The sequence below is a fragment of the Osmia bicornis genome, chromosome 6, assembly GCF_907164935.1.
Source record: "Osmia bicornis bicornis chromosome 6, iOsmBic2.1, whole genome shotgun sequence".
Classification (NCBI taxonomy): Eukaryota; Metazoa; Arthropoda; class Insecta; order Hymenoptera; family Megachilidae; genus Osmia; species Osmia bicornis.
The window spans coordinates 5,693,294-5,837,472 of record NC_060221.1 but is presented as its reverse complement, the minus strand read 5'-3'; the positions used below and the strand labels follow the sequence as shown (position 1 = coordinate 5,837,472).

Below are 144,179 nucleotides of genomic sequence, written 5' to 3'. Positions count from 1 at the left end.
GCATTTATTTACTCAAATGTGTATGGGAGAAAAATGATTAGAAATTATTAATAGGAGTTTTTATAGAATCTGAGAAGAGTGGAAAAGAATGGTTGTTGAGGAATAGAATTTTTTATCAAATAGTGTCTTCTGGAATGATTGTTATTAAAGAAATTTTGTATTGTTGAAATACTAGAAAATTCGCAGAAAATATAGCAAAAAATTATTGATCGAATTTTAATAAATAATTCTACAGAAAAGAAGTTCAAAAGAAGTATTTCCAAAACAACAAAATATAATTTTTAATAAAATTTCTTTTTGAAATTTTAATCATCCCTTAAACCACATGCTCCACGATTGACTCACGATTCAATCTCCAACCCTTTCGAAGCGAAGAAAACGTTCGCCAGGACCTACCTCAAAGCCTAAAACTCCTCCGGAAGGGTAGGAAAGGGTTTCACTGGAAGAGAGTCTCGGCACGGTAGTAAAATTCACGGTTTAAGGGGGGTCGAAGCTGTACGCGTCGAAAGGGAAGCAACGGACGAGGACAGACCGGAGGGGGTTCCACGGTTCCCGTAAAACAAAGGTGAACACGGGAGCAAATTACGGATTCAAACGGCTGCCTTTTGTCTTTTCATATATATATTTCTTTGTTTTTCCGTCGTCTGCATTGTTTCAACGAAGCGACAGAAAGTCAAAGGGGTGGTGTGTATATAGGGGGGGTGGAAGGTCACAGGCTTTGCCTTTATGGGAACTCTGCTTGCTTTGTTTCCTCTGTCCTCTCTATTTCTTCACGGTTGACCCGTACTCTTGTTTTTTTTTTCTTTCACCCTTTTGTGCTCGGGAAGTTCACGTCATGTCAACTGACAGTAGTGTATGCTGTAGAGTCGTTCGGTCGTTCATGGACCTCGGGAGGTCGACTCCCTAAGTTTCCTATTATTCGTTGGAATTACGATCGGTTCTCATTAGCGAGATGAGACGCTGTTTCAGTGGAAACTGAGCCTTTGAACGCGCTTTGTTTGCTGCCTTTGATCGAGCGCGTGTAGTGGAAGAACTGGTGTGTGATCAAGTTGTGCACTGTTAAATTGCATTTTATTTTAATGCAATAGTAGAATTTTGGCACAGGTTTGAAGACCTTGATTAATGTAGTAATTTAATTTACTCATAATTTGTAGTTAATTAATCTCTTGAGTTTAGGATTTAACACAGTTAACTTCTATTTCGTTAAGGTGGAAAAAGGAACTTAAAATTCGACACTTTTCTTTTTTTACTCCATTCATCCCCTCATCTTTCTATCGTATCATAAATTCTTTAAAACAAGATACACCAGATATACCAATGTTTTCAAAGGAACCACAAGTAGGCCAACTAAAATTCCAGTCAATTGAAGCCAGGACCGAATCATATCTGATGAATGTTGCATACATCTCTTCGGAGATGCTGAAGACGATAGTCCGCTGGTCGGTTATTTCGAGTCGATTAATTGACTCGATTACTCGACAGACTGTTCCACCCTCCGGCGGAAAATATGAATCTTTCACGGGGCAGCGAATAAAACGTCGAACATGGAGAAAAGGGAGGACAGAAGGGGGGTGGAAAAGGAGATAGGGGGTTCGCAATTTGCACGTGCAAACGCGAGCCTTCACCGATAAACTGACAACGAACGTGACGTTGTTGAAAAATTCACGACCACTGGAGATATTTCTTCTGGTCGAGCGGAACAGGCTGGAAAATGTTGGCTATCTCCTCCCTGCCGAAAAGCCATTTTCGACCATCGCGAGGACAAAGACCTTCTGCCATGCCGAGGGGAAAATTAATTTTCGCTCGCGGGACGATCGTGAATACTGATTAGTCAAGTGTTAAATAGAATTCTTGGAATGTAGAGTTTTTAGGGTTGAAGTTTGTTTTAATTAACCCTCTATATACTCGTGTAATTTTGAGATAATATGGCAACTTTTTATTGCAAATTCAAACCTTCCGTTCCCTCTGACTTAATGGCCAATTTCTGACATGATTTCATGACATAAAAGCATTGCTAAATGGCACTTATGGTATATCAATTTAAAGCATGAAGTATGATGAAAATTACCATATTGACCGTTTCATCAGTTTACATCATTCAGTTTTTAATTATTTATGTCCTGATATAGTAATAGTGTTTTAAATTTGTTACGTTCCGGAGGATCTTCAGTTTTTGAACTATAACATTTTTTTAAACAAACTGTTAGTTCATAAACTGATCTCTTAAAGAGAAAATGATTTTCGTGGACTGTATATGGTAACATATTTTGAAGTTTCACGAATTCCACATAGGAATCGATGTAATTGCAGTTTTAAATCGAAATTGAGCTATGAAACTTTAAATTTGAAGTTCGAAACATTGAACTTTGCGTTTGAAGTTTGAAGTTTGCATGTAACTGAAATGGATGTTCTCGGTTTGAGGGGGTATGTTTTTTAAAATGAATCATTAGAACACCTTAAAGTTCAAAAATATCGTCAGCAGCTGTAACACCAAAATAACATTAATTATCTCCAAACCTTCATCCAAAAGAACAGCCAACAGGAACAAAGAATGTACTACAAGTTCCTTACTCAACCCAAGAATCTTGAAATTAATCCAAACAGACATAAACAGAGCAATAATTGGACGTTTACAATCTCCCTCACAAACCCCTTCTCTCTTCAGCACAAAAACACGTCATAAATCATGGAAACGATCGTATTAAAATCCAGCATATCTAACAAGCCCTGAACTGCAAATTTCAGAATAGCTCGAACTACAACCTCAATATTTCAACCCTAACAATCTATCCTGCAAAACAATATCCATTCCACGCAACTCGGCCGTAAATAACGCCGTCAGAAACGAGGAAACGAGACGTCTCTTCAGCGAGCCACCCTCTCAACCCCCGTCGAGCATACAGAGGTCCGTGAAAAACCAGACGCCTGCTTACTTTCGAAATTTCCTAGCACGTTGGTCAGGGTTCGACCTTCTTCGTCGAGGGTGAGAGGACTCTTCCAGAGACCAGAAAACAAGGATAACGGATGGTGAACGAACGAGGGATAGACGAAGAAAGAGAGAGAGAGAGAGATAAAGGAATGGGTGACGAGAGGGTGGTAGAAGAGGGGTTGCTGGTGCGGCGGTCGGCAAGGACCACAAGATCAATATGTATGTTGGGGGATGTGGACCACGTGGGTCGGGGGTGGCCAGCAACTCCCGGCTGCTGATTGGCCAACGGCTACCCCAAGGCCACGCCCACTCCCACACACGCTGTCTTAAAGCCCCGTCGAAGCGGCAGCCACCCTATATACGTTGCCCAAGAGCCACCGCAACCAAGGGGGTTGACTGGTAGATGCACGATGCCAACACTCTCTCTACACACCCCTAACACTGTTACCGAATTCGGTGGAATCATCGAAAATTGAAAATCGGCCCCCGTCACCGGGACACCCTCGCGGGGAACCGGTAATCTGATTAAACCCTTAACGATCAAGTCCTTTTTCAAATTTATCTGATCAGAAACTATTTTTCGGTATAGATTAGTGTTATGGGGATGTCACTATTTGCAATATTTTAATTTATTATAATAATAAAATACTGAGCATTGGCCACTTAAGGGCTAAAGAAATAGATAAGAACACATTGACTGACATGTTACTCATGTAGGGGTGCTTGAACTTCCATAAGAACCTACAATCCATATCAGGCAGTTTAAATTATAGATAACAGAAATAACAAAATATTATGAAAATATTATTTTAATAAAATTTTTAACCTCTTCAATTAATTATTATTCCTAACGAACCTTATTCCTCCACAGTTGTGGTACAATGTTCATTATTATACTGAAACTAATTATATCTGCAAAGACTAATTAGATATAACCAAAGAGATTTTGATAACAGTGGCAATTAATGTATCAACCCTTGTATAGCAAAGTCATACCCCAGATGGTATTTGATAACTTAATCTATAACTTGGATTTAAAATTTATTTTTGAATACCTTTTCATTCCCATTTTCAAAATCTATTTTTAATCAACACACCGCTGTATAGATCATGTTACGTTAGGTTATGATTGACTCGTCCATCATAGTTCAAAGGTTCAGAGTGTCAAAGGGTTAAGTGAGCTGCATCCAACTCGCCAAGTCAAGAAAACCGTTTCCTTCGATGCTGAAGAACAGGTTTGCACATCGCTCGACAGGTGAATCGCACGCTGGATGGTCCGCGCGTGCGAGACTGGTTTAACAAGCGGATGCAAGCCTGTTTTCCAGTTTCATTTACATTCTCGCTGACTCGAATACGCCGCGAGTGATATGTAGTTACGGGGTAACAGGTTACGTTCGATGGGATGATTGAGCGAAGCATGGAGAGATGAATGGGCTGGTGATTTTGTTTCGGGACACGTTTAGGCGGTTTTCGTGTCCTTGCACGGAAGAGTGATCTTAGGGAGGGTTTATTGAAGGCAACAGGGGATGAAATGTGAGATAATGGAATGTCGAATGGAGCTACTTAATTTTTAGACGATGGGGCTTGATTTTTGGGATTTAAATATTAAGATTTTTAAAGTGGTGCATTAAATCGAAAGACCAATGGATGGTACTGAATTTTTAATTTGAAAGAATTAAAATCTTATAATTGGTTTGGAAGTAATATTCTATTAGAGAGATTACGAGGTGTCGCTTAATTTTTAAATTGGTTTAAAATATATTAGAAGGTTACTTGATGATGATACTTTCAAAATTAAAATTTTACAATTAGTCCAAAGGTACAATTAGATTCAATTAGAAGACTGTGAATTAAGGATTAAGGGTGGCTCTTAATTTTATACCTTGTAAAATTAAAACTCTCAAATTTTGTTAAAAATATAACTATATTTAATTAAAAAGCTATTTTGCAGCACTGTTATCAAAATATCTTTGATTATATCTAATTAGTCTATGCAGATATAATTAGTTTCAGTATAATAATGAACATTGTACCTCAACTGTGGAGGAATAAGGTTCGTTAGATACTGTTTCTCAGAATAACCATGAACTTCTAATAATAACAGAAGTTTTAAAACTCTCGTCATTCTTATTTCTGTCTTGTCTTACATCTTAAAGTAGTGGCTATAATACATGGTACATTGGAATAAATTAGGTGTTTGTCTAAAACAAAGGTTAATCTAAAATTTTTGCAATTAGATTTGCAATTAGATTGTAAAAGTATTAATTTATTTGTAAATATAACTTCAAACACCTAATTTAGCATTATTCAAAATTTGATAAAGAGAAACATAAATGTTATGCAAAAGCATAACAATAAATCACACGCGCAATACAGGAAATAGGATATCGGAAGCTTCTATTGCATCTTTAAATCCTCGATGATATAATTTCTAGATATAAAATATGAAATATGACTTTATACGATATTTTGTCTACATTCATAAAATCACCGATATTTGGTTATATTCTATAAAACAATTTTTATTAGAAAATATTAAAATTCAAAGAATACTTGTAATAAAGAAAATTTGATCAAAGTATTAGACATCTAACAAATATTGAAATTTCCAATTTATTAAATCGAAAATAGGCATTTGTTGAAAGATATACTAAAATTTTAATTATTAATAGCATTCGAAATGATATTTACCTATTTCCATTTAATCATTCTAGCATATCTAATTTGGAATGCCGGTAATTAGCGACCCGGACAACGTTCAATGTGTTAATTAATTTATTTAAAACTTGCAATCATATTGTACCTAATAAAAGTATTGATTAAACAACGAATTTAAAATTTTATAAAATTACTAATTAACATTGAAATAATTCTTAAATCTGAAACACTGAAATGAAATAAGAAGCTAACAAGCCTTACAGCTTCCCTTTCACCATGAAACTCAATTTCGCATCACAATGAGAGAAATCACCCGTTATTCCTTGAAATCATTTAAACGTGGAATAAATCGTTCAGCTGCAAGCAAATCGAACACCATTTCCTTACTGTGACACGACGCGATTAAAGAAGCAAAATCGTATATCAATTAATACGATTTCACGTAATCGTTCAATCGATCGATCAATCCATGCAGGTCTCTCGTCAATGCATTTAATTAGCCATATAGATGTGGAAACGGAAGTGGCACGAGAACGACTAACGATGTTAACCGACCCTTCTGAACGATCCCCGATAAACGAGAATCAACGTCTAATTCTCGTTCGAACCCTCGAAGGAGAAATCGGAAATTGCGTGTTTCACGACCACGGAATACACCACGTGGATTTATCGAACGACCGTTTCCGTTTCTCAATCGATCGATATCAGTCGAATGGTAACGAACTCGAACAGAGAAAAATGTAAATTTCGTGGAAACGTTCCAAGGTTACCCTTCTCGAATGAGAGAGATCAAATAGACGAGATAGCTTGATGCTGAGGTTTGATCGGTTAATTAGTGAACGATGGAGAATGAAAGGAAAAGCTTAGATCGAATTCGAAAATTGGATTGGATTGAATCGTTGGTAAAATATTTAATACTCGTTGATGTGAAATTTAAGAATTTAAGTAGAAAAATTATTTTAAGGGAATAAAATTGAAATACCGGAAACAACCCCTAAAATTCACCTTATATTCTAAAAATTCTGTTTTTTATTTTTCAGTTTAGCAATAAAAATAAAAGGATATTAATCATCAATTGACTAACAATTAGGCTGGAATTTTTATTTTTTGTTTATGAAGGGATTATACCAAATCTCGTTTCCTTTTCTAGAAAGGCTTATAAAATATTCATACTTGATTTTAACGCAATTCACGTTGCAATAACAGTAGAATCTTGATTCCCGTTTAATTAGTCGATGAAATGCCATTTAAAGACGGTAGAGTAATTATGCCCGATCGTTGGGTGACGTCGACGCGGACGCAGCGGATAAATCGTTCATCCGGCGTCCCGACGCTGATCGCCGCTTTATAATGGATAGAACGCGATGGTTTTGTTGGCAGTATTGCTTGTTGCACGGCTGGAGGAATCTTTTGACGATGACTTATGGGGACGTTGAATTATAAAGTCGATCATCTATTTATTTCATTATCGAAATTATTGAACATCCTAATTTTTTCTTTTATAATTTTTAAAAGTTATGATCAACTCAACTTTTGTTTATAATTTTTAATAAAACCGTTAATGAATAAGTGTCTACCAATTTGATGAAATAATTCACAAGTGTACACGAAATTTCTGAAGGGAACTAACATTCGATGGACGACATAGAGGAATGGGGTTCGTTTAGTTCAAATGGAAACAAACCCCCATAGGTACGCTTTACCTTAAGACGTATAATGGAAAACGACGCCCTGGCGACTTTAGATCGTCTTAAGGGCACGTGAAAATGATAGCCGTTCCATAATTAAACGCCATGGTACCCGTTGCTATGACGCGTGCACCAAGTCCCATAAAGCATATTAATGGCTGGAAAGACATCGGAAGCCGAAGCGATGCGCTCGCTTTTAATAAGCCGCTTACGAGTTCGCGTTTGATTCGCGTGCTGTAACTTGCCTCCGTGCTTTTGATGGAAGGATCGACCGGTAATCGAGACTTTTTAAATTTGACGATGTTTGAAAGAGGGATTTGAAGGTTTTTATTTGACAGAATACTGGTTGTGAATAATTTTTGACTGCAAAGCATCAAAATGATTTTTTAGCACAATGTGGAATAATAAAATACATTAAAGAAGAGGAGAATTTTATACAATTTTTTAATGATCTTGGAAAATTAAGAAACCTGACTAGTGTATCTACAAAAATTTGTAAATACTGCATAGTGTTCAAAGTTCAATTCATTTTTTTATTTGTAATAATAAAAATGGGGTAAAATGCAGTCTCTTAAAAAATACTACTTTTAACTGCAAATAGAAAAAAATTTTTTTAAATTTTCTTTCGTACAACTTAGCTTCTTTTTAAATTATTAAAAGTAATTTAGACTAGAAGATGAATTTCAAAGTGCTACCCTTAAAGAAATAAAATTTGTAATGAAATAAAGTCTCAATATCAATTTTCAAATAAAACAACCCATAACGTCGGTAATATTTTTCCATTACAATAATAGCAACAATACAGGTGTGGAACGGCAATGAATAAATGCAGCGGAACATTTTTCACCGTGTACAAGGGTGTTTTAAGCTCGCCCCGTTTTATCCGCTGAAATAAAATGAAAACGAACTGTCAGCGGCAAAACGGCACGCTCTTGCCTGTGGAACAGGGAACGTCAAACTTTACGATAATGCGGTTTTCCCGTGGAAAGCGAGTTTTCTGGGGAAGGAAAGGATGAAGGAGAGAGGAAAGGTTAGGGAGGAAAACTAAAAGTACTACTAGCCGAGTCGGCGCGACGACGATGAAAGAAGAGGAGACTGCAAAGAGTTCGTTCTCGTGTTCAACCTCCCCCCCACCTCCGACACTTGCCGAAGTTTTCATTCATAATTAGAGCAAAAAGAAAGAGAGAAAAAATAGGAGAGAAAGTGGGTCAGCTGGAGTACGACAATGGAACACCACTTGTAGAGGCGAGAAGAAAACAAAACATCGCGTGTTTTATTGTTTAAACGTTTTAATTGCTATTAATAACGATTGCGACCTTTATTTTTCATCTAGTGTGCTTATTTCTTTATAATTTTGGTTCGAATCAATTTTAACGCGAGTTGAAGAGAACAGAAATTTTCACAATTGGTACAATTGGTGCAGTCGTTTGAAAACTTTATTAAAAGAAGAAAAAGAGAAATCCTTGGATTTTCAGATCGTCGAGTAATTTGAGAAAATGATCAATGGAATAATATTGCATAGTTAAGTTACAAAAATATCAAGAAACATATTTATCAACTTTTTATATAAGACTAACATTAATTAACGAAGAAAAGAAACCTCGTTCGTACCTTTTTAATTGAACCGGAAGTCTAAGCAACAAGAAACAAAGCGCATAGTCTTAGCAGCGATAACAAGTCAATCGACCTGAGACGTGCGGAAAAAACGTCATTCCTCGTCCCGAAGCGGAAAACAATGCGATTTACCGTCTCGTAACCGGGCCAGCGAGGCTGAAGGGTTCGAGAAAGTGTCCCGAAGAAAAAGAGCACGCGAAGGAAGTTACTCGAGGAAACTTAAAGTGGCTGCAGAGTCTCGACGAGAGGGCTGAAAGGGGTGGTTGCCCTCACGGCGCCGCGTTTTCATTCATAATTAGAGAAAAAACAGAAGAGGTGCCGAGGCAAAGGGGAGGGAATAAGACGGTGGTGGGAGGAAAAGAGCAAGCGTAGTACGCTCTCGTAGCGGAAAGAAAGAGTCAATGAAGAAAGTGGCAAGCCGCTGGTGTGGAGGGGTGGTTGCTCAATGAATAAGAGAGTAAAGGTGTGTATTCACCGGTGAAATGGAAACCGAACACTATTTGTAAACAATGTTTGCAAGTAATTTGCAATAAAAAGTAAAAATTGTACTCTAGATTGCAAGATGGCTTTTAATATACTATACACTTTGGCCATTTTTGGCAGTCAATTACTTTGATTAGATACTTGAAACTATACGTAATAGATAAAATGAAATAATGTTAAAATAATACGTATGATTGATTAAAAATATAAATATTGTCCAATGATAATTTCAATTCCTTCAGCATGGCAATGAATTTCTTATAATATAAAATAGAGTTTTAGCTCAAGGTGCCAATCATTATATAATTTACCCTTCATTAAATTAAAGAAAAAATTCAAAATATTATTTGCAAAACTTCAGATAAGGTGATTTGTAGAAAGAATGGTTTTTGTACTCTTTGTGAATACCAGTGGAGATGCACCTTAAAAGAGGAAGAATGAAGCGAAGACGAAGAGGGTAAAACAGGGGGTTGGGAACAGCCGCGCAAACCGGAACATGGAACGGGGAGAACGAGTTGCGGGGAATCTTAAAGACTTTCGCCATTCTGTTAATTTTCTTCTTAAAGTGGGTTAAATTATTTTATGACTTCCGCCGTTACACCCTTTGCAAAGAAGGGATGATTGTAAGCCGATCTCGTCTAGTCTACGATTCTCTCTATCATCCGTAATACCTTCCTTGTCTTCTCTACTTTTTTTCTCTGTTCTTCTTTGCAACAGCCTTCCAAACCTTTTTTTATGCAACTCCAAGTATCGGCCGTATCTTTTCTTACCATCCTTTGCGAACTGCGCGGAAAGTTTCCGCGTCTTCTTTGCCCTCCGAACCCTCTTTCGTCGACCTTTACTCTCGTCAGCTGATCGTTTCATTTTCTATAGCCTGATTTTAATATTTCATCTAAATGTTTATGAATTTCATTCATTTAAATTTGTTTTCTTGAATAAAATGATTTTAATTTTTTTTAATACGTTAACCCTCGAACGGCGGACCATGGAGAGAGCCCCAATTTTAATTTAATTTTGTAGTTTATATTATTTCTATTTTATACATTATAAAATGAAATATCCATCCAGTATGCTATAATATATTATTTAGCCTTTAGAATGCCAGTAAAGTGTTAATTAACAAATGTGGAGTGTAATTTAAAAATTCTTTTATTTAGAATTCTATTTAATAGAACTAATGATCCATAAAGATCAATGTTAGGTATTGCAATGTTTTGTTTTAATTTAAAGAGCAATTCGAGCACCCTTTGTTTCCTTTTTAAACGGAACGATCAGTGAAGAGCTTCTGGTATTTCCGTCGCTGAAGAAACTTAACCGGTGTTGCAAAGTTTACAAAGTTTTCCCATTTACCCGGGCAAAAACGAGGAAATTGACGCGAGCAAACAAAATCATGCTTCGAAAAGTATTCACCGACCTTCGACATCTTTCCAGAGTTTAACGGACGCGATTATTACTTTATAACCGCAGCTCTTACTTTTCACTCTCATCGTTGTTCGTTTCCAAACAATGTTGCACGCTTTAAATTCAACTATTTTTATTTTGCGTAAGCATAAAATTTTTCTTTTCCATTTTCATCTGCAATCCCTTTGTATATTTCGCTTTTTTTCATTTTTGCACGATATATAATTGCATAACAATGCTCTAATCAATAATCAACTCAAAAGTGGGATAAATAAGAAATAGCAAAATTAATCCAAGATTCTTAATTTGGATAATGCTTGCTCTGACTAAAAACTCCTATTTGTTGAATTTCAATAAATAATTTTATAAGAAAAAGAAGAAATGAAGATTGAGAATTTTATTGTCGATCTAATATTTAAAAGGTTTTTCTCTACGTTCACTTGAGAACTGAAAGCGCGCATGAAATGAAGGAAAGGAACAGCTGGTGGAACTCTTCCCGCCTTGAAATCGCAGGATCCCACTTCCGGCAAGTAATTATTCTTTCTCGACGCGTCGTCGGTGACAAACAACCCACCTGTAAGTCGCGTTTCCGGATGCAGAGCGAGCGAGTGCATCAAGAAGAACGAAACAAGACATTGGCCAAGAACTGAACGTCGAGGAAGAATTATCGACCCCGTCATTCTTGGCCACCCTTCGGTTGGAAGGTCAACCGAGGGCACGACAGACAAAAATAACCAGTAGAAAGAATTTGTCTGCAATTTCCTATTATACAAACATTTTCGCTAGACTCTAAAATTATCACATAAATACTACTTTTTTCAAAATGCTATGTTTGCTACGATTTAATAAAGGTTTAAGTAGAAAATATCTTGTATTAATCACGATATCCATTATATTCTGAGATAATCACGATCCAGGTACTGGTAATTCCAAGGCTTCCATGAAACACGTAGATATCAAAGCGTTAAGAAAACACAAAGGATTTTATAATAATAGAATTCTATGAACCCAAAAGTCATCGACTCGAAATGAAACAAAAGAAAAAAGAAACTATCTTGAAGAGAGAAGTGATTTAAAGTGCAATGGACAGTGGCTAGGGAAAGTGAGTACGTTCACCCTTTCCCGAGAAACGGCATACGTAGACGCCGATACAAAGACAGACACAGGGGTGGGCCACGATCGGTCGAGACCCAGCGCCGGCCAATGGCGTTTCACCCCCGCGGTGAGGGTGTGTTACCATGGTAACTCTTCGCCATACACGTACGTGTACGTAAAGGCACGTACACATGTACGCGTGACGCTCACTCACGGGCTCGAGGAGGCCGAGGGTGCGACAGGGTTGAGGGAGGGAGGGAAAGGCAAACGGAGGTTGGGCCGGGTAGGGTGGGTGGCGAAGGTGAGGCAGTCTGAACGCAGAGGGGGACGGGATACCTCTTCCACCCTTGGACAAGCCCAATCGATCGAGGTGTGCTTCGGCCGGACGAAACTCACCCTCTGTCAGCCCGCCCTCCGATCTAGCAGCCTCGTACCACCGTTACCATCGGCACCACCGCCACCACCATCCACCCTCCAAAGCAACGGTGCCTGTTATTTGAATGGTAGGATGGGACAGACGGGGGGAGACGAGGCTGGCTGGCGGACTGGCGACGGTGGTCGGGGGTTGAATGTGACAGAGTGCCACCCCCGAGGGTCTCTCCCGTCGAAAGTGCGGCGAGCGAGTCTTCTCCGTCTCACCGTGTCTCTATTACCGTCTCTCTCTTCTATCCTTACCCACCCTCTTCCTGCAACATTCTCTTTCCACCCTCCGCCTTCCCACCGTCGAGCTCTCTTTCTCTTTCGATCCCCACACCTGCTGCTGGCGCTGCCTCCTGCTCGGGTTTAGGGTGGCTCGCAGGGGTTGTGGTGGCACGGCGGGGGTGGCGTGGACAGAAATCAATATAAGACGGGCCTCCACGTATTCCTACCCTCTCGCTCTCACCTCTATACTCCCTATGTTTGTCTCTACGTGTACGGTTCGTCCCTTTTCCTCCCTCTTCTCTATCTCCATCCCACTCCATCTAATCCGCATCTCCACTGTCTTTCTCTTTCTCTCTCTCTCTCTTTCTCTTACACTCTATCTGGGTAACACACCGGCCGCCTCCCTCTCTCGCCTCGCTTTCCATCCCTCATCCACTCTCCCACACCGTGTTCCCTCGAGGGTGGACTAACACACACATACACGCGTGCACATGCAAACACGTAGCGAGGAACGCTCGCGCGCCCAGGCAAACCAAGCATTTCTGTACAGGGTGTGTTTCGACATGTAACGGGTGTCTTTGTAACACCGGAAGAATCTAAAAACAGCATCAAGAAAAGAATTAGATTTATAATGTTTAAAGTAACGCTGGTGTGAAATTCATATGTTTACGTACGTGGAATGAACAATTGTGTATGTTTCGATAGGCGAAAGACACTCGGCGACTTTCACTCGCGACTCGAAATCCGCGGGAAGTTGTCGGGTCGACGAAAAGTTCTGTTGAAACTCTCTCCATAAATTTCCGGAAAGAAAAACGACGAAGAAAGAAAGGAGAAAGGAGGGAGTAGGATAGAGCAAGGAAGAAGTAGGCGAAGAAGAGGGAGACGGAGCGCGTCAGCGAGCAAAGGAAAAAGCGAGCTGAAAAATCTGAATTACAAATCTCGCCGTCTCGCTTCCGCCTCTCAATTAACTTTCGCTTTCCGCCAAGCCGTGGATCGGCCTCGGCACGAAAATAAAGACGAGCTACGGGATCAGAATCGAAACGACCCCATCGCGAAATTCAGTCGATACTTTTTGGACACCCGTTTCGTCGCGGTATATAGGATCGATAGAAGGACAGCAAACGTGTGGGGAGAGTGGAGTTCGTATCCTGCGGATAAGGGAACGGCATCCATAAATTACGACGCAACTCTGCAGGGTAAAAGTCCTGTACAAGAGACCTTCTATGTACGGACTGGGAGGTCTTCTCCTCAACCACCCTCCACGGAAAGCCCGAGAGGGCTAAGGGTAGTAGGCGTGCTCTGGAACTATAAATTTTATCGTTAAGTTGTTTAGAATCGTGGCCCCATAGAATCGTTCCGACTATTTGCCCCCCCTTTTTCAAGGTCCACAGTAGGACAGAATCTTATAAACAAGAAGAAAAACAATTTTCTTCCTTTAAATATCTTTTTAAAAACACAATACTTCCGATCAGTGTGCACACACTTGTTAATTTTTGAGGGCAACATTTTTAAGTTTTGATGAATTTTGCAACATAGTATTTTCAAACATTAGTAGAATTTTCTTATACGTAGAGGTTTCAAGATTATGAAATTTCAAAATTTTCTACTAAAGCATTTCAATAATGAAGTCATTTGATATAATTTGGCGTTTTGAATTTGAAAAAAATGAAACTTTGGGATTCTGCCCTATTGTACGTCCTTCGACGACCCTGAGAACCGAGGGGGTTGATTTCGAGAACTTACTTTCTACCAATTTCTCGATGCCCCATTCCTCTGTACCGGATGCGGGACGACAGGGAAATCGTATCTGTTCCAAGTACGCCATCCTATCGGCAGGAAACTCTCCACGACGATCGCGATCGTCGAATTCCGAAAGAAATTCGTAGGGGATGAAACGACGCTCGAGCGAAGGGTGCGCGGACTTTGTGTCTTGGACGATGGAAATTAAAAGTGGAGGATTTTCTTTTGGATACCGAGAGGGATTTCAATTTCGAAAGTGATCCGTTGTTGGCTGGTGTACATAAATAAAATTGAAGTTGAAGCGTTTGGTGAACGATTCTGATTTGGTCGAGGGAAGTTTCTTCAATCTGGTCGAACAATTTTAAAATGTGAAAGAAGATTTTTATTTTATTTAAAAGAATTTTCATTTGAATCTGCAATATTTTTTCACAGTTAGTTGAATTGAATAACTTTTATTTGAAATGATTGATAAAACATTACCTGTCCATTTTTATCACGAAGACCGAGCTACTGGTCCGATCAACCCCATTCGATCCATCGGCGAACGAATAAGAGAAGGTTCCACGTGGCGTTCAAGATAGAAAGAAACAAAGCATTTTCCGTCGTCATCGTCCTCGAGGGTGGCACGTAAACCCATGAGGGGAGGTAGGTCGAGGCTCGAAAGGAAGGGGTGGTCGAAAACGTGGGTGGTGGCGATGCTTCGGTCCGTCGGGGAGGAGGTGGGAGGGGGAGGGGGGAGTAGAGAAACTGGAGAGGGTGGGTGTGGGTGGTTAGCAGGGTGGATTCGATTCCTCGAAAACTGTACGTTTTTCTCGCCGATAGAATGGCCGGGACGTCACCTGAATACATTATGTGTTTTCCACCCCTGGGGCTAGGATATTGAAATTTTTAATATCGAGGGGTGGCGGTCGAGGGGGTTGGTCGGGCGACGGACGAGGGCGGATGGATGGAGAGCAGTCGAACGTCTATGGCTTCACGAAGCATCCCTCATGTAACCACCCTCCCACGGCGATCCCTTATTTTGCTGTCGATATAGCCGTTTCTCGATGCACGTGTACATGTATTTACATGCTCTCTGCGCGATGTGTGTATGTGAACGACGCCGGGTATATGCAAGAGAAAACTCCACACGGAGTTTGTTACATTATCGTTAACCGTTACTTCTTCTTCTTCTTCTACTTCGTGAAGATCGATAGTCTGCTGTTTCTAATTATGGAAGATTCTTCGGGTTGCTTAGACGCAGAGTGCATGGGTTTCCTTGGGGTATTCGTGGATAAAATTGGATGTAGAATATTCTTAACGCAAGTTTTGTAGTTTGTCAACAAGCTGACTTCCAGTGGCAAATTAATTCACATTTGACTTGTACTAAAAAATTTTTATATGGCATTGAAATTACGTTACGAATTAAGAAATTACCTGATAACAACTGGAAAACTTCATTTGAAAAGTGAAACGATTGGACGTGTCTGACCATACATAGTCCTTTTCACTGTGGCAGTCAACATATTAAAAAATAAGAATTTTCTTATCCTTTCTTTATTTTCATTTTATTCTAATCTTGTTTAAGTGGTTTTATCCACATTGTGGTCCTTGCTGAAGAATCTTATCAGAATTAATAATTTAATTTAATACATCGGTACTAGGTACTTGTATAAAAATCAAAATAGATCAAGGAAATTTTCCATGAATTATTTAAGAAATTTGTAAGGCTTCGTTAGTTCATCCGATGCAGAATTGCAGTTTTTAGGTTCTGAAATAAAATAGCAAGTGGTAGAAGTCAATGATATTACATACATTATGAAACTAGCCAGACTCCAATAAGTTAAATTCATCAGTATTCCTTTTATTAAATAAGGCTGGAATTTCCTTTATCTAAAGTATTTTAGGATTACAAATCTGCCATTAATATTTATTGCAATACTAAATAATAAATAGGAGCTTTTGTGTTTAAGGATTATTAACACTGCTCAGAACAGTAAATCATGGTTTGTTCAATGTCCATCGACAAAGTAACGGTTGAAAGAAGGAAATATGGAGCAAAAGGGAACAAAGGATGTCTGTGTCTTTTCCTGTTCAATGCTTTTCGACTGGTTCGATGCTTATAGAGGGTCTAAAGAATCCTTCTCTTTGAGATCTCTGCTATTTAGTCTTTGATCAGCTTTCTTGTTGCTGTTTTTAAATTGCGTTTTTTAATAGCAATACTGAAGTAGAATTGAAAACATGAAAGCTCGTGTGATATCAAAGAAAAGATAAAGGCGAATTTATTAGCCTTCGTTGCTCCATTTTTCTTCAGAAGCAAGCATAGTCCAAAGTGTCTTAAACTACATTTTGTTTTTAAATTAAATTTCATTAGAACTTCAATGAATATAGAAATTTTGGGTTTTAAAAAGTTGCAAAATAAACGAAATTTACGGCATTAATGTTAAGTATGCGTATTAATTTGATGCTTCAAGGGAAAAATGAAGATCTCATTTTCAAACCACTTAAAAATGGGTACACTCGCTTCTTTTTACTTTCAAATTAACGTGGTAATTTTAAGTTTCCACTTCCTCCTGTCATGAGATAAAGAATTCGTCATAATTGACGTCTGACTGACTATGGTGGGTTTAAAACAGTCGAAAATTAGAACATGGAAGTAATAAAAGATTCGTTTCTATTCCAGTTTTATAATACGAATATAAATAGCATTCGCATCAGCTATGACATTTCAAATGTCTTGATTCAAGTATGATTAACGATCATGTTAAAAATAGTTGGAAAATTTTCTTACCAATCAATCAGTACAATAACTTATATTACTAAAAACTGTAAGTTAAAATATATAGATATTTCATAATAAATTCACTAATAAAATTCCATAGAATAACGGTACCCGTACTTTATAAAATAATTGAAAATTATTTAAAAATTAAGAAAAATTAATAAGAATAAGTGGAAAATTAAAATACACCACAGTCAATTTCTTCCCCTCATGTCAAATATAAAGAGAGGCACATTTAATTAACAATTCATGAAGTCATGAAGATCCCCTGTTTTGTCGTAATGATTTACTGATGTGAGAACAAGTATCAAAGACAAGAAGAGCATTGTATTGCTCTCTAATAAGGACTTACTTTTATTCGTGTTGGAATTCCATTACAAGCCAGCAAAGTGGCGTGTGTACTTGCCGTTAGCCCTTTGTCGAACTGGATCCGTCATTTAATTGAATTTTCTTGTTCCGATTCTACACGTATTTGGTTCATAAGGCATCCATGAACCTGAAACAGAAATAATTATCATATTAGAAATTAGAAATTATCAAATTAGAAACTGTGTTCTTTTCATTTAGGAGTTATTTACTATTTGATTATCATGTATAATTAAAGAATTGAAGCTTTTATTTATATTTGAGATCTTCGTTAAAACAAATTATTAATTTCATTATTATTTATTCGATTTTTTCACCACAAGCGATATCATCTTCATCTAATTCATTTCGTAGCAGCAGCTACCCTCTTTCATCAGAAAACACTATCGGTAATTAACAATTAATCATTCCTTAAAAAACTAAAACATATTTCAAGCTCCCTTCCTAAAAATAGAATAACTTCTATAATATCTGTACACACAATTTTCATCATGTTGAGTATATAAGCCATTTATCAAACGCGATTATAAAGCATATACGTTGGATTCAAACATTCAGCCCAACGAGACTCAAAAGGACAGTAACAAAACCGAGAATGTAGGTCATACCCGACCCCCGGATACCACGGTCAAACGACATCGAGGAACATTGGCCCCCGTCAACGATGGCCAGGATCCAGTTTCGCAGAAGATAGAACGCAGGTGATGGGCACACGACAATGCCACGAAGCTGGCGTACAAGATCGTTGAAAACGTACGTTCGACCGCGACCCATATTTCGGTGGTGCCATCATCCCCCGATTCGTCCGTATACCTGGGCCAAAGTGGACACTCCGTTAATTTGGACTTTTTCCCGAACCGGTGTGTCATGGTCCTCGAAGGTCCGTTTTCTGGTCAGTCCAAGGGTCGGACGCGTGCTAGGAGGGACCCCTCTCGAATGTTCAGGGCGCGACCGGGTGCCCCGGATGGGTGATCCGTTGACCCTGGGCGTACTGCCCATCCCTAACCCCCTTCCGTGGTCAAAACAGGCGGAAACATGGCCTGACCCTCGTACATCACTGGCCTTGGACCGGTGACCATACTTTCGGACGACACGGTCACGCGCACGCCAATTAAAAGTAAATTCGTTTCGTACCGGATGCGAGACAAGGCTGGCCTTCACCAAGGCGAGAATTATTGTAAGGGGTGACTGGAATCGGTGGAGATCGAGACGGGGATGAAATATCGTAGGACCCTGATTAAGGCGTGAATTATTTATTGCGGGTGAACTGAGGTGGTTCTTCTTGTTCTGGTGGATGTTTGGGTGAGTTTGGGTGACGAATGATATTTTCGATGATCGTTGGTCCGAAAAATTCGGGGATAATTTTGACTCATGGGAAATAAGATTAGAGAAGATTTTTAATTTAGGTTTCACCATTGCCGGCAAATTGCCAATTTCAAACTGATGAATCATGGATTTTTAATTTATGAACGTTTCTGTGCAAAAAAAATTAACATCCCCACAGTTCACCATATTTAAATAAAATAACAACAAAATCACGTAGTAACAAAGTTTACAGCTATAAATTATTAACTTGTTCGTTTTTGAATATTTGTACGAAAAACCATCCCTTTAAGTTTAACCGTTTAAATAAAATAAGACGAGCAAAAACCATGAAAATCCTGTGGTAGGAAATTGTACGATCCATCATAAGCAAGCGGGATCCGGGAGCTCCCGCGTGGCCCGGTTCCTCTCACCTGGTGTCTTCCGTGCTAGCGGATTATTCGGTACGCGAGCGGGTGGTCCCGGTACCGTGAGCGACGTCGAGGGTACGACGTTCGCCGGGTCGGCTCGGTGTGCTCGTTACAGCGCCTCCACTCTGCGAGATTCAATATTCTAACCAAAATCCCCGGGGCAAAGGGGTGAGGTTGAGAGGCAAAGAGGGATGGTTGGCGGTGCGGTGGTACAGTAGGGCAAAACTTTCCAGGCGTGCAACCATGGCAAAGACGTGGCAGGAACCGCATCCGGGAAGCTCGCATCCGGGCCCTAGGTCGGTCTAAAGTTTCTCGCCCGACGAACACACGTCGTCTTCGTCGTCGTCGACGACGGGTAAACTCGCAGTCCACACACGAGCTCAGCGAGTTACTTGACGGACTCGACGTTACTGACGTCGTACAGTTACCGCCAAGAATCCGGCCTGGCGAATTTCAGCCAGCTTGCAGAGCAAGAAATTTTCAGGGATGAAAACACCCTACCACGCGATATCGGCAATTTTATTTGCCGAATGGAAGATCGATCGAATACACACCGGGAGTCGACCCCGTTGCAGAACAGCAATTAGATTTTGTTTCTGACGGTTTGTTTGAATGACATCCGTTGTAATGGGGTGTTTGGGTTGTATGAGGGTGTTGACGGAGGAAGGTTCATGGCGGCAGAACTGATTTTGGGTGGTTGGTTCTTGAGATTTTTGGAGAGATTTGATGTGGAGGTTTATACTGTGAATAGGTATTAATATGAATTTTGTATAAATCTGAGGGCATTTAGATCTGGTTTTAATTTGAAATATTTATCTCAAGGAATTTTAAAATTTATCTGATATAAATTAACATATTTAAAATCAGTATTCAATAAAAAGAGACGTGAAAAAAATGAAATATTTTTTGGTTTCATTAAGGTACAGTTCATTTTCAGAATGAAAAATATTAATTTTCTAAGTGTACCGTACCAAAATTTCCACTTCAGCAAAAATCAAACAGAAGCTTGAATTTTTTTAATATTCTCAGTTATGAAAAGTTGTTTTCCAAGCGTAATATCAAGTCGCACAGTTCACTGAGTACGTTGGAAAGGATGCTGGTAATTTTTCAATTCTACGATCTTTCGAAAATTTGCTGCTGCTGTTCTTTATTTTCATTTCCGTAGAACACAATTCTACTGCATTTTATTTCTACCTTAAAACTGACCAAGATTTATTGTATCAGCAAAATATCTGAGTGAAGCAATGGTTCACATTTGTTTCTTCCTTGCCTTTCACATCTCCTTTGAATAACATATTTTTTTTTAATTATGAGCAGTCTGGGTCTTAATCGACCCAGCCATCGCTTCTAAATATTAAAAATTGCTAAATGTAGCAATATATAGAATTCTTCCTCGAATATAAAGAATCCTGAACGCCGTGTTATATTTCTTTCGTCGCGAGGTGTGCAAATGCACGATAAAACCCACCCTCCCCTGAAGCACGCGTGCTCACATGTATTTATACAGTAGCTCACCCTACCCCATCCCCTGAACCAATCGAAGTCGTCGCTTTTATCGGTGAGTCTAAGGGATGGCGGAGTTTTCCGCGAGCTGCCCTTGCGTTCCATCGGTTTTATCGGTGAAAATAGAACCATGGGGGTAGTTTACGAAGGGATGGTCGCCGATTTTGCGCGAACTGTACCCTCAGAAAAGCGTATCGAAGGGTGTTCGTACAGAAGGAAAGGCCTTCGGCTATGGCCTACCATCTTATCCCTCCTTCGCACACTCTTTTTTCTACCTCGAACGACCCTTCTTCCATATCATCCCTCTCTTTACGATGTTCGTCTATTTCTTGCGCGTGCAAGCCACGCGATACGGATAATAGAATGCATCGATGATGTTGCAAACTCTGTTCACTGTAAACTTTCACTGATATGGTGTATTTTATTTCACAATAAATAAAGAAAATAGCAGCACATTCTCTTTTGACAAAAGTGCGCTTGTTTATTAAAGTATCACAGAATTTATTTTAATTTACTGTAAGAAAATTAAAAAATAAAATGTTGCAAATGTAGAAGATAAAATTTTTATTTTGCACATCAACCAGAAGATTAACGTCAGAATGAAAATTGTATGATTAAAAATTTCACTTTAATTCTATAAAATTCATCAAACGTTACAAATTCCCACTTATACTGTTTCACCCTGCACAGTCCTCAATCGAGTTACCACCCCAAAGGGTTGAACAACCCCGAAGAAGCTATTTTCAATCTCCAACCCAAACAAATCCATCTCATAAAATTCAATTACTCATTATCATAACGAAGACCCAAACATTTCCTCGATTCGCCGGCAAACCAAACACCTCCCCTTCCCTACTGGAAAGAAACTTCCACGATTCAGCCCGCGGCTCGATAAGCCTCTCCTCTGTAATTCCGTGGACGCGGCATCGCATTATTCCCGGCGACACCTTTGGAATCCCTCTCGCGAAAGGGAGAGAAAACTACCCCCGGCGAGTCGGGATTTAAACGTTGAACGCGAAACTCTAATGAGGTGCGCCACGTTCACCGTTTCCCCCCTCCATTCGAGTTTTTTCGTTCGCCAGGTAGTCGACAGAGGATTTTTAATGGGGCACCGCGCCAGTGCTCTCCTTTTTCCTTTTTTTTTTTCTTTTTCATCCTGCTGTTCCGGCAACCCCTTCGTCCGACGGTGGTTACCTGAGAATCCGTAGGTAGGCAGATACACGGGGCCCCCGAGGGTTTAAAAGCAACGAGAGGAAAACTGTCCGCGTAGCGAGATTGAAATTCAAATGAGACCGCGAGGATATTCTAATTCCGTGCGGCAACCCCTTTTTTGCATATCGGGACCCACGCAGCTGCCGTTGTCGGGGACCCAAATTATATACATCTATTTCTTTTTTTTTCCCCTTTCTCTCTCTCTTCCCTTCTCTGTGTTCCTGTTCGAAAAAGGATAGCACCGTTCGAGAGCGTTTTTCGGGCGGCGTCGCGCGTGATCCGCAACAATTGAGAATCGACAGTATTCAAATCCGAGGCGATGTAGCCTAGCTACACCTAAGCCCTAAGGCTTACCGGCTGCCTTCCAGGGATACGATCGATTTTATGTTGCGGAAAGACGGAGGAGAAATGGGGGAACAAACCGAACCGATACCAACGATTATCGCCAGACCCGATAACGTACTGTCTTTGAACGAATCGGATCGTGCGAGGGCTTTTACGGGGTAGTTAAAGAGAATTCATTGGAAGATTGCATTTGTGTTGGGATTTGTCCTGGTTACTGCGTTTCAAGACGTTGGTGCTTTTGTTATGGTTCTTTCTAACAATTAATTGTTACGTCATTCATATGGGGTTGAGATTTCACATAGCAATTTTTATGGAAATCCATCAAATGTATTATTGGTAATTGTTTTACTTATCTATTAAGTTGGCAAATAAATTCACGACCTATTTGTTTCTATTTCAGAATTATTTGTTAAAATTCCATAAATCACAACTGTTAATTCAAGCGCCACTGGAATTTCAATAATCTCTTGACATATCTGAGTTAAATTTATTTTATTTCTCTGAGATAGAATTTAAAGGATTTCGGAGTAAAATATTCAAGAAAATCACGAATTTAATTGTCAACTTACTGTTAATAACTAGAAATACTTGTATCAGATATAAGTTGGCTGATTTAAAAGTTGACTGCGCACAGCTTGAACGAAGAACGAGAAGATTTATGTCTGTGAAGAAAACTTGCACCGATAAAGTGTTTCCGTGCTCATGGTGAACGCTTATCGTCCGTTATTCTGGATTTCGTGGCGAAAGTTAGAGAAGTGAAAGGGAACCATTTTCATTCATAAACGCAATCGTTTACTGGATTAAGTATACTTGTTTCTATCAATTCACAGTAATCAATACAAATTTTCATTCTCCTTTTTCAAACAAAATAAATGTCAATTAAATTATGAATTAGTACTTTCATATTCAATTCTAATTTGCTATTAGAAATATGCCACTTGTATTGGATATATGCAATATTCTATAACATACAAAAAAATATTACTAATCATATAGATATCATCAATCAGTACTAATAAAATTTTCAGAAACATAATATCATAGAAATAAAATATTGAAAAAAGTTACTATAAAGTATAGAGTTATCTTTACTTAAATTTCGATCACTGTGAATTGATACTTTGCTGAAAATGTGCAAGAATTCTTAATATTATCAATCAGAATTCTAAAAAATAAAATAATAGAAGAAGTACCTCAGTGAAGATGAAGGTTCCTGTCCTGCAGTAGCAACCTGTAAACATTTAAAACACACGGTTATTAATTTATTTCCAAGTGTCCTAAAAAATTTAAATTGTCACGAGAAACTAAAATTCACGGCAACGAAGTTTTCAATTTTCATAAACGGTCGGAATAATCCGAATAAGAATGCAGCGCCGAGGTTCCCGGGACACTCAGGTGAAAGTCAGCGAGCATGATGGGCCGCCTACGTGTCCGGACGGAGAAAGAACGGGATCCACGAACGGTGCCGGAAGAAAGAGAAGAGACGAAGGAGTGCAAACGGCCTAAGGGGGTTGCCGCTTTGCATAATCAAATCCCGCGACGATGTAGCAGAATGCGAAGTACCCCGTCGCCTGGTACAGGGGCTGGTGAATCCCGCGGGCACGCGAGGACTTCGAAAAATGCAGTTCGTCCCTTGGAAGCGTTGCCTTTGGCCCGGTCATAAGGGCAAACCCCTTATGCGTTTCGCAAACTACCCCACGCGGAATTCCGGGAATAAACCGGAAACACCTACTCGTTTTGCGAGGGAGAAGCCCGTGAATTTCCCTCGACTGTGGGGTCGATGCCGCAGGGGTGCGTCTACGTTGATCGAAACGAAGTCCTTGTGGATTGACTGGCTGAAATTTTTCCTCGCTCTGACGACTTCTGTGCCTTCTACGAGGTTTCATCCTGTTGCAAGGATACTGTCTGGAAGAAATATGGCGACACTGTAGGGGTAGTTGGGGATGGAGACGATGATAGTGTTGAGAATTGGGGGTTTTAAGTATGAAGACTATTTTTGCGGGATACTTTTCCATTACTTTCCGAATTATACTTTTTTAATAAATAATATTTTAACTAACATTTTTTTTCTATTTTGAGGGATGTGTTATGGGGATAAATCTTGTTTAGATAGGCAATGTTAGAAAAATGTTTAACCCTCGAACGGCGGACCATGGAGAGAGCCCCAATTCTAATTTAATTTTGTAAACTTTACACTGATCTTTCGAATAAAATTCATCTATTACCTACCCCAACAATTTAAAATACTATGCTATTTTTATAATAATTTAATAACCTACCCCTACATATTTCAAAAAATTCACCTTGCATAAATCAATCTGTTTCAGCATCAACGTCTACATTACATCCAGCTAATTACCAAAACAAGCTGATCCACCATTATACTCATGAGCGACCCCTCAACATTGAAATCTGCTCTTAAAAAGAAAAGATAAAAAGGAGCCCCGAAGGAGAAACGAAGTTCGAAGGGCCAGCAGGCACGTCCGACGGCATTTGGAAAAGCAGCAGAGGTCTGTCGAGACGGAAAAAAAGCCCCATGGAATTCCGCAAGAGGCAAAAAGAAAGAGGGTGGCTGGCTCGCAGGGTTGGCACGTACCCCCTCGTCAAAATGGACGGGCTAAGCCCGTATAAGTCTAACGGGATTTTCGATCGTGGGCGGGCGAGTGGGTGAGTGCAGGCCGCAGTTCGGGGGTGGCTGTAGAGGGGGTTGAAACGATGGCAAGGGCCACGGGTAGAACAGGGTGGTTGGGAGTCCTTCAAGATGGCGGCTATAAGGGATGGTTTAGGGCGCGTGAGGGTTACGGGTGAGGCAATATATCAGAGCGCAAGAGGGAGATAGAGAAAGATCCTTTCGGAGGGTTGTTTCACCCCCGATGTTGGCCGTTACCACCCTCCCCCCCTCTTTCCTGTCCTTCCTCCTTGTCCTCTTCTCCTTATTCTACTTCTTTCTTTATCCTTCTTCTACGCCCGCGTATCGTCCTTTCCACCTTTGCTAACCCTCGATCAAGACCACCCACCCCTTTAACTCGTCCCTGCGGAACCCTCGGGTCCGTTCACGAAAGTATAAACGTCAGAGGAGACTGATGGAAATGGACGGGACGAGAGGGAGGAACGGACGATCGGGAAATAGTGGAAAATCGAATGGCGAAGGGTGGAAGTATGGCCAGGGGGTGGCTGAGGAAGGGAACTTGCCACGACTACGACGACAATTCGTTGCTTCCAGGGATTGAAGGCTTCTCGTTCAGCCGGGCTTTCTCTCTTTACCTTTGCCGCGCTGATATCGAGGGGCGATGGAAATATGCCAGCGGAAGTCGTCGAAACCGGTAGCCGTCGATGCTTGTTGATGGATTCGTGTAAACGCATCGAAAGCCTTCCCTTGTGGTTACAGTAAAATCCAACCTGGCGTGATGTACGCTTTTCAAACTGGAATATTTTTTTATTTCAAAGATTTCTAAAAATCAACAACTATTGATGTATTTAAGATTTTTTTGGGGGGGGGGGAGGGGGCATAGAACGATAGAATGATTTTGATTTGTTTAGAAAATTTTGTTAATAAAATTAATGAGATGGACAGGATATACATATTTCCTGGGATATGCAAAGCTTTTATCATTAGCCAATTAGATACAAATATTCAGATTGTAATTTTCATTTAATTAATTACAAATTGAATGAAGCAATTCTAAAATTGAATCGTCCCAATAAAAATTCCAAAATAACTCCGTCTAATATCGGAATAGTAATCTCTAAGTACGTCATAAATCCGGTGTACCGGAAATGGTTCAAGCGTGTTAGTCGGTTAAAAGGCATTATAATAAATTCACCTGAAATTTATCGGGCAATCAATCCCGCGCGAAGGAGGTAAGGCGTGCGAGAGAAAGGCGAGAAGAATCAAAAATCCAGTGAGAAGGTGAAAAATTGCGAGAAAGAACGAGCGTGTACGAACGAACGAACACTCGCATAAAGATCTCAGCTCGCATCCAGTTTTCCCCCTGGTCGTATCTGCGAAAGAGGAGCGGTAATGAGCTTCAAATTTGTTCCCCTTACCGTGTACTTTAACCGCGTTTCGCTGCGTTTTTCCACGGCCGTGAAACGCGAGGGGGTTGAAAGGAAGGGACGAGAAAAAAAAGAACGCAGAAAGTAAAAGAAAGAAGCAAGAACACGGTCCCCACAATGGCCGACTCGTTAATCGACGTCGGAAAACGGGGCGAGGAAAATCGCGTATCTGAAAGTGGCGGAGAGCGTGGCAAGAAATTCCCGATAAAGGAGAAAGAAAAACGAGCGACGACGAAATCTCGCGGAACGAAATCACCGACTTTTTCACCTGTCGATCGCTCTATTCTCCTTTTTCATCCTCCAGAAGGTTGGACTGCAGAGAGATCAGGCTTGTTAATACCCAATCGGTGAGATAAAGTTATTTCTTCATTGCTTCATTAGGGTCATTTTTGAACCATGATGCCCATATATGTATAAGTATTTTTGTTTATTCCTGTAAGTATATTCAAATTTGAAAAATATTCAGATTTAAAATACTAATTAAGAAAACGTAAGGCTAAAGACCTATAATTTATTTATACATCTAATATATTAATTTATTGCAAACAAAATGAATAAGCTTAATAATCACCACAACTTTGAAAGCAGAAAATTAGAAAGTGCAGTATTGGAAAATTTCAAACAAAGATTACCCTAATCTGATCGCCATTTGATAAATCCCTGAGAAATCATCGAACGAGAATCGGCGAGGCGATGAAAGAAACGTTGGTTCGTTTCACCGGCATATTTTCGAACGATCGTGAAGAAAATAAAGAGCAAGAGAGGGTAGCAAGGTAAGAGCAAGAGGGAAGAAAGAAAACGGGACGAATGAAAAGCTTCGAGCTTGCGGTAAACATCGAGCGTGTAATTCGCTCTTTAAAGAACACTTGGACGATAATTAAGCCGGCATGGGGTGCGCTGCAACCCCTGGGAAGGGGGGCGGTGGGGGTGAAAGGAAACCGGGGAAAGAGGAGGTCGGTGGTAGTGTCACAGAGAAAGAGGGTGAGAGAGTGCAAGCGAAGAGGCGAAGGGTGGGTTCCAGGCACCGTTGAAAAGATCTTTTTCCGTTTATTTTTCGTGACCATGGCTCGGAAAGACACGTGGTCTGATTTTAATTAGCACCGGAGGTGCACTTGCAGCGCGCGCAGCCACGGATGGAGAATCTCGCGGCTTAGAATTTACCTGCTTCAGCTTCGTTTTGCTTCCTTTCCGTGTGGTCGGCTTCGCCTCCGAACCCTTCCCCGCCCTTTTCTTTGCCTGCGTTATCGCGCTCGGTCAAGAGGGTTAATCCGACAGCGAAATTCTCGTTTCCCTGGTCGAGAGGGATGCGAGCAGTTTTTGATAAACGTTCGTTCCAGTCGGTACGCTCGACATTTTCACTGAACATTTTACCACTACTCTGGATATTTTTCCAACGTGTGCATTTCTATTCAAACGCTTCAATAATTTGTACAATCTAATAGCTTAGTTATTCTATTATTGACAATTATTTCAAAAAAAAGATAAACATATGACTGGTATGGTAAGAGTATAGACAAATGTGTATTTTAAATTTCAGATGTAACACTTTTTAATTTATTAAACAAGTTGAGTAATCACAATTAATAAACTTAATTGTGTGCCTTTTCCTTTTACTAATTGAAGATTTTTATTTTTAAATCATGGTAATTCCAAACATGTCATTAGATTAATGCAAAAAAAAAAGAAAAATCTCTGTAGTTTTTACCCCTCAGAGTAGACAAAATATGCTTTTATCTTGATCAGGTTTCATAAAAATTAATTTGCTCCATATCTGAGTCAATGTTTACCTTGAAACAAACCTTCCAAGGCACAGAAACAGCACTGAACTCTTAAGCCAGCAGAATCTTGATGGCCTGAAAAGGAAAAGAGAGAGTGGTCCAACAGAAAGTTTTCCAAGGTTTCTCGGGCCAAAAACGGTGCTTCTTGGCAGGGAGGAGCGGAATAAGCTCGCGAGAAGAGAACAATAGCGAGGGCGAGCGTCGACAAAGCGACACGCTCTTAATTCCCGCAAAACTACTTAATAAGGCAAATGAACGCGTGGTTCTTTTGACTGTTCGACACTGAAAGGGGTAGGGGGTGGTTCTGAAGGGTGAAAGGGGAGCCAAATGAACGACAAAGATGGTCGTTTCGTCAACAGACGGAGATGGACGATCCTTTTTTTTATCCCCGTGAGGGCGACACAACGATCAGCACGACAACGACGACGACGAAGGCGACGACGTCGACGACGACGACGACGAGTCGAGTGGTTTTCAAGCTAATAAAAAAATTACCGCGCCGCATGAAACCCGGCGACGTATAAAACGTCGGTGAGAGCGACGATTCAACCCCCGCCATCACTCCAGCCACCCTCGTTCCACAGAGGGGAAGAAAACCTACCTTTTGTTTTCTCTTTTTTTTTTTTACCTGACTGAGAGACACAGGGAGGAGAGATAGATGCAATTTACTGTCGCTGATACTCGGTGTTAGTCGATTCTGAATGACGTGTCGAACTCGCGGTGGTTTCAACCCCTCTGTGTTCGTTACAGGATTTCCAGGGAAAGTTCAATGTTTGTCGTTTTTTTTCTTAATTGAAGTTATTTACTTACAGGTGAGAGAATCCTCTTTTTGCACTTTGGAAGTGTAGGGGATGAAAGTGAAGCCATTTTAAGACACAATAAGTAGTCAGACACAAACTAAAATAAACTATTACAGATATTATACATTATTTTTTCTTTCTTTACAATGTTTCACTTTGCCATTTTTCATCATTAGCATAATTTTGATTCTTTTAATTCTTTATTCTTTAATTATATAATTAAATTGAATTTGTGAATGATGTGGGTGCAAGCATACTAATACGTCGATGACCAGCCAATGAATTGGTGATTTATTCTATAGGTAAAAAATGAAAAGGAAAAAATATTGTATGGATATTCTGTTACAAAGGGTTAATGGTGCTTGATATTTGTACTAATTTAAATCCTGCAATTCTTGTACTCAACAAGCATTCTCATTAAATTCTCTTGCGACTTTTAATTAAATAATATCTTGAAGTAAACGATGGTACAGCTTAATGTTGCCACTTCATTAATTTTTTATCCCAAGCTTTGTTTCAAGATAAACGTAATTAACAAAAAATGTGACTTAAATAAATTCTTCTGTAATTACAGAATCTTTTTCGCTAATTAAAACAAATATTTTATTCTATATTCAACAACCAAAGAGATAATTAAATAAGAAATCAACTTTTATTAACAATGACACTTCATAAAAATGTAACATTTTAATTCGAGTGATTCAAATAAAATTCTTAGGTACCGGGTACTTTGTTCCTCAATTGCATTAAAACTTTTTAATTCTTTTGACATGCACATAAAGCTGTATTTCGTTTTTTTTCCTTTTCATTGAATAACTCGCTCGAACTTGACCCACATCATTTTTAACGCTCACCTCGACGGAAGTCGAGGTGAAATTGAAGTTCCTTCCTCTACAGGTGACGGTATTAAGAACTTAAGACTTCGAGCAACCCCTTTCCGGTTTTGCCGATGCTTTGAAACTCTTAAAGGCTAATAAACTTGTTTCGACTGCACGCGCCGTTCATTATAATGAATTACGGAAACGTTTATACCGGAAGTATGAGCCTTTTTCATTGTCGATGGAGTACATATTGTTACAATATTACTTTCCAATACAAATAAGAATAAATTATTTTTAATAACTGTATTATAGCATTAATATGTACGTGTAAATGTTGGTTGATAAAATCATGGTACAGAATTCTTTTAGTCTCTGTTATATTAGAAAGAAACCGAGGGAAAACTGTACGGTTTAAGGGGTCAAACTTGTTGCACGAAATGGAACCTTAATTTTCATTCATCAAGGCGCAACGAGATAATCTTTCTCGTTCCATAAATTACTAGCTCTTATATTGCAACAAGTGATCGTGACATCGTTGATTGCAATTTTTTGAAAAATAATGATGTTACAGCAATAATTAAGTTCTTTAAGACTGCCATGAGAATAATTAATTATCATTACTACTTTAACATCCATTTAATTTCTCTTGTATTAGAATAAAAAAAGGAATAAAATTAAAATCTATGACTTCAATTAACAAAGGTAATTAGGACAATATAAATCAATCATCAGAAAGAATTTAATGCACCCCTTTTTACTTGAATCAGTGTAATTAATTAATTGTATGCCCTTTGTAGAAATCATCAGTCGATGAAATATAACACTTTAATAAATAGATATTTTTTAACTCCAAACATTTTCTTTTTAAAATGACAAAATGTTTCACCCAGATTGATCTTCGAAGCATTCTCTTCATTTCTCGTGGATCAAGCATCACCCTCGAGAGAGTTTAAATCGTAAGAATTACACGGCTCGATTTTCCAAATCGTTAATAACATTCCAGCATATTGTGTATCAATGATAAAAATCGTCTCGAATAAATCGCGGACGTCGTTCTGATTACAGATCGTCCGTGGGATTGGCAGAGAGTGAGCGTGGCTTAAACGACAAATCCGATCTGCACGAGTGGAACAATCGCTCCTTCTCGATCGTGTTCCTCCTTCTCTTTTTTATGCGAACGTATTTCGATGCTTGATCGAGTACGGGGATTCTGGGCCAACGGGGAGAAATAGACGGGTAGGTCGATTTATTTATGTCGGTGATTGCGAACCACCGAGCTAAGGACTTCTTTTGCATTAATACCGAGGGGGTGGATTTCTTAGCTTCTCGTTCCGAGACGATATGTTGTCATTGAAGTTCAAAATCCACCCTCCACAAATCTCTTGGCAATCTTTGCCTCCTCTCAAGTTTCTTGATAATTTATAATTTTACAATATTAAAATTTTCATTAGATCAATGAGATATGAAATTTTCTATATATCTTAATTAAATGTGATATGAATTAATTTGATCCAAATAATTAAGTCATCATCATCCTTTTTATTTCTGCTACCTTTCGTATTTATATTTTGTAAAATTAATTTGCTCATGAAAGAATTAACCTTCGAACTCGATTTCTTTTATGAAACAAGGAAACCGCCAAGTGAAAGCGAAAGTATCGCTAAAATCTCATCGACTCTCGTTCTCGAGAACGATAACTCATCGAAGGGTGCAAGGCCGAGGTAACGAACATAAATTTTTCATCTAAAGTGCATTCACGGCTAGAAGCTGGCAACAGAAGGAACTCGGTTGGTTCACGGTGAACACTTAAACACTGGCCCGGTCGTTAGTCTACGAGCCATTAAGTAAATTATGTAAGCTTTGCCGAAGTCCTCGGCACCGAGGGAAGCGTAAACTTTAACCGTCGCTCTTGAATCAGGGCCGATCAAATTGTTTTTCACCTCTTTCACGGTCCTCGGCCCACCCCTTTTCGAACTTCTCCTGTGCTTTTCAACTTCACCAGGGAAAATGTGCCCAAATTAAGGAGAAGTTGAATATTCAACAACAAACAAAAATTTTAAAATTTATAGTGAAAATTATGAATAATTATGTCATTTTTTTCAACAGATATATGGAACTTTAGAAACAACATAAAATGTACGTAAATGGTTTTTCGATATCTTTTGAAATATGCGATTTATGAACTCATAAATAAAAGGGGTAGTTTGGATAAAAAGGATAGCTTATTTTTCAAAATGCAAAATTCATTCATTGGTGTAATTCACTCAAATCATTGGTGTAATTAAAAAGCTAATCAAAACAATATTTGTCTATTCTTTTCCTTAATTACTTTATGTTTCATTTGTAGCACCAACAATCAATCACTGCCCTCAGCAATCAATGTATCAATCTCCCAATTCAATTATTCATACAGTGGTCAAACTAAACCACCCCTTGAGACCATCACTTACCACCCCCTCGCATACGGTCACAGGAGGATCGTTACCTCAGCCCCGCGCCTTAACTCCCGGCAATTAATCTCCTTGCGCTAATTATTTAGCCGGTTAGCAGGAGTTCCGTGCGGCCGAACGGTAGTTGCGTTATCAGATGTAGTAGGGGTCGTTCGAGAGGATGGAAGCTCGACGCGGTGGGTCGAGGTGACAGGCGGGGGAGAGGGTGTACGGTTGAGGTTCAGTCGTGCTCAGGAGGATACACGAGGGGTTGAGGCTCGCGCAAGAGTAAATTGATTAGAATTAAAGGGTTGGCTGGCAGGTGCTGGTGCCGGGTTACTACGGACCATAAGAGAGAGGGATGGTGAGCTAGATGGCGAGAGGCAAGAGGAACCGTACAGAGAACATAGGAACAGTGAGGACGAGGGAGGAAGGGGAGCGAGGGTACAACGGTGACCACAGCCTCGACGCTGATTGGTCGAGTCAAGTTTGTGGCAAGATGGCTGGCTGCTGGTGCCGCTGCTGCTGCTGCTGCTGCTGCTGCTCCTCTATCACCCCGTCCCTCTAACTCTCTATCTCTCTCTCTCACTCACTCTTTCTAACCCTCTTCCATCCCTCCCGTAACAGCCCGTACTCCAGTTTCTTCTCCAGTTCACCTCAACCTCCTGCCTCGTCCTCAGCCTTTCTCCCATCGTAGTTCCCTTCTACGCGGTCTCTAAGATGCTTTATCTATGTGCCAAATAGATGTATGTACGTGTACACGCCTGTTCGAAACAATGCCGGGCGTGCAACCACCCCTTAGCTACCAGGCCACCCTTTCTGCGAACAGCACACCATCTACCTCTTACCTTCCGCGATGCCCTATCATCCCTTGCGTGCTCTCTCGCCTCAACCCTTACCACCACCAATCCACCCACCGTCGACATCGTCACCGTTTCTGCCAACGTTCTACGGGGCCCACCCTCTCCACCCTCTTTCGTGTCCCTCGTCATCGTCATCTTCGTTCCTTCCTGCCTTCCCTATACCCTTTCGTCCTCCCTTCTCCTTTCTCTGTTACCGTCGCGTCCTATTTCCATCCCGTCCTACCCCTACCTACAATCCGTCGTAGCCGCGATGTTCGGCCCGTAACCCATCCCCCGACAACCATCCCTTCCCCCGCGACCAACGATGCGAGAATACCGAGCCGGCCTCAAAGAGAATGCGATAATACGAAGAACTTCGACTAATGAGTTAATAGTTGGTGCCTCGCGTTACCGTCACACCGCGAGTACTTTATTCGACGTCGCCCCGAGCAACGAGATTATAACGCGACAACGGGGTGGCTGCCAGAGGGTGCAGTCCCCGGCACAGGTGGCACACTGTGCGCGTACAACGACCAGCTACGACGAAACACGCGGATAAGGAAAGAGATTCGGATATCTGATCGAGGATGCATCTTATGGGATATTGTTTGTGTTTCTTCTTGTTAGGGGTGTTTGATAAGGGAAAGTCATTTTCTGGGGGGGGATAATTGATAAACGCGTGGTCGTTGCTGAATTTTATCTCTGTTATCGGGAAATTCGATTCCAATGGTACGCGGACAGATTGCGCTCGATATTAAAATTGAGGGATGAGAAATGGATACTCGGTAAGAATTACCAGTTATCGAATCGTCGACCAGATGAGCGTGTTTTATTGGGAAATGGGGATGATTTAACAAAGCTACCGGGTACGTCGTTTATTTGAAGACGTTTAATGGAAGGATTGAATTGGTCGTATTGCTTTTATTGGAAATATTTAGCATTGTTTTATGCACGTTGCTCATTTCTGATATATTATTGTATCAAGGGATCAATTAAGAAACATGAAGACTCTGATATGATCATTGTTTAAGTGAGCCTTGTGGGGTTGAAAACCCGTTCTGCCGTTCCCAAGCTTACGCTTATACCGGCGATAGTAAAGGGCGCGATAGCGCTATATAAATATCCACCCCCAGCAGCCACCACCCTCCAAGTGGCGCCGGGTATGGATAAATTGCGCACTCATAGAACGTGCCAATCATTGTGTTCGGTTCCGGAAAACCCAACACTTGACTCTACGTCCGCGTAAGGAATTTTGATGTTGGGCCCAAAAAGCTAACCTGAGTGGGTTAGTGATTACACCCACCAGGCGCTTTACGCCCGTACTCTGACATGATGTGATGAAATAAAAATATTGTAAAATAATATTTATACTATCAATTTAAAACTTATAAATGACTTTCTAGAGCGATTCATGATCAATTTTGTAATATATGAAGTCTGACACGGTTTTACGACGTAAAAGTATGCTGAAATAGCAACTAAAGTTTAAAAATTAATTATTATATGAACGTTTCATAAAAATTCCAAATATAAAATGACCGGTCCTTCCATTAGTGAACATTCAATTTTCAATCACCGATATCCCAGAATATGTAGTTCCATTTAAAAAAATTATGGAACTTCCAAATGCATCTGCAAAAGATATATAATTCAACATACTTAATAGTGTTGAAATAATTTATCATTCTCTTTCAAAATATTTTTCTAATTTTTCTATAAAGAGATCTGTGGCTTGTAACAGCTGCATAAATTACTCTCTATTATATCTATCTTCTGACAAAGAAAAAGAATCATAAAAAAAAAAAATAATTCAGCATTGCTCATTCAAAAGTTGAAGAGGACAAGCCGCAAACAGGATAATCCACGCGATGATTCGCGCTCGGCGGTGAGCTTTTAAAACAACCGGCACCGATAGCCTGGCAGAGGGTCGTTCTTGAATTTACATTTCTAATCGCGGCTAAGAAACGGCGCGTTATGGAGATTGCGAAGGTAAAAGGCGCGATATCAGCATATCAAACGGCCTCTTTGAGCCGCACTTGGGGGCGAGCGTGTCGGCGACAGCCGCGGGGCGCTTTTGCAACGCAGCCACAGAAAAATCCCCGAGTTTCGAGTGTGTCGATTCGACTTTCGACCGTGCCGGCATGCAGGAACCGCGCCGAGATAAAACGTGTCGGCCCGTCGCGGGAGAAAAGTGCAACCAATAATTTTATTTTCCGCGATAAAGCACGGCCTCGACGTGGCAACGTTCGTGGGAAGCTGAAGGGGGTGGAGGGTTGCGTATCTTTAGTAAGTAAACAGAGCGCCTTATGAATTTTAAGCAGCGAGACGAGGAAAGTACGAGCTGCTTTTTCTTCTTCTTATTTGACCCTCTTTCTTCCTTGCTTTTACTCAACATCATCCTTCTTCTTCTTCTTCTTCTTTCGACTTCCCGTTTTTCTCTCCTTTGATGCGGCACACTGGCTAATCCGATAAAAAAAAAAAAAAAGGAAAAAGGGCAACGCAATCTGGAAAAGTAGATACGCCGAGATTGCGCCAGTTTCTTTGCTAGCCCTCGAAGAGAACGAGCTAGCTGCGAGCGAATAACGTAAACCGCGTGCAGATGCGATTAACGAGGGTATTTCTCTGCACAGAAGAGACTCTGTGTTCTTTGAGATGATGCTTTACTTTGGAGGTGAAACATTTGGAGTAGGGAAATACAATGTTTCGATAAAAATGTATACAAATTTTGTTACGGTATATTTAAATATTAGGTCTACGGGAAAGTTCTGTCCGATAATATCGTGTCAAATTTTCAAAGACGGAATCCTTCTAATTAGTTTTACAAAAATGGAATCCACAAATTACCATCGCGTTGGGAAGAGGTCATTAGTAACGATGAAAATGATATTGTTCAATAAATATTAATAAATGTATTGACTGCACCGCGCAGAAATTTTCAAAGCCAGGGATTCGGGAACCCCGGTACCCAAGGAAGTCTACGGGGGAGGTTGCGAATTCGGAAATCCGGGGAAACCTACGGGGGAGGGGGGCATCACCAGTTTTCCTCGGAAAGCCTACTGTATTCGATACTGTACACATTTCATAAATCTAAGTCACGATTGATCCGCTTTCAGCGTTTGAAGATTAATTGTATAGCAAGTTTGTTATTAAACGTAAACATTATAGTATCGATGCCATTAAAGTTAACATTGATTACTTTTAAACTAATGTATCAAAAAATTAATTTCAATTCTAATTTAAATAATTGCACAAAAATTTTTTTTCCTCTGTTATTTAAAATCATCATTAGAGACCATCAAGATCGTTCATCTTTCCGCAAATTTTCCGTCAGAATGGGCGGTCATACAGCGTTGTTTTGATATTGATCTCCGGATACAACACCGTCTAAGCATTCTAATGGCAAGGGACAGGATTCTGCGCGTTGCATGGCGCACGTGTTTCTAATGATTTTAGTGGTACCTAGGTGTACCTCCGCAACGTATAGTTATAGCCGGCTACGAACACGTATTACACCCACTCTACCGGGCCACCATGTAATATGTCGGAATTGCGGAAAGGGGTAAGGTGTGCTGGAGGGTGGAGAGGACCCCCGAGGACGGTCTTGTGGGATTCTTAATGGCAAAAGGCCTCCGAGGTAACACTACGGCTATTAAACGCAGACCCTGCTTGTCTCTATCCTTCTTTCCGAGACGCAATGTTTCCTTCTATCTTTTTACCCTTGCTTCGCGTGCACAAGGGTAGTTTTTCACGGTGTGCTTCCAAATGTGACGATGTATGCTCTTTGGATCTGTAAATAATGCAGTATTAATTGAGATAGAAAATAGTGTTTCATTTTCGGAGATGATGGAAGAGAAGCAGCGAGATAAAGAATATATTTTTGAAAAATGATTATAAAAGTATCAGAAACTTTTTTAGGAAATTTGGTGAAGAAGAGCAACAGTTTAAACTAATTGATGTTCGGTTACATCCGAAAGTATCTTAATTTTTTTCAAATATTTACAAAATCCAAAAATGTATCTATATGGCTCACACCGGAGTGTTAATTAATATTTACATGACAAAATTTGATGCATCATTCATATATTTTATACTACAAAAAAATATTTTTTTGCGTCCAATGCAATGATACACTCCACTTATCTGGGTTAAATTAAAATCCATAATTATAGAATGAAAGTTAAAACTAACGAGTACAACCCTTACCACACCATAAATAAAATCTATTTCACCAAATACGCGACATGAACTATCTCAAACTGCTATGCCACATGTCAAATTTTAAAAACAACATCAAACTTCTATAAAATAAAACACACCTAATTTGCCAATCTAATCCACATTATTTTCCCGGTCCTTCCTCTCCATCGCTCCTTTATCACAATTAAAGAGCTTGCGTTGAAGCTATTGCAAAGAGGGAGTGGGAAAAAAAGGAAGAAGGGAAAGAAGATACACGGTATCGAAGATCCCGAACGCAGGATAAGTAACGAAAATGTAAGCCCGGATCAACCGCGCTCATCCCCTTTGGCGTTGGCGTTTGACGCGACCGCTGAAATTTTTACTTGGTTCGATTTGGTCTTTCGGGGATTCCCCGCCCTCTGATTGGTGGACTCTGGCCACGCCCTGCATATAAGGGTGGCTTGCTCGCCCGAGCACTATCAACCCTTATGTATGCCCGATGTGAGTACACTTATGTGCCCGTACATATGTATGTAACCGTGCAGATTTCGCGCGTACATGTGTACATATATGTATGTACGGGACGATACATAGGCGTAGGAACGTGTGTACCGGGTGGGGCTCACAGGAGGTAGCGGTAAACCCTCGATACGACACGGTCGATCGAACCAGTCGTAATTTTAGTATCAAACTGTTATCTAAAAACGAACGGCTCGCTGACGGTTGCTATTCTTCTTCGATGAAAAATACCGGGGTGAAAAGGTGAATCGCAGACATTCGATCACATAAGCGTCTAGGACTTAAATGAGTTAGGTGAAAAATGTATTACATGGATGGTTAGGTGGGTGTGACATACCCAAGTATATCATTGTGTACTTCTCATTTCATTTTACTACACCTTGTTATTAAAATTATTTAATTCAGAATTTTCACGGCGAAAAAGCGATAAAGTCGTACAAACATTATTTTTTGATTATAATTAAAAAAATAATTTGGCTAAGTAATTAGGGCTACATATTTATACTCCTAGTCCATTATAAAATATTCTAAAAATAATTGAATAGAAATTTATTCTAATGAAATATTCTAATAAGTACAAAAATGTCTGTTTAATGAAATGTAAAGTTGATCATTCTTTTTAAAAATACCAGTTCTATCGTAATAAAATTTCAGGTTACACTTGTATAATTGTGTTCACGATAGAAGATAATAGAATTATATCAGACATTATTTCATCGAGAAGAGAATAGGAAATTCATGCTTCAGAGGGGACGTGAAAAGAAACTTTCAATCTATAATATAGATGTTACTATTTTAAGGTAGACGGAGTAGAATAATATGTCACCTCAAATTGTCTGGAGTGACTAAAATGGTTGAACGTTACAAACCTTAAAAGCAGGCAGACGAAGATGCTAGCTTGGAATCGTGTGAAATACCCCCGGGAACAGCGTTACACTAAATTTACCTCTTTCGAAATGTTACGTATTTCAGAATTAATTGCATGCAAGTACGAGCACCTTTCATGACGTATCGCGTAACCCTAGTGCTCAGGTCGTATCCTCCTTTGAATCATTCTTACTTAATTATATCGTGCACGGTCCTCGACGTTCCATCGTATCACTGGAGAGGAATTTTATTTGATCTCGTGCACAAGTACCAACTCCTCTTTCACCCTTCTTTCATCTCTTTTAATAGCTAATATGATGGATTGTAAATAACACGTAATCATTAGTTTACCAAATTGACAATTTCCCTTTTCGCATAGATTTTTATTTTAAAAACTTGTTATTGAGGAAATAAAATATAGCAATGAATAGCCGGATTTATACACAAAGATTCAACAATTTTTTATATATTGTAATGTTTAAAATTGATAAGTAATAAAAAATGTTATAGACATATATATAAATTCATATTTGAGAAAATGAAATGTAATTTGAAATACGAATTTCGCGGTTGTTGGAAAGTTCGATACTCAATCGCGACCTATCGATTCGGACCTTTCGAGTGCGCGGGGAGGCATTTAAATATAGTTCACTGTACGTACAAAATAAGCGGCGGGGCGCTCGCGTCAGTACCGTGAACGCTTCAAAACAATATCGTGTTTGGTGGAAGGTTTTTTGCATTTGTGATTGAAATGATCGATGAACACGACGAACGTGAAACGATATGCGATTCAGTGGTAAGTAATATAAAGCACTGAATATCCAGATGTTAACAGTTTTTCAGAAAAACGTTGAATATGGTAAATATATGGATGTCATGTAATCTTAACCTCTCTTTCAGAATTCTTTGGTGGAAGGCTGCCGTTTACCGGTCAGAATGCACGGAACAGACGATTGGCGTAAGTACAATCTTCACCCTGTAATTATTTCTCTTTCCAACGATAAGTTTTTGTTATAAAAAGGTTTTATTTCTTTTCCCTGAAAATTCCATCTTGTACTAGAAAGATCATTTGATAAGTGTGTCATTGAATCACATTGTTAAATCACTGTATTGGCAAACACATTTCATTTGTGTGCCATTATTATAATCAGATTCTGAATGTCTAGAATGTATTTGATTGAATATTCTTCATAGTTCTTCTTTTGATACATTGCGAACAGCTTAGTCGTTAGGTTAGGTTATTTGGATGCTACTAGCTTGTATACATACTTTCTTCTGATGTGTCCCGACAGTCAGTAATGACTTTACCGATGTAGATGTAATATTAAGGGTTTATCAAAAATTTCCTTTCATCCACAGCTCTTGCTGAAATCATCAGTGTTAAAGAAGTACACGGTGTCAAGTGTTATTATGTTCACTATGTAGATTGTAAGTATAATCAGATTTAGGAGGAGAGGTGTTGTTTATGTATATAAACAACTGTTTAACTAAATATAAAATATTTTAGTCAATAAACGATTAGATGAATGGGTTATGGAAGATTGTTTGGACACAAGGAAAGTCCAGTACCCTCGTCGAGATGGAACCACACCAGGAACTGGTGCAGCCACACCAAAAAAACAAGTGCCCAGTAGACCTCCTAGCCCTAGTAGTCTCAGTAACGAACCAGTCAATGGTTCTGCTGTGCTACAAGCAGCATTACAAAAGAAAATGTCTAGAAAAAGAAAAGCGGCATTTATAGAGAACGACGATTCTCAGGATGGGCCACCGCAAACGCCGGGTCCGAGGCCCACTGGCTCATTAGTCGCTCATCATCACGATGATATTGTAACAAGAATGAAGAACGTAGAACTAATAGAATTAGGCCGTCATAGAATAAAACCGTGGTATTTCAGTCCCTATCCCCAAGAAATGGTAAATCTACCTTGTATATACATCTGTGAATTCTGTCTGAAGTACAGAAAAAGTCGAAAATGCTTGGAAAGGCACCTGGCCAAGTGCAATCTACGGCATCCACCTGGCAATGAAATATACAGAAAAGGATCGATATCGTTTTTCGAAATTGACGGCCGTAAAAATAAGAATTACGCACAGAACCTTTGTCTATTAGCAAAATTATTCTTGGATCATAAGACACTTTACTATGACACAGATCCATTCTTGTTCTACGTAATGACAGACTTTGATAGCAGAGGATTTCACATAGTCGGTTATTTTTCAAAGGAAAAAGAATCGACGGAGGATCATAACGTGGCATGCATCCTTACGTTGCCTCCTTATCAGAGAAGAGGCTATGGGAAACTGTTGATCGAATTTTCCTACGAATTGTCCAAGTTCGAAGGTAAAACAGGTTCACCAGAGAAACCATTGTCCGATCTAGGATTATTGTCTTATAGGAGTTACTGGGCGCACACGATACTGGACATTTTATTGAACATAAAGCCATTAGTAGAGAATGAGAAACCTCAGATTACAATAAGCGAAATATGCGAGCTGACGTCGATTAAGAAAGAAGACGTGATATCAACGCTACAGAATTTGAATCTCATTAATTACTACAAAGGACAATATATTGTTACATTGAATAGGTAATTGGCTACATACAGTCAATGCATCGTTAGGGAACGAAAAAAATCGTGCAGACATTTTAGTTTCTTTCTGTAACAAAGGATTTCCTCAGTATCTCACTGACAAAAACATGTTTATTCGCAGGGATATTATCGAGCAACACGCAGCTGCGATGGAAAAGAGGCAGATCAGAATAGATCCTAAGTGTCTTCATTGGACACCAAAAGACTGGAGTGTTAGGGCAAAATGGTGAAGTGAAGTTGAAAAGAAAATCTTGACAATAAGACTATGCTAACTTGTCTTGAAATTGTTTTCAGGAACCCTGGACTATTATACGATTAGCGAATATACAAACAAACGAAACTGTACATAATATAAAATACCTTGAACGCGAGGTATACCGTTTTTAATAAGACTGTGTCAGGCTTTGCATGCGATTGCAATGGTCTAAAAGAAAAAAAAAAAAAAAAAAAAAAAAAATTGACAAAAGGAAAATAATTTTCACGAAAGGCACGTATAATTAGCGAGTTTTACGTGAGAAGAAAAAATATATCCGTTAATTAAATACGCTGGCTTACGTCCTAGAGTCAGAAGCAATGTTTTAATATGGTGATTAGGATTTTTTAAATAAACTTCGCAATACGTTTTTTGCGATTCAGCGAATTTGTACAGGTACATAAACCGATCTTGTAGAATTGTAAATAAATCTGATTTTATAACGTGCGCCTCATTCTCTGCGATTATAAACGGCGATCTAATAGTTTCTAAAGTATTATTAGCCGAACAGCTCGCGAGACGATTCGTGCCCTGTTCGAGCTTAAGTGGTAATGGCCGACATTTTCGAGACCCGACTAGTATGACCCCAGAAGTGACATGCACTCAGAAATAATATTCGCACAATTGTGCACACGTACTGTTAGACAGCAATTCAAATTTGCGAATGTACGCGTAATTTAGAAAAAAAAAGAAAGAAAATACGAAGTTTAGAGAATACACTCATCAAAACGATTGGATTTGTTTATACTAAATTTAACGAAGCATCAACTCTCGTTTGTCGTCATCTTATCAGCGGCTGTGTTTAATCAAGTTCGTATCATTCGGTATAAAAAAAAAATCATCCGTCGATCCGATTCTAGATTGTTTTATCAAGACGAAGAGTTACCTATGGACTGCGAAATAAAAAGTATTTTTCTCTGAAAGTGTGTATTTTTGATAGTTGTAAATGATACCATTAGCTAGACTTAACAAAAGAAAATGGTTCTTTTTCTTTTATTGCTCTTTCCTTTCTATTTCATTATCTTTTTCTGTTTTTACAATAGCAGCAGGCTTGGACATTATTTAAATAAAATATTTTAAATTCAAAGTATCAGATTATTAACTGAAATAATTTTATTCTCCCAACTGCATCAGATATACTCATTTCCTAAAGGTGCTTCGCGCACACGAGTTATCAAACATGTTATTCAAAAGTAACTGTTTAAACACAGTGTTATCTTTGATGATAGCATTGGTAGTTATGATTTATCAGTCGATAATCATTGAAAAAAAAATTAAGTGAGGCTACAGCCCCGGGCCTCACTTTCCAGGAGGCCCGGTTATAAGTCTTCCATTTAATATATCAAAAGATATTGAATAAAATTTGTTTATTGTCGTAGTTTCTTTTGAAACAGAAAAAGAAATGCAAAATAAAATTACGTTTTGAAATAAAATTTGCCCAAGCCTAAGCATAATACAGATATTCGTCTTCCTCGTCAATAAAGGTGTATATAAAAGAAACACGCTCGACAAATTTTTTTAAATACAGCATCTTTTTATGTATATATATAGTTTCTTTTTATATTCAACAGTAACATCACAGTAGCTTCATATACAATAAATCTTTTTATCTTTTTCTTTGTCATATATAATTTCATCTGCCTCTGTATTCGTTACCACGCAAGCGTGACACGGCGAGTCCCGAATTTCTCTTTTTATTTCTGGCTAATTTACAAAAGTCACTAAACGTGTATTTTTCTCAGCAGAAGGGTTCAGAAGAGGAATGTTGCATTGACTCGTGTATATTTGCAATCAAAAATCAAAGTTTTTCAAGAAAAATAGCAATAACCCCTCAAGTGCTTCCTGGTTCCCGGGTCGTCAGCCTTTCCTGTAACTTACCCGGGATTTCTGGATTCCTGGGTTCTTGGACCTTCCCGTATGCATCCCTTTTCCCGGCCTCCTACCCTTCCTCGTTAGCGTTCTCGAGGAAACTGACGATGTAGGGGAGGAGGCCTCACACGTACTTATATAGGTCTGTGGCGGCCCACCACTTCCATCCAACCTGTTTTTTTCCAAATTACTGTTAATATTAATATCGGCAAAATTAAGATTTTGAAAATTCCTGCTTCCCATATGTCGTCATTATCCCTAAGGAAGCCTGATTTGATCGCGAATGTACGAATTGGAACAACACGAAGCGAAGATCGCGAATCTCATAGTGTATTCGCCATTCCTCTGATAAAATATCTGCTATCTGATACGAAAACGATGATATTCCAGCGGCAATAATGCGAACACAGCGATACGTTTGGATTGCAAGAGTGCACGGACAGGAATCCGAATGATATTGCTGACTCGCCACGAAGCTTTGCGAGCAAACGAAACGTTCACGAATCAACGTAGACGATCGACATTTCACATTTCGAAAATGATCTCGTAGCCTCTTATTATTATTATTATATTAAAATACCACTCGGTTATTCCTCTTATCAACGATGATACTTAAAATACCGTCGATCGTAAACGCATGAATTTTTTTCCTTTTCATATTCACACACACCTACACACTTACACGCATACATACATACACGTAATACCGTGTCACTATCAGTGTCTGTTGATTGTATTCGTGTTCCGCAGACACAACGAGTATCCGGGTACTTGAGAAACACTCGATGAACATTAGGCGAGGACTCGAATATCCCGAGAGCGCTTATTTAACAGGACCTGTCAATTGTAAGTATTACTATACACGAATTGTTTGGCTGTTGCATATCGAACGACCGATGTCGAAGTTACAGTTTGATTAAGAAATATTATTTTTAACAAAGTTATAATTAAATCTTTTTATAAATAAGTTGGTCATTTCATCTGCAATAACCTAATAATACTGCTCAACTAATGTAACGCAAAAGTGTTCCAATAAAGATTGAAGAACCTCAAATGAATTGTTAGTTTTTTCTTTCAATCGATCCAATTGATTTAGTTTTGATTTTTGTTAATTATTTAAATAAGGATGAAGATAACGGTGCAGGTCTGTATTCAATTACTCTATTTGTTGTCTTGTACTCGAGCACTCGATTAATTTTCATTCGATTTATCATGCACGCTCGGGATCAGCGATCGTTGAACGAATGTAGAAATCGGCGAATAGATTAACAACAACAATAACAACAACAACAATGTGAATGAGAGTCGACGAAAGCCGTCGTTAAAGTTGACAGCGAGTTTTAACAGTGATTAGCGTAGAACGATGGTGAGAACATTGATACGAAACGAGAATTTTTAACCCTTTTTGTAGATTATAAAACATTCTAATTTTTGTTTTGATTTTAACAAATTTCCACGGATAAATTACTTATTTCGTGAGAAAGAAAATAATTGTAAATGATTAGAGATTTTTTGCTTGTTAATTGATATAAAGTAGGAATTTAATTTGAACAATTATTTTTCATTTTCATAAAAATCATGTTTAACAGAAATTGTGAAATATATGAAACTCTTTCGTTAAAAAATTTTATATTTAACTTTACTTTCATATCCTTCTATATCTTTTATAAGCTCGGGTCTTGATTGATCTAGAGTCCGATGTTCAAATGTCAAAAAGTTCAAAAAATCAACGAATATAGATATTACTCTCTTTAAACTTCTAATCTTTATATAATATTGAAAGGCAGATGAAAATCATTCATTTTTCAATTGTAAGACATTCTCGTCAGTCTTTATTTAACTCAATACTTGGTGCACTACTTAAAAGTTATAATAATATTTAACCAGAGGAAGTGTCTTGCAATTTGTAAAAATGAATAATTTTCAAATTTGTTTTTTCTTACATTAAAGTAAGAAAGAAACATTAAAGAAAGAATTAAAAAAAAAATATTTAATATATCCAGATCCCAAAAATTTCCTTTGATATGTCTTGACAGGGCCACCAGAAGTTTATATATTATCAAAATAAAAAGACGTAGAAAATTAAAAATAAATACAATCTGAAAACTCGTTTAAAATAATATGATATACAAACGACATGCACTGTTTATATTATTGGATATGTTATTTTATAAAATAAAATAAAAAAAAAAAACAAGTGATTTATGATTAAACAATGGGTAAAGGTAGCACACCTGTTATGAAAGTACACATTATTCTGTGATTTCTCAAATGATGACATCGGAATAAATTTTATACAGTATGTTTTAATATATGGTGGACTTTCGTTATATTGCCGCATATAGGGTTGCAGAAGAGGAATACAAATGTTTCAAACTTACAAGCTTTCATTTAGAGTGGAAAGGGAGACGAAACTGAGATATATCATCTTCGTAGACTATGATGATCTAAGAGCAGCATTAGCATGTTTGAAAATCGCTTAAATGGCAATATATCGAAAGTCTACTGTGATTACTGAAAATGTCACCCTTACACCTACACGTGACAGCCCTGTGTTTTAAAAATTTCAATCACTTTTTTGAACGCAAAATTTCAAAGAATACAACTAAAGATTTCAAAGGGTTAAAAAAATTCTCGTTCCATTGCATGCAACCCTTACGATATTCTCCATTAAGCGTTCTATCGTATATTATTACAAACACAACCCCCCCGTATATTATGCGGCACGAATCGAATTCCATGACATGGAATTCTAAAATTCGATGCATTCAATACTCGCCGCTGTCAGCCCACGTGGCGTTATGGTATCTGTTACAATAATTCCTGTCTTCCTGTGTTGCATTACTTTGTGCATGCGTATGTATGTGTGTACGTGTTACGTGTGCGCACGTGTGTACGTCATATAATGTATATATATTTATATTTATATACGAATATATATATATTTATATAGCTTCATTCATATTCTCTGTTGTTTCTCTAAGATAATTCATTTTTTTTTTTATTTCTTCAGATTCTCTCTCTCTCTCTCTCTGTGTATGAGTACATCTACAGTTGAACAGTAGTCGGCAATGGCTGGACAGAATCGCTTTCGATGAAAATAATTCATATTTCTTTTTTTAGATGGTACAAGATATCCTTTTACATCTTTTTTTTTTAATTACTTCTTCAAGTTCTTTGCTTCCTATTCGTCTTTTTCTCGCTGTGTGCTTTGTATCAAACAATGCAACTAGACTGTCATCGTGCGTGGAATAATCTTTGCATATTATGTATAATTAGGAATACATATATTTGTTGAGATGACAGAGGCGTCTGTTTTGTACTGGATTAAGTATTTCGGTGAATTGGAAAGCATAGGCTCGTTCGAAGGTTCGTTAGATAAGGAAATTAATGTTTTATATGGGAGATTGAGACATTGCTGAATAATTAGTACTTAAATTAGCCATGATTGAAATAAAAATGTGGAATTTTTAAATTATTCAATAATTAATTTTCCCATTATTGAAATGCCAATTTGAAATTTTTACATTACTCAATAATTAATATTTGTATATCCCATTATCTGAATATCAATTTAGATTTCTGTTTAAAATTAGAACGTGCTGGATGAAAATTCGCGGTAACCATTTCATAATTGAAAAATTCAAAATAGAATCAGACCCTGTTCCCACGAACCTTTACTTAATTACACCACTGCAGTTGCATCGTGATAAATGAACTTTTCCCGGAAGCGCCTTATAAATTGATATACTTCGATCGCACACTAGAACATTTATGCATACACACCGAGCTAGTAGAATTTCGGTCAACATACAATCCACGATCCCTTCAATATTCCCACTAAAAAAAAAAGAAAAAAAAAGAAGACATTTTCAAATTTTTATTTATTGAATCGTAGACGTTGTCACGGAATATCTACTGTATTTATTTCGCATTTACGAGGATGAACGACATAGTGAGAGCATAGCGACGAATTTGGACGTGATCGTATCAATCTATCATCGTTTGAACGCCTGTAATAAACCATCTGTAGAACGTATTTTGCACTTTTTCTTTTTCCCTAACCCTTTTGCTAAGATATATACCTGGTATTAAAAGTCATTTTAACATTCTAAAACAACAATTCTTTTGCCATTATCCCTTGAACAACAGAGTTGAGTCGATGTTTCTCTTATTATTCATTTATTTAAAATATGTAAATAGTTTTTAATCGCACAGCAAAAGGGTTATTCATTGATGAGCTGCGAATTACGTAGTACTACGCTCTAACAACAAACCCTTGAATTATTTTCGCTATCGTCGAATAGTGTTTTAATTGCATCGACCAGCGATGAACCGCAAGTTTCATAGTGATTTACACGTATCGACCAGCGATTAAATCTATACCACGTGGTATCTAATTAGGAGTCATACGATGTGACACGCTTTCTGTAAGCTTGTATTAAATTACACCGACACGTGGTGTTACGTGTTCATTCGTCGAACGAAATAGCACGTAATACTACGTTATTACAATTTAATGTCTAATAATTGATCTATCGAATTTCTAAATGAGATCAATATTTTTAACTAAATTGATTTTTAAATGTACACCTATTCAAATTTTTATCTTGTTTCAAGATTGATAAATAAGAAAAAGAATAAATATATTATTTGTATAAAATAACAATGAATAGTATTATTAATTAAAAATAATTTCATATTATCATTTCAATTATAAACTTCCTTTAAAAAAAAATAGTTGAAATTCTATTAGCATTGTAAAACATCTTAAAAAGACTTTACACTTATCTATCAAACAATAATTGAAAGCAATATAGCAAATTTGATAATGACAACTAAAATTAAACGTTGTGGTTTGAATTAATTTTTTAATAACTAATATACCAAATTTTATAATTGAAGTAAATTTAAGGTAAAAAGTATTATATGAAAGAACAAAATTAGAACTTTCGCTATCTAAATTTCTTTACCGAAAAGCAATAACGTTCAACAGACAGTTTATAAAAAAATCGATCTATCTCACATATACACATCGATACATACTAAACTGTAGATCGACTTCTCATCAGGCGGTCATTTATATAATATATATGTATGTACACAATTCTTGATCAAACACATAAAAACGGTGATCGATCATCGTCCAGTCGAGTTCTCATTGTTACAAAAACGTTCACGTTTACAACGACACGTTTTATTAATTTTTCTCTTTGCTCTTCTGTTACAGCTACACATACGTTAGTTTTGCATATCTACTTAACTTACTTTATTAGATAATCAGTATTCCCTCGGCTCGCGTGTCACATTTGTACCTCTTGATTCTACGATTCTGTAAAAATATTACAAAGAGCCCTCTCTTCTTTGAACTAGCAACTTTTCAAAATCGAGATACCTGGATCTTAGGTTGGCTGCGGATCGAGGCATAAATGATTCAAATTATTCATTTTGCCGTCGAGATTGCCATCGTTATTCATTTTGCCATTCAATTACATCTTCGGTAAATAAAAAACTATCTACGTCGTCTTGCTCAAATTAAATTATTAATAAATATAAGAAAGAATGGCCTGATTAGGAAAAAATGCCCTTTCAAGTTTTTTATATGAATCTTTTATATTAATTAGGTAAAATTTTGCATAATTTTGCTAATTTTGTAATTCCAAACTTTTTTTGGTAATTCTATAAGAAGACTTAAATCGTCAATCAATAGTCCTTTGTGTAATTAAAGCTTTACGTTGTTAAAAAATACTCGCAAGTATCGTGTCCTTCGCATGTTTCTCTTTAAAGAAACTAATCAAAGTTAAATTATCAAACACATTATAATAAGTAAAGTGAATTATTTTTTTAAATGCTTTAAAACATAAAATCACTAAATTTCTTTGTGTTACATTCATTTTTCCTAATTAAGTAATTCTCTCTTCTATTTATTTATAATTATTTATAATTTGTTTTACACTCGCAAGACAGCGCGAAAAAGGATCTACTTTCGTCCAGCCGTTTGCCTGAACAATAAGACACTTAACAGTTGGACGATTCCCTAATTCGGGAATCGATCAGTGTATTTTTTTTCTCTTTTTGAATTTCTCTCTTTTTTTTTTAAATAATTTTTCCATTGCGTTTGTTCGTTTCTTACCGTCGAACGTTACGTGTGTGCGTGACGAACCGAATGACAGAGGGTTGGGTGGATCAGAAATGATCGTGATCTCGTGTAAAAAATATTCTTCTCTTTTTTTTTTGGAGCTTTCGAGAGGAGCTCTTGTTTGTCTTCGGAAGAAATAGAGAGGTGTGAGCGAAAGTGGAAAGACAGGGGACGAAAATCAGCCTCTTTAAAGCGTGTACCGACGAAATCACGCGTTTTGTTTTTCATCATATGTGTGTGTTCCTCTTTTGCTCGTGAAAATGCAGTCGATGAAACTCGGGAACCAGGCCAGACTAATATTCTCAAATTAATTTATTTAAAAAAAGGGAGATTTTTTTTTTTTATAATCAGTTCTTTTAGAAATGCGAGTCTTTGAAAGCGATCAAAGTGCAATAAATTCGAAATGAAAACTTCAATCACCATTCTTTAGTTTCTTCTTTCTAATCGTCTTCTTTGTGTATATTTTTTATTTTTAACTTTCGTTTTATTTTTTTAGAAAAATCTTTTTCTTATATTTCTCCAGCCTGTTCCCGCGAATTTTAGAATATCTGCCTTAGAGTATTGAAGATACAAAAACTACGATAGAAAACAGAACAGACTTCGAATACTTATATTTTGTTTTTCTTCAACTTTTGTTTCTTCACCTTTTTGAATTTCACATTAACACATCGACACATCTTGTTGTTTTTTTTTCAATTTTTCTCTTTTTCGTTAAATTATTATTACTATTTATTATTCATCTTATCTATCAGTATTATTGTTATCTTAACCTCGCCCTTATGTATATTATATTGTATTTATATAGTTAAATTCATTCAAGCTTACCAAGTAGTTAATCGTTAGGTTTATCGTATTATCAATTAACCTTTCTCTTCTTTCAAATTTCTCCTCTTCTTCTTTCTTTATATGTTCTTTATGATACAGATTGTCATGTTCGGCATCAGAGTGCCGTGAAATCGTTTCAGCCTCGAATACAACCTTATTTTCTCATCTTCTCAGACGAAAACGATCGCTGCTTGCGAAAAACTTTTCTTTTCGTGTTATTCGCAGTGACAGGTACCAGTGGCTAGAGTACTTTTAACATCGTTCGCCACAAACGAAGCACAATTATAGTAATTATCTGCTTCGACTAAGGACTCTCAGCTCGTCGAACTTACCTTATTCTTTAAATAGATATGAAATTTGTGCTCTTTTTTTCTATTCTGCTTCGCGCTTTCGGCGAAGCTTTACTTCTCTCTCAATTTTCTAATTGATGGAAATCGTATTTTTTTTTCTTTTTTTTTATTACTTTCCCTGTCCTGAAGAATTTAGCTAGTTTAAACTATTCTTCATTCAAGAATTTCCAGGATTTCAAACTTTGTAGAAAGAAAGTTAATTTCTTTCGATCAATACTTTTTTTATTGGACTATTCTATCCTAGATCCAGTCTCTTTTCAACGTAAGTCGTATCTGTGAATCACATGATTGGAAGAATCCGACTCGAGTCTCCCCGATTTTTCACCTTTTCTACGATCGTGTCTACAGATTTAATTACATTCATCAGTCGCCGCGAGTTCGTCTTCGAAACGAACTTTCACTCGATAAACAGTGAGAACATTTCTGGAATAATTATTTAACCCCAGACTTGTCGAACAGTCCTTCTTGGTTGAAATATTCTGCTCTCTGAGATCAACATCACCATTATTACTCTGATTTTTGTGAAGTTGTGGTTGGAATTCGTGTCTCAGATATGATTTCTGAAGAATGCTTTGTTAGAAATTGATTCATCGTCTTATACATATGATCTACATTCCTCGATCGAAACTTTCTTGATTTTTTACATTGTTTTGGTAAGCTTCCAAATAGCTGTCAACGTTTCTATACATGCCAGAGTTTGCTTGTTGCATTAGGGTTTCAAGGATCCTTTCGTTTTTGATCGCTTTTGATGGCAAAACGATCTGTGAAAAATATGTGAATTTTTATTAATATCATGTATCGAACAGCTCTGAATTATTAAAAAGATACAAAATAATAATCCTTTATAAATCTTACCCTAATGAGCTCGTGAGGGGTTATCCTATGTAATTTAAGATCTCTGCACAGCCTCTCCATGATGCACGTGAATTCTGACTTCGCATTTTCCTTCGAAGTCTTCGTCTTTATCCTATGATTCGCCCAGTTCAACATAGCCTCGAATTTTTTAATTTCACCAACTTCCAAACCTCTGCACATGATCATCTGTACCATTGATTCGCTTAATGTAAGAAAACCAGGATTCTGAAAGAGCTGATACGCTCTCGTCTCGATGAATGCAAGGATCATGTTGACCAACTCCGAAGCGGACGTATAACGCCAGCAATAATTCTCTAGTGCACAAAGCATCACGCAGACGATCTCGATTCGCAGGAACTGTTTTGCGTGATGGAAACACGCTTGAAGAAGCTCAGGTAGGTCGTAATGTTCTGCTGCACAAATCAGTCCTGGTATGTTGCTGCAGGTTAGTGGACAGGAACCAGTGTGCAGGTAGTCGAGGAGGATTCTGAAAGTTTCTGGATCGAACTCGATGATATCGAACTGCAAAAGAAATTAAGGTTACTATAGGTGATTGAGGAACTTGCATGTAATGTTAACCAGATGTTCATTATTTGATTTTAATGGAACTTGGAGATGAGGTGGTATTCGAATAAAATATTTGATACGACTTTTTTTTTCTTTGTCAAAGGTTTGTATCTTTTGGATGACGCTAGTGATCACTTAACGTGAAACTTGATTAAATTGTTTCATTTTGATATGATTATTCATTCTCGAGATATCGTTGCTTAAAGTATAGATTTGACTCGGACCTCTTGTTCACTCAATCGATCTTTTCACTTATTTGTATGATGATTCATTCGTTCAAACCTCTCACTTACTCGTATAAAATGTCTCATTCGCTCAAACCTTTCACTTACTCGTATAAAATGACTCATTCGCTCGAACCTTTCACTCGTGCTTCACTAACCTACCTCACAGTGGTCAACGACGGCCGCCGAGAAACCGGTTTTTCCACTATTATTACTATTACAAGCGCCACAAATTCCAGGAAAAAAATATAGGTCAGCGTATTTCCAGGTATTTAATCGTCATTCATCATTCCAATCTTTTATAGGCTACATTTTGTAGCTCGATATCTCGGAAACCACTTGGGATATCAACGTACAACAAAATGCGTTTTCACGAGCGTGTTGTCGGCTATCTACTAGGCTATTTATTTTTACAATTTTTAAATTATTTTCATACTTTTTAATTGTATCTTCCATATACCAGTAAAATTGGAATTCTTCTTTTTTGTACGAGACAATTATTGTGAAAATTAAAGAGATGCAAGTTATGTTGTCTTTACTATTGATTCACAATATTATGTTTAACAATGTTCACGATTTAAAAATTTCAAAAAGTCATTTGCATTTCTTTAATTCTAATTGCTTCATATAAAACTTATTTTTGTTTTATTTTTTAGTACAAATTATTAAATAAACTTTGTTTATTCACCTCGGTTTGTGCCAGTTTCGCTCTGTCAACCTTTTGTGCATCCGCGCAAACGCTGAGTCTTGGTACCGCCAATTGTTGAGCTGCCTTTTCCTTCTCCTTTGCTTCTTTATCTGCGATAAACAGTAGATTTAACATTTGTTGCTTAATATCGATTGAAAAAGAAAAATCGAATTTGTCTACAAATTCAAAATAAAAAAATTGAAATTGTAGCTGTCTCCATGGTCTGCTGTTCGAGAGTTAATATTTTATAGATAAGAAGCTTTAAAATAGCACCGAACATTTGTATACAAAAAATGTATTATATTTTCGCATGTAAATAAATTTCGAATTAATATCTCTATTTCTGTTTATATTAATAAATTGATTAACGTACTGCTGCAATCCTGTGAGCTAGCCCAACGTTTCCGATCCTCACTCTGTAACGTGTTTCCGTGTTTCCGGATACTTCTTCCCCATCCAGCCGTGATCGTACCCAGCCTCGAAAATGCTCGTTTCACCATTGGCGATGAGGGCACACTTTTGGGTCTAAACAAGTCAGAGCCAGTATCTCACAGAAACCGCAAAGCGGCACCTCAGGGTACGGAGATGGAATTCTTTCAAGGATTTACAAAGGACATTATTCCATTTTGTTTTCCTTAAAATATATTGTTAATTTTTAAATATAGAATATTTGTTACGAGGAAGCTTTAAGGATATAACGAGTGCTTTTTTTTAAAATTAATCTAAATTTATATAATTGAAATTGTTATTTTTGTCACTACGATAATTTTTATTATAACTTTTAAAAATATGTTTTATTTCAAAATCAGAGATATGTATCATATTAACAGAATAATTTAAGGATATCAAAATCGAAGAATAAAATACCAACATTGTCCCTTGTTACAGATAGAAGGGAAGATAGGAATGTCAAAGGTGGTTGGAAGGTCAGGTAAATCAGGTTCAAATGCATTTCCAATTTCTCAATGTAATAAAAAAGACGAATATACGGGACAACGACGAAAGCTCGACCGACGATTCGCAAAATCGTGAAAACGTGCGTGCGATAAAGATAATTCAGAGCTTGCGATCTTATCATACGAGAATTCCGTTCGATCGAGCACGAATGTTATTTGCATGCCAGATTCGTATCTTTGCGTTTGTAAAAAAAAAAAGAAGATAGAGAACACTTTTAAATAGAAACGTTACGTGTTCGAGAAAATTGGTCGAGAAAGACATACAGAGCACGACGAGAAAAGAAGTGAAATAAAAACGAAGAAAATAATCAAAAAGAAAAATCGACACGTTGATATTAATTTAGAGCTTATAAATTATCGAACAAAAGTATGGGACCACCTTTTTATTAGATAATAAAATGTAAATTTTTGTTTTTTATAGCAAACAGGTATAATGATAAAATTGAAATCACAACTTTGATGTTATCCACATATGGATCAATATGTTAATTAAGGTGGTTCCATATTTCTGGTTAAAAATGTAAATACGAACTAATTTTTACTCCACTGTTATCTTGATCTCGAAAATTAAACATGCTACATGTAATTTAGAAAAATAGCGAAGACGACACTTGTAGCTTCGAGTATTCTTGCATCGCAACAAAAATTTCATCGAGTCCATCGCATTTTACAAACGTATCACGATAGAAGACAGTTTTGAAACGTAATTTTGATGAGTGAATTATAATCATGCGGTGCTGTGTGTGTCTGTGTATGTGTACGTGAGGATAGGAGACATGGAAGTGCCGTAAAGAATACACATATTTACAATTAAATATGTATATGTACAATAATAGATATACATTCGACAACGACATCAAAGGCGAATTTCAGTCTCACCGTTATGTTCCAATTTTCTTATTTGCTAAATAAATCTAGATGGTGAATTTTGTTATTTTCTTTGTTTTTCTTTAACCCATTTCTGGCCTGATGAAAAATGTAGATCATGTTTTGTAAATGTGAAATAAAATTGATTGGATTCATGTAAAACATGAAAGGTGATCCAAAAGTAAAAAAGAAATCTTGTTAGATAGCACAAGATTGATTTTGCATTAACACGAAAAAAATTATAAACAACTTTTGCAAAGATATTTTTAATGCTAAATGCCATTGTTTTAATTTTAATTTAGTACTATCAATATTATCATTTTTGTGAATATTTTTCTTGTTAAAATTTTTAATTTTAGATTTTAGATTCTTCTTCCATATATTGTAATAAATATTGTAAGCATTATAACTAAGATTTGTTTATAAATTCAACTGTAAATTAAAGTAAAAATTACTTGATATCCTACAATATAACAATAAATATGTATAAAACCAGTGAACAAGTTGGCCAAAAATGGGTTAATATCTCATCATATTTCAACAAATTTTAGTGCAAAGAGATTTATACAAATACATAAGTCCTCAGAATCAAATTTGAAACTGGACCATTGACATTAATAGTGCACACTCTTGTTAATTAAAATAATAATCAGGATACGAACCTTGGACTTTCCATATCAGGAACTTGGAGGAAATTGGAACTTCTTGGCTTTTTAGGACTCAACAAAGTTGGTGCTGGTCTGGCAAGTAATTCTGCAACTGGCACTTGTGGACTTCCAAAACCTGTTTGGATTCCATACAACATTTCTTGGAACACTCTGAAAATATTGAATAAATCATTGATAAATGATTTATATTATTAATTTACTACCGTATTATAAGTAGTACTACTTAAAACAATACTTTATTACATTATAGCATAATAAATTATATATTTTTTGTTGATGAATTAATTATTTATTCCATAATCACCTGCTTCTGACTGCTAGAATCGCTCTAACACCGGTGAATCTAACTTTTTGCTTCTTTTGGCCAGGTACTAAGAAAGAAACATCGAACAGATTCGCGTTCAAAGCGGTATTCTCTTGATTATTCAAGAATACTTTAGTGAAGTCTTTAGCTAGTTGATCGTAATCCTCAAACTGGTCTCTAACAGAATCCAAAAGCGGCGAGGATGGTCTCATGTGACCTATTGGTCTCCAAGAACCGCGTCTGAAACATTAAATTTCATTAGTTACGTAACTGTACATACTTATTATTTATTTAAATAATATTATAATTTCTTATTTATTTATTTATTTTTACCTATACGGTTTTGGAATCTGTCCGGTCTCAGCATGATTAGCCAAATTAGCCACAATGTCTTCCAACATTTGAGTTCTCGTTCTCTCTTGCATTTTCGCGAATTTTGGCGCAGAATAACTTGCCCTCTCACCGTTGACAATTTTTGTTAGAATCCATTCACGAAACATAGGACCTGTCGCGTTGAAAAACAAATTAAGAACAGTGATTAATCTTGCTTTAAAATGAATTATCTGTTGTTACCTTTTTTGAAGACATTCTGTTCCCAAAGATAGGGTTTGTAGGCTCCAACTTCGTCCCTCGTTACCACAGACACTTCGTACCTGGTCACTTTCCTTTTTATTCGCGGACTGACTCGAACTAAGATGAACGTGTGCAAAAAATGTGATTTTATGCAGGCTGGATTGAAAGCAGTGTTGTCTGCCTCCAGAAATACTACACACACTATGTCGTTGCCAATGTGTCTTTTCCTTTGTAACTGGAAAACATGAAATTTTATAATAATTAATTACATACATGAGTTGCTAGTATTAAAAGTGGTATGTTTCTAAAGTAATAAGTAGACTGTTGACTCCTAGAGTATACAAATATTTAAGATTATCACATTATTTTAAAATAGTTAAACTGTAATTAAAATTTTCAATACAATTCAATACTTGCGCTTGCAACTAAGCAAAATAACAAATTGTTGTTATTTAATTTTCTCGTTTTTAATAATATTATTTACCTTTTGTGCGTCATGTTTCTCGTAAGGAAGCAACGTGGACACGTGAAACATAATTTCAATGCCTCTCCAATTGGTGTAAACCGAGTATAAACCAGTTAAATCGTGAATGGTGTCCAAACCACCCTTGTACTTATCAAAACCCTTTAATCGAACTTTATCACCAAGGATTTGCAAGAATTCTTCGAACAACGTCGAATTTTCGTTGTTATCTAATATCTCCTCCTCTGTTCGTTGGCCCTCTTTTACGTAAATCACACCAACTTTCAGTTCCGATTTTATGAAGACCTGATCCAATTTGAGCAACTCGTCTTGGGTATCTGGTAGTTGGCCCAGTGTTAAGGGTGGGTTTACATTTACTTCTTTCCCGAGGCTACGAACTACCTCTTCGCGATTGTACCTGAATATGAAAGGAGAAATTAAGTTAGTAAAATAAATTTATATTAAAGACTAATTAGATGAAGATGAGGTTTATGATAAGAGGTAAAATGATTACTTCTTAGATTGTTCTTTAAAGGGTTAAAATTATTGCAATATTCTAATAATAATTTTGCATACTGCAAATTTTCTTTTTAAAAAAAATATATCAAGACAATTAACCCTCAGACAATAAAACAAACTCAAAATCTCAGAGTCTTTCAATAATAAGTAATTAAAGAAGTAGAAAAGGGTAATGGAGTTTAAAATACCACCCTCTGATTTCTAAAATTCTATTACTTAAAAATTTTCATTAGCCAAGAAATGAATAAAAATCTAGAAATACCTGTCAGCAAAAACGCAGCTGGCAGGAATCAATCCATGAACAGTATAACTGATTGCCCTGACGAGGATCCTGAATTGATCTCGTCCATTCAGCGTTTCCTGTTTGATGCTGAGTATCACCGGGCCCAGATCCTCGTCCTTGGTGAAGTAATTCCAGTGTTCAGTTCCGTAGAAGTATTTCTCGTAGGTTTCCTGTTCGACAGAGGTGAGCTCGAATCCTTGGTTCTTTTCCCATTGTTCTTCGATGGTAGTTTTCTTTCTAGGCAACTCGTCGGTGTCCGATTCGTGTTGATCTTCGGCCAATTCTGTGTCTGTCGCATCTCCGCTCTCGCTCTCGTCCCAAATCGTATCTGTGGTGATCTGTTGTCTGGAACACTCGATCCAGTATCCAGGTGTGGGCACCAGGTTGTGCGGGAACTCGTTACAAAATTCGTCTGTAAAGAAAGTTTCAGGAGAATGTTCGTCAACAATATGTTCCACTTGAAAGTGGATGTAATTACAATTTTTATTAACATGTTATTAAATGAATTATAAGTTTATGCAATAATTTTCATAAGACTTTAAACGATAAAATGATATACCATACGCTCTATTTTGTAATACTTTTATGTCATAAAATCATGTGAAACTTTCTTAATTCCCAAATCAACTGCTTGATATATCTAATATTTGTCGTTTCATGCAATGATCTTCTTCTAATTAGGTTAATCATTAAAAATAATTTTAATAGTCCGCGACGAATCACAACAATTGGTGTCCGATCGATCCATCGATCCATCATTTTTCCAGCCTTCGACGATACCGCGGTCGATGCACTGTAAGGTAGAACACCAAACTGTTTATAGACAGGCGTGGTATTCGAACTTAAAGTGAACCGTCCGCGGTGCATCTTCGACGTCTTTCCATCCCTCTAATCTCGGCGTTCTTCTGTCGGAACTAATGGTCTGTAGTGCTTCGTAAATTCGATCGTCGATACGACAGCTTGCTGCTCCATCTTGCCACTTCTTCGTCCGTTTCTCCACGATGTGATAAAATAATGATCTTCAGAGGGTAGGAGATTCTTCATGGAACGATGCTCATCCTCCTTGATGTTTGATGTCCCTGTTCTTTTTTCGCTTGGTTCTTTGTTGGATTTTGGAACGATGAGCTTCCTTTTTTTGGGGGAAGTACTTTGTTCGTGTGATACGGAGTAGAATGATTGATAAAACTTTGGTACCTTGTTTGTGATAAATTGTTAGAGCTGTTGTTCCTACTTTAACCACCATAGTTATATATTTTAAATATTACTGCTATATTGGACCGTTTATTTTGTAAATGATGTAGATCCATTTCCAGCAAAATGATAGATTGTTTATAAATAAAAAGATTACATTTTGTTACTATCTCAAGTTTTTCAAAAAATGTACTTACATCACTTTCCAAATAAATGGTCTAACATAGTTTTCGATATAATAATTTCTTTTCATTATAACGGATAGTATAATATAATACAAATCTTATGAATTAAATGGGATATGAACACGTTAGTCGGTACTGTAAATTTAATTTATTTAAATAATTAAAAAATTGAAGCATTAGAATAATTTTTGAAATATCATTAAGATTTCACTGAACGTGTGAACTAACGAATTGAGGCATTATTAAAAAAAATTCATTGTTAATACCTCCATTTTCTAGTGTGTCTGATTAACCATGAATGTTTCTACTGTGGCGGTCAACGTGTTAATACACCATTGAACATTGTAGAAGTCACTAATAGCTAGTATCACAAATTTAATATAACCGAATAATTAATTAAATAAAAAGAAGATAATAAAGGAATTGACACCTTCACGATCAGTGCCACGTGTGCATGATTGTCACAATTGACTAGTGACTATTCTTTATCTTATTTTTATCTACTCTATTGAATACTAATTACAATTAAAAAATTAATTATTTTGCAGCATCTGTAAATTGAAATTTTTGGAACTTAAAATTGTAATAGTATTAGTAAAAAAAAAATTCAACGTAAAGTGCGGTCATCAAAGTGTTGAAATGAATCGCATTTGTGATATGGTTGAATTTTAATTTTAATTTGGTATTCTGCTCACTTCGTCTAATTCGTCACAGTGAAATTTGATTCGAAAGTGCAAACGTGGCTGTCGTATGTAAAGGCGCATAATCCAAGACAGGAAGAACCACCTGTAGCTCCGACACATACATATGTACGCTTGTAAAAGTTCGCGACCCGAGTCTCTTTCCTTCCGGCAGCTCGACGCGTCGAGTCTCAAAGGAATTGCGACCACTCGAGCAAGAAACCGAGTCGTGCACTGTGTACCCATTTAAAATTGAGATCGATTCCTCTTTTTTGTAATCATGTCGATGAAACGTTCTTTTGACATTAAAGAACTCTTAACTTAATAGATTAATAGTAACATGTTTGATACTATTTACTTCCTAGCGGAAGAACTCACCTACATTTCAATATTGTAATAATAATCGTTGAGATAGGTTTTGATCTTAGGAGACAATTATATTGTTATTTTTACAAAATTTTTATACAATTTGTCTGCAATAATTTCGAACTTTTTAGTCGTAATTTTAAAATAATTTTACCTATAATTATAACTAATTAATTGATCCAGCAATTCCATCCTTTTCTTTCTTACTAAGAAAAATAAAATAGTAGTTTGGAAATTAAAAATCTTCGTAAATGGCACTGTCACATATTAATTTTCAGGAGTAATAAAAATTTTAGCTCCTTAATTTTGTAAATAGAACTTACTTATTAAACCCTTTGATCCAGAACTGCATTGCACTGACGTACAAACTTTTACCATGCAAAATGGTTTTAAAGTTCATGAAACTTAATGATTAAAACATGCCTGTAATCGTGGAAATCACAATCCAAAACTGTTAAATATTTTGTAAGCTGTTGCAACATTAAATAATTAATTATACAAACTTTGTGATTGTTAAAATAACTGCCAAGCAGATTAATACATTTACTGCCATGTGAGACTATTTTTTTTATCTTGAAATACCTTCAAAAAAATAAAAGTTGTATAATGCAAAATATTAAATAAATAATTTTAAAATATTGAAAATTAAGTTATATTATATGAATTTTCAACTGTTTCATGCTGATAGCAAATGTGTTAATTTAGTGTTCTTTTTTTTTAAATTAAGGTAATCCGATCGTGTCTTTGAATAATTTAAATGATTCTACCTGAACATGCTTGCGGTGGCAATGGGAAGATCAAGGTGGTCGATGACTTTCTTCGGGCAACTGCGCAGCCTAAACTTTGTGGTTTGAAGCTGCGCAACTGCTGCATGAAGTCCGAGCACTCCATCAGCGCCACGTCAGCGAAGTGAAGATCGCAAAGTATTTGGTTTTTGAATCTGTGAAAAGACCAACAGAATAATTGATGATCCTCCAAACACTTGCAGTAAGTGGCTACTGATGAACGTAGATTACATTTTGATTAATAGTGGCGAATAAATGGGTGCATAAGTTCATGGAAGTCTTTTATTTTAATTAGATCTATTCAGTTTTTCTTAGCTGCAACATTTTTCATTTTTAAATGAATGTCCTGCAAAGTGTACTCTGTAATTTATGACACAGGCGTTATAATGCTTCAGTGCAATTTTTACACAATAAAAAAAATATATAAATAATGGAAATATTGTGAAACACTTCGACCAAGACGGAATGTATGGTGTAATAGAATAAATAAATACGAGAAACTCAAGTTTTCGTACCCGTGAAATTTTTAGAACCTTTTCCTTTTTTCACTCACCGTCTAGCCCGTTTTTGATTGGGTCCCGTGAGATTCAGGCCGCAGCTGTTACATTTTAGGCATTCCTCATGGTAGTGATTGTTGTCGTACAACGGTGATGGTTCTTGAAACAATAGAATCACGAAAATCAATTAAAAAGTTTTATTTGCAATAAAAATTAAATCCTTAATGCAACATATTTTGGTAAATAATAATAGAAATTGATTTTTTCATTGATGAATAACAGTTTGTAAGAGTTATAATAATAAGTAGCAATTTACCTTCAATAATAGAAATTTACATATCATTAAAATACCCATAGAATATCAATAGAAAATCACATGTCATTATAGATAGATAAATCTGTCTGTACAAAATTATTATTGCAATATTATTTATTAAAGAAATAATTACATCGTCACGTTAAATCAAATACTCATGTTACAACGACGTAATTAAAATTAATTTATAATTATTCGCTAAGTATTTTCATCTTATACAATTCTTATGCACCTAACGTAAACATCAAAAAAATTATTATGTTAAATGAAGCATCGTATGCTCCATACCAACATCCAGAAAAACACGTTCAATATATTCATAGAAAGAAAAAAAGAAGAAAGAAAACCAAGAAATCAGTTTCGCTGAAGCGTGACCCATCGATCAATTTCGAGATACAACGTTAGACCAGTCGCGAAGCATCCTAGAAGTTCGATCGTTCTTTTTTTTTCTTCACGTCCCCGATCCCATTTTCCCTCCTCTGTTTTCCGTGTTTTATACTTAACGACCCTTCGAGCGTGTCGTCGAGGGGTGTGGTCGATTCCATCCCTCTTTCTCACTCTATCGTGACGCCCGTATGGGGGCCACAAAGAATTCCAACGCGTGCCAAGCGTGGAATTTTGATATCGCGAAGAGAGTTGAGCGTCGCGACGCCGATGTCGCCGCTACCATCGTATTTTCGTGACCAACGGAACGTCTAATTGTACCCCCGTGTTCTTCATTCGAAATATTCCGCCACGTGTTCCATTTCCCGATGTGAAATTCTCCTTCTATGGGGGCTGATGAAATTTAGTATTCATACATTTATTCATTCGAAGAAGAAAATTTTATTTCGGTTCAAGAAATGTGATACTGAAAATAAAATATTTCTATTAATGTAGAAATATTTTATAAACCGAATAATCTTTTTTGCAGAACTTTATTCTAATTAAAGTGTTTTTAGTCATAGGTGTTTCTTTTATATTCAACATTTTAGTTACTGATAGTTGTACACTGAAAATTAATTAATAAATCTTCGATTTATCTATAATTGAAGTAATAAAAATTTGATGTACTATAATTAGGAAGAACTTGAAAGTGAACAATTATATTTTCTTAGAAGTTAAACGTTCAAACGACGAATATTGACATCATTTACTTTCACAAAATCAACCCTTGTTTGGCGACCATTTTCAAGGTATCATTCACCTGCCACCCTTTTCTCGAAGCCCAGAAGTAAAAGGAAGATACGGTTTATCGTCGCGACCCGTGGCTGCAACTTTTAAAGCGTTCTCTTTCGAATAGAAGCGACACAAAGCATACCAGAAAATAATCGTAACTTCCCTTACCGCGGATATTGCCTCGAGCTCTTCGCGGCAAATAAATAACGAAACTTATCCCGTTACAGCCACTGGGAACCATAACCCGTGAAAGATGTTCTTAACGAACGAAAAGAAAGAAAAAAAAAAGGAGGGAATTACACAAGGTATCGGAATCGCGATAACAGTTGTCTACTGGGTAAAGAGATATCGGCGCTTCTCCAATGAAGGGTGATCTTTCCCCTTTCTTGGACGGTTCATTGGAAATTTGATTGTGTACTAGCAGTGATCAATAACATAATCGATTTGTAATTTCTATTTTTATTCAAAAAGTTCTATTTGAATCTAAATCTTGTAGAAAGAAAATTGTTCAGTTCAATCGCCTTGTGGGTTGCTTAGTCTTATGATGTTCGCAACACCGTTGACTTTTACTACTTGTTAATTTATTTGATTTCTGATGGACCCGATTAACTTTAAATTTTATGCTTTAAAACACCAAAACTATCATTCTATATAATTTACAAACTACACAACAAGAAAAATCCAACAATAATTCCACTATTCTCAGAAATAGAATTTTCGTTATGAGTAAATGAAATCCGCCTAATTCGTAACTTCATTGTTACGAAGAACCTAAGAAAGCCGAACCGGAGAAACAGAAGACCTTCTATTCTCTTGCAGGCAGCTCTCCCGAACAACATGATTCATTTTTAATAACTTCTTGTAAGATTGAAGCAAGAAACAACGGTCAGGATGGCCTGGTTACAAGGGTAGCGAGAGAAGAAAAGAAGAAGTTACGAGGCTGAAGCAAGCGCGTCACGACGGTAAGCCCGGTTTATCGGCGCTTTAACCTCTGCTTCGGCTCGCTTCATGCGGCCCGACAAGCAGCTGGCTTACCCGATTCCTGAAAACAGAATCATCGTCGCGACTCGTAAAAAAAGCTTTGGATTTTCGGACAGATTGGCTTGTAAAATTAAAGCACAGAAACCGTTGACGTAAACTAGGATTTGTTTCTAAGGTGGGCGAGGTTCCTCAAAAATTCAGGAATTTTGGAATTAGAATCTCACAATATTGGAAGTTTGGAACTCTGATATTTGAAAATCCTGAAATTTTAGAATTTTTAAATATTCTTTACTATAAAAAATTTCCAGTTTGCCCTTTCTGTTACTTATCGTCTGTAAGATGTAAATACTTCGTGATCGAACGTAATCGTAGCGCAAGGATTAACCAGGTTACAGGAAAGAAAAAGAACGGCAATTAGAACGGCTTTCTAACGATAATCGGGAGATCGATCGATCGCGAGTGAATTGAGTTGACGTGTTAGATAGGAATTAGTAATGAATGCGGCTGCGTTGCCGGGAATTAATGACGGAAGACAATCGAGGGTAGACGGGCTTGAATCGAAACTAATGAAATTCCTGGAATCGCGGGACACTGGCGATTACATCCACGTCCCGTTAAAATGATAATTATTTCTGAAGCACTTATTGCGGTCGGAATTCCTCGCACGCGAACGAAAAAAGGAGAGAAGAGGAAACGGGTGATGAAGTCAATTACGACAGATTTATCGATCGTCGAATTAAAGGAAACCATATGTCGTTTTGTGTGTCCAGATTTTCCTTGCCAATCAGATTTATGGTGCTATTTTTACCACGTTGACTTTCATAAAATTTAATATACAATAGTAAAATAATTAAAAAAAAAAAAGATAAAGGATAGAATAAAATTCACAAATTGTTGAGTACTTGTTTTATACTGATACGCAGAGGATTAAATGTTTGTAGCGAAGCTTATTTAATCAAACAATTCTAATTGAGTTTACATTTTAACGATATTGAATTCAATTTTCAATTTAAACCTACACAGAGTATCAATGAACTTTGGTAGTAAAACTCGAGGCAACTCTGTAGTATAGTAACTCGATATATTTCACTACCCATCTCATCTGTTTCTCTTCCATCAAAGTTCTTTAAAACTGCAGTAAAAGTCAGAGTTACTTGGTAATACATCTGAATATTTCATCTATAAACTGCATTTTTATAGTTCAGCTTTTTAGTGTAAGTGGTTCGATGATATAAATTGATGTTTATTAATATAAATGATTCTGGAGATTATTTTATCTTTATGTTTTTCTATCAAGAGAATTTTATCAAATGTTAATAAAAATTAGAATTATTCAACACACAATGTTAACTGAATATACATAATATCATAATTGAATAGCACCATTCAATATTTTGTAATAAAACAGCTCAAAAAATCAGTGTTTGATACAATTAAACTGGCTCTAACAGATAGTGAAACTCAAGTATTTTATTATAATATAGTTCTATCTTTCCTATACTCTTTTTTGTTATTCTGATAAGAATCCAGTGGTACAACTCAACGATTCCCAGTGGTATGACTCAATATATCATGCGCTCATAATACTCCTATAAAAGAAACCAGTTCTAACAAATAATAAAGTCCAACATTATTTTATAGAAACACAAAGTTCAATGGTACCCCTCAACATCTTGCAGTAGTAGAAGTCAATATTCCATTTTCATCTTCTCTTCCATCAATCTATCTCTAATTCTAATTCCATTTTACAAAGTTATCACTGAACTTAAAAATGACTGGTCTACGTATAAACTCTGAAATTCTGCAGTATTGATAATTTCCAAAATTTAAACTGCCATGAGATTAGAAAGATCGTGTCAACAGTCCGCGTGGATCCTTCCCTCGATTACCATTTTTCGATTAAAAGCCCATTAAGTTGGCGTCACGCGGCACAGGCCGGAGAGGAAGAGGTTAGATTAGGGAATAATACGATCAGGCCGTTCGATTGAATTTCCATTCGTCGAGCAATTTCTCTTTCTCCCTTCGCAATCCACCATCTTCCACAGTACCATGCCATTGTACTCGTGGTTCTCGAGGCTACAAGTGGTCGAAGGAAACGAACCATCCGATCGACTCAACTACTAGACGATTCTTTTTTTTAACCTCTTCTTCGGTCGAAGAAGTTTCAAGGAATTTACCGAGAACGAGAAAAGATGAACATTTTAAACGATGTTATATTTCTTATGCTAAATAGGTGAAACTTTGAAACTTTTTACACGTATAATTATTAAATGAAAGGTTTAAATTTTTCAAAAGTTGCAAATGTAATTTTTAACTTTATATTCCAATTTCAATATAAACATTACAAATTGGAGGAATTATTCCATAATTTCGAATTTTATTCTAATGAAATTGAAATGCTTCAAATACTAAATTTTATTATTTACATTTCTTTTTTTGAACTATTGTTACAATTACTATAATTTTGAAAAAACCGTGAGCTACATTGTAGAAGATACCTTTTCATTCATAATTTAAAAAGAATTCTACATTTTTTAAAAACATGTTTTGATTTAATTTTCGATCCAAGTACCTTTATAATTTGTCAAAGATGAATATAAAATCTTTAGAAATCCTCCACTTTGTGATGTTCCATACGACACCATTTAATTTTATCTAATGAAATTTCGTTTCTATTTTCTATTATTATATTACTAACTCGATTCACTTGTGTGGGATAGGCTGTTAATTATTCTTCAGATTGCTCTCTTCATTTCCTTCATTTCTATCTTCTAAAAGTGGTATTCAGTTGAGTATACTGGCGCAGTGGTCCGGATGAAATAAAAGGAAAGGATCGAGAGGGAACAAGAAGACGGTAGTATGTTTCACCTTATTATTCCGTGCTCCGACACGGGAATGCGGAAGCAGCCCCTGACGCAATTTCGAAATGGAGCCGCGAACCAGCGGGCGTTCCGAAGGATTGCATTAGTCTGCGGCTCGCGAATTAAGGGCAATTCCTTTTTTTTCCCTCTCTCCTTCGTTCGCAGGAAATGGAATGGAAGAGTGGAAATGGTCGATGGATGTTGAAAAGAAGTCGGCTTTGAGGGACAAGTGTCGCAGGGAATAGTGATGAGTGGCTGTGATAATGGAGACACAGAGGTTGGTCCACATGAATACTAAGTTGTTTACTCTTCATATTTGTTTACCATTTCATTGCTATTCGCGTGCAAAAGTGTCTGAGAAATTTTGATATTGTAAGCTAATGACCCTTTCAAATCTTTGACTCGAATCATTGTACAACTATACCATTTGTACCTTTTCTTTTCATAACGATTTTAGTTTATTTTTTATTAACAGGTTAATTATAGAAAGCTGTAATTATAATATCAAGTCATTCTATAAATAATCATAATATGTTATAAAAAAATTCCTTATCACATTTCTAACCATTTTCTATGAGCACCTCAAAATTTAATATAAAAACAATTAAATGAAATTTAAATATAAAAATGAAATCATCAAATATTAAATAATTATAATTATGGGAATCGTTTTCACTGGATTATTTAACATGTTTGTTGAAAGAAACATGTTCGTCAGAAAACAAGGAATTTCGAAGAAAATATGATAATCAACATTTCCAGCGACTTGTCGTAATTAAATTTGCGAACAAAGAATCTGGCTGGTCCGTTGTGTGCAGAAAAACGAAAGGAGATAACGAGCGGAGACAAGGGAAGAAAAGACAACCATCCGAAGAATTTTCATCCGGTGATAATCACGGGGGTAGATATTCGCGAGTAAAATTAAAAGTTGAAGTGGGTGGCAACAAAGAGCATCGGAAGAAACGTCCTGACGACTTCCGGCGTGGAATTATCCGAACTTTTTTGTAACGAGCGACACTCTCGCCAGGAGGAAAGGGAATTGTGTAAAAGTTACATTGTCACACAAATTCTGTGAAAAATACCTTCCTACGTAAGAAGTAGAAAGTTCTACGTGATTTTTCAACTAGATGACACGAGAACAGAGAGTTATAAATTTGAAGTTATTAGCCATCATGTTTCACATTCATAAAGTTAGAAATTAATGTTATAATAAGAAATACAAAATTAAATTAAAATTAGGGCTCACTCTATCCATCACTCGAGGGTTAAGGGTGGAGAATTTTAGTTCAAAAGAAATTTATATTTGAAAAATTGAATTGTGATTGAACTCTATTCATATTATTTACATTGAATAATATTTACTAATTGAAATTCTCTATCTTTAAAATTTATGCTATTTAAAAATGGTGAAAAACATTATTTCCATTTAGACAGGAAGTGTCATTTGCAAAATTTAATTACAACAAAAGTTCACTGATATTATTTAAATTAAATAGTATTTAATAATATGCTTTTGAAATTCTCTGTTGTTTATGACATGAAATATATTGTTCAAGTATTTCGATGTTATATTTTAATGATTTTTGTTGACGTTACGTTTTAAGAATTGATTGAAGTGTTTCGTAATTGCAAGAGAATTCATTAAAAGAGCAATTGTCGATCGCAATTTGCTCTATTACTTTATACACGAGAATGATGCATTCTATTCTTCGAAAAAGCGAACGATATTTTACAATCACATTTGCTGTTACAATTGTAAAACGTTCAGAATGCTAACCGGGCATACAAATGGCACACAAAATGATGTTTTTGCAATGAAATATGCTTTGCTGGATTCAATTTCAACGTTGTTTGTCTTAAAACGGAAACTACTTTTAGAAAATCGCATTTACTGGGAAATTAATAGAAAACGGTTCAATCATTTTCATTGAAATCTTCTTCGTGATCGGATGAAATTAAATCATAAAATATTTAATGAAACTCTTATTGTTTTCAGGAAATTGTTTATAATTTTGAAATTGAAAATGCGATTAAATGAATATTATATAACTTTCATTTTAAGAGGTAAATTGATTCTATAATATCGGGCTGTTGTCGTCTTATTCGCAGAAAGTATTAAACAGAAAGGAACGAATTATTTTTAAATGGTGTCAAAATATATTTGAAAATACAGCGACATTAAAGCGATTATAAAAATCAATCATTCATAAAATAAATTGCAAACTGTGTGTGCTCTTCAACAAGTTTATCGTTTAGATTTATAAGATAACAATTACAAAAGCAGAATGTGATGGAACGAAATAAAATATGAAACGAATTCAAACAATGGAGTGTAATTAATGTGAAATCGTTCCCTTTGACATTATTTAACAATTAAAAGACTCCCTTTCATCGAATGATTCAAGAATTTCATGCTTCAACAGTCGTTTGGCATCAACGGTAATTAAACAACAATAAATTCTGTATTACGGATCGTTTAACTCAATTTCTTACTTTACTGTGCGAAGATAAAAATTTGTTTTTGAATGAAGTGAAGGAAAATTATAACGTAATCATTTTGCAGTTAAAAAGAAAGAATCTTATGTAGCAGATTTGCAATGTAACCCAACAAAGAATTAATCATGTAGTTCTTATTTTTCAAACAATTTAACAGAACTAGTAGAATTAGTAACAGAAAGAATATTTTCATTCCACAAGTGAAACTTATCATCAACATCAATCTTGAATCTCGTAAAAATCATGAAGTGAACCCTTCCAGCGGTCATAATGCACACGAACGCGTTGAATTTCAACGTGAAAGAGGGATCAGACGCGGCTGAACAATAAAAGCGTTCTAACGAGGAGCGTTTCTCCGCTCTGCTAATCACGGGGCTCGTAAAACCCGCGACGAAAATACTCTACACTGTTTCCTCTGTTGTTAAATGCATCCTGCATTGTCCTCGCTAAGGGATTACGTTAAATCTACACGTTTTCACAATTAAAAATAAAACGTTGGCTCAAGATATCTATTAAATAATCTATCAATTATATTTGTAGTATTTATTCCATTATAAAGAAATTGATACCATTGTTGAAATGCAAGAAGTGACAAACATAATAAATTAATAAAATAATAAATCAAATTTATAATTTTGAGTATGTTTATAAAATTTTTTAAATAGTTTGAAGTTATTTTGGTAAACTCGAACTTGAAAACTCGAAATATGTAATCTAAAAAATAATTATTCTTGTCCCTAATAATTAATATCAATTTTCATTGTGGCAGTTAACGAGAAATTGATTACATTTACACTAACTAAAAATCTTTCAATTGCCATTGATTACATATTTATATAAAAATTGTGAAAAAGCAACAAAATAAATACTACAGTAGCATTAGCTTTTGACTAAAACTGTACCTGAGGCGTAATAACGAACAGGTGAAGAAAATAAAAAGGAAACACTCCTACCTCAGACGTCCTAGCTCTGTACAGGATAATCTCGTCATCTCGTGCACCGTACACAGCACAGAATCCTTAGAACCCTTCATCGACATCACGAGTCCTTCTTCCCATCACTACGGCACCGTGTATCACATGTCATACGAGCACACCGCGATCAAACATCCGTCGTAAACGTGCACCACCATCAAGCAACGTGTAGTCCAAGGATCGCGAGCTCATCGAAGATCCTTTTTCTCAAGGACACAACCCGAGGACAAGCTGTTTTTGGCCGGCTTCCAAGGATTCGTGAACCGATACCCGCACAAGCCACCGCCACAAGTGGTTGCGTCCTAGTCAGACACCTTGCTACGTCTTCCTACACGTTGACAACGACGAGTCATCCAGGATGTCCATCCTCGAAGGATCACTCGATGGATCTTCCAAATAATGTATCTTCGATCATCGATCGAAGGGCACCACCCATCATTCTGATAGAAAATCTAAGCTGTCATTCGGAGGCAGCAACAGCTGGATCCTTCGACAGGACGATTTTACTTGGATCGATGTACTGCTCACTTGAAAAGTGACTCCTCAACAATAATAACACCAGGAATTTTTCATCAGATAAATATAAGGAACAATCATCAACACAGGACACTTTCAGATTGAAACACACTGTTTGGATAGTTGACGAGTCCTGATTGATCCTGCTGATTTTGTCCTTTATTCTATTTTTCCTAGGTTCTGGCAGGATGTTGATCCTGTTGGAATGCACAGGTTCGATCTTCGATCAGGACAGCTCGATCACGATCACCGGGGATTGCAGAGTTCCATGGGGGATTGTCGCTTGTCTGGTTGATTGCGACAGGATAAAGGTGTAGCTGGATTCTTCCAGGACACTAGGATACTGAAGAAAAACGCGTCGGGACGCGAGAGGAACACGCACACGCTCGGCAAGCAGCTCCTCGGGGCTGGTTTCCTATTCAGCTGGCTATTGACTGTCATGCACCCCAGTGTTACTCCGTTGGAACTACAGCCACTGGCACCACGCCTGCGTCCACGGGGACGCCGTGAGGCGTCGTGACGCCGGCTGATTGCTGCGAACGCGTTGCCAAGGCGCATGCCGCGCCGTTTTCACCGGTTTGGTTCGATTTCAGCGTGGCACCACTGAGCGGGAACTTTGATTGTCACTCACGTGGTGGAGAACGTTTAATGAACTTAGGGATAATTAGTTTGTGAATTTAATGACGAGGGTAATTCTAAAGTGTACGATGAAGGAGGTGTTGTGGAACTGAGGAAGAAATATAATAAGCGAGATTATAAGAATTTTATGGCACAGATATTGAAAAAATCTTAAATTAACTTTCTGATTTTCAGAGCCAAGCTAGCTTTAACAAGAAATTATATGAAATTCAAGAAAAAAAAATATATACGAGATGAGAGTTGATAATTTAATGAACTTTGTAATAATTATTTTTTGATTTTGGTGATCAATGTAATTTTAAGAAATGTAGTACAATTTAAGAAGAAATATACTGTGTATATTTTCCAAATGCATATGTTCTTGAGAGTTCTATTATATCAACTATGATATAGCGATATGTATACGAGTTTACGTAGCAATAAAGTAGAATTGAAGAAGTGATATAATTAGATTTGAACATGATCAAGAAAATCCAAGGTCACGTTTATTGAGTTCATTTGTTGCTAATACCTTTGTGAATCTTGTAATCAATCTTGTACCTTTATTGGATAAAGCAAATTATAATTAATCTACGAAATGAAAGTAGATTCGAAAGAAAAATTACAAATTTTCTTGGAACTGCCAGATAATTGACGTAAAATGTACACAATGTTATTTGTGAAAAACGAAATAAATAAAAAAACTGAATAATTTCATAGAATATATCTTAATTAATTTCCAAACTTAAAATTATTATTTTAATAGTTTAATGAAACTTTTGAAAGGTTATTAATTGAAATGATTTGAAAAATATATGAAACTATAATCAATTCATTGGAATAATGAACAATAATTAGTTAGGCAATTTTTTCGTATTCAAATATGAATGAAGAAATAGTATAGTTCAAAGTAGTCAGTGAAACAGATCAACGATGGCGCTTCCATCACGTTCGATTAAATACAGTTCATACTACTTAAAATTCACCTCCCATTGTAGCGGGAACTTGAAAATGGAAATTTGTATGACACAAATATATGCAGATATAATTCACACTTAATTTATATAAGTGGAATTTATACCTTTCAAAATGTCAATTATAGTGACGAAACTTTTAACTCACCAGTTTGAGTACTGCTATCGAAAAAAGTGCTTGATGTCTCAACAGTCATCGTGGCAAATGTTCCATCAGTGATTTGTGCAGAACTGTCTCTTCGTCCTCGGTATCTTTGAACCTGGACCATAAAAATATCAATTGAAAATAATAATTTAATTCAATAAATCCTTTGAAATCCTTGCTTCACAATTTTTTAATTCCGTCATGGAAGAAAAGTAATTAAATTTGAATATTTTATTATATAAATTTTAATATTAGTAAAAATTAAAATTATTCGCACACTTTTTTATTTTTGAATAGTAATTTAATTAATGATGAAAATTATAAGGCAAGGATTTTAATAGTAGAAGGTTAATCTATTTTGAAGTTCATGAAGATCTGACCGTCTCATCGCTTTGAGAGCTTTGTCTTCGAAAATTTCGACATCTTATCATTTCTTCAGCGGTACTTTGTCGTCGAAAACCACGAGCTATGAAAATCTCATCTGTAGTTGACTGTCTTCTTATCGCAGGAGCATGTGTACAAGGAGAGGGACTTGGGTCTCTCGATGAACAGGGAGAACTATCTGGTGATCTGAAATGCATAATGCATTTATCAATTAAAGTTATGTATTTGATCGAATTAAAATTAGATCACTTCTATTTTTAAATTAATCTAACAAAATCTCTCTTTCATTTATTACAAGTTCTATATTACCATTGAAAATTTTAGATTCAATAAATTTTCTTTTAAGTTTCTTTTATTCTTGAATTATATTATTTTTCAAAATGTCTTGTTTCGAAGGGAACAACATTATCCACACAACCAAATCAATAAAATACAGCTACCTAGGTGGCGACCGACCAGCCATTGACGTTGACTGCCTTCTCAGCTGGGATTTCCTTTGCCTGATAGGACTGATATCCCTTTTATCGACTGTCCTGTCAGGACTCAGATGGCTCCTGGAATCGCGACGTTTCGGGTAGGAGGCAGAATCAGGACTCAATGAGTCTCTGCGAGCTTTGCGTCCTTGAAACATTCAAAAAGATAATTTTTTACTAATTTTCTACAACATTTATTTTACAACACAGAGGAAAGAGATATGGAAATGATAGATAAATAGATAGATAGGAAGAGGAAAGACAGTAAATTACAATGAAGATAAACATTTTTTTTTAAATCTACAATTGAAAGTATATTCATAATTACAATTGTGATTTATTTAATGCGTGAAACTTAGTTAATGGTGGTTCAAGTTTGTGATTGTACCTCCTTCATCAGGATCTGGTGATAATGTCGGCTGACTTCCTCGTCGTCCTGCTGGTGGCATCGATTCGTCTATGGCAGCTGCTTGTCGTGTTAATCTTGATAATTTGTTAGGGGATACCTCCTTTACCTTGTAATAACACTGCAACAAAATTGTTTGCATAATCAAAAACATATTTATGTATTTATATACATATTTAGATTCATCTACATCTCCTTTTCAACCTTTTTTATTATTATTTAATATAAAATTAAATACAAATTAAATATTAAAAAAGTAATTACTAATAAATTTATATGATACAAACGGAGGGGATACAATTTATAAAAGAAAATGGCTTTATATGTTTATATTTGAAAGTCGTCTGACCATACACCGACTGTTACTACTTGAGTTTTACTACTTATTGAATCTAATCTTCCATGGTGTAACAAACACTATTGCTTTCTTTCCCACCTAAATTAAATATTTTTTGATGCTTAAGAAAATTAAATCAGTCAATACATTTTCTAAAAACTTCAAATATAATCCCAATAATTAATTAAAACTTCCCCATATCTCACCTGAGTAGTGGAGTCTCTCCTAGTTGTAAGTAGAGGATGAGTCGGTGTGCTCACGTTTGGCGAGCCGACAGGACTCGAACTACCGGAGGTGGAGGTTCCAGGAAGTGGAAGAGTGGTACTAGTTGTTGGTGAGACAGACGGCGGTGTCACCGAGGACATCACAATGGTAGGGGGAGTGATAGATGTTTCTAAAATTAGGTTCTTATTCTCAAAAGTGGTTTTCATGTCCACAGTCAATGTGGTAGACGTTGACACGGTGGTGGTAGTTGTGGTTGTCGCTGTTTTGGAATCAGTGGTGGTTGTAATGAGTATCTTTCCATCGATCTGAGGTGTTGGTGACGTGGTGGTTGTCGTGGTCGGTGTAACAGTTTTCGTCTCCACCGTTGGTTGCATTTTAGCTTCAATACTGCTCGATCGATCACTTTTATCCATCGAATTACGAGATTCAATATGATCCCTAAAATAAAGAAAATATTTCTTTGTTAACAAATTTATAAAAGTAATCTTATTATCCTTCGTGAACCATTATTTGTCTTCCTCCAGTAGAATTTTGTTCATTTAAGTTAGAAACAAATGATATAATATTTTATTGGTTTAAACAGATAAAACAAATCCAAAATCATTAATAATGTACAAAAAGGTATAACGTCCTAATAAAAAAAGATAAAAAATAGAATGGAGTGAAGTAAGGAAAGTTGAAAGTTTTGAAATGATATAAATATAAAATTAATATTCAATGCTCTTAGGTAATATTCATGGAGCACTGGAATACGTCCAGTAGTACTACCAGTAGTACGAAATGAAATTGATCATCAACTGCATGTGCATCCCAACTATAATAGAATCTCACCTTAAATTAACAAGATTAAATGCAGCAATTAATCATGAACATAGAGCGGTTACAAAGGAAATTAGAGAGGCAAATTCAGTCGTCAGTATATTATCCCATACCTAACAGCATTGCTGGCTGTGCTATCAATGCTGGAGGCGCTGGGTCTTTGATCATTCCTATAATACTTTGCTGCCATCACACCGCTACCACTGTCAACAGATTGTTGGGACTGTCTGCGTCTATGATGGCGACAATTATGTTTCCGTTCACCGGGGCTGGGTGTTTGTCCAGCAACCACGGAATCTCTTCTGGATCTGGCACTCTCTCCGGAACCTCGTCGAGAATTCCTCGATTCCCCTGAATCTATAAAATAAAATTATTAATAACGGTCTTCATAAAGCAAAAAGTAATATATTTACTAGTGTATTTAGAAAGTTTTTACTTTTACCACTTCTTAACAGTGAGGTAAGGGGTAGTTTGAAATTTAGTTTGAAAATAATGAAAACTGGTGTACTTTATAATTGAGGTCAAACAGTGAAGAAAAGGGAAGTAGGTAAAGTAAAATGAAGTAATTATTAGAAATATAAATACTTTCTAAAGATCGACGACTAGTAGAACGTTATACCATTGAATTTGTACAGAGTTCACTAATTAATTGACTGAGCTAATATTTTTTAAGAAATTTTGAATGATATTGATATTCAGGAATTAATATGTCATATATTACATATAAACTGACAAATAGGTCGAAAACACTGCCACGTACAATCTCTACAAATTATTATAGGGGTCGGAAAGTTCTTCGGCTCAAACAACTTTCACCACAAATCATGTCAAAAACACGCTTTTATTGTCTTGCCACGTGCTTCAACTTTATTAGGATATTTATCATAGATATAGACCGAATCTTATTCTTTTCTTTTAATAAAAATAATTTTATCAAAAATTAAAAAGAAAATTGAAAAAAACCATTTAAGCAATATACCTCGACGAGGGGTAGGTGAAATGACGGTAGGTGGTGGTTGAGTTTGAGGGGTGGCATCTTTCTTGCCCCACAATTTAGCGATGTCATTCTTGAAATCACTAATGGCCGAGTCTCTTCTGGATTTCGTGGACGCCTGACTTCTGATCCCGCTGTCTACGGAACTTTCCCGCCTTTTACGAAGTCTTTCCAAATGACTGGCATCCGTCGTCGTCTGCCTGGACCATGGCAACGATTTCGCGATGTCCGCTAACGTTTCACGTCGACATAATTTGTTCCCACGGCTGCTCTTTCCCGAAGTACCACCGCCGCCCCATTCCCTTAATATATCCGTCAGCTGAGCTAGACTGGACCGTCGACGACGTTGATTTGTCGGCGACGATTCTTGGGGCTCGTTAGGCGGCGAAGTGGGCGTAATTTGTGTTGCTGAGTCACGTCTTCCTGTTCCTGGGAAAAAAAAGTGTTTTTGCAATGAAAATTAAAATGAAGAATGAAGGCTGGATGAGATAATAGCAGTTTGGTTTTACAGGTAGGATAGTTAGGATTGAAAATAATAATTTAAATATTTTAAAATAAATGTTGAATAAATATTTTATAATTAAATAAAAATTGTTTGATTAAATTAACAACCTCCTATTTGTAGATATAATGAATTGTTTGTATTAATTTTCCACATGTCCGTATGTCTTTTATTAAAACAAAAAAAGGATCTAATAATCAAATTACTAGTATACTCGCCTAGACGTTGCCTGAGCGTTGACTCCTCCACCTGTTCCCTGACAAGATCGTCCCAACCATTGCCTCCTTGCCATACCAAGCCGACCTGATGGCTCAGGATCGGCAGGTTGCACACGAAGCAGATCGCTGTCATGGTCCTGAAATTGAAACGCTCGGTCTCGGCTTGAGCAGGCAAAGACGAGTCGCCGATCTGTCATCGGCTAATTGATAAACAGATTGTGTGACTCAAGGTAAATAACGGGTGCAAGGTGTGAACGATTAAGTTAGGTGAATTCGAGGCCATGCCAACAGAACACTCCAAAAGTCAAACACACACTCGATCGAAATCGTGGTTTCTTGGCTAACTTCTACGTTGGATTTCTACAATATATTTTTTTTTTCATGCTTGGCCAGTTGCAAATTGTACCTTACGTGAAAAATGAAATAACTTACGATGTTCGGAAGCTTCATTTAGTTCACTTTCTAGCTAACTACTGCGTTTAAGATGCTACTTTTAGGTTGCACGGGAAGCTGATGTTTGTTCGAACGATTTTATAGAATAGTTAAATAGTTAAATATTTTTTATAGAATTACATAGTGTGCTAGTTCAACCTTTCTGAGAGAGATGATCTTTAAAACCACTGATTATTCTAAAAAATAAATGAAGCAAATTTAGCAAATTTAGTAATAAAACACTCCATTTTTAACCACTTTAACAGGAAACATTCTGTAAAAAAAATTAATTTCCTTCATTTAGATTTTGTTAAATATTCAGTTTCTAAAACAAACCTGAACAATTTTCCAAATATTTACTTACTGAATTGATGTTCTGATAAAATGGAAACGAAACACCCTCTATATACACATCTCCTCGAATACTTTACATCAGTTCGATCGAGAAAGGATGCATCAGATTTTCATCAACTTCCCACGCAATCGACACTACCGATCGATAGCGTGTACTTCTACGAATCGCGTCACAAGTTAGGACAAGTGGTAAGCGGAAGCGGATACCAGACGTAGTAGGAGCGTGTAAATTCGCAAGCTCCTGATGCCGCGTTGTCGAAACCACGCTTCTCTACGCCCACCCACTCACCCACACGGTGCGTGGGTGTGACGAGAAACGATAGTAAACGATCGGTAAATGGAGCAACGTTCCGCACAATGTATATCTGTAATATACTAGAGGCACAGCGACACAAGTCTGGCTACAGAGAATTCACGAAATCAGAGTTACAGAAGCGTGGATGCAGCGAGATATCACGTTCTACGATACGCAGAGTGGTACATGAAATTCATACAAATCGTACCTCTTTTCCGATTGCAATTATAAGAAAGGAAATGAGTAGTTCAAAGTAGCGCCACTGCAAAATACACATGCTTCGTTGCATTAAAAACAAAAAATAAAATGTAGTTTGCTTTGAACCACTCGTCTCTTTCATCTGTTTCTTCTTAATTGCAAGTAGAAAAGTGGTATGATTTATTGACGTTTTGTAAACCACCCTGTATATACAGGAATATTCCTGTATTAAAACGATGTACACAGGGTGTGATAAAATTATTATATTAGGAATAGGGTGATTCCTTGCGGAGAAGCAGGTTGGAAATGTGGATGACATTTTCAGAGATTACTTTTAAACAGGAAATTATTAATTATGTATGTAATTAGATGTGAACCAAACTACAATAATTTTTTTCAGAAAAAAGGAAAAAAGTAAAGAAACAAAGAAAGAAAACAAAATTTCCTACATTTTCAACCTACTTTCATGCAAGTGATTACCCTATTTCTGTTCATACCACATCCTGTACAGAATTACTAAAATACTAGAAGAAGAAAAACTATAGATAGAATGGAAAAGCAAGAAAGAGAATAAAGAGAAATAGAAGTATAGTGTCGCGTGCCTGTCCTCATAGTATTCAACGCATAATAAAAAACTCTCAAAAACTGTTCTCAGAATAAGGCAAATAGAATCTGATCTGTTTTAGTCGACCTGTAATGTCGAAGTCTGGGGTTCTGCAACGACATCGCATGGCAAGGGCCTGGCCGACCTGCAAAAGATACACACACACACAATGTTTTCTTCCATCACGGCACCCCGAAACCTAAATTGAGGGTAGTGGACTCGAAATGGAGAGAATTTTCGATGATGTAGCAGCCTGAAAATCGCCATCAGTCGCAGCAGTCGATTCGGTCGCAAAAGAAACAATTTTATTCCATTTTTCTAAAAAGCACCCCCTTCAGAGACTTTCTTATATATTGTTTTTCTGTTCCACGCTTTCATTCTTTCTTTGTGGTTTAATTAACCTGACGAGCTGCCGTTTAACGAAGTTTAACGGCCCTCGAGCAAGAATGCTTCCATTTGAAAATGTTCAACCTCCGTTGGACGATTTAAAGACGAAACCAGTTGGCACGAGTCGAGTGGGAACCGCAAGTGTTTGCGAAATTGAATGGAAACGATTAAAGGTCCATCTTTCAGACAGTTTTTTTTTTCGATGAACGTTTTGTTGATGAACTCGAAGAGAAGAGAGTGAATGAAGAATTCAAACAACCAAGGGGCTCGATTTGAAGAGTTAGCTTAAAAGGAATCGTTCGTTTCCAGTTTTTTTATGAGAGTTAAGTATCTTTTTTGTTTTCTTCTTTAGAAAAATATAACGAATTTATGTATATAAGCAGATTGCAATTAAATTTTATTAATGAGCTGATAATGGCAAAATGAGAAATAATATTTTACATATGTTATTTGTATGGATTTTGAATATTATGAAATTTTGAATACATAATTTATTAATAATAAAATGAGAATTTTTGTTATAGCAAATACTTTTATTTTGTATAAATTAAATATTTGAAATTTCCCTGAAGAGAGCAAGACGTATATTTTGTATTCCAAAATCAAGCATTAATTTCTAATAATTTAAAAAATTTTTGTTAATTGGTGAGCAATGCTTAAAAATATGAAAAATATTTAAATTTAATATTTATCAAATTAAAATTGAATTCGAGATGACCTTACAAGATCTATCAATCTCGACGTTAAACAATTTTTAAATGAATATTCCTTGCTCTTAATTGCAGATTTCATTAATGATATGCTGCACATTTCATTAATCATATTTATCTTTGGCATAGAAATCACCTCGTTTTCAACTATATCATAAATTCTACCGAAATGGCAGACACAAAGCACGTGTATTTACCCTCAAAACACACTCGTGATATTCGATCATCAAACGCAAAGCTATTTTACGAACATCAACATCTAATATCAAATATCGACAGTCTAAATACAAAATTCGAATAAACATAAAACACACCGGTTAACGTTATTGGTTCTCGTCTATTACAAACACACTCTAATCAGAACAAACGGTTTCAAACATCACGAGTTTCCCCATTTCCGTTCTACAATATCCATTATTTGTGCTCGCCTGAAACGGATTAAACCGATTGTTTTTGTAAACTACAACAACGTAAATATTTGCTTTAATAACTTTGTTAAGCAATTAAATATTGACGTAAATACAGTAGATTGCCAACATGAATTTTCATAATTTCTACAAAATTTAACAAAAATAAATATTGAAATATTCATTCTTTAGTGGCAATAATAATAAATAATAAAATCAAGGGTAATAAGTTAAGTACAAAATGAATTTTTTCGAGGTATCAGTCTTTGGTGGTAATAATAATTGCAAAACTGAAAATAAACAAAAATGTTATCTATCATTTTGAAGATATATTTCCAATAAACTAACCAAATTAATGACATAGAATTACTTTAAAAAGGAACCACAAGGATTTAGCGATAATCGTTTCTCAGAATGTGAAATCATCCCCTTGAATATAACCAGTTTCCATGTGGACCCTACTTCCCTGAGTCAGCCAATTTTAAATCCATTCATATGTTAATTTGATCGGTCATTAACGAGGGTAGATACAGGGGAAGCTAACAGAAGATAATAATAATTGACGTAGTAGGGAGGCAGGTGGTGCAGCTTTCGGAACTTTTAGACACCCTGGAATACATTTGGAAATTAAATGTCACTGGGAACTTTACGTTTAGAAAGTTTCATGATGCTTAACGATCAAACGAGCGAAGTTGTTTAAAGGGAATTTTGAACAGCTCTGAATCGAGTTTCGAAAAAATTATTTATCATGTATGAGCCTCAAGGGAAGGTTTGAAATAATTTTTTAAAGTGACTTCGTTGATTACCCGAATTAAAAACAGGTTTACTCCACAAAATTTTAATTCATTGGAAGTTTAATCAAGTGAATAGGACCTAACTTTTTTTTGGAAGAAATATATAAATTCATACCTTATATTAAAATTACTACAAAATTAAAATTTTTTAAAGTATTCTTTTATAAATTGTATTACTTTACTTCCTTTAGTTCACTCATTTGAAATTATATATTAAATTTGAAATTCTTTATTTATATTAATTTTTATACTATTTATAACACAAGTTTTATTTAAATAAATAAAACATAATTTTATATAAGTTGATTTAATAAATAAATTTCATTTTTAATGAATAAAGTTTGTACGCTTTGATAAAAATAGGATAAGAAAGTTTCTTTTGTAATGTTTGAAATTCTGACAATGAGAAATTGAAGTAAACTTTATGTAAATTTTTTTTTCATTTCTCTTTGTCTACTTCAATATCCAAGCAGTGAACCTTAAAGTATTGGTGCAGTGAAAAAAAGTCTTAATGCAACGGGTTAAACTAACGAAGTAAATTCAAACTTCCTAGAGCCAATTCAACTCGGTTCAATGTTTTGTGCGTTCCATTGTCTCCGATGTACTTTGAAACTTCTCTTATTCATCGTTGCCGAGCCAAGAGCTGTCTTTTGTCTTGTCCCTGGTACTATTTTTAACCAGAACCCGAGACCTACTGATTTATGATACGTATAGAAGACTGAATCTTTCCTGAAACTTATTTCATCCGTGTGCATCGAGGATTTTTCTCCTATACATACGTCTGAAACTTCAGATCTTTCTTCATTTTGTAAAGAATTCAGATTCAACCCAGGAAATATTCATTTTCTTAAATTTCATAAAATATAGTATATGTTAATGTTTCATTTTACATTAGTTCTATTCTGAAATTTATTACGAATAATAGGGTTTGTTATTATTTGGTATAATTAAATTCATTTGTATATTGAATTATATTGCAAAGTTGTTATGAAATCATAAAGGGAAATTAATTTGTAATGTTGTTGAATGTTTATACAAATAGACAACGTGTAATATGAATTATGGAGTTAATAATGTGGGATGTTAAGACGGAAGGTTGGCAACGCGCTAGGGTAAAAAAACAGATGAGAGTGCGTGGCGTGTGTGCGAGGCAGTTTTTTCTTGCAGGAGCGAGGAAATCGTACGTTATAATTCTATGATATATGTTAACTGTTAAAGTGTAATAATAAAGTTTAATATTTACAATATCTAAGAATCCTACAAATATTGGGGGCTCGTCCGGGATGTGAATGAGACAAGCCAACGAAGACGAACGAAAAAAGAAAAATCACGACGAAAAAAATGGCATGGCGCCGTAACAAAGACGACGACGAGTGAAACGATACGCGGTAGTACAAAAACGACGCGAAGACGAGCTGGACGACGAACAGCATTACGACGATTAAGACTAAGACGAAACAAGTGATATAAGTGTACGGGAACAATTTACGATGGAAAATCTCGCGCAAAACCCGACAATCGAAAGCAAAATTAAATTAGCCTCTCGTGCGGCCATAGTGGCATTACACAAACTAGTGTTCGAGACGGAAGGAGATAGAGGAAATAGACGCCGTTTACGTGAATTTACTGGTTTCACATTCAGGGAGGAATCTGCCGAATATCGCAATAAGATTGAATACGCTGGTGGATTATCGATGGGAGATCTAACGTCTATTTGTAATATTCTCGGTCTTGACTACTCGGGAACGAAAGAACAGTTGTTAGTGCGGATAATAAACAGTTTAATGGACTTGAATTCGTTAAACAAGGATAACGGCAAAGACGATGACGAAGACGAAGAGGGACCCGACGACGAAGACAACGAGAACAACGACGATGCAAATATTGATGGCGCTATTGGTCATGAAAATAGCGATCACGAGGAAGACGACGATAGCGACACTAATAGTAATCAATCGCGGGCGCAACGAACGACGGTCGGTAACATAAACAGAAACGTTAGTGCGGTGACCGTTCGTGACGACAACAAGTTGAAGTTTGCGTTAGGATATAAAGACGTCGAGGATATGATCAGACCTTTCGATGGAACTGACGCTCACACGATAGAACGGTGGATAGCAGACTTTGAAGAAGCCGCCGCAATGTTTGAATGGAATGATCTACAGAAAATAGTGTTTGCCAAAAAGTCATTAAAAGGTTTAGCGAAACTGTTCGTGCAGAGTGAAGGTGTAATAAAGACGTGGAGAAAACTAAAGACGGCGTTAATCGAAGAGTTTTCACGAAAAGTGTCAAGTGCGGAACTTCATAAGCAGCTTGAACGACGGAAAATACGGGGAGATGAAACGGTACAAGAATACTTTCTCTCTATGAAAGAATTGGCCGCGAAGGGAAATATTGAACCGGAAGCATTGTTCGATTATGTGATAGATGGGTTACGAGACGATGCTAGTAACAAAGCGGTGTTATACGGTGCAAAAAACTATCGTGAATTTAAAGAACGTTTAAGAGTTTACGAAAAAATAAGACTGAATAACCAAGAAAAATTTAACAAGCAGGCGAAATCTAGTTTTCATGGAGATCATATGACGGGGAGGAAAGACGGCGGAAGAAGATCTACGAAAGAAGATTCATCAAGGAAAACGACGAAAGACGACTCAACAGTGAAAGGTGGTACTACGTCTAATAAACCGGAAGTGCGTTGCTATAATTGCGGTAAGCTAGGACATCAATCCAAAGACTGCGATAAAAAGACGCTGGGTAAGAAATGCTTTAATTGTAACGCCTTCGGACATGAGTCATCAAAATGCACCGAACCTAAAAAAGGTAAGAGGACGGAGAATTCTAGTAATCCAGATAGCGGTACAGTCAATATAGTACAGACGCCAGTCAAAAATGATGCAATCAAAGAGGTCATGATTGATGATGTTAAAGTCGATGCTCTCATAGATACTGGTAGTCCTTTGAGTTTATTGCGTGAAAATGTCTTTGCGAAATTGAAAAATAAACATATTAATAATTTTACTCGTGTTTTGACTGGTTTTGGAAACGGTGAATCTAAGACTTTAGGTTATATTCAAGCTAGAATTTGTATAGATGATATGAATTACTCATTGACGTTTCATGTGGTTCCTTCTGATGCTATGAATATGAATGTTGTGATTGGCAGAAATATTTTAGAGCAAGCTGAGTTAAAATTTGATCGGAATGGCATTACGATTATAGAAAAAATAGATCCCATATTATCGATGCAAGTAGATGTGTCTGAAGAGGTACAAGTCGATGTAGATTCTGAGGCAAGGCCGGAGACACGCGAAAGAGTTAATGAGTTAATTGCTACTTATGAACCAAAGATATGTAAGTCGACTGATATAAAATTGAGTATTTCACTGAAAGATGATAAAGTAATTTGCCAAAGACCGAGACGATTGCCGATAGTAGAAAAAGAAATAGTGGATAAGCAAATAAAAGAGTGGATGGAAAATGGAATTGTCGAACCAAGTTCATCTGAATTTGCAAGTCCTGTTGTAGTCGTCAAAAAGAAAGATGGAACCCCACGAGTATGCATAGATTATCGTCAGTTAAACAAATTGATCGAAAAAGATAGGTATCCTTTACCCCTTATAGAGGACTTAATTGATAATTTACGAGGTGTGTCTATATATAGTTCCATAGATTTAAAGAATGGATTCTTCCATGTAGAAGTCGAAAAAGAAAGTCGTAAATATACAGCCTTTGTGACGCACAGTGGACAATTTCAGTTTCTTAAAGCTCCATTCGGATTATGCAATTCACCGCCCGTGTTCCAACGATATATTAACTATATCTTTCGTCCTTTGGTTAATGAAGGAATAGTATTAGTGTACCTTGATGATGTAATTATTCTGGCGACGAATGAAAAGGAAGCGGTTGAGCGATTAGAGTTAGTTTTGCGAGTTGCTGCAGAGTACGGTTTGAATTTGAACAAGAAAAAATGTCAATTCATGAAACGACGTATCGAATTTTTAGGCCAAGTCATTGAAAGTGGTACCGTGAGTCCATCGTCTGAAAAAGTAAAAGCCGTTACGCATTATCCAGAACCAAAGACTACTAAAGAAGTACAGCGTTTTCTCGGGTTAACCGGATATTTTAGAAAGTTCATAAATTCATATTCGTTAATTGCAAAGCCGTTAAGTGATCTGTTGCGGAAAGACAAGCCGTTTCAGTTTGGTGATAAAGAAGGATGCGCGTTTGTTAACCTAAAGCGAGCGTTAACTACTGCGCCTGTTTTGAAGATATTTGACCCTAAAGATGAGACGGAGCTGCATACAGATGCATGTCAGGACGGCTACGGTGCTATTTTATTGCAGAGGTCGACTATGGATGAAAAGTTTCATCCGATACATTTTTGGAGTCATAAAACTACGCCGACAGAACGAAATTATAAGAGTTACGAGCTAGAGGTTTTGGCAATTATTGAAGCCTTAAACAAATTCCGTGTATATTTATTAGGATTACATTTTAAGATTGTAACTGATTGTGCGGCGTTCAATCAAACGATGCGAAAAAAAGAGGTTTCTGCGAAAATATGGAGATGGGCTCAGCTATTGGAAGACTATGATTATACGATTGAACACAGACCTGGTACAAAAATGAAGCATGTGGATGCGATAAGTAGAGCTTCAGTTATGTCGGTCACATTAAACGATGTTATTTCACGAGTAAAAAGGGGACAAGAGGATGACCCAAAACTCAAGGTCATTATCGAAGATGTGCAAAAGAACCGGAACAATGACTATACGCTGCGAGATGGAATCTTGCACAGATTTATCAATGGTACCGATTTGCTGGTGGTCCCAAAGTCGATGGAAAATGAAATCATTAGGACGGCGCATGAAAAGGGTCATTTTGCTGTTAAGAGAACGGAAGAGAAAATTAAGAGGGAGTATTACATCCCGGAGTTGACGAAGAAAGTGGAAAAAGTCATCACTAACTGTATTCCGTGCATCCTAGCAAATAAAAAGGAAGGTAAACAGGAGGGATTCCTTCATCCCATACCGAAAAACGAGGTGCCGCTGTTTACGTACCACGTCGATCATTTGGGTCCATTGGAGTCAACGAGTAAGAACTACAACCACATCTTTGCAGTTGTAGACAGTTTTTCCAAATTTGTATGGCTCTATCCTACCAAATCAACAACGACGCGAGAGGTCATCTCTAAATTGGAGCTTCAGAAGCAAGTATTTGGCAATCCTGCTCATGTTGTTTCTGATAGAGGAACTGCATTTTCCTCTCAGGAATTTAGCCAGTATTGCAACGCAGAGCAGATAAAGCACACGATGATCACTACAGGTTTGCCTCGATCAAACGGGCAAGTCGAAAGACTCAACCGGACGATTATTCCGATCCTTACGAAGCTGTCTTTGGAAGACCCTGCCAAGTGGTATCAACATGTGAGTCGAGTTCAGCAGGTGCTGAATTCAACCTATCAGCGAAGCATTGGAATGACGCCGTTTGAGTTGCTGATGGGCGTGAAAATGAGGCAGAAGGAAGACTTACGACTCAAAGAAATAATTGAGAATGAATTTCGAGCGGATTTTCAGGAGACTCGAGACGCACTTCGAGCCCAAGCGAAGGAACAACTCCTGAAGACGCAAGAAGAGAATAGGAAAACCTATAATTTACGACGACGCGAACCAATTAAGTATAAAAAAGGAGACTTGGTTGCTATAAAGCGTACCCAGCTGGGGCCTGGACGAAAATTGCGTGCAAAATTCTTAGGTCCATATGAGATTGAGAAAGTTAAACCGAACGATACTTACGATGTAAAAAGAGTGTATTCAGGTGAAGGGCCTGGTGCAACTAGCACGTGTGCCGAGTATATTAAGCCGTGGGTCTCAGATAAGGGATCATCCGAGGCGGATGATAATTCAGGATAGCCGAATGTGGGATGTTAAGACGGAAGGTTGGCAACGCGCTAGGGTAAAAAAACAGATGAGAGTGCGTGGCGTGTGTGCGAGGCAGTTTTTTCTTGCAGGAGCGAGGAAATCGTACGTTATAATTCTATGATATATGTTAACTGTTAAAGTGTAATAATAAAGTTTAATATTTACAATATCTAAGAATCCTACATTATAAAATGAAATTTATTATACGTTTCATGTTGTTTCAATAGAAGATTGGAAAAATATATTAAAATAAATAATCGTCAAAATTTAATTTTTACCTTCACTACCATAATTTATGTGATTAGTTTCTCATTAAAGTGATTATTACAAGACGACCAACTTTATGCCAGTTTCATTATTCTCCTTTCAAAAAATTGATTAATTTAATTTACTAAAAATTTAAAATTCAATTATTTGTTTATTTATTTATTTATACTTGTTTCACTATATTACAGAAGACATACGAGAAAGTAAAGGTACTTAAAAACTGAAAAGAAAAACTCAAGAAAAAGTGCAAGCAATTTAGCGTCGCGGAGAATGTTTGCTATATTCGCATTGCATTTTCATAAATTCAGAAAGTTTTCCGACGGAAGAAACTACATGCTCGCAGAATTCGTATTCATTTGAAAGTTCCAACGACCTTGATGAGAAGCTTGGAAATGAATTTTTTAAGGTTATATAAATCACACCGTTTTTACCCCTTTTGGGAAATATTAAACGACACCCTCACATCATTGAGGGTTGTTATAAATATACGAAAGAAAAACAAAATTTTAAATATTAATAGTGGATTTATGCGAAGCAATTTATTTTCACACTATTGCATTTAATAACAGCGTTAATTGTGACCCAAATTTCCATAATCTGCAAAATTCATAACTTAAAAAGATATTCCAAATACAAATTTAGAACAGTCAAAAATATAAAAAAAAACCTTCTCGTTAAATGTAGAAAATTCCGAAAATAAAAATGAAGAGGAGTGTAAAATAAAATTTAAATTCTTGTTGCATTAGCGGTGTGCCAGTTAAGTAGTTCAAGCACGTATATGGTCAGACACCTTCTTTATCTTCCCATTTTCGCTAAATATATTAACTACCATTTGCTGATAAAATAAATTTAATATAATATGACTGATTGGAAGGTGAAAAATTCTGAATACAACTAATACCATATTAATTATGATATGTATAGTAAATCAACACACTTATGATACCACCTAAGTGTATTTGTTATTTCATATTATTAACTCAGTCTTAATAGTACGCACAGTTTTATTTTATTTTTCATTTTCAAAATTAAATTTAAATTACTGCTGCCTTGGTGGTCCGCTATCTGAGAGTTAAGTAGTTCAAGCGCGTGTATAGTCAGACATCTACTTTATCTTTGCATTTCTGCTTAACAATAGCTGGGGATCCACTCTGTATATCAGGGTCATTAAAATCACTTAAGTAGACCACGTTTCACGTAATTACTGCTGTTTCTATTGTTTCATTCGTTTCGTATAAACTGCAAATGTTTTCTGTTCGACGTGGAATTGTCACGAGTTGTAATAATGCGGTACAATACAACATCGTGTTGCGGTTCGTATTAACGAGCACCAAAACATTCACCTGTCACCATTGCAATAAATTCGACATTTTCCGACGCGACATTAATTTCCACCAACATGGGACACTGCGTATAAACGCTTCGTTCCGAGCCACGTGCGGGAAAGTGAATCAATTGATAAACTGCGATGATTAAACCACGATTTTTTAACCCGATTCTCCTATATTTCATGGTAATCGACGAATAAATGCCAACTATTCAGCGTGCTGTGCAAGGACGGAATTTATGGCGTAATTTGTACAGAATTATCATCGCGTCGTCATTGTAACTATTATTCGAAATTCATTTTGTGTGTTTATGAATTTTGATCTCTCTGGTTTAAAAAAAAAATTTTTATTATAATTTAGTCGACTTTTAGATTGTTAAATATAAAGAGGTGGATTTCTAAACATAGAAAGTATAGCATCATTTGATAATATAAAGGTATCACAAAATGACACTCATGATACACGAATTTGAAGCTTAAAGTTTGAAGAAAAGACCTGTGTAAACGTTTTGTGGATATTTTTAATACAAAATGTGTGGGTCTGTTCTAGTGTCACATGTAAAAATATTTCATTTATAGCCTACTTTTACAATTAATTTTGCATTCAAATTTCAGAAGAAATTGCACTCTTCCAATTAGACTGAAACATGAAACCATTATTGTAGAATTGTAAATTTGAATTGTAACTTGAAAACAACATCGAGTTTGCATCAAGGAGCTGAAAATTTCTTTCCCAATGTAGCAAACGTTTCTGTGATTGCGTCTTTTGTCGGAATAATTTGATACTTTTGCACGGGTGTTACAGTAAGACAGTTTCTCTCTGCTAAATCGTAAGACTCGTTTGCATCTGCGTTACCTAGACTCGCTTAATAACATTTGGCCTCGAAAGTAATCTGGAAACGCTCGTCCAGTAAAAACTCATCTGCAGAATGGCATGAAATACGAAACGACAACAGGAAAGCCGTTTCCAGATATTTTTAAGAGAAATGTCAAGCTTCTCTGATGCTTTGCTTCATGGTCGACAGAAATGGAATTATTGTCTGTTCGTAGATAGTTCATAAACATTAAGCAGATATATCTCTGAATTTTTATTTACTCTTGGAATCATTTTGTTAATTTCCGTTTAAAAAATAGTATCATCAATCAAATGAACCTATTTACATATCTATGTAAATTAGTTTTTATTCCAATAAATATCAGTTTTTCTTTCCTTTTTTTTTCATTGTAATGTAGACTTGACAGCCATTATATCATGAAGTCTCGTGATGATATCTCGTTTTATGATACCTCGATCAGCTTGAAGCAACAGTCGACATGTTTACAAAGCCAGTGTGATCCACAGGTGGCTCTTAAAACCGAGGGACGAACCTAATAAAACGTCTTCGAAATCGTGAAATGCTTTTACGATCTGTTTATACTTGATAAGTGACTTTAGAATAACCAAAGGAATGATTACTAAAAAGATTTTATATTATCTTGTTTTAACAGTCATCTATGAATAACACTGATATTTGTATAAATAAAACAACAGTAATATTCCATTGTCTCCAATGTTTCAGCCAAAATTTTGGTAAAAATTTGAAATTTAATAAATATTTTATAATCAATGAAGAAACAAATATCTCCTTGAATTATAATTTTGCAAACACTGTAATAATACCATCGGTGGTTATTTATGTGAAAATAAAGATAATTCTGTATTTCCTGTATTTATTTCCAGTTAATGAAACACACAAAAACTAATTGGAGCGAAAGAATATTTTTCCGTTTGAAGAACAAAACCGAATATTTGCTTATACGAACGATAAAAGAATAAACAAAGCTTTGTAATATTTTCATTGGTAATCGACAACGAAAATATTTTTCGACCTTTTGTTTCGATTTTATTCCGGTTCAAAGCTAGTGCAACAAAGAATAAAAATACTAGCTTTTTTTATCATGCAATATGATTTTGTAAAGAAAACATCCTGACGCAATTCCACGAACGTCATTCACTGTACAAGTTTATTCAAGTTGATGATGTTGAAATCTGACAACAGAATTACAAAACATGTCTGTGATGTGTCATTCAAGAATTAAAAGATAAAAAAAAGAGAGAAATGCTTTCAGACAGCATTAATATTATGTTAATAATGTAAGATGTCATGTAATTGAAAAATTAAATAAATCACCAATTGCCCACGAACTCTTTTTTACATTCAAATTGAATACACTTGTAATTTATTGATACGGGCTGCTTATCTGCAAATAGATAATGCATTATCACCCAAAAAAGGGTCGACGATAAATTCAATGGGATCATCTCCAAGTGCTTCATCCTCCATAGAAATCAATCACCCTAAATTCGCCTATCATTGATCGCACACTACCTTAAAGCTGCTTTTTTTGAAGATTCTTTTCAAATTGCTTCTCCCATACAAACACATCACGTAAAAACGTCCCTTCATTGAAACTTCAACAAAAGGGAAAGAGCAAATAGTTTGTGGTCGGAGAATATTCGTGAACTATACAAAATTCAACAATATATCCCTGTGGGGATCACATGGGGAACTGCAAGCTAGCAGTTGTGGACAAACATTGACGAAAATGAAAGAGCAAAGACCGGGAAAAAATTCCCTGAGTCTCTTTGTTCCAGTGAAAGAATTTATGTTCGTAGATGAAAGAAGAAAAGAAGGGTGAGCAGAAAGGAAAGGGGACGAAGCAAATGAAAGTGTCGCGAGACGCTCGCGAAATACGCTTCGAGAATTATTTATCGTGGACGAAGCAGATGATAAGGAACGATGAAAAATGGCAGCGGAGTCGCTTGGAATCCCGATTTTATTGCGTTCGTGTAGAAAGTGGTAGAGTCTTTGTTAGAGTATTTAGAGGAATTTGTTGAAGAACAGTCTTATGAGATCTGCAGTCATTGTTTCAATGGACCCAAGATCAGATTTTTATTTAATTTATTGTATTGCAATTGAAATTTGTATGAAAAATATATTATTTTAAAATAACAAGCTGGGAACTGTGAACTATGTAATTAGATCCATGTGCCATTACATGTATGTAATTGCAATAATAGTAGAAAGTAAATTGATAATAATACAATGAATTTATTGGTAATTATTCTCACAATTTAATAAAGAAGATAATGAAATTTAATTGAACGTATAAAAGAAATTTCATTGTTCAATATCGCACAATAAAATTAATTAATCTTTAATTAAATTTCTCATTTATAAGACAATACTTATAATCATTATTATCTGATGTCCCATAACATACTACATATTTAACTAATTATATCAGGATCCAATTATCTTTCATCCTTGAGTTCTCCTTCTTTGAAGCATCTGCTCTAACAATAAGTAATTAAAATTACACTCAATAATTGTTTTTTCCCATCTCTCAATCTTCCAGTCAATCATCCACTAGAAAAAAGTACCATTCTCGGTACACTTACTCTTTCAAATACCTAAAATCCACTTTCTCAGAGCTGACACGTAAAAACCTCTATTACGATTGAAGTATAATTGCTTCCACGAAACGGTTTTCGAAATAAAATCACAAGAAAAATCCATCTAACTTGTCTGACCAGAAACGAGAGCGTGATTTCGTTGAAAAGCATCGAACATTGAATTTCAATTCGAGGCAATATTCTGTGTGAAACGAGTCGTCCGGTTATCAAACAATCTGAACGTACGTCACCGTCGCGAAAATCAAATTTCATCAGGTGATAGTGGCTAGTTTCCTGTATCCGTACTGAAGAAAAATGAAAACGTCGCTGTGAAATGAAAAAGCTCCTACTAAAACGGTATAAATTGATCAAAAGAACGTGAGAAAATAAGTACAAGGAAAGTGAATTCGATCCCATGGATGACTGACGACGTTACTAACTCTTGCACGTGCTACATCAACGAGACATTGAAAAATGTAGTTTTTTGTTGTACAGTGCTGAGCAAGCTAGGCATCCCCCAAGAGAAATGGCCATGTCAAGGAAAAAACCCCATTACTGGCGTGTAAACATCCAGTTGGAAGAAGGTTGCTCAATATTTAGCTTACCTTTGTATTAAACTTCATAGTGTTTAACACGTAATTCAGAATCTGTCACTTTTTCTAAATTAATCTGAATATTAATATTTTCAAAATTATTGTTATTTTATTATTTTCTACAGTTTTATATTAAATGTTGTATTATTTCATAATTAAAAATTATATCAATTTCTTTTCAAATTAATCTTAATATTAATATTTTCAGAAGTAGGATTCTGAAAGGTATCATTCTCATTTTAATATTTAATATTTTTATATGTAAGGAAATATATTATTTTAATAATAATCAGAATTTTATTTGATTTTATTATATACTTTTAAATATACAACAAACTTCCTATCATTCCAATTGTACTACCACTTACAAAATGAAACAAAATGTGAAAGGATGTCTAGGATAAGAGTTCAAATTTGAATAGGGCTGTTTGTTGAAATTTTTCATATCATATATCGGGTAGAATATCAAACATTGCCTACAGAACAGCGTAGCACATTTTACTTTGTATCGAATCGATATTTGGAAGGAAGGTTAATGGATTTTTATATCTGATGGCCCGGAAGCTTTTCATGGATCTGAGGAGAAATATGAGTTGAACTTTTTCCATCACTTTCCTATTTTTACTGCCTCCGATAAGAAGCATTGATTCAGGTATTCTCTGTTGTCCTGTTGATACAGACAAACAAAATTTTGTATTGATATACTAAAGCATATTCTGTTAAGTACATTTTAATCATGGACAACATCGTAATAAAGGTTGTTCATATCACGTGTCAATATGACATGGATAAATGGAAATGCTCTACACTTTATTCAATATCAAATAACAATCGGAAGTAATGAAAATTGCTGTTGAACATTGATATTCTGGCAAAAGAGATGAACTTGAAAACAGTGGATTTCAACGAGATGAAAACTAACACGGCGATAAATATTTCAATCTGAAACAAACGCGACATTGTTCGAGAATATAAAACGTGATTTGACAAATCCTATCGCAGTATTTTTCCAGTTTTGACTTTCATGAATTGTGTGTGTGTATTTTTTTTTCGAAATATAACTGGCCGAGTTTACGCCACGTTTCGTGAAATATGGTTATTTTCGAATCGAAGAATTCCAATTTTGTCGACGTAAAAAAAAGTATTCCAGAAATTTATTGTTTGGAGGGTATAGAATGTTGTTCCCTGACGTTTTACAACAAACAAATTTATGGTAAATATAAACATTTGAATTGCTTCATCGTTTAATTGCAATGGGAGCAATCACGTTGGAAAATTGGAATAAAAGGTCGAAGGTTGAAATAACGTCATAATTTCAAGTCTCAGGGTTCAATTTTCTCAAGTTAAAAGTTTAACAGCTGTAGGTAATTAAAATTGAACACTGGTTCTAGGAAAAATAAACTTAATTAATTTCAACTTTCGCATGCACAGTTCAGTTATTTACCCATTAAATAAAATAGGAAATAATTGGGATCTCAATTAGTATATTAATTAATTTTCGAAACAATTCATATCGAGGTCAATTATTTCGTACAATAATTTCCTTTATTGAATTTATGGAATATTGCATATTTTTAGAAATATTTGCAATATTTCAAAAAATAAACCAAATACATAAAATCCTGAATAATCCAAAATATTGTAAACCAAATGCGCTGCAATTTTATATCTCATAAAATCTCAAAGTTCCTCGTAAAAAATAAACCAAACGTAAAATCTTCTCATCACCGTAATACAAAAGAATAGTAATTACTTTTTAGCACACGGAATTTTCAAATCACGAAGCTCTTTTTTTCACAAAAAAAGAAAAAGTATTTTAGTTCATTCCACGTTTCAGAATGGTCACATCAGTTCAGACCATTCCACATCGAACTGCGGTTTAATCACCGAGTTTCCGGTTTGCGCGCACGAGCACGCATCGAAAATCAGAGATAAACACCGTGAACCATTGTTCTCGTTACGATACAGAACAAAGAGGAGAAGCAGGAAAAAAGACAGCAACGAACAGTCATCGGATCATTTTATGCCTTTCGCGTCCCTGCCCTCGATTATTATTTCACGAGCCAAAAAAAGAACAGAACGGAGCAAACAATGTGCAGCTTCACTGAAAGCCGTTTGTTCGTTTCGAAGCCAAAACACTCGAGAATTTTTTCGAATACTTGTTCCTTTTTCGATCAATAACAAAAAAGTACAGAAGAACGAACACATAGTTCCTCGAAAACATGGCCCTTTAAATTCTGATTGTTAAGGAAGAATCGTTGAAAGAAGAAGCTGCTGAAAGTAAAGTTTTCACAGAGGAATGATCTCTTTATCGTGATCTTCCAGATTTGACTTGATCACAATTTTTTGAATATGTTCAGAATTAAAATGGTGAGAGATTGGTGATCTACCTTTATGGGGCAAATACCTTTTCTTTTATTAAGTTTAAGGGTGTAATTTTCCACTTTGGATCACGAATCACTGATACAGTGACAATTTATAATACATTTTAATGTACACTCTACATGACATCATTCTGCAATCCTTTAGAATCTCCAAGTGCACCTAATATTAATCCCAATTTACACGTTGCTGAACCTATTTACAGATCAGTGTCTCCGAAGAATCCCACTATTGAATCCGAATCCTCTTCTTCGCAAGAGTCTCAAAGCTTTCTTACACGTCCTCAAGAGAAGCATTCTTCACCTTATATCCCGACCGGAAGTGAATTTTCCGCATTTGATCTTACTTCAAACGACTCTTCGGTGTCCTCGAGTTCCTTGCAAGTAGTAGAATACACGCGAGGCTCTCAGAATTCTGTCGAAGGGATGTTCAAAAGCTTGATACAACTCGCAACGAATACGAGTCGCGTTCTTAATCAGGGCCGCGAAAAGAGAGTGGTTTCAACGAATGGGGAAAAAGAAAAACGACATAGAGATATCATGGATAGGAAGATATGCAATAAGGAAGAAGACCTTCGAAGAGTAACTTTGCTCCCAGTGAAGCGTCGTGTTAGAAACTCGCTAGTTATTAATACCACAGCGTACTTTCAAAGTAAACCAGCAAGGTGAACTTTCGTTTCGTTCGCCTACAGCGACGAGATGGCATTAATTTAAGAGATTACTGCATGCGACGACTTCTTCCTTGGTTTGTTATTTCCGTACGGTAAATCGTTCCTTCTGGGAACTGTTCCGGTAGTAATTATGTCAAGAAACGTCCCTATTAATTATTCGAATTGAGAGTCTACTATTTCTTTAATCGTTTAACTATTAATAACTTTCTTAACTGTAAACACAGTGAGGGTTTTATGAATTTTCTTTTGAAATTTTTTAAAATAAATTTTTGTATTGAGCAGATTTATGAAGAATAATTATAATGAGAAGAAATAATTAATTTGCAACTATTAAGGGGTATACAATATAATTAAAATCAATAAAATTTTAAATATTTAAAACGTTCAGAATTAAAATATTCAAAAAATGTTAAAAAAAAATTCTGTGAAAAATATTGAGATGTAATTTTAGGTAAATGGAAGTTTTTCTTTGTACGTGTATGCATACATATAATAATAATGGAAATTCTGGAAATTTAAATTTCGTAATTGTTTTTAATAATGCTCACCTAATTATCGTATTTCATTGTTATATTCTTGATATCATAACCCAGCAGCAAAATAATTATAATAATTTTTTATTACCAGCAAAGTCGAAAATTAGCGAATTTCCAGCTTTGTTCTTTCAAGCTTCCGGTTGCACGAGAACTTGTAATCAGAAACTCATTCACAGCTGGAAATCCACTCTACATTGTATCGTTAACAAAGTTATAATGGTGCTTTTTCATTAGAAGTAATTCGAAGCTTGGTATTCCTGGAAAATGTTGAATATAATGGTGCTACAATGGGTGGTTGTACAGTAGTAATTTAAATAAACGTTTACTGTTAAAATGTCAAGATATATCTTGATTTGATAAATCAAAAATGAAATATAAAATAAGAAAACAATACTAAACCCTTCTTACAGAAAACAGAACAACTTTCTTTGTGTTTCATCACATTTTAAATATTGAAGATCATAGAATTTTTCTCTTTTACAGTACATTTGAGCGAATGTTGCATCGTGGATATTGTTAACTTCCATAATGGGAAAAGCCCGATCGAGTTGCGGTTTAATTTCGTGGCTAGTAATTTGAGAAACTTTGCCATTACCTGTGCATTCTTGTCTCATCCTTGTTCTCAATAGCTTTTGTGTAACAGTCGATGCATTACTATGCATTATTAAAATATAACTCACTTCGCTTCAAATCGAGCTATCCATTCTATTCACAAAAAGGCGATAGTTTTTCGCCATTGCAGCCATACAAAATTATTTTGATTCATCGCAAATTTAAACACTAACAGCTTGTGTTACGAACGACTAGCAAAGTAGATAAAAACTGCAATATGTAATAAATTACTATCACAGGTGCAGTAGTATAAAATTATGCAATAGGTACATATATTATTCGCGATGAACATTTATGCACAGCGTTTATCTTTAAAAAAAGGAGAGAAAGAAGAGAAAGTTCATATTTCACAACGCACGCAAAACCTGCAACAGCCAGAGGGGAACGAAATTAAATTTTGCATAAATCAATTTTACAATTCATCGAATATTGTATTTGCTATAACTAGGTGCTTTTGTCCTGGAAATTTCTAATTAATTATGTCGTAACGAAACACACCGAGTAATTAACCGTAGCTCACTCGCTTTAAATAACTTCTCGAATACTGAAACTTTACGTACGATCGTTCGACTTGACGATTAGGTAAGATTGCATCCTAGCAAAAGACTCGTTAGCAAGTTGTTAGTACGGTTAAATGACTTCCTGTCTCGGTTACGAACGTTCCATTCATGATCATAGTTTAATTGAAACAAACAATGAGGAAAATTATTTTGGAATGCACAAGTGTTCTAATGATATTCTATGACAAAAATTCAAAAATACAAGTTTTAATTTTACTTTGACGCCGTATTGACTTCTATTTAAATTCTAATTGGTCCACGCAGACAAGGAACAAAATGGTGCCAAAAAACTAACTAATATGTGCAAAGCATATTTAAATAAAGACATTCGATTTATTCTGTCAAAACGAATACCATCTACACGTATCTCTTAAAAACACTCGCTTCACAAAGCTTTCAAAGGGATATATTTCTAGAGTTCAAACTTGTATTTTTAAATGTTTTTCGTCGAATACGAGTTTGAGCTTTCTTGTTTTTATCGACTTAATTTTGCTTATAGAATCAACCCCTGTCAGATTTTACTACCCAATCCTAGACACTCTGTATATATAAAAAAGTCAACAATTTTGTATACCTTAAAGTTTTGCCATCAACTGAGTCCGCTTATCGGAGTTTCAGTATCTACTAATTTACAAGAGAATTTAATATTTTGTTGTAAAGCCTTGCAACTTGATAAATGGATCGCGGCAAACAATCTGCCAACTTGCGAGGCTGTTGCACGTTTCATCCTCTGACCGTGTAAATTTACTCCGCGGAAGTTCGTTATCAGAGCCTGGTCAAAGAGAGGCCGGCCAACTAATGCGAGTGTCAATGGAGGTAAATACGGTGGCTTACTCCGCCACGTACTGCTAACGTACATCATACATTATGTACACACGTGAACCCTGTATTGTGTACCAATAACGCGGCCTACATTATTATGCTCGCATAGCCATTGATCAACCGATCGGACATCAATCGCGATAATGGAGATAACACATGTGGTCGCAGCGTCGCTCGCCATCTTCCGGATACTTGCTACCCCGTTGGATCATAAACATAGACTTATCAACATCTATATTATAACTGATCATTATTTTGCAAGTATCGTTCAAAGTTTTCTTTATTAACTCTCGAATGGTGAATGCTGGATCAATTGTGATCCAAATTTACGAAATTCATAACAGAAAGTTTTCAATAAAATTAGGCAATCCAATTTTTGAATGGTTTATATTCATACATTGAAAAATAATTCTTTAATGTACTGTAATGAATTTTAAAGATCGTCTTAATTAGCAGTTAATTATAATCTGTAAATGGCTTGCATCATGGTCATGGTTAGCAATTCTTTAGCTAAGGAAATCATTATCCGAGCCGCGAATTCTTCCGTAGAATGTAATCTCGCCTGGGAATTGAGATTCCATTCAATCGAGACGCAATTGAAAAAGTTTTTCTAATTATTGAATGTAGCTGAAAGGAGATCCGTAGAAGCTCTCTTGTTTTTCAGACTGTTCTCAATTTATTTCGTTCCTTCGAGCCAAGCCAGGTGCTAAGTACAATTTCTTTCTCTTATTCTTCCTCCATGTATCGTTTTACTTTCATGAAACGATTCAAGAAGATGGATTTGCTTCTACAGAACTTTCAAATCTCATTTTGTAATCCTAATACGTTTTTACTTAAATGGAGAATTAAGGTTCTTTGAAAAATACATTAATTCAGAAAAACAATGGGAAATCTTTAGTTTCAAGTTTTATGTTGTACTTTCTGAAATTACAGCTTATGCAAATAATTTCCAAAATTAAATAAAAGAAAATCATAAAATTTTTAATTAACGAAAAATTAAGTTGTAAATTTATTTATTCAATTGTAAACTATCTTGAAAATAGAAAAAATTTCGTGTCTCTTAGAGAGGTCACATTTTGTCATACACCTGCACGCGATTCTTCCACTACAACATTTCATTTTCTTCTTTTCTCACGAGAAGGAAACCTAGCTCAAAACAAACTTTAAGATTGAAACACTTGTTGACGAGATATTCACGAAATTCCATGAACATCTTGCTAAGGTGCAAAGGCTGAAAGGTCAAGGTTATTCTTATTCACCTATTCAATAACTTCAAGCTCGATTAAAGGTCTTAAGGAACCGATGAATGTTGAAATTCAACATTGGGAGTATTATTAAATCTGAACGAGAAGCATCCAATTCGTTCTGTTTAAAATTGAGAACATTTTATTCGTCTACTTTGAGGGTTCGCCTTTAGAATGCTCGTGGCTGACCCAGCATCCCCTTAATGGTTTCAGGGTGAGCCCTCCCTCGAGATGTTTCCCTAGTGAATACCAAAAAGCTCCTTCAATGGGGGACACATCGATTTCGTGTTACTTATTTTGTTGCTGATATTTCTGTAAGCCTGTTAGGACAGTTTTAGAAGTTTTTGGGTATCATATTTCTACTTCTCGAATTGATGGATGTATTATGTATTCAAAATTTGACAAAGTTTTGCAATGAAATTTGATTTTTCTCTCTGTCTGTTGAAGATGTGTTATATGATTTTACTGGACATTTGGGAATTGGATTTATTTTTTAACTTTGTACATGATATTAGTATAAAAATCAGGATAACTGAGCTATAAATATTTTAAATAATATTTGGAATAATGAAGTGAAGGATTTTTAATGAATTTAATTTAAAATACAGAATGAAGAAATAAGGGTAACTATTGTTACCAAATTTAGTTAAAAATATTTTTCAATAAGATTTGAAACAATGAAATGAAAGATTATTAATTAATCTAAGCATGCAAATAATTTCTGCTGCATTTGAAAATATTAAACATAAAGAATCTAAATTTTCAAAAAAGTAGCATAAGTAATGCTTAATCTTTTTTGCCAGAAAGGGTAGTTACACGTAACAAATGAACTGGTTTCATTGTTTCAGGCATCACTTTCGTTGATTACCTCGAAGAAAAGTGGTCCCAAATAATTTATAAGCCTTGTTATTTCCCATCGACATCGTTCGAGAAACTCGTTGACCAAAATGTGAATAAAGGCTGGGAGAATGTTTCCGCTTCGACGGTCGTTTTCGTTAGATGTTTATTGCGAGTTTGGTACTCTGAAGGGACCCAAATGTACGAAAGGGTCGCTATATTCTGCGTTCCTTTGATTAACTTTCGACGACTTTGTGGTCGTTCCAGCAGTTTCGCGTGAGGCTCTAACAATTCTCTAATATACGTGGGTTCGTTTATAGGCGGAAGTATTGAAAGAATTAGTTCGTTTAACGTCACAAGATTCTTATTTCTGTTCCCTTGTTAAAGGAAGAACTTTTTTTCAGAGTGATTTGAATGCTGAAGTACTGTCTTCAATTAGTTTTATGAAGAGAAAGAAAGAGTAAGACGGATTTTCGTGTAGCTATGAATAGAAATTTCAAGATAATAAAACCTTTGTTCATATTCAGAGAGAAATATGATGATTCTTTTGTCTTTAATTAAAATATAATGCTATTTCTGTAGTTAACTTTCATATTAATCATATACATAAAGTGTATATTAACCTTCTGATATAAGCATCACGATATTCAATTATTTCTGTTCTAAATGAATCGTGGAAACGAACTAAAAGCTCTATAAAATGATTACAAACAATCTTCCGTCCCAATGGTCCATCCTAAAACGTCACATGAAAGTCAAATCCTCTCGTGAGCTTTTGCAAATCTCTACTAGGTCCCTGAGGTAATCAGAATTTCATAAACGGCAATTTTGCGTATGCATAACCACGTCTGCAAACTCTATCGCGATAAATCTATTTAGCCCGGTGTGTTTGCACGCGTTCACGCATAACACGTGGCTAACGTTTTCACGCTGGGAAAGCATGAAAATCGGTTGCGGAAAACTCGTGGCTCCATTTCTACGTGACAAAACTTCCCGACCTCGTATTACAACCCTCAGGGTTTGTTTTATGGAAAATGTAAACGAACAGACTGGCACATTGTTCCATTGAAAACTAACGAAACCGGGTAAAAAATATTAAAAGTATAATCAAACAGCAGAGAGAGACAAAAATGAAAATCATGTTTATACGTGTTTCATTATAATAACCAAAAAATTTCATTATAATAATAGTAAAGTACCCAATAGTTTAATAAAATACAGAAACTTAAACTCATTCAACAAAAATACAATGAAATACTTATTTCATTGTTGATGATATATTTATTCTATGAATCTCTTTGAATTACGTTAAATACTTTTAATGTTCTTTATCAACAATGTTGTAATCGTATCAGAAGATATAATTTAACTAACATCAGCCAGCAAGGAAGCAGAGTAAGAGTCATTACCCGATTCAAAATTCAGAAGTTCTAGTTTTAATGACGTTACGGTTTCCATTGCGATGTTCAGACTACAAAAGTTTACGACGTTCTGTCTTCAGAATCCAATTTCAACTTCTAACTCGGCTTGCTTTCAGTACAACTTTCATCAACGGCACTATGCAATTAATATTCACGATATGCGCGACAGATGATTAATGCATCATCGACTATTTAATAACGAAAATATCATTGAAATTTATTTATGTTGTTGAGATGTAAATAATGGTATATGCAAATATGATACTAAATCAATAATTTTGTGTGCCTCAAAGTAAAGTTCTACCGTTAAATCTGCTTGTAATTCTAAATCCAGAAGTTTTCTTAAACCGTATTACATTTAATTGTAATTCTCAAAATTTCCCTTAATATGTTTTGGTAGATGTACTCCTTAATTTGAATAAAAATTGCAAGCATGCACGATTGCACAATATTAACCATATCCCTCTCAGAATAGAGAACGAAGTGTTCTCTAGCGAATACATTTGTTTCAAGCTGGTATCTCAATTCGTTTCCGAGATATAAGACACCAAAGTATCTCGTGTATAACATACGAAACAATGAACGCTGCTGAAAATTCCGGAAATTCTGTGACCTACATTTTTTTTCAGAATTACGCACACGGTAATAGGAAAAAACTTCCAACTCAGCATTCATCACTGACCATTCGTCCTTCCTGGGAATGTTCATTCAGAAATTCTACGCCATATTCCGGAAAAATAAATGACTGACAATAACTGCTTTGTTTAAAGTAATAGTGGAAATGTAAATTGAAATATACACACATGTATATAAATTTGGTTTTCCAAATTATTACACGAAAATAAAATAAAAATTCATGTTTCTTTTTTTATGAATAATATTTTCAATTCATTATAAAATTAAGTAAATATCTACATCTAGATCATTATATTATTCTGTTTAAATGAATTCAAAGTATCAACTCGAAAACAAAGTCTATTTTTATTGAAAGTAATTAAAATCTCGTTTCTACTGTTTTAATTAACTCAGTCCCTGGTTTTGTTCACTTTACAAATATCCCAGTAAAAGTGAATAAATCAATTTACCTTCATATACCTTATACTTGATTAACCCGTTTACCGTAATCGAATTACCGAAGCATCGTGGCAATTAATAGCAGGTCAAAGATTAATTTCCCTAATGAAATAGTCGGTTTCCTGGATATTTTACGAAAGTCGAAGAAAAAGTCGTTTGCATAGATGGAAAACGGTTTAAGTATTCCACGAAGCTGTCGCGGAACTGCCATTAAACGTTTATTGAGTTTCTCTCAGGCAATCGCTAAACGCACAGGCGCGTATCCTCCTGCTGATACAGCGACGAACCGTAAGCACCAGTGTTCGTGCTGATAGAAAATTGCTCTAATAGGTTTCGCAACCGACGACACATAGTATAATAAAGCTGCGTGGAACAGATTTATTATCCTGCGGCTTAGTTGCTTACACCTACACCGCGGATATCAAAGTTTAACACTATTAAAATAGCGCATACTGTCATCGTTGATGTAGTAATTATGTGGAATAAAGTATACTTCAACTATTTGAATATATTGTAAGGATTAATATATTGATAATGAGTAACTTTATGTGTATATACGTTACCAGTAACACACTGTACTGTCCACCATTCTAACATTTTAACATTCCAAAACTCTAGAGTTCCAGAATCTCAAGTTTCGAACTTTCTAGATTCCAGAATTTCAAAGTTCTAGATTCTAAATATTACAAAATTCTAAACTAAAAATTTCTAAGAGACCTGGTCTACCCCAAAATAAGATCGAAGGTACACCAATAAACATCAACGATACAATGATCAATTATATTAATATTTTGAAAAATTGTTAAATTCAATTTTTCCAGAAAACAAAATAATATTCTACTTTTTTATGCATATATTTATAAACAACCTAGTTGGTAATTCCTACATTATGCGGTCTACTTTATATGAGCTCGAAACATCGTTATCTAATCGATTCAATTATAAAACATTAGACAACGCGATCAATGTTCCGGTGAATACAAAACACATTCATGAACGTGGATCGCTTCATCGATAGGGCAATTTCGCTTAATGGACCTCTTATTTCATCCAGTAATTAGATCTAGCATGAAATTGTGCCGATATTTTTGTGGTCAGGATCTCATGCTTTCGTACAGAGTACAGTAAACAGATTACCTTCAATTTCATCGCTCGAACATCGATGCGGTTTCGCTTGTTCCTCGCTTAGTATCGAGATTCGCAATCCTATTGTTCATCGAATGCTATATACGAATACACGCGTTCACACTCGAACTAGTCCATTTTCACAATAGGCAAATCTCAGCTATTCAATCGATTTACAGGACTCGCTTTAGTCACGAGTATGTAGGTACGTTCAAGTCCATTGACAATGAATATTGCTACTAAAGCAGTGATCCGCATTCGCGTATCTAGGAACATTTTCGAGGGTGGGCCAGGCCCTTTAAAAATTTAGGAATTTTCAAATTCTGGAATTTGGGTAAATTTGAACTTTTGAATTTTTGGAATTATCAAATTTTGGCATTGTGGACTTTTAGAATCTGATAATTTGAAATTTTGTAATTCTGTAAAATATGAATTTCATCGAAGAGATGGAAACGTTTGCTAATCCAATATAACTTTGGTTTTATTAAAATATAGCTTATTCAAAATGATTCGAGTTGTTAACAGTTTGCAGAATTACAAATTAAAGAAGAAAGTTCCATATCTTCCATATCCCCGGAAATTGTATTTTACATTTACAGATGAATACTTTTATGAAATTATAGAAATTGAACAGAATTCCTCGTAATTATTATAAAATCATAAAAAAGAAGTTTTGTAACCACGCAACTAAATAACATTAAATAAACAGATAGAAAATATTCCTGCTATTGGTAAGGTTTCACCAGCAATATCGTTAAAAATGAAACATGAGATTTTCATGTGAAAATCTCACACATCGTTGAAATATTCAAGGAAAACGGATATGAAAGTTTTCTTCGTTGGTATTTGATTTCTCCGAAGGGTATCGTTCCAATTTGTATTAAATTATTATTTTCATAAAACTTTATAAAAGTCAGTTCATTAAAACTTCACACAATATTTTCTCAATTTTTGTATTGAAGAATCATACATAGAAAATTTTAATATTCATTATTTAATTTATTCCTGTTCTCTGTGTGTAAAGATCATTTATTGGAATTAAATTTGCAATTAAACATTATATGCTATTTATCATGCATGAGGTACAGCAGAATGTCAATATATCGTTCAATATTTAATATTTAAACTCAATCGTACATTAAAATTTCATATTTTTGAAAATTTGAATATTTGTATTCGTTTATTTCTCGACGTATGAAACCTTTGAAAACGACGAAAAGTTTCATGATAATCATGTTAACAATATCACTGTTCGATATTCTGTATAATATATTTCATGACAATGAATTCAGTTATTCATCGAACTTGATAAATATTGATGAAACGATTGAAATTTCTGCACAAAAGGGACTTATATTTCAATTCACTTAATCTCCTTATCTTTATGAAATTTTTCGATGAAATTTCAATTTAAACAGAACGTACAAACTCGACACATGTTTCCGGTTGCAATCGATATTTCATTTGCATTAAGTGCAACAAATTTGATCAACCTTTGTAAATGGATCAATTCATCCTATATTTACTCAAGAAAATGCTATATCTACCATAATTTGCACCCTATCGAGTTGAAGAATCCTGCTCTAAGATAATTAACTCTATATTTAAGAATAACGAGAATTACATGATTAAAATCAGGAAGTTACTCTGATCCTCGTCATTGAGACAATTAATCACGTTACATAAGAGAAAAGAAAATCATAAAAGAAAGTAATCTTCCAACCAATCAAAGAAACGAAATTACCCTCCTAGCCTGAAACAACTCAACAATTACAAATAAAATTTTCTTACTAACTACTATTCGTTTCCCTTCTAAAAGCCATCAGTGCTTGCCTGCCTAGTCATTATGAACGTCCTTTGGATCTACATCGTGTTAGGGTCACGGTGACCCCAATGCTTAGTGGTCGAGTTACCGCGAAACCGGACTACTCGCGCAACAACTGCCTTTCCGTTCCCGGACCAACTTCCGGTTGTTCCTAATTGACTTCCGACACGTGGAGACCATGGAAAACGACGTGTAAGCCTCACGAAGACTAGTTTCAGTACGCCTTAGGTAGATACTTAATTCAGTTCACTGAGCTGCATTCGGTAATTAACTTCTTATATTGAATTATAAATAATTAATTTGTATTTTGTATTAGTAATAAGTGTTAAAAGTGTCCCAATAAAGAAACTACTGGGATTTCACGGTTCTCATGATTTTAGCAATACAGCTCAAAGAGGGTTGTTCGACTGAATACCCTTTAGAATTCAGGATGCTTACATCTATAGAATTTACATGCTCGAATAATTCCCGTTGGCGATTCGTGCACCGAATTCTACAGGGTCCTTTTATATCCTCGTTTCGCCTGTGGAAATCCTATAAAAAGGATACTGAAAATCATGGTCCATTCATTGATTTGGCTTACACCTCATTTATCCCTTCAATGGCTTATATCAATTGTCAAACTTGCAATATTCATTTGTCTTTATACATTAACTAGAGATTATATACCTAGATCTCATAAATTAATCTAATTAATTAGCTGAATATCATTAACAAATTTATTTTGTTACTTTGAACATAGGGAATTTTATTTTTTCCATATCTAATTTAACCTTACCTAGAATATTTACTTTTATTTTTGAAGAGAATACTTTTCCCGATTAATTATTTTTCTTTTTGAAGACGAATAGTGTTTGTTCATTTTAACATATTTTTTTTTATTAGATCATCGTACATAATAAATAGGTATTAAAACTTTTGTTGCAACAAAAGTATCGAATGATACTCATCTAACATTCATGAAATTAGTAATTGCATTCGCTTGTCATACAGTTTAATCACTTCCCAAGAACGTAGCATATCCTGAATATCGTACACTGCTGAAATTTCATCAAATTGTACTTCCATATCATTTTCTCCGCGGAGCTCCGTAACTCGCAAACCATCCAGTTTGCTATAAAATTTATGATGAAGCTATCATAGTGCTGGCAAAGCCAATATCGGATATTGGTATTCGCGAAACTAATTGAAATATTTGCCGATATTTGACTAGTCGTCCCGCGTACATCGTATCGAGTTTAAAAGTTCTGTGGCTGCATCATGCAACCAACATTCTCATTTATTATATTCCTCCTTCATTCTGACATATTTTATGTAATATATTGCTCTCTCCCGTCGATATAAGCCATATTGATTCAAGACATATGGAATTTATAAAAAATTGCAGAATTAAAGGAGAAAGATACAGCAAAAATGTAAAGCAAAAGAAATAAGTATGTACAGTACCGAGCATAGTAGGCTTTTCTGAGGATAAAAACCTTTGAACTTAAAAATTTGAATTTCGAAACCTGTTACATTAAGTTTTCCCAAATTAATCTTAATAGGAATATTTTCAAAATTAAGATTTTGGTGGAACTTTATTCCCAGTTTCTTCTTTCTTATCTTCTTGATATTTATTATTTTTTTAACGTTGCACAATTAATATCGAATTTCAATGTTTCATCTAATTGTAAACTGTGATACCGTAGCATGTCGATGATTTTATCGCGTATTGAAGGATTGGACCTCAGCATCCTTTGACGCGTGTACGCATTATCCTCCCTTTAACAACAACAATCGATAAATGGCTCTGAATAGCAGTGCAGGAATTCCTTTTCAGACTATTCAGATCCGAGACTGCGTGCAGTGTGTACAACGAAATTTATGCACACATGCATAATATTAGGAATTGGGTCAGGGAACCTACTGATTAACCACGATTCTCCTCCACTAATCGGATTCAGTCGTCTTGATTCATACGAATAATAAATCAAATTATTCTTGAATTTATATCAAAAGTTAAAATTCATGAAACTTTAGTCTTGAACTTAAATGAACTCATTCAAATATTTCAATAACACCAAAAACTATTATTTCCAGATTTTTAAGATATAAAATAAAGAATGAAGCTATACAATTAGAATAAGTTTTAAATCCTTTCTTCTTGAATATTTCACATAATATTACATTTTAATGACCATATTATTTCAGTAAATGCAACTATGCATGCGCATTTTACAGTTATTGTACCATTTTTATAAATGGCAATGAATAATACCCTCTGATCATTTTGTATATTGTAGAAACAATAAAAGCACTAGTTAATTCGTGACATATTTTAAGTAAACGTTTTTACTCAAAAGAGGTGCTCCAATACCGTCCCAGTGAATTTTAATTTATACTTCATTCATCGTCTGTTCATTGTTTTCATTAAACAAAAATTCATTTATCTCTTCTTGTTATGAAAACAATTACCACTTGGGAATTCTTAATGAAAGCATTTATTTTTTGATCATTTTTCAAAAATGAAAAAAACGAAAGGATTTAATCTATTCAAAAAGAAAGAAAAGAAGTACGTTTCCATTAGAAAAAGTGATGCAACCGTAAAATGCACATGCATCGTTGCACTTGTGAAAAAATATGATCCTATAAATGTTCTCTTTAAACCATTTGTCTCTTTTCTCCGACATATTTTTTTTTTCAATTACAATAAAAAAAGAGATATGACTTGTCCCAGTTACGTGGAATATTCTGTAAAAAGAGTTTCAATTAATTCAAACAAAGGATCCCTTTTCTTTCTTTTCTTTTTGTTTCGAGTCGGTAGTAAAGGTTGATGCTTGAATTAGTTTGTTAAAAAGTCATTGTAACGCTTCTTTTATTGAACTGCGCCTTTCTAAAAAAAAAAAAAAACATTATCATCCATAAAAACAAGTTGTTAAAAATGCTGTGTCGTAATTTTACAATAGTTCGAGCGAAGCCTTATTTGCACTGAAAAAGCTAACGTTACATTGTGTTATACTTTTTCACCTTGCGTTTCGCTATGTTTTAGGAAATGTAATATCATGTAGAGAGTGTTATCGCGAAACTTTATTTAATATGGCGGCACATGTATAATACATGGAGGTTTTTCGCTGACGTTATTATAAAGAGTTTTTTGTGAATACATCCATGAAGTCAGCTTGCCTTTCCACAATTTCGTACGAACATAAATAACAAAATCTCCCAAAATGGTCAACGAACAAAGTAGATTAAAAACAATGACAATAACGTATCTTTTATGAAAATTTCTAAAATTAAAATAATTAAATATTTTGATAAATAGCAAAGCATTCTTGACATCATAATGTCTTAAATTTTAAAAATGTTTAGCATAATTAATACATCAGATAATTTTATTTAAATTTCATTTCTGTGCAAGATATTTCATGATTAACTCTGTACAGTTGAAAAATATGACCCGCACATGAAATATCATTAATCTCTTGGGGTGTTACCCACGGAACTATTAATCTACCAGACAAATATTGATCAGGGTTGTGAACTGAAATTTCTATTACTGTTAACAGATTTATCATGCTCTAAACATTAATTTACAAAAATCATATTAAAAAAGAATTGTATCGTAATGCTTGACTTCATATTGTATTATTATTTCCTAAACGTTGTTTTTTATATTAACAAAAAACAAGGATAAAATCGAAAAGTTCAATACCATTCGACTCGACTTTATTCTTCATTTCCCTACGAACATTGCTTTCCCATTGGAAGGAGAAAAGGGTGGAAAAAGAATAAATGTGGGTGAAACGTTTTCAGCTAAAGGGAACACGGCTCAGCCATTTTCAGAGTTGCAAGAGCAGCGTCGCCAGTGAGGACTTAACACCCCCGTGAACACGTTTCCTGACAACAAGCAACAAGCGAACAGTCGCGTGGGAGGTCGACAAAGAGCAAACCAACGTTTCAACCTATACAAAGAAAATTTTAACAGTCTGTCGATTATCGTAGAAACACCTGACAGCATGCTGCGTCCTTTGTTCGATAACATTGCGAACGAAACTTATGACATAAACAAATCACTCGTGAAATCGTATTAATTCTAGAAAGACTGAGGACGAATCTCCACTAATTAAAAATGGATATTATTTTAAAGAATTGATTAAGTAAAAATTTGTATTACCTAAAAAAAAAAAAAATTAACAGTAAATGGTTACATAAAAAGCTTTACATTTTTAGAATTAACCCTCCATATCTGCTGTAATACGCTATTGACATTATTATTGATAATAGTGGATGTAATTATTAACACTTTATCATTACACGATTTATGTATGATTACAAATGGTGGTAACTGTACGTACGAAAGTTACAACATCGATTCAGTGTTAATCCTTCATGCATATTGTAATACGGTATTGACGTTATTATTGGTAATATTCCGATGTCGTTATTAATAATTTGTCATTGGATGATTTATAGTTGTAAATGGTTTTCTTGATAAAAATGATTAAAGATTAATTTGAATTTGAATTTCTAATGTAATTTTAACACTGTTTAATGTTTCTGGAATTTTCTTATAGCCACACGTGAAACATCTATATCAAAAATAATAATTAATATTAGTATTAAAATTGTAATAGAAATCCCAAAGAAGCTAAGACAAAGCAGATTTATTGATCACATTATAAAAAATATTTCATCCCTTGTTATTCAAATGAAAGAAGAGATAAAGGAATCATTATCAAATGAAAGATGAAATAGGTGAAACGATGAAATTGATTTTACAAAGGGTTCTTTCTAAAATAAATAAGGAGTAAATTTGTTTCTGATAGCAAGACGAAAAGTAGATTTAATCGTTTGTAACAAGGCGGACGATAAAATTATTCAGGTCATGATACGTTGTTACGGGGAAGGACAAATAATTTACATAATAGCTGGCCTAAATACGCTACCTAGACTTCCTCTACACAAGCTGGAATAGTTAAATTGTTTCTAACACGATAAACAATATAATCATGTTAAATGTAAACCTACATTTCTCTCCAACATTCTGTTAAATGTTAAAAATTATCCAATCTGTCAGGTCAAGTATTTATAAATACTATTTATATTATTTTCGTTTTTATATTTTATCATGTATTTTTGCTCAGTGATTTAATTTATATTGCTTTGTTACATAAAAAAGTGCATTTTCAATACTTTCTGTTAAGTAAATATTAAATAATCCTCCCTCTATGTAACCGGAAATAAAAATTTTCATATTTTCATGAATACTATGTTTCTAGATATCTTTCTTTAATATTTAGCGTATTTAAACTTTATCTTTTCAGCTTTACAGAGCTTTAAATTTTATCTCAGTATTTCATATTCCTTTAAAATAAATTATTACAAAATTTTTAAAAATACATATCTAGTGTTAAAATTCATATAAAAATTGAGCTAGAAAATTACGTTAAATTAGATCACTGTTATTAAAAGTATATTGTCATTAACCAGTTCAAAGAGGTAGTTCCAATCAATATATCCATCTCTGTAATTGCCTTTAACTGTCACGATTCTCCGCAAAACTCAAAGCTGACTCGATCGGCAACCTCAAAGCCTCCAGAAGCAATACAAAATCGATAACAGCTAATTACCATTCGTCCAGGAAACGCTGCGAGAGCAATACTGTCTTTCCAGACGATTTAATTCCATCCAGTTCACAGTCACTGCTTTTAATTACATTCCTGTTGGAAAGCCGACTCATCCAACTTTTTTTGCCAACGTTCCACGATTTCGAATGTTAAGCGGCCTACACACGTTTAAACAAGGTATGAACAATATCGAAATTTTTATAATTGAACAGATAAACTTAGATATCTCTTCCAGCGTATAGACTGCCCATCACGAAAGTTAATGTGTCAGGTTGAATGAAGTACAAAATTTTCGACACAGTTTCGTAATGACGGACAACTAATTATGGGCAAAATGAAACCCCATCGTGTATTTCTGTGATGTGGAGTTCATCACCAAACCGCATATATCAGTCGATAGCCAATACCTGTCCCCTTTTCGTGAATCCCAGAAAACTGCGGTTCCATGTTTGCATAAATGCATCATCATTATTATTCACGATGACATATGTAACGGAAATTCGAGTCATTTTGCTAACGAACTAGGAGATACGTATTCAATTATATCTTTTTTTGATTTACGAAAAGTAAATGGAAATGCAAGAGTACTAGGTTTATGCAAAAGATTTGCATTTCTACTGGTGGTTCACTAAAAGGAAGTTTTCGTTATATTCTAGAAAACAAAGAAGCAATTCAATAATTTATACAGAAGAAGAAAGAAAACACTCAAATGCAGGAACATTCAATCTCGTATATAAAATTTAACCCAGAATAAAGAGAGTGTTTTTCCGTCCATCAATCAAGTTGGTTCTGCTGGCAAATTCAAAACATTTTTCCACAAGTCATGGGCACAGAGGGTGATGACTGTCATTTTCAGCAAAATGCAGTGATGAATGGAGAAAGCAGGATAAAGCTTCTGTATATAAGCTATCTTATATTTTATATAAATTGAAGATTGAAGTAACAAAAAATAGCAAACTCAGATGCTATATTAAATTCAATATTTGCATTTTAAAATGAAAATTCATGAAATACAGCTGAAAGAAATATTCGCTTGCAAACGTGATAGAAGAGCTCTGAATAAATGCCATTACACTGTGCAAATGTCAAAGTTAATATCAGACGAGCTATTTGTGAACCTCGAATTATTATTATTCATGATCACCTTCTTCGTTACCGAGAACGAATCATTTTTCAGCTAAAACTACATTTGCCATGTAAAAAATATTTCTTCTACTTAACATTTTAAAAAATTGAGTCAACTTTCAATATCACTTTATTCCTTAATTATTAATAACTTCAATAATTGAATGAATTTCATATTTTTAATTGAAAATTTAACAAATTTTCAATAGTTTATTATTTTTTATTCTTGATATAGTACGTTGAAATTGAAGAATAAATATGAATAAATGCAATATCGTAGTAATAATCAATTGATCGTTAAGATTGAACAAATAACTAAAGTGGCTGCAAAATGATCGACACGTACCACTAACAAGAAAAGTAATTTGACAAGAAACCGGAAGCCATCGTCGTCTTATATTGAACCTTCTTTCCTTCGTCAATAGCACTGTGTACACAATCACCAATATTTACACACGTACACACCCACAGTGTGTACATATATAGATATTGAATATCAGTCGATCGAAGTTGATTGACTTTGAATGCGTACAGATTTCTTTTTCTTTTATACCGATTGCACAATTAAATAATTGCATTGATAATTCTTCCAGAAAATATAATTTCAGATATAGATTTTCGTAAATGAAGTCTGAAATTTTGTAAAATTTATTTTTAAGTAATTAGTTAATTTAGTATTATTAGAATTAGTATGTAAATATTGCAATAATGTTTTAACTAGTATTTCAACTCAAAAGCAATTATTACTCAGAAAAGTAAAAAGTTATTTCTTTCAAACTTTCCTCAATTTTTCCTTTAATAAACTAAACTTCGGACATTTCTCAATTCTGCAGCGCCTTATTACAAAGTTAATTATTGTCCTACTTAAGAAGGGTGGAAGATTACTTCTAATAAACTAAAATAAATTTTCTAGATTTCTCAATGTTACTAATTTGCATTTTACTTAAGAAAGTATTATTTCCTGTTAACAATCCTTAATTTTTCCTTTAACAAACCAAATCTTTCACATTTCTCAATTCCACAATTATTTTTATTTAAAAAAAAAAAATTATCCCCATCAAACTTTTTTATCTTTCTTATCACATACCAAGTATTCTCTTCATTGTTCAATTTCACACCACTAATTATCATTTTAATTTCAATCAAAGAAATATCTTCCGCAAACGTTTTTCCCTCGTTTCAATTCCACTATCTCAGACTTGACACGTCATATTTTAATTAGATTATTCTGAAATTAATCCAGTCAGCTCAAAAATGTTGGCACAAGCGTCGCGTTAGTTATTCGCTGGTCGTTTCACCGTGATCGTTCGAATTTATTAATCAAGAATGCAAATAGTTAAGCGATCAACGACGCGAACGCTAGGCATTAAGTAATTCCTCTTGCAAATTCCCTGCCCTCGTCAATAATTTACAGCAAAACGTCCCGTTATCCTGGCGATCGTCGAACCTCCAGGCTGAAACCAGTATGTACCAAGCAATTAATAGTTCTGTTCGATTATGGTAAGCTGTAACCGGCTACGTGATTCGCAGACCAAATTAGCGAATGGTCTGCTAACCATTAGATACATCTACACATGTCTTTATCCGCAAAACAATGGGATAAATAACTGGGGTCATATGTCGGTTTCAACCTACATTTTCGACACATTTCACCATTTAGGTAATTGTCATTAATGAATGGGTATCAATCATGTATGCAAAGGGATACCGATCATAGAAAGGATACACTGACCTCCTTAAAATTTTCCTATCGATAATAATTGTTAACTAATATTTTCCAACATCTAAGTTTCAAAGTGCAATTTAAACTTAAATGCAAAACAGAACAGAAGCTACCTTTTCGGCCAATATTATACGGTTTATTATTATTCAATATTGATTAATGACGTGAGCACAGTCCGTAAGTGATAATAATAGCTAATTATACTGTTGATGAAACTTGTCGTTAGGAGCTAGCGAAGCATTGAAATAATTTTGTTATAGCATGTAAACTCGACACAATACACATAATTAAATAGTAATTTACTGGATTATTAATACATCTCTCAGTAACGATTTAGTGTTACTACTCCACGTGTTACGAGCCGGAGGGAGCAGCTGCGTAGCCAGGCCTTTGTTTAGTTTATGGTATTCGTTAATTGGCTTGACCAGTGTTGTTAGGTAACCCTGGGAGCCTAAGAAAATAGGCGCATAAACGAACCTACGTATGGCTAACATAAAAAACGTAGAAATAAAACCAGACATAAAGTAATTAAAAAATTTGAAAAATATGAAGTTGGAAAAACAAAAACAAAACTTTGATCGAGCAAAAATTGATTATTACGAAACAAATTTATTCTGCTTTATTATAAACAGTGCTGACTGAAGTTCCTTCATTTTTATCCAAACCTTTTGCGCATAATTTTTAAAATGGCCAAACTTTTTCCGATCCCAATAGTGACATCAAACTTTCATATCCTCTAGAAAAATAAAATTTTCAAACTTCTCAAGCTCATTCCTGTTAAAAAAAAAAGAGGAAATAGATAACTTTGTAATAATTTTATTCCGACACTCGTTTGTAATCGAATATCGTCGTTCGATGATGTCGTCATCGAAAAGTTAAAATCTCAAAGGGGCAAAGTTACAGAGAGTTACGAGGACGTCATAGAAATTTTGGCGGAAATTTTCGATTACTTGACTTTTCGCGTGGAAAATCCGATTGAGACGTAGCGTCGGAAGGTTTCGCGGGAAAATTCACTTTCTTGGAGAATTTTGACCGTGGCACGTGTCGACGTCAAACCGGACAGAATCGATCGTAGACACGAGGGATGGCGGATGCAAAGCACGTGTCAAGGTAAAGTGGTTGTATCGAGGGAGGAAAAGCTTCGTTCAACCACGGGAAAATACGTGTAGGTGGTTCCAGGCAATTCCAATGGATTGCAGTTTCACTACTGACACATCATACAGTGAGAGAGAAAAATAGAAAAGTCAAGTTTTCTCTTGGTATTAATGGATTTCTCAAATGTCCTTGGAGATCACTGATGGGTGAAATAGTATTTTAAATAAAAAATAAAAATGTTCAGATATTATTGACTAAAGTGGGTTATATTGATTAATTTGAAATACTTCATTATTTATTTTCATAATAATTAAAATCCTACTTGAAATAAATATTTTCTTTATTACACGTGTAATGAAATATTTGATCATTTTTCTACACATTTCTTTAATTTCCTTTCCCAAACTCTATTTTATTTGAATAAAAATATTTTAATTTCTGTTTCCCATTCCCTTTGGCTTGAAATGTATCAAGGTCTGCTAAGAATAGTCCTTTCACATTCATCTCTCTCCCTTGTAAAGTGCGTACATTTCCATAGGAACAAAATGGGGTGTTTTATAATTCAGTCAACCATTATAAACTAAGAGAATACTTTTGAATGGCAGTGTACGTCTGTTGTTTTCTACCGCACCCTCGATCGAATCTCATACCACCATGGATTCAACATCTTTCACTCGTCCCTTCTTACGATTTCCCGTTTCATAACACCACCATGCCACCCTTCCTAGCCTATTCATCTTTCGTTGCCTTCAATCTCGTTCCTGCCTTTACCCACGGCTTCCCTTCCATTCTTGCCCATGCTTTTGCTCGAGGCCTAAAATCCCGGTATCTAAAGGCCTCGTGCATCGACGCTATGGGGGCTATCGCGGGCCAACCAGCCCCCATGCGAAATCGATGGAGCTTAAGTCCCTGGACAGCGAGGGTGGCTGTGTTTCTTCGATCGTTTAGTCGTTAGTCTTTTTCTTTTTTTTTTTTTTTTTTTCAAGATGCCATTCGTTCGACATACGAGGTTATGACCATCTGATCTGTTTTCTTTGAGATAATTTAGAGCTTTGTTCTCAATTCTGAGTCGATCTAAAGATGCATTCTGGGCGCAGTAGTATAAGTCAACGATTAGTCAGCCATACGTTTTATAATTTGTCCAGGGTACATTATGACTCGAGGATTAGTTGTGTTCTTATTGTTTGATATCAACACACTTGTTAACTGTCATATTAAAAATAATTTACCTAATTCTAATTGCAATTACTTAGTGTACAATTATATAAAATTTCAATTTAAGCTTTCCATTATGTATCTTGAGTGATTACTATAATATTAATGCTGCTTAAAATTTTGTTCAAATTTTCTTTGATAATCATGTTTTGTTCGTTTTACTATCTGTCATTTCACAAAATAATTGCAAATGACAAAAATAAGTGATACACATTATATCTCTCGTTTTTTGCGGATTTCGAATACGGCGGAAAAAATGTCTCTATGAAATAGAAACGAAGCTGTGATTCAATTGCAAATTCTATTCCGGGAAGAGCATGTGACAAACATTTTCCGAGAAAAGATCGCGGCCCCTTTGATCCAGTATCACGATGAAAACATGTTTCCTCAAAGCTCGCACGCATTTCTCAGAAAATCGCACGCGGGATTTTACCGAGCGTGACGTGATTTCGTTCGCGAAATTCCATTCGATGAACGCGTACATGAAACGAGTCTACTCGCTTTCGAAATTGTTTCCGCCAGCAAGCTAAATGCTTTTCAGCAGGTCTTTTGTTGCTGAAACGTTTAACCCCTTCCATTGGAACGTGTTACGCGCAGTATTAATTAAAGTGGTATTTGAAATAAAAAAAAATAAAAAATTTTCAGAAATTATTTTCTTCGTTGCTTTAAACTGGCTAATTTGGACTACCAAAGATAATCAATAAGAAAAATTATAATTTCAAGTAAAATTATTATTTCAATTAATAATTCTATTAATTGACATCAAAACAAGGATTTGTAAGATATGTGCTATTAAAAAATACATATCTATTAACAGAATTTTTGTAATATTGCAAAAGGAAATGCTTGGCGAAATAATGGCAGTTTATGGCTTGCAAAATCCGGAATCGTGGCGAATACGTCCGGGTCAGAATCAACAGTTTGCTCTATCGATTAGTAGCGGTGGTGTGTGCCTACGAAAAAGAGCAGAAGCCGGGTCAAAGAAGAACTTGGAAGGAATCTGGGTCTCCACGTGGTCGAGGAACTTTCATTTTTACCGAAAGTACACGGTAAACAAAAGTGAAACGCTTCGAGACCGTCAGAAGGCAAATGGAAAAGTTAAAAGAAATAAATGTTTCTTGTAATTTGTTTAACAAATATATTTCTCGTCTGAAAATGGAGAAAGATATTGGGTAAAAAAATTTAATAATGCCACTTGTATCCCTTCGGTTCTAAATGCCTTATATATTGAAATGAATGTGATATTAAAATCGAATGAAGAGTCTTTATTTACCACACTTTCATTTCACGTGAAATTTATATTAAAAGAAATATATATAACTGGAAAAATCAACATACCCGTAAGTAAACAACGTTATTTTTCTGACCCATTTTGCAGTGAGTTATTTGTCGAAATTTTTCCACTCCCCACTTTCGTGCTTATCACGTTCTAATAAATCCCGGTGGAAACCAATAGTATGCTAGAACCAGGCCACGTTATTGGCCGACTGACGAAGAGAAACACCGATCATATGAAATATTTTTATTCGATAGTTGAAATCGAACATTTCCAGCATTTCTTGGTGGAATGAAATATCAGCGCTGAGTTTTATTCAATTTTTATTAGATCTCTGTCCTGCTTAACACTTTGAGGCTGAGTGTAGTAGTAACACTACGATTTTGGGTACCCAAAATACCGTCATGTTATTTGGAGTAAGAAGTGATGAATTATTTGAAATATTATTTTCAATAAAATATGCTTATTTATATACTGTACTTATTGTTAGTAATAATAATAAGAAGAAGAGAGATAAAGAATAGCGTACGTTAGCACGTCAATTGATCAATTGAAAAGTCTACGATAATATCTTAACGTCTGAAGAGTGACATTGAAACAGATCACGAGCTATCAGTCGGTACAAACATTTATTTTATCCTCAAATCTACCTTCACGAGCAAGCGAATGTCGCGTCCTTTCAACTATTGAAAGCTCTTCATCCTCGACATCTGGGCTCTGGAAAATCCCTGGAAATGAAGGTACGCTTTTTCCTGAGTAAAAGCACGAGATACCTTGAGACCTCGACTAACAAGCCGAAGAACGTGAAAGGGACACGACAACGACGGGTCTAAATCGAGGTGACCAGTTGAAATTGAGAGTAAGTGTAAAGAATGTGAGGTGGAACAACGATGTGAGACAAGACAGAGAAGTGAAATAGAATGGTAACGTCAGAATTGACAGAACACGATAAAGTATCATAATGGACGAGGAAAATCGGAAAAGCAGTGATGAATGTAGGTACCAGATGGAGAAGTTGGGATACGAAAATTGGAAACGAAAGTAACACTGAGGGGAGGCAGAAAAATGGAGCTATTTTTTTTGTTGATATTCTTGTTAACAGAAGTAAATAAATGGTAGATATACCACGGTATATTCTTTTGTTAGCTATTTATATTAACTAATGGAATATATTCTATAAATAAGATGAATAATTGAAAACTGAATTATGTTTTAGTACAGGTTATTTACGTTTTTCACTCCCAGCAAGATAACTAATAGATCATTGTACTTACAGTACCAAGCATGGTGAACTTTCCTCTCCCCAGACTTACCCCTCGCCCCATAGGCATTCTCGAGGAGAATAACGAAGATGGTAAGAAGGCCCCATATGCAGGGTGTTCGACTACGAGTAAGCATCCTTTAAGGATTATTGTCGAAAACTGAACCTTGGTGGATTAATAACCCGCCCTGCCGTTCCCAAGCTTTAGCTTATTTACCACCGACGGTGGTAAAGGGCGCAAATTGCGCTAAAAATCCACTCCCCAGCAGCCAAGTGGCACCGGCTTTGGGTCCACTCATGGGCTTGCCAATCATCGTTTTCGGATCCGGAAGAACCAACACTTGACTCGTTGTCGGCGTAAGGAATGTTGATATTGGGACAAAAAAGCTAACCTGAGTGGGCTAGCGACTACACCCACCAGGCGCCTTACGCCCGTCATCCTTTAAGGGATTGATAGCTGGGGTGATTTTGAACAACTTTTTCTTTTGCTAAAATGCTGGTTAAGGCTTAGTTTTTGAATGATTCACGAAAAACGCCGACCAATCAGAACGCGCACAATGTGCAAGCTCACCTGCCGGAGTGTCGGCTATGAACCGAGCTCGAAAATATGATTATCACAAAATTGTTTTTCACCCCAGTCTATACTTTCCCTCTCATCTTCATAACCATAATAAAATCGATCGAATTAGTTTAAGTTGAGTAAACACCGAGGGGTGCTGTTCGATTCTTATCAGAATTTCGAGTGTCAAACTGGAGACACTCTGTTAAAATGAAAAAATTCCTATCATTCCTACCTTCAAGATAAATATTTTCTCGAGTGTGATCAACATCGATTTTATTAATTTCACGCCTCGCTATCTCGACTTTATCGTACGGAAAAGAAGATTTCCGGTATAGATCGTTCACAAAGACGAACGGAGGGATCAGTTGATGTCTCGTTTTATTCAAAGGCCGACAACAACGACCAGGAAAACAGCAATTTCCGTTTCCAAAAAAAAAAGAAGAGAGTTCAATTTTCTGAACCGCTTGTTCGAATTAATTACATTATCCGTCAAAAGTTTTAATCTTAAATTGCCTAAGTTATTGAATTATACATGGTGAATTTTAGATAATTAGTATGTTTATTTTCCTGATTGTATTTAAAGCACTAACGCTTTAATTTTTATGAAAATTTATAAATAAAAAAATAAAAGAAACTTTGTGAACAAATTGGAAAATTAAATGTTCTAATATTTAGAAATTGGGAAATTAAATATTTTTGTGTTTAAAAGTAGCAAGTTTAAATATTCTAATGTTATATTCCTTAAAATTTTTTATGATAATATGTTGCACTAGATACCTAATTAATTACGTTAATTAACATAGCTTTGTTATATAAATTGTAACAATAATTAACGTAATAATAATTAACTGTTCACTTTCTTTATCTGTTATTATAATAATACACTGCATTCAATTTCAAACATCTTCCAGTGTCAAAACTTCATAACGTATGGTATCATACGAGTTAATTTAAACTTCACATTAAATAAATCTGACGTTTCATCCATTTTTATCATCAGAATTAATCTGACCCGACCCTTCTGACAACTATTCCACTCTCGTACCTGAAGAATAAAATATTCACACTCTCATCACGAGAAAAATCTAATTAACGAACGCCATGAGAACGAAGAGGAAGAGCGAACTAATATGAAATATCAATGGAATTGTAAAAATTCAAAAGATTTTTATTATTTATAAAAAGCCTTATTAAAAATGGCGCACCCTGTATAGGTTTGAATAAAATGATTTTGTTCGTCAAATTTGATTTGCAGTGTGGTATTATTCTTTTGCCATATGTGTCATTTTAAAGTGTCCATAGTATCTCGCAATCGCCTGTAGTAGCTAAAGGCTTCGTAATTGAGGTTTTTGCAAGGCACGACTGTAAAACCCGATTTGTTAGTCTTGCAAAGCTCCACACCTTTATGTCGTCATTATCTCCAGTCAGTACGTATACAACCTAATGGAAACTAGTATCGATAGAACAAGTTACGAGACTGTTGTGTACTTCCCATCGATTTCATTCCCCATCGAAAACAAACGAAAAACTCCCGTTGATCGAACGAGTTACAAGACATGCGAACTGCAATTCGATTGCATGCCTCTGTTCAATTTAAGTTTCTTTGGAAAGAAATTTAACGATAGTGCATTGTTCACGTTTTTATTATTCATATCATTTGGTTAAAACAGAAAAATAATACAGCTAAACAATATTTTACTAGAATATTTTTCTAAGAATTAGTCGATTTTATTAATAATTTTAGTAACTTTTAAGTTCTGCAATTTTAAGTGTTTTTATAAGTGTATTTTTGAATTTTTATTTTTTTATAATGCAACTTCCTTAATTTTTGAATTGTATTTAGCTAAAATCATAAATACACGACGCTTTCAATTAAAAAAGAAAAACATTAATTTCAGCTTTTAATATTTGAAATGGTACAATTAAAAAATAATGCTGTGCACGAAAATTAATAAAAATGTATTTGTAGGAACACTATTGAGCAAAAAAAGGCTGAGTTTAATATCTTTTCATTAAGTTTAATTTTTGTTTTTAATAATAGACTCCACCGAGTTTTTTTGCGAAACTTGAATTAATTAAATCTACTCTCTAATTGCAATTTAAAATTTGCCCAGTGAAATTCAGAGTACAGCATCTGCATTGGTGCATTTCAAACTTTAAATGAATTTCTAAACTAGAGAAACATTTTTTATTATTTAAAATAACTTTTTTGCCATTTTTGTATACAATATTTCCGATTCTTTTTTCATATATCTATCAATTATTCAACCAGCATATCAAACACAACAATAAAGCATATAAATTATTTTTGTGAAAAAAAATTGTTATTCCAATCGGTGTGTACAATCTTTGGCCACTTGAATTTCGTTAGATACATTTCAAAGTTTGTTATTTAGAACACTCTAGCCGAGTGCACCGAAACAACCGACTTTACTCAAAGGTGAGTAAATTCGCGTACCAACTTCCGGGTTAAAGTTTCAAGGATGGAAGGAGGGACAACCCCAGTGGCTTTACGGGAACGCCACAACCATTGTGACACCACTATCCTCAACAGTGGACCAACACAAAAATTTCAAAAGCCACTAGGAAACTTATCTCCGAACGTGAAAAAATTAAAACTTTGCCGACAGTTTAGTTTCTTTTCTGAAAAAAGGTAGTGCTCTTCCGAACAGAGCTAAATGAATTGCTTTTCTTCAATAACTACTAATGAAAATTTAATTATACTATTTAAATAATGAAATACGCTAATTTTTTATCCACTTCTAAAAATTACACAACATGAAACAATGAAATACATTAAAATTCCACATTTCTTATTTTAAATTACAGTGATGGTGACTTTTGGTGCTTTTACATTGTATATGTTAATTTATTTCCCATCTTGTATTTATATATCTTTCCAATTAATTTATCCAGCACTGGTTATTCTAATGTAAAATTATTTTGTAAAAATTTTAATATTTCATATTTTATACTCAAAAAATTGACTTCATATGGAAGAGTCAAGATGTTTATAACTACTTAATAAATTAATACCAATCAAAAGGTACTATGTACAGATATTCAGTACATGTTCTTTGAATCTTGTCGGATGACTGACGATCCTTTTAAAAGAATTTCTTCCGGCAGAGAAAGGAAGAAACATTGCACGCTTCTGAGAAACTCCTTTCCAAAGGGGTGGGTTAAAAAAAGAATTCAAGGAATCCTTGAAAGAATTTCTTTTAAGAAAAATCGGTGATTCGCGGCATTTTAAAGCGAATCGATTTCTTGTTTGTTTATTTTTAATACCAAATCGAAGACGTATCAAAGGGAATCTTAAGGGAATTTTGGTCAAAGAGTAGAGAAAAATGAGATTTAAAACGAAAACTTCCAGGGTCCCATGTGACAACTTTCTGAACGTGAAATGTAAACTAACTATTTTTCAGGAGAAAATTACTTTTGCTCTGCTACATAATAAGCTACACGTATTTTGATTTCATTCAAGAGAATGCCCTAATTTCAATTTTATTTATGGATGGATTTGCTGTTCCATTTTAATATTTATAACCAGATGTGTTAATACTTTTCCGATTCCGTACTTAATATGCATGGTATGCAACTGAAAGCAATGGTTCAAATGTCACTTCCTATTTTAAAGCATTATTACCAGATTAATTGTTTTTAATATGAACAATATTGTTTGACGTGAAACGTTTCAATTTCCATTTAATATCTTTCTCTTTGATGTACCTTATTAAGAATAAAGTACCAACCAGCTGGAATAATCGCATCTCAAGAACACAAAGGGAGATTCTGTGCAGTGAAGAAGTGAACTTAACCAAAAGTACTCTTAAACATATTAACTTGTGTAAAATTTATAGCAAATAAATGATAAGTTCTGTTAGTTGAATTATTATTCATATTTTATTCTGAAATCTACTAAATTACATTAATCTGGTAAACTGTTGTAAGTTAATATTGATAGTTGAAAGATATTGAGTTTGCTAGGTATAATTATTACATAGTGACCTCATTCTATAGAGATAATTAAATTACACTAAAACATAGTAAGTTTTCCAAATATTATATTTTAAAAGACTGTAAAAATCCTTGAATAGGTTTTAGTAAAAAGATTCAATAGATCAAGTGTCTTAAAACTTTTATCAACACTGTATTTATAGCAATTACCGGATAGTACTTACACACTTTCCCACACATACGACCATGCAAAACGAAGCAAAGCATATGCAAACTAAAATCAGTATTTTTCAAAGGAAGCTTACCCCGTAACCTCGATCCACGCTCTTATTCTTTCATCAAAAGAAAGCAAGCGCGATTTGCATGGACGTTCGCTGCATGATAACAATGTAATCTTCAATATGATAATTCTTTTACAAAGATTTCCCTGCTTCATGTTGCTCGGTTCGTTTAAATTCCTCTCGAACTATATAACTTGCTCGAAATTGTTCAATTCTGTTGCTATTCTCATGCAGATTAATCATTCAAATTTTTAATCCTGACTAAATGAAATGGTACTTGACATTTCGTGACATTCTTTTAACAAAAATCTCTATACTGTCTTTTTTTTATCTGGTACCATCAGGTGATTGAATGCTTTCAAAGAACAAAAGGATTAATGTACAATTGCTCAAAAAGGCTTCTAAAAATGTTAACAAATGAAATGTAGGCGTTGGATTTATATTTTCAAAACTATATTGCAACTAAACTACATTGGTAAAACTAGAAATTTTTTCGGGAATGAGCCAGGCCTCTTAGCATTAACAGTGGCAAGTGTTAGAATATTACAATTTTGAAATTTTTGAATCTTGGAACTTTGAAAGTTTTGAATTTCCAAATTCCAAGTTTATTGCTAGCTGGGTGTAACAATGCAGTTCATTTTGGACGACTAAATGGAGAAACGTTGACAACTGGTAGATCGTAATACAAGGATTACGATTGTGGGGAATTAGGGCGGAGCACGTTGGATGATTTAGTAGTTTGGTACTTTCGATGAGAAATTTGAGGATTAAAAGTCGGGGAAACTTGGAACGATTTCTGGAATAATTAATCCTTCGAAACAATGCTTCGTGCTGCGATAATGAATTTCAAATTTCGTTGAATTAATGAAGTTCTTATATAATGAGATTCCAGCTATCAGTGCATGCATGTATGTAGAAGTATTTTATTTATATGACGGCTCTTGAATTTGTTCATACGGAACTAACATTTATAAATGAAAAGCATGAAAAAATGTAGAAATTCAAATATAATTTCATCGTTATATTATGAAATGAACCCGATGCTTTTAAATTTTGCTTTGAGGGAAGCGTGCAATTGACAGAGAGTGTTCCGATTAATTATCCAACAATACACCTCAATGAAAAACATTTAATTTAATTTGTGTCGGTATAAATTGTGCTCTAACAGACGAATCAACAGTCACAGTGTGTTTCACCATTCTCTCAAATTGTGTACGAAATTTCCACTCATTTCCTGTTTGCCTTTTCAACCCTCGGATACAACGTAATGAGGTCCGTCGAATCGTTGGCTAAAAGGAACGAGAAATTGTTAGATCTTTTCTGGGTTTAAAGGAAGCTTCGTTCAAAGAATTCTGGGCCATTTTATTCGAGTACAGATCAGTTCTCGAATTTCTTTGCAAGCTTTTTAGTCGAACAACTCTGCGAAACAGTTTCAATCATTCTGCTTGCACTCTTAGTAAATCACTGGTAGTGCAAGGATTGATGGAATAAGGGTGAAAAGTATTCTTAAGGTACAGAGAGGATTTTTAGAAAAAGGGATGACAGAATTAGAATGTTGATAATATTTAAATGAATTATAAATTCATTTGGAAATTTAAATACAGGGGAGTTTGGATCAAAATTGACCCAACTTCTGATGTATAAACTTTACATTAGATTATTACATTTCAAATAATGAACTTCAAAACGTAAACGTTCTGACATAATTTAATGACAGAAAAGTATCACCAAATAACGCTCGTGGTATATTAATTTGAAGCTTTATTAAAGCTTGACGAAGATGAGTTCCTAAATGTTTCATCAATATTATTAATACAAAATGGTTGGCTCTTCATTGAAGTGAAGATTATTAACTAAGGAAGAATAATGAGTTGCAAATTGGTTGAAATATCCTTAGACGAAGGATCAGCCAATTTATAGTAATGGTATTCATGAAACGTTTATATAGTAATTTTCATCAAACCTTAATCTATAAATTAACATACCGCTATTTCACAATACTTTTATGTCATGAAATCACACCAGACTTTCGACACTTCAAAACCTACCCTTTTACATTCAACAAACCTAATACATTTCAGTCAACAACGTCAAACCCAGAAAAGAAAAATCCCAAAGGATTGAATCAAACTCAAACAAACACACATCATCGAAGAATGAAACGGTGCAACAGTCGTATGTTTACTTTTGTGAAAAAAGAGAAAAGCAGAGAAAACGATAGAGAAGGAGCAAGGTTATAGGAGAAGGAGGGGTGGTAAAGCAAGTCGGTCCAGGGATGATCCCGGCTGTATCTATTTATATGGGCCAGGGCGCAGCTACCTGTTGGCTGTGTGTACAGTGGAGTTGCACGTTACCCTTATATACCGTAGCACTCGCGAGCTGGCTGGGCGGTTAGTAGCGCGCAACAGGGCATGCCTGTAGCAAGAAACGTGTATACGCGTGCACACATAGACGTGGCAAAGCGGATCGACGCTGGATAAAGCTGGAACTGGGTCACCGGCTCGGTAGAACTGGGTCAACTACGACGATAACGCGATGCTTCGGCCAGACAGGGTGTTCTCATGGTGCGTCTGGTCGGTTGAAAATTCGCGATGCGCACGCTCCCACCCACATGGATCACTGCCTCGTTTCACGTTTAATGGACGAGATTCAGAGAGTACTGATAGTATATGAAGGAGTTTGCAATTAGAAAGTTTTATAACGTTTGATAGTGCTGGCTGAAAATCAAGTTTCAAAGCTTTTTAATTTATATAATTATAGTGAAGAAAGTATATTTCATAAACTAAATGAGTCATGTTGAAATTAAAATTATTAATTATATTAAATTGTCATTTTTCAATACTACAATTCATTTATCTCAGTTTGCAATTTTTGTTAATTTGTTTATTGAGAAATAGAGAATAGTTAGCACATCATACGAACGAAAGATTTTTCATAGGAAACTTTATAATGAATTTACTGAAAGACTTTTACTGTCAATTATATTATTATTGTATTTGCTTGAAGGATTCATTTTTAATTGATTTAATTAATTAATTGACAGGTATTAAAGGAAAATCGACTTTCTTTTTATCCAGTTAATAGAACGTCTATAATGAATTTTGAGAAGAACGAAATTTTTAATTAATTTCACAAGTCACTCAAGAATTTATTTTATAATGTTAGCAAAAAATTAATTATATTTTGAAAATTTGCTAAGTTTCTTTATTTATCTAGTTCATCAAATTAATTAATTATTTTAAATTTTCACAAGTTCAAGTTAATGTTACGTGACTCGAGTATAATATTCTTTTTCAACAAAATTTTAAAATAATTAAAGCAGCATGATGCGCATCGAAAAATCGTGCATATTTAATGGTTTGATGAGGATGGTCGATGTGCTCCGCGGCGTCTATTTCGAGATTAATTCTCCACCGATGAGAATAAGCGTGAAGGACGAGTCATGGCCTTCCATCGCTCTAATAAAACGTAACCAGCACCGTTTTTGCTTCAGGTGCTTTGCTCGCACGGATCATCGACGAGTTTTGTTAAATGTTAAATCAACACATAAGCTCTAAGTTATTTAAGCAACCAAAAACGAAACAATTCTGTAATTGTCTCAGCTAAAAATAATTAAAATAATAATTTCTAATATTTAACTGCTTAGAATAAAAAAACAATTAGAACACACATCATTAAGATGTGAAAGAATTGTTATACATCTGAAAGATACAATTCTACAGAAACCTAAAGGATGAATTGAACAGAGGCTCATAAATTTACATATTCCCGATATGTAATATTTTCTTTTTCGTTTTTCAAAGGATGCATCATCAAGTGTACCACAAATCTCTGATCACCCTGTGCATCTATTTTTATCCAGGTATAGTTATAATGCCCGTATAAAACACACTCGCAACAAAACACCAGCGGCAAACGCGTATCGATTTTGCAACAGCCTCTCGAAGCTGCAGCTTCTCTCGATCCAGCAATGAATTTTATTTGACGTCACTTCGTTATTTATTCGATAGAACGTTGCCGACTATTCATGAATATTCGATCTTTCAAGCAGCACACCGAAACCTATTCCATTAATTGTTATGATCCCCGTCAAAGTTGATTAAACTTAATTACAAAGTAATCATTTATAAAATCGACTATTAGATATGATATCGAATCCTGAAGAGATTCGAAATACAACACGCGGACGTGTAACGATGAAACAAATTCCTGTAGTTTTTGCCGATGTTGTAGCTTTGCTTTAACTACTGCGACACTTTTAGGAATAACGACGCACGACCGTTAAACTAATCGATTAAAACTATTAATGAAACCTTTGTATACACATATTCATCAAACCTTAAGCTTCAAATTGATGTACCATAGGTGCTATTTTACAATACTTCTATGTTATGAAATTATAGCTGACTGTCCATTAGGTTTCAAAATCCTCCATTTGATACAGAATATACATTATAATAATAATCATTATGTATTCAATTATTCAAACTTTTAATATATTCCTTTACATTATTGACGTGACCATAATGTTATTAAAAATTTCCCTTATGTTTTTCTTTTTACATTAAATTTAAACCACCCTTCATCAGTGACACCCATAGCAATCAATCCTATTACAAAATACTTCCTCTGATAAAAATTCTCAACTAATTCAATGAATTTTTAAAAAAACTCTCATTTACATCGAATTAAATAACTTTCACGCCTATTTAATACTTTTATTCGCTGGAATTCGCGAACTTCACGCTCGCGGCAGCTCGATACTTGGACTGTCGAATTCACTGAAACCATCGTACGATATTGTATTTACGTCTGACGATGGCTGGTTCTGAACTGCTCGTCGACTAGTAGCAGAACAAACGAGCGAAAGAATGACAGGTATATACCGGAAAGGAAGCGAAAGAGGGAGATGGTAGAGCAGACAGGGTTGGAGAGCTGGCAGAGCCTACACAATGCGGCTATTGTGTAAGCAACTTCATTGAACGACACAGAAAGTAGTGGGAGAAAAGGGGATGAAAAACTGGGGAGAGACAATAAGTGTCATCGTTGCGGATAGAAAATTCCTGCTAACCTTTTAACCCCTTCTATGTACGAGGGACATTTTGGAAAATGTAAGTCTTGAAAGAATTTAATCCCACCCTGTTGTGAAATTTAGTGAAAATTATTTTACTTTTAAAAATTAAAAAAGAAGTGTACAAAATATAATGAATTATAAAATCTAAAGGCTGACAAAGGGACAAATCACTTGTCAACAATAAAAATTATAAATTTGCTAAAATAATGAATTCACAAAAGTCGTAATAAGATAATGTAATTAAGACGAAAGGATAAAATATAGATTCTTAACATATAATACTGAATAAAATATGATATTGTTAATAAAACCACGAGGTAAGCCATTGGATCCTCGAAAAGACTCACGATACGTATAAAATTCGTAAAAAAGTAATCTGATCGTAGATGTCAAACGTGAAATGCTGGCGTCGCTTCATCGAAGTAGCTTCACTTCACGTTTCGACGATTACATTCTCCATGGTGGCACTTGACCCCATCGAGAACGCGTGGAATTCGGAAATGGGTCGGGAAACATGTTTCTCGATGCTGAATATATGTATAAATTGCTGTTCTCTACGCGACACCGAAAAGCATCTGTCCTAAATGAAATTCTAACTTTTTCGCTACATGTTGTACACTTTAAGCTCAGAAATGTTAAGACCTTAAATTCGTATATACACGTAGAATATTTAAAATTTCTTAAATTTTTATAGTTCTTCACTTTTTTAAATATATCCCTTCAAATTTTGAAATTAGTATAATATGTAGATAAACGCATTTTTAAACAGTAGCTATTTTATTAAAAATTATTTTTTCACATCAATACTATTTTATAAGGTTTATAAGAAAAAAAAATGATAAGAATTGAGTTAATTTTAATTATGTAAATGATCCTCATAATAATAAAACACAAAAGGGTGCATTTACATGAACGACATGCAAATTGGATACAACTTAAGGTGGTATCCCTTGAATGACAATGATCACGCAAGAAAGGGGTGGTCTCCTTCTGTTTACGATTATCGTCCCAAGGAAATCAAGATTAATGGCCGATAACACTATCAGTGAATTGTTCGCGGCACTTTTTACATTATCCCTTTTAGAAGTACTCGGAGGATTAATCTATGAATAATTTCGCGCTGTCCCTTGATATTGTACTCCTTCAACCCTCTTCATCGAAAACTCTACGAAGGGTGATCTTTCATGATGGATATTTGTTTCTCTTTCACATCGAAGCCTGAGAGAAAATCCATCGAATCTGATAATGTTCGTATAGTAGAATGGATCATAACGTGATATGACACTACAATGGATCAAGCATTGGTACATTTTGGGAAACAAGATCGGAAAGAAGAAAATGGGATAAAATAATAGAGATCAGTATGATTGCTGTTATTAAATTACAAAATTAACCCTTTGAATTTATTAAGAAATTTTAGAATTTCAAAATTTTAGGATTTTAGAATATTTGAATAACCAACTATTATTTTTTCCACCCTGCATTAAAAAAATAACAGTTTTCCTCGTTATTCTGCTGCAAAGTTAGCCCAGAAAGTTTTGACCCTTACTATATAAAGAGTGTCGATCGTATCTGTAAAGAATTCACGGTGACCGCATAAAGAGACGGAAATATCGGTTTTCGATAGCGTGTCACGGAAATGAATTTGCGTTATAATCGACGTATCGAATTGGCTGAGACGTCGTCTTGACGGCTCGAAACGAACACGCTTCTTTCGTGGTATCTCAAAATTTTAAGTGCAATTTGCTTCGCGAAATACTTGGATGCAATATTTATGAGAACAATGTGTCTCTAAAATACAAGGTATATCACTATCTACTACCACCTTAATTATTTCAAAAATTATAACAAGTGAAAATGTGATTTAACTCTTTCTATATGGATTCGTTTATAACTATGAATTTAATAACATAATTTTTAGATTATTGATACCAGCGTTAAATGAATGTATATCTACTTTAAAATTGAGAATAAATTGGAAAAATGAATAACTAAACAATGAAAAATAAATCAGCATATGATCATTCTATGCCTCAACAAAATCACTTCCATAATTTTTATATTTTAAATGTGTGTAGCAAATGATGCATCATATAATAAATGAATATATTTATTTAAAATAGTATACATTTCCACTATTGATGTATTTACTAAATTTCACTTTCTTACAGGATCCTTTATTTGCAAAAGTACCTTTTATAACTGTATACTAAAATTTTACTGATTATAACCCAATTTCACAAAGAGTGACCCTCATCTTCTCAAAAGATTTAACATGGAATATTAACAGACATTTTAAAACTAAAAGAAAAAAAGTACTTTTAAGCAGTAAGGTGGAAGAGTCGAGCACAAAAACGTTGTGTTTAAACAGATACTTTTATCATACGAATCTTTATCGCGTTTAAATCCATCTGGCAAAAATAATTTCGCGAAAAGCGTTTGCGACACGGGCGTTTGCTTCGTTATGTCCCTGCCGTCCAGTCCACAGAGGAAACATTCCTTATTAGCCACTTTTTAACCGTGTAATCCGAGAACAGAAAGTAACGTCACACGATTTCATTCTGTGAAGATCAAAGGACTCGAGAGACGTTATGAAAGAATACAAGTGAATTCAGAGAAAATTCATTATTATCGCTAACGTGATATTGTACTGATATCTCTGATCTTCCCGAATTTGATCAAAAATCTTTGATACTGAAACCTAACTTATATCCTGATCGCAAGAAAATTACTTTTGCGTTTGTTCTGTTTGATAATGAGATTTCCCGTTTTGCGATATCTGTTCATGCCATGAAAGGCTTTATTAAAACAGACCTTTATTAAAAATATAATTTAACATAACAGAATTTTTAATTTAATTTAATTTTAACATGTTTCTTGTTTTTAACATTTGCCTCTTTGAGAAAATCTCGTTATATAATACAAATCTTATATGAAATGCATTAATTAAATCAAATGTTACATGTACATTTTCAGTTCATCTATGCCCTTTTTAAGGAAATAACGAAGATAATTTTCTGCATATTTTATGAAACTACTGTTTGACTATCGAACGGTTGGAAATTCTTGTAATTTTCGACCTTTATGTTTCTCATGAATTTTTCATACGATTCTGTATTCGAATATTTATGAAGTTTTACTAAAATTTGCGTATCAAACGTGTACAGTTTATTGTACTGTAATCTATGACACGAGTAAAAGGTTAACCCTTTCCTGCTTCAGTAATTCAACTACGTTCAAAGATTACTCATTGCAAAATGTTGCACGATTTAAAAGCAAAATAATATAATTTTTAATTATCAAATGTTATAAAATTCTCATCTTTATTCTCCCCGGAGATGCCTACGGAATGAGACGGGAGTCCAAGGGAGGGAAAGCCTGATTCGATCGCAAGTGTACAGTTTCCAATCATAACGAAAGGGTTAATAAACTGAAAATCCCATAAACGATACCGTTATGTTTCTATCATGTCATAAATCCAATTTAATGTTACCTTTGGTATTGTGTAACATTTATAACGTGATAATTATTAACCTGTCGACTGTTAACGAAACTTGTTCAGTTTATCGTGACAGAGTATTAACGAGCATAACAGGGCTGGATCTCTGGAGAATTATATTCTCGTCTCACTTTCTCTTAAACTACGACCACCACCTGTTGAGAGAGAAAACTTGGCCCAGAAGGTTCTTCGACGTTCGAGGGCTCTATATACAAGGTTATATCGAATGAACGTGATGGTAAAATGATCCTCTATCAGAAGTGGACGAGAGTCTGAGACGAAGAAAGATATCCTTCGTTCGGTGAACGCTTCTATTTATTGGTCGAGAATATAAGGTGTCTATGGTACATTGTTATAATCCTGCTATTTCTGGACATAGAGCACTTTTATTTGTGCTAAAATAAAAAAATGTAATTCTAAATCATGTGCATCGTCTATATATTATTAGTAGGATGATCCAGAGTTACCTGGGCTATTTATGAAGACACAATTTTGAGACTTTAAAATTTAATTAAGGATTTCCTTATAACACATCATTTTGAAAACGTTAATTAAAAATAATCATTGAATTTGCCTCGTTGTACCAAAATTGACTGGAATATCGTACAAACAGCTCGTAGAAATTTAAACAACTTGCTTCTAAGGTGATTGTTAAGACAAGATTACTGAAGTAAAGCAATTTCACCCTTTGTTAGCATAGAATTACCTCATACCCTTAAAAATTTAATTAAACGAGACACATCGATTGGCTATAAATTAAGCATAGTGATTCACTCGCTTCGTTTTAAGACAAGGATCAGGATAATATCACAAAATCCTTTTTTCTTTGAATCCTTTTCATCTGATTATAATAGAAGGATTTTATCAAGAAATTCTTGTTCCCAGATAAATGCAAAATATTTGCAAGAAAATATTATTAAAAGACATTAATTTTCTCGCTTTCTATAATTTTTAATTACTTTTTTGATAAAAAAATCCATACCATGGGCTTCAAAAATTATGCTTACTCGAATTTTTTTAATTTTGAAGAACAAAACCATCCAAAATTTATTTTAAAATAATAATAATAAAGTTATAAGCTTCCTAGGTTGCAAGTAATTCAAATTTTGTATGTCTTCTTTTTTAAATTACGAACAGTAGTTAAGGCGCAATGTTTAATCCGTTAATCTATAATTTACTTCCAACCTTGCAGTAGAAATTTTTTTTAAGTTACATAAAAATTACATAAATAAAATTGAATATTGATCTGACGCGTTAAACTAGCGGAAAAATATCAGGACGAACGACTGTTCAAAGAGAAGAAGATTCATCCTTTGAGAGATGAAGAGACGTTTGAAAATTGTATCGCACCGGAAACGATGGTCGCAGGCTCAAGTTTAATCAAACAGCCATCGAGGATATCGCGTTTCCGAGATATGGTATCAACGGTCTTGAAAGCATCTCGTATTCTCTCTGATTAATTGAATCAGCTGAATTTTCTCGATAAAACACCCGCGCTTGATTCTTTACGAAAATCTCGAATTGCAAAGCAACCGAATGGTAAACGTTTCAAAGAGGAATGAGGATTCCTAACAGATCCAGATGTAAATGACTGAAATCAGAAGCGATCATCTTTAATTTCCTTCCAGTGGAATGGAAAGTTAACGATAGAAAACCTGATCTTGAAAGCACGAAGAATTTAATCTGACGCAAAACTTTTCACACGTGATTTTAATGTCATTTTTGACATAATTTCATTCCAATTTTAATTTTTTCCTTCGAATTTCCCAATTTAATTCCAAAGAGTCATTATTTGGTTTTAGTACCAGTTTACCAAATTAATGATTGCAAACTAATACGCTTCGCAATATTTTTCGCAAAATAATTGTATCAACTTGAAATTTTGAAGGACCGTTTTATAAAGAAGGGTTAAACTCTTAAAAATGTAAAATTTTGAAATATACTAAATTTGTAATTAATGGCTTATAAATCCTATATAAAAGAATCAAGCAACAATTAATGATTAATAATTTAATAGTTAATAATTCACCAGCATTAATTAATATTGCCAATAATAATACCGTTACTTAACGCTGTTTGTTTTTAATAATTTCCACCACTCTGCTTCCATTTACATAATACCCGTTCGATAATTAATTCATCAATATATACATGAGAACACGTTCTTATTAACATATATCATGCTAAATTAAAGCAGTGTATGTGTATATATGAAATTGTACCAGTTTCAAAGGGAAATGAAATACAACGCAACAGAAGAAGATACGTTCAAGCTGGTGAAATACACGAATAATGAAAGTTCCGATAATAGAGGTCCATTGTGTTTCGGTAACAGTTACTTGTTATATAGCATGGACCTCAACAAAGTTTAGAGACTAAATCGATTCGACGAATTTCAGCGGTGAACTAACCGCTGTCAGCGCAAAACCGATTGTTCAGAGTGAAACTTTTCGACCAAATAAAGTGAATACCATAAAGCAACCAGCAGATGATGACAATCGCAAAACACTATTTTTCAGTTAATAGCTTGTCTATTACGATGGTTCTCCGTCTTATCAGTTCTGTGTAATGGAATAACCGATGCGAGGAAAGAAGAAATAAACCTTAGATATCCAGCTTTAATATTGTGTGACAATAATACATGAAAACGCGACTTGACAATTCGGGCTATTCAAGTTGGAATGTGAAAAAGTGGAAATTGGTAAGTTGAAACTTGATGACAAACTGGAATTTGGCAAACTGGAACTTGATGAATCAGAACTTGTCAATTTCAAATAACCATAATTCCAAAATGAATTTATAGAAAATAAAATCACAAAATCACTATCAAATTTATTTTTTACGTCCTTTATCTGCAACCTATGCACGACTAAATAAAATAAAGAAATTATATTATCATTTATTAAAATGAAAATTCTCATTTAAGCCAGATTTTAAAAGAATCAAAGAAAAACATGAATAAAACTGGAACAATAAGGTGTATCTCTATTCTCTAAATTACTCAGGGAACAGTTTCAGCTACGATTCACTCAGCTTTAGAATTATTATTGTCGAACAGTTACTATCAAAGACGTTTACATTCGGAGGCGTAACAAGGTCGATCATTCTGTCCTGCGATAATTAAACGCTTCATCTTGATGCAGATTAAACCTTTCAGCTTCAAGCAAATCTCTGTCGGTTACGTAAATCCGTAGCTTTGAGTAAATTTGAGGCTTTATTTGTTCCTGTTACTTGGCACTCAGTCGAACCAAAAAGGGAAATCAATTAGATCAATTAAATTTAATAAGATCGTGCATACTTCCTTTATCGTTCTTTTCTTAGAGCTCGTGTATTCATTTTAACCACTTAAGATCCCTATTTAAAAGCATGTCAACGTAATATTACGTATCTGGAGGTTAAGTGGTTAATGGAGCCGTGAATAATTGAACAGACCTCACTGGGAAATTATTACAATCAGATCGAAGATTAAAATTCCATTTAAGCAACGTAGAATGAGCTTTTGATATTGCAGATAGTAATGAAACTGCTTATTTCATAATTTCCAATCAATTTTCTACTTGTTGAGAGATAGAAACTTGAAGAATTTTTTTTCAAAGGAGAAAATTATTTTGATTTGAAATAAAAAATTAAATATAATTTAATTGAAATTCTTTTAAATTATTTGAAGATTACTTTGATAACGATTTTATTCAAAACATTTAAAATACTGTAGGTACTTTTATTTCTGTAAACATCAGACATTTGCAAGAAGAATTGAAATAACATTAAAACAAACATATCCTGCTTTCTTGATCTACCTATTTTGATTACTTCAAATTGAATTCTTCTAATTTTTGAGTATTTTTCTGTCATGAAAGAGTCTTCAAACATCGAAATTCCCTCTAAAATTTACCTATATTTATCTGTCACTGAAAGAACTAAATTCACCAAAAAATAAAACTCCGTTAAAAATAAATCAGCAGTTTCATCAAGCAGTACAAAATATGTATTCTTCGATATTATTTAAATAACCATTGTAGATATTAAAAATGTTCATTCAAAGTATTTGATGGAAAAAAATGAATATTGGAAACAGAGATGCAAATAATTGAACTTTTTGATATTTTCTAAAAGCATAAAATAAAAATATGAAAAAATATCGTCCACTTTTGAATTAAATAAATCACTGTGACCTATTTCCCACTGTATTACTGTATCGATTTTTCGAACTTGTTCGATATGGCCCTCAGTATTATTTCAATAGCGTCAAAAACAGTTCGTTTTTAGTTGTGCCCTTTTGTACAAACGTCCTTTCATGTACCGCACACGTGGCGTATAAAACCGTCTGTCCAATCATCGAAACGGAAACCACAACGGAACAATTTTTTTTTTGTTAAAAAGAAATTCGATTTTCCAGGATCGAGGAAAACGTTTTTTTATCCCCACTGAAGCTTTGGTATCAGCAATAATCGTTTCTTTTAGACTCGAAATAAAAAATGAGAGACTGATCAATTGATTGATAGACAATTAATTGATATGTCACGATAGCTTATTTGATTTGAAACAACTTAATACTTTTTGAAAAGAAGAATGACTTTTAAAAATTAATTATTGCGTAAAGAATGCTGACTAAAATTTTTTAATGGAAAATTTTTATGTATTAGAAAAAAATATATTTATAAGAGTGCTGAATAGAATTCAATTTAAATTATTACTATCTCCGTGGTTCTTCGTTCAAGGGTTAATACTAAGGTTGTTCTTAAATAATTTATAATGTTATCAGGTTAATAAAAAATATTCGTAATTGCACTTTTTAAAATCATTAATAAACTATGCAAAAACAAAGTGTTAATAAATTTTGTTGCACTAAAATACAAAAAAATTTTTTGATAGAAAAATTGTTACCAGGAAACCCAACATTACTTTTTGAAACTACAGCCCGACGAAGAAGAAGGAAGAAAAAAAGTGGTGTACGATCTAGCAGCTGGTTATTCAATTTCAACACGGCTTCTCATCTTTTCGATACTTTGACCATCGATAATTAACGACACCGTGGGAGATCGTTAAGTGAATTACGAGCGGAAATGCGATTTACTGACGACGATATCGGGTTCTGAACTGAAATTAACGATCGGCCAACGAGTACCGCCAACGATTCATAACGGGGATGATACAATATAAGAAAAAAATCTCAGGTGAAAGATATTTCATGTCAGACATGTTTCAAGATTAAAATATTAAAGTAAATAAAATTCGATTTCCTCTTTTAAAGAATGGCAAAAATTTTAAGTAGATATCTCCTAAACATTTTGCAAATTAAAATTGTTTATCTGTTAATAATACTTCCTTATAGAATTTTATTTGGTGCTACAAGGATGTACTTTTTATATTATAGAAAAAAAAAGTGAATTTTTCATCTGATAAAATTTACGTAGCTGAAATGATAGCAGGGTGATAAGAAAACGATAGCCTCTTAGAAGCAACACGATGTTATAAAGCAAAGGGGTTCAAACAGATTTCACTTCACAGGGGAGAAAATCGATGAACCGATGTCTCCCGGAAGGAGATGCAATCGTGGCGGAAGGGGATCCAGAAAATTACCATACGCATTCAAGGTCTCCAATCACGAAAGATAATCATTCCGGAAGGAAAAAGTTCCAACCGCGGTAATCCATGAAATTGCACGATCGAAATCCTACGAAATCTTGTCGTAAAACTGTGTAAAAGGGGAAAACGAAAACGTTCTCCAATCCTACTTTGTAAATATTCAAAATAGAAAAATAAAAAAGATGGTGAAACAAGGCTTTTAGGCAATTTCAGGGCATTCAAATGATATTTTTTAAATATTAACTTGCAAATTGATAGCTTAAAGAGTCATATTTTAAACCGAAAACATTATTAAAAAGGCCCATAATATGCTGCAAATATTCATTTGGCAATTAATAGTCTGACAAATAACATTCCTATTAAAATAGATATTTCTATTATTCACGAAGAAATATAGAGATAAATTAACACAAAATACACATATATTTGTAAACAGCTTGTTTATCGCTGATTTCCTTGAATCTGGACAGCGATTCGTGTCACGATTCAGCAGCTGTTTCAGCAATAAGATGGCTCGATTGTGTTCGAGACGAGAAACGTATTTTTATAGCATCTACCCAACCCTCGAAGGGATTGCAATCGAAATAAGCGAAGAATCCATTGTTTCCAAGGAACAATGGCGAGCAAATGTAGTCCACGCTATCACTGTTCCTTGCAATCTAATATTTTCCAGAGATTATAATGAAAGATTTAATTTCATCCCATCTTTAACCCTTTCGTTACTGAGGGTAGTTGGGATCATCCAACAGAAGGCGTTCAGATTTCGAAATAATTGATATATTAAAATGGTAATTAAAACCAAAAACTTCTTACAGTAAAAGATATTTCACTCCTTCATAATTGCTACATAGATTGATAATTATACCTTCAAATAATATTTAAAAAAAAAAAATACCCATAATTGAATTCGTGTTTTTTAGTTTTTATTTTTGGACTTTTTTTCTGTTATTGATAAAAAAACTAATTAGAAGTTCACTTAAAAATTCGTTAGAAAGTAATACGAACCCACCAGTCCATTTACAAGACACACTTGTCAAAATGACCAAGGATCAAAATGACACAGAACCGAATAAATATGAAACTAAAAACATTTCTAAGCCTCGCGTGACGAAAATAGTACACGATTCAATTTCTGCAAACAAACTGAATGGATACAGATCACGCACTTGTTGATCGCAGCCATTACAATGAACAGAAAAGTATCTGTTCTTGCAACAATAAAGATCATTGCAGAAGAATTTCTGTAATTCCTGAAAAGAAATTCTATCACTAATTCAACATCCCTGTCTACGAATATGCAACACAATAATTGCCAATAAACTGTAACAAACATAAAAAGATTCTCCAAGCATCGACTCCATTCTTCTTTGTTCCTTTTTTATCGAATACCCTATCACCTGCGATTAAACATGAGGTCTCTCTCTCTAGAGACCTGATTATAATCCTCTTGAAAGGGACAAATAAATTCGCTATCGTTACACATACACAACACACATATAGTGGGCGTTTGTGCTTAGTCGGTTGTCGTGATTCACATTTATAGAAAAAAGGGGTCAGGGGTAGTTTGTGCTGACGCGTCTCACGTGTATGGTAACACCTTGCCAGAAATTCATTTCCTATGCATGGAAGGGTACACGTTTTGGGATTCGACTCGACAAATGTCTGCGTTTAATTTCATTTCGTTCAAATGGTAAATGAAACTATTCTGAACAATTAATAATTCGTGATGAAATTGTTAATAATCTTATGGCAGCTTTATTTACTGAAAGCTTAAAAAGAAATTCTTATAGGGTAATTAGTGTTTGTATATGAATTTAGAATTATAGAACATCGGGTTTATATTAAAAATAATTATTAACGAAATTTAGTTTGCTGGAAATTTTCTATAATTTCTAAGAAATTAGATTTATGCCAGAAATAATTATTGAAATTTTGTAAATATGCCAAAAATAACTGGAATCGCAACTATGTTTAAATTACAAGAAAATTACATTATTTATGCACAATCTAAGCTATTTCATTCTATCAAATTTAACGAATACGTTTCAATCTTATAACTCGATATCGTTATTGTTGGAATCGATTTTAATCAGCACCGAATTATGGAAACGTTAAATCACCCTTTAGTGGTTTTAAAACAATTTCATATCATTAAAATGCACACGTCCACAACTTTTGATAAGGTTACACTGTGCAAACAATGAATTATACAGAGTAATTAAATGATAGTGTTGAAAGATGTAATCAAACTATTGACATTAAGTATTACTTGAATTTTCTCATTTAAACGAAAATTGGTGTTGTCATTAACCCTTTATCAACGTTCTAGTCAAAAATACTCCCATTTATGGGAGACTAAATCTAACATAATATAAATTGAATTTATGTCGAAATTAAATTTTAATATTATCTTTAATTTAAAACTTGTAAAATTGAAGTGTGCAGTAAACACGTCCAATGTCTACATCAATACTTCATCTGTGTTATATCACAAGCAAAAAGAATGCCTAAATTTATTTTACATAATTCAAAAAAATAAATAAAAGGTAAAAATGGTGATTCAAAAGATTAATAACCGTGGCCGTCCCTGTACGTCACATGTAAGAAACCATCACCTTTAAATTTCACCACGTGTTCACACAAAATTCCAAATAAAATCAAGGCTACTCCTCGAAGATCCACATAAACAAAACCAAACACTTGAATTTCATAAAATTTCCAAACACCATCATTGCATCACTCTGTACACTCTTGTCTTCTAACTTCACTTCCAAAGCATCAAATCAGAAAATAAGAAAGTGAAAGCACTTAAGAATTTACATCACTTTACACGACGTTGACAAACGCACGAGGAGATTGATAATAAAACCAGTCCGTTCCATTGTCGCAGACATCATCAGAAATCAGGTGCGGACAGTTGCCGAGTCGAGTTATGAAGGAGAAATCTCATGGAACACGAAGAGCCAGGACACGAACGATATGTTTGCTTTGTATCAAAGCAAAACCGTAGATCCAGAGCGACCAACCGTCGTCTATAATCTCGTTCTGGTAACCAAGTTTCTCTTGGATCATTTGAAATTGGTCCAGGACTGTTGGTAAAATCACGGTTTTTGATTCTTGTCGGCTCTGCAGGGCTTCAAGCTACCGAGTTAATTTGTTTCGTGAGAAGTTACGGTCTAACTCCGTTGAAAAATTCATTGTCGATTAAACCTCCGCGTGTCGGGTGCGAAAAATCGGTTGAAAAGCGCGTTTTAAAGGTGTCTTCGTAACCTGGGTTGGTGTCAACGAAAACGGATCGAACGCTCGACACAGGGGATAATATTTAATCCGACGTGTATAATTATAATATCGGTTATCGGGTATTTATAAAAAGACAACGTTCGAAATGGTCAGAGACAATAACTTGTGACTATCGAGCGAGAGGTAAATCAATCGGAACTTGAATATAGAATTGATTGCGATACTTGTTTTGAATAATTCAGAAGGTATTTTTAAGATTTTAAGAAACTAAGATATTGACCAGAAACGTAGCTTTAATTAAAACAATATTCTTTGACATTAGAGAAAACTAAAATATGAAACCTTAAAGAAGTGCAATTTATCCCCGTTACATTTAATTATTGTAAATTTTTATTATAAAATAAAAGTCTAACTCGTTATTTAAAAAATACAAATTAAAAACTGTTATTGAAAAAAACTGTTCGAAAGCAATTATCCAAAAATAACAAACTATATGTTTTTATTTCTTTAAAACGTGATTGGACATTTAAATTGAAATACATGGGTACAGAAATCCAATTTTCTAAATTAAGGGAGAAAATTAAAAAACAGTTAGTGAAAGAATAGTTAAGAAGCAATTGTTGTTCAATTATCGTTGTACAACTGGAGTGAATTTAAAACAGATTTTAGTTTCATTTTCTAGCAAATGAGCGAAGATCATTGAAGAAACGGTAAACAAGTTCAGTCCAATCAAGATCGTCGAAGTATCTCATTGAGAGGAACCCTCGAAAGAGACAAAGCAGAGCCGACAGGAAAAAGATTAATCTTCATTCGATGGTTCGCGCTTATCCGCTCGATTTTTCCTCGTCGTTCCACGAGATTTTCCTTCCATGAACACTAAATATACGTACGACGGAATAAAGAGTCGTGACGCTGAATCAACCCTTAAACCGCGCTGCTTCTCCCGTTTCTTGTCGTTTGAGATCCTTGACTTAATATTTCGATTCATTGAAAAGGAAATCAATTAATTAATCTCACCATTCATTCGAAATATTAATGTACAGGATGATTTAAGAGGAAAGATTAATATTTTAAGGGATGATACAGAAAAATGATTTATGTGAGGACAATTTCCTTGGAGCTACTATAATAACAATTAAACCAATAAAGTTGAGGGAAATTTTAGCTTTAAATTATAAAATTAACCCGTTATGCTCTTTAGCAAAAAACCACCCCCAATATTTTTTAAGCTAAGGAAAGGGAGTTGAAGTTATTTGGAATCTTTAAATTTAATAACAAACGTGGAAACCACCTTTCTGTAAATAAATTTTAACACTTTTGAGTGACTAGGATCTCGTTTTAATAGCATAAGGTGTAAACAAAAGTAAAAGTGATCAATTCCAACTGACATTTAATTGACATTTAAAATGTCACACGACATACTTTCAAAAATACCACAATCAACGTCGATGCACTTTGTATACCCTCCGTACAAACTTTTCGTATATTCACAGGATCGATTTTCACTGAATTTTTCAAGGGAGAAACAACATCCAAAACACGAGTTATTCATATCCCATAAATGTCTCTTTTACCTCTCCATTCACCCTCGTTAACCCCTTACCAGTTACCCAAATTGACTTCACATCTTCACAGTCGCTTTTAAATCATCACTTTCCTTTCAAAGTACTCTATATAGAAATCTGATTTCTAAAAGAAACCCCAATTAAAATAAAAAAAGAAGAAGATACTGAAACTGTAGTCCACCTACGTTAATCTTTAATTAACATTCAAACTTAACCTCATATTTTCAAAACCCCTTTTATAAAACCCCTTTTATTCTACATAAAAAGATAAAGGAAATTTATTTTCCAAAAAAAAAAGTGGTTTTGAAATGCAGCTAATTCTCATTAACCTCTCATATGTATTCAAAATTACCCTTACATTATTACAACCCTTTTTGCATGATCATCCTACATGAAGACAAAAGAGAAATTTCAATTTTCACGGAAGTTTGAACAGTAAAATGAAAAATAGCTCGAAATGAAGATAAACTCACATTAATCAGTATTAAAAATTGACTTCACATATGCACACCCTAAACAATCACCCTATCCGAAAATAAAACAAAAAATTTTTATTTGAAATTGCCCTCACATTTTCACAGCCCCTTTAACACGATCACTTCAGACAAAAACAAAAAAGAAATTTTAATTTCAGTAAGTATCAATTTAAAAAAAATGAAGCACAATTAACCCTCATTAGCCCTTGATGAATATTTTAAATCATCACAGATCCTTTTACACTATGTCACTTTCCTCTCAAATCATCCAAGGTGGAACAAAAAAAAAAAGATGAACCATGGTGCGAATAAAAATCGACTCGCTCAAATTGTTCAACCCCCAAAAAACACGACGAGAGTGGAAAATCATTATTAATAGTTATCGGTAGTTGGTTTAAGGGTAGATTCAGGACACGTCACAAAGGGACAGAAACAGAGAAAGAAACAAAGAGAAAGAGAGAAAGTGTGATCAGCCAGTGTGCAGGAAATTTACTCACGATTGTGTGGCACGTTGCGGCGGTGCGGCAGGACTGTGGTCGAGGGTGGAAAAGCGTGTCGGACCGGCCGCGAAAGAGGCTCGCTTCCTCTCGCTGCGTATCGCGCAGACGTACCTTTCCAACCCTCCCTACGGCATGTACACATGATAAACGGGGGGTAGAAGGAAGATCGCTGGTGGTTTTCACGGGGTTGATAACAGGACAGAAGGGCCGGGACGCGATGCGATACGGCTCGCAAGGGTGCCACGAGATACGCGAATAAACTTAAGCAAATACTGGGTGTCCACGAGGGTTGATAAATAAACAAAATCGTAGAAAATAGTTAAATTCTTCATTTTTTCTCGAGTCAAATTTGTATTGATCATTATGTAAATAAATTGTATAATTGTTTGTCTAAAATGGAATAATTTTGGTTTATTTTTTAAAGGATGAAGATTGATTGCGAGGAAGAATTTGAGAAAATTATTATACTTTTATTAATGATTTCGTAAGAAAATAAATAATTATTTATTGGAAACAATGGAAAAATGAATTTCTTAAAAATCAAGTCTTTTAAAAATTGAAGCTGTTGAAGAAAAACTAAAGGAAAAGTTAATAATCACATCAAAATCTTATAAGGAACACAAATTATTAGCTACTGAATTCAATTTTAAGCATTTCGATTAAATCCAAAATTCTATTTGTTTGGTATAAAAGTGACGTAGAAAATCTAGAACACGATTTGATAAATCCTATTATATCTGAGATAACCG

At 35.1% G+C, this 144,179-nt stretch overlaps 2 protein-coding genes across 3 annotated transcripts; one reads left to right on the top strand and one right to left on the bottom strand.

The window, feature by feature from the left end:
* The first annotated feature begins 39,124 nt into the window (after positions 1-39,124).
* Positions 39,125-42,225, top strand: LOC114878521 (histone acetyltransferase Tip60). The gene is made up of 6 exons (XM_029192434.2): positions 39,125-39,254; positions 39,359-39,416; positions 39,818-39,886; positions 39,966-41,046; positions 41,171-41,275; positions 41,344-42,225. Exons 1-6 carry the CDS (start codon positions 39,210-39,212, stop codon positions 41,366-41,368), a joined length of 1,383 nt encoding a protein of 460 aa, XP_029048267.1. The 5' UTR covers positions 39,125-39,209; the 3' UTR covers positions 41,369-42,225.
* Positions 42,226-48,033: 5,808 nt separating this feature from the next.
* LOC114878520 lies at positions 48,034-143,496 on the bottom strand. Of its 2 annotated transcripts, none has more exons than XM_029192433.2 (21): positions 143,428-143,496; positions 76,554-76,690; positions 75,819-76,262; positions 74,953-75,196; positions 74,002-74,458; positions 73,441-73,579; positions 73,020-73,200; positions 72,576-72,765; positions 72,199-72,310; positions 61,213-61,315; positions 60,642-60,814; positions 57,432-57,864; positions 56,672-57,068; positions 56,188-56,422; positions 55,948-56,119; positions 55,615-55,854; positions 55,305-55,460; positions 53,193-53,344; positions 52,820-52,929; positions 51,341-51,862; positions 48,034-51,246 (listed from the first exon to the last, which is right to left on the bottom strand). In XM_029192433.2, exons 2-21 carry the CDS (start codon positions 76,684-76,686, stop codon positions 51,094-51,096), a joined length of 4,746 nt encoding a protein of 1,581 aa, XP_029048266.1. In that variant the 5' UTR covers positions 76,687-76,690; positions 143,428-143,496; the 3' UTR covers positions 48,034-51,093. The 2 variants fall into 2 exon arrangements, with proteins under 2 accessions (XP_029048266.1, XP_046142018.1); XM_046286062.1 differs by having other exon boundaries at positions 53,193-53,335.
* Positions 143,497-144,179: the final 683 nt, after the last annotated feature.

Bases quoted from the DNA above. Each gene is read 5' to 3' on its own strand.
- LOC114878521 (XM_029192434.2), top strand. From the start codon at position 39,210: ATGATCGATGAACACGACGAACGTGAAACGATATGCGATTCAGTG. The intron at 39,255-39,358 runs GTAAGTAATATA...CCTCTCTTTCAG, and splicing joins AAACGATATGCGATTCAGTG to AATTCTTTGGTGGAAGGCTG. The intron at 41,047-41,170 runs GTAATTGGCTAC...GTTTATTCGCAG, and splicing joins TATATTGTTACATTGAATAG to GGATATTATCGAGCAACACG.
- LOC114878520 (XM_029192433.2), bottom strand. From the start codon at position 76,686: ATGACAGCGATCTGCTTCGTGTGCAACCTGCCGATCCTGAGCCATCAG. The intron at 60,815-61,212 runs GTGAGTGAAAAA...GTCTTTTCACAG, and splicing joins AATCAAAAACGGGCTAGACG to ATTCAAAAACCAAATACTTT. The intron at 51,247-51,340 runs GTAAGATTTATA...TATTTTTCACAG, and splicing joins CCCCTCACGAGCTCATTAGG to ATCGTTTTGCCATCAAAAGC.